The 109,375-nt window shown below is 55.3% G+C and overlaps 1 protein-coding gene across 6 annotated transcripts; it reads left to right on the forward strand.

Moving 5' to 3' along the window:
* Positions 1–3,149: 3,149 nt before the first annotated feature.
* TET3 (tet methylcytosine dioxygenase 3) lies at positions 3,150–96,385 on the forward strand. Of its 6 annotated transcripts, none has more exons than XM_084901264.1 (12): positions 3,150–3,335; positions 4,912–5,639; positions 19,876–19,932; positions 51,155–53,267; positions 70,050–70,140; positions 76,771–76,864; positions 78,012–78,220; positions 79,907–80,057; positions 81,185–81,274; positions 81,789–81,926; positions 87,239–87,575; positions 88,101–96,385. In XM_084901264.1, the coding sequence occupies exons 2-12, from the start codon at positions 5,334–5,336 to the stop codon at positions 89,921–89,923; spliced, it is 5,409 nt and encodes a 1,802-aa protein (XP_084757390.1). In that variant the 5' UTR covers positions 3,150–3,335; positions 4,912–5,333; the 3' UTR covers positions 89,924–96,385. The 6 variants fall into 6 exon arrangements, with proteins under 6 accessions (XP_084757390.1, XP_084757388.1, XP_084757389.1 ...); XM_084901262.1 differs by lacking the exon at positions 3,150–3,335 and adding an exon at positions 3,402–4,087; XM_084901263.1 differs by lacking the exon at positions 3,150–3,335 and adding an exon at positions 4,319–4,569.
* Positions 96,386–109,375: the final 12,990 nt, after the last annotated feature.

Consider the following 109,375-nt stretch of genomic DNA (forward strand, 5'->3'; position numbering starts at 1 on the left):
GGCCCAGCGCTGACTCCACTGCAGCTCCTCCGCGGGGCCGGAGCCTCCTTCTTCCCCCCGCTCCCCCTCCCCCTCCCCCTCCCCCTCCCCCTCTCCCTCCCCCCAGGGACACGCTCTCTGTCCGCACGTGGTGCCTGCCTCCTGGGCTTTCCCTGGCGGCCGGATTTCCCTTTCTAGCCCTTGGGGCACCTGCGCCGCCAGCTCCTGACCTCCCTGAAGCAGGGCCCCAAAAGGCCCAGCCCCTGGCCGCTGGGGGCGGGGCCGCCAAGCCGGATCAAAGGAGCCTTCCCCGTCTGCCTCCCCTAAGCGCCCGGGGCCTGATCCTGGCCGCCGCCGTCTGGGTGCTGAACTCGCTCTGGGCCCGCTCCCTCCAGGCCGGCGTTTCTCAAACTGGGAGCGAGCATCACATCACCCGAGGGGCCTGTTAGGACACGTCGCCGGGCCGCACCCCGAGTTTCTGCTGGAGTAGGTGTAGGGTGGGGCCGGGAGCGGGCTGGCCGTTCCTGCTAACAAGTTCCCAGGTGTTGGTGATGCTGAGGTTAAGTCCCCAGGTGCTGGTGATGCTGGTTAAGATCCCAGGTGCCGGTGATGCTGGTTAAGGTCCCAGGTGCTGGTGATGCTGGTTAAGATCCCAGGTGCCGGTGATGCTGTGGTCCTGGAGCCGCACTGAGAACCGAGCGGACCGCGCAGCCTGCAGCTGAACGCCGCTCGCCCCCCGGGTAGCCCACTGCTCTCTGCCCCCAGCGCTGAGCGAGTAGGGGATAAGGCCCCGCACAGGAGGCCTCGGGGCTGAGGACCTGGGGTTTATTTGGGGGCTCCTGAAGGGTGTGTGCGGGCAGGAAGTTAGAAGGACAAACAACACCCTTGGGAACCTGTGGATCCGCGGCGTGGCTGGGATATCTCATTGACCTCCTGTGGTGACCAAGGTGAACAGACAGAGTCCCAGCCCTCCAGGGGCTCACAGGGACTGGGAGGGGAATGCCAGCAGCATTCCCTCTGAGATAACTGTCCCCAGGGAGGGAGGGCTGTTCTGGGGGGGGGGGGGGGCGGGGGCAGGGCTCCCGGGGCTCCGGAACCAGAGGAGCCCGGGAAAGCTGCCTGGAAGAATGGGCATGTGCTCAGAGACCTGGAGGATGGGCGGGAAGGCGGCAGGTAGAAGGGGTAGCTGGCAGGGGGTGACGTGGGGAGAGGTTTCCCAGACAGGGAACGTGCAAGGAGACTGCCAATGTGCAAGCCGGGGGTGGGGGAGCAGTTGAGAAGACTTGACAGGCAGGCCTCAGACCTTGGCCTGGTTTTATTTGGTTGATTTCTGCTTTTCTTTCTGTTTTTCTATTCAGTTTCTCTCCTTCTTCTGTCTCTTTTGCCAGCCCCTTGTCAGATGCTGCTGCTCCCAGGGCTCTGTCCTGGCTGCCCTTTCCTCTCTTTCTCCGTGTCCATGCCTTATGAGCTCCTCCACCCCCCAGGCCTCCCGTCCCATCTCCTCACTGATGGGGGAGGAGGGGAGACCAGGTGTGTGTCCAGACCAGTCTGTGCACCCTCATCTCCACACGGATGTCCCCAGGCATCTGTCCTCCGAAGCCCGAGGATTTAGGGAAATGACCCTCTCACAGACAGCTGGTGAAGAGTCAGCTGACAACAGTAAATGGCTGGGACCACTCATCAAGAAAGGATACAGGAGGGAAGACTCCGGGCTCAAATTCGGAGTCTACAATGTACAGGCTGAGTGACCTTGGGCAAGTTACTCCATCTGTTTCCCTTACCTACAAAACGGATTTCGTGATAGTCTGTACTTTACAGAGTTGTCCTATAGATTAAACCGTCATTGCGGTCATTGCCTGAGCCTTGGGAAGGTTGTGAGTACCTGCTCCAAGGTCACTCTGCCAGCAAGCGGCAGGGCAGGGTCCGGAGCCCAGAGGTCTCCGGCTCCCAAGCCGCCTTCTCGGCCTCCTCATCACACTGTTTCTCTGGAGATCGTGTAACAAACAGGGAAATGCTTGTGGTATAACGTTAAGTGAGAGAGGACAGCAAATTGCACAATCAGCGTGGGCACACCATTTTATTAAAAAAGGAAACTAATCTACACATAGACAAGGCTAGAGGGAAAGCAGCAAACGGCTCCAGGTTGTATCGGAACAATGTTTGTCTTCTTATTCTCTGTATCTTCTGCAAGATAATCTTATTAAAAAGAAAATGGCTGAAAACATCAAAGTATAACGTTTTAAACAATTACAAGTTCAGAGCCTGTTTTCATGTCTGAAAATTACACTCCCGGTTTCTCTTCTTGGTGCTAGACTCACTTCCCTGAACTCTCGAAGGCCTGGGTGGGAAGAAGTCCTGCAGCCGCGTCCACCAGCCACCCCTCAGCAGACAGCCGTTCCCTGGAGCAGCGGGCTGTCAACATCAAGCCTGTGAGCAAGTAAGTTCCAGACAGAACCCGGGCTTCTCCACCGCCCTCGGGACAGCGCTTCTGGGGATCAGTTACTTTTTTCTTTCTTTCTTTCTAAATAGCCTGCCCAGAGCTCTTTTTCCAGTTCTGGCTGACTTGTTAGCTACAGCCTGGCAGGGACGCCTGCCGGGTACCTGGCTCCGTGAGCACCGCCCAAACTGGTCTGGCCAGTCCGCCCGCCCAGGTTCTTTCTGCCAGGACTTGCCCTGGAGCGCGCGCGCGCGCGCGCGTCCCCGTGTGTATCGTGTATATGTGAGATGGTGGTAGTGTGTGTGAGTGTGTGTGTGCGTGTGTGTGTGTGTGTGTGTTAGAGACCCACCCTTCTCCCCAGCAACCCAGGTAGGTGGGAGGCAGCTGCAGGCACCAGCCTGGCAGTCAGGCCAGATGGGTGGAGTTGAATGAATCTAACCTGGAATTTCAACCTGAACAACAGGTGAGGGGGGAAAAGCAACAGAGAGAAGGGGCAGTTTGGCAACTTGGAAATGTTCTCGTGCCTTGCCCCTTGCCCGCCACCCCCCACCCCCGCCTGAAAAATACCCCAGGGTGACTTTTCAAAGTGTCTGCGCTGATTGGGTTGCAGGATCCGGCTGCGTGGTGCCCCCTCCGAGGCTGCCCGAGCACCTCCCGAGCGCTGCCCTCCTTGGTTACCCTCCGCGGCGCGCCCGGCCCCCCTCCTCGGAGAGGCAGGGCGGGGGGATCGGATTAGTCTTTGTTTTCGACGCGAAAAGAGCCGAGCGCCGCCAGGGGGAGGCTCGCCAGGGCAGGGTCCCGGGATCCGCCCGGGCAGGGCGCTCGGCCGGGACCCCCGCGAAGGCGCGCCCCCCCGCCCCCCAGCCGGCCCGCGCGGCCTCTGTCCCCGAGTGCCCTCTCTCTGCGGCAGGCGGCCTCGGTACGCAAACGCGCCATGTCCCCCATTGTCCGGCCTCGAGAGGAGCGAGCGGCCGCCGGGCGGGGGGAGGTCAGTGGGGTCGGGAGCGCAGGGCTCCCCGGGGCGCTGGGCCCGCAGGGAGTGGCAGGAAGTGGGGCCCTCGGGCCGGGCTCGGAGAGGGCCTAGGCGGGGAGGTCCGTGCGCCCCACCCCGTGCGGCCCGGGGCTGCAGAGGCGCCGGAGGGGAGGGCGGGAGCGGCCGTCCCCAGGGTGGCGGCCGGGCCAGGGAGGGCGGACCGCGGGGGGGTGGGTGGGGAGGTCCTGCAGGTGCAAAGGCTCGGCGCCCGGGCCAGACCCTGCCCCCACCCGCTCGCGGGTCGCCCGCTCGGCCCCCTCCCCCTCCCGGGAACTCCCGGTTTTCGTGCAGCCCCGGGCCCGGCAGGGGGGGCCGCGGCGGGGCTCGGCGGGGCCGCACGTGCGCGCCCTCCCGGGCGGGGGAGTCCCCGGCGAGCACGTGCCGCGGCGCGCGGGGGGCGGGGAGTCCCGCGGCCGCCTTCATTGCCGCCGCTGCTGCCGCCGCGGCCGCCGCTGCCTCTTCCTTCCTCCCGCGCCGTCCCCTCCTCGGCTCGGGCGGGGGCTCCGCGCTCCGAGCTCGGCTGGGCCAGGCGCCCCGGGCGGCAGCGGCGGCGGCGGCGGCGGCGGCGGAGGTGGCGGCGGCGCGCGGGCCGGGAAACTTTGCCCCTTTGTGCGCTCCGCCCCGGAGGCGGCGGGCAGGTCGGTGCAGTCGGTGCCTTTCCGGCTCCGGGGTGGGGGAGGGGCGGCCACGGGGGAGGGGACGGCTCGGGGCTGGCCGGAGGGGCCGCTACTTTGTTGCGGGGGGCGCTGCGGGGTCACCGTGTAGCGGGGCCGGGCGGGGGCGGCGGGGCGGGGCGGGGGCCGCGGAGCCGCCGGAGGAGCCGGGCGGCGGAGGCCCCAGAACAAAGGAGCCCGGGCGGCGGCGCGCGCGCAGCCCGGGCCGAGCCGGAGCGCGCCCCCCTCCCTTCGCCCCCCCCCCTCCGGCGGGGCGGGCCGCCCCCCTCCCGGGACCGGGCGGCGGCGGGAGGGGCGGCCGGCGCGGGAGAGCCTGCACGCGACCCCCTCCCAGGCCGCTTCCGTGCAGGGGGCGCCCGGACGGCCCCGCGGAGCGCGGCTCTCTGCAAACTTTATTCTGCAAGCTCTGCCCCCGTTGGGGAGGCCCCAGCGACCTCCAGCGAGGGGTGTGTGTGTGTGTGTGTGTGTGTGTGTGGGAATTGGGGGAAACTCTCCGGCCCGTGGGGGTGGGGCAGAGAACAACTTTCTTATAAACCACCTTGATCAGCACCTCCCATGCGTCGCCCAGGTTCCCTGAACAACACCCCATCCGACCCCCGCCGCCTCCTCCCTCAGATAAGACGTGGGTGCCAGTGCTCCCTGCCAGGGGGCTCTGGGCAGAACTTCATGGAGCCAGCCCTTCATCTCTTCCCCCATGTTCTCTCTCCCCAGCTGCAGGAAAAGGCAACACGTGAAAGTTGTCTGAGCCCCAGGTGATGCTACTTTCTTCCCCTTTCTGTCTTTTCCAGGCAGCCTTGCCTCCACCATCCTGACTCGGGAAGAGGGACATCGGGAGAAACTCGCCCTGCTCTGCCCCCGCCACACACCTGTCCGCCTCATGCCTGCGTCCGGGGCGGGTGAGGGTGCGGAGCCCTCCGGGCCAAGATGATCCCTTCTCTGGGCGCTGCTGCTGCCGTCCTGCCCCAGACCCTGGGCCCCAGCGCGTGGGCGAGCGGCCCCCAGCCGAGCCCCGCCGGACTGTTGCGGAGGAGGTGAAGACGGTGGAGAAGAGGCACTCACCCAGAGACTGGAGCTGCAAGCCTCCGCCTTGTAGGACCGTGACTGTGCTAGGGAGGAAGGACGTGTGGGTGGCCTTCGCGGGCAGGCGGGCAGGCGGGAAGCTGGACAGTGGCTCTGCCCAGGCACCTATGCCCCCGCGTCTGGCAGCGGCATGAGCCAGTTTCAGGTACCCCTGGCCGTGCAGCCGGAGCTGCCGGGCCTTTATGACTTTCCTCAGGGCCAGGTCATGGTGGGGGGCTTCCAGGGGCCTGGGCTCCCCATGGCTGGGAGCGAACCTCCGCTCCGAGGAGGGGGCGGGGATGGGCGAAAGAAGCGGAAACGGTGCGGCACCTGTGAGCCTTGCCGAAGGCCCGCCAACTGCGGGGCGTGCACCAGTTGTACCAACCGCCGCACGCACCAGATCTGCAAGCTGCGCAAGTGTGAGGTGCTCAAGAAGAAAGTGGCGCTTCTCAAGGAGGTAAGCGGGCCTGCACGCGTCTGGCTACCCTGTCCCTTCCTCGGGGCGGCTGAATGGTTCCCGAGGGTCTGGCTCGAGAGAGCTCGGTCCTTCCGCGCGTTCGGAGCCTCGTGGTCCCGCGTGGCGTGCGCTCCTTGGCCGGGCTGATCATTTCTAAGTATCTGGGTCGCAGAGGACTCCAGAGTGAGCACGCTCATCTCTGATGTCTGCGTTTGTCCCTGGACAGTGATAGCCAGCTTAATCTCTAGGGGTTTCTCGTCCTGCTGGGAGCCTCGGATGCATTTCAAGGTCACACCAATGCCTGGGGGATGTGGAGGGTGGTGGTGGTGTCTGGTAAGGGATGGAAGCGGGTGGGTTTGGAAAGAAGAATTTGGAGTGGTTTTATGATTTTATGGTGCCCTGATGCAGTAGGATATTTCTTTCCATAAACCTTTTTTTTTTTTTGGAAGGGAGTACCTTTTTTTTTCCTCAGAAAGACGGCAGGGAATTTTATGGGAAAACCAGGATTTGGGTTCCCCTACAAAGTATATCTTAAAAGTCAACGGCTGTTATCTCCCTGTCTCAGGACCTGGCTCCGTGCCTTGGTGTATCCGAAGCACTCAGTTACTAATTGAATGAATGACACGTTTTTTGACACATTGTCACCCGCAGGAAGGAGCACTCCTTTATTTGGAGTAGCGGCGGTCTGGTCGCGGGAGGGAAGGAGGAGCTGGGATGAGATCAAAGGAGGGACATAGAGGGGCAGTGACCCTGCCCTGGCCATCTTTTCCTGCCACAAGGTTAGTGGCGGCCGCCCCAGCGGAGAGTTGGCAGGAGCAGCGCGGGAGGCGCGGTGCGGCGGCTGAGGTCGCTTCAGGCAGCGGGACTGGCGCTGGACAGAGGCGGAGGCCTGCGCTGTCCGCGGCGCTCCCGGCTCTGCCACGGAGCCCTCCGCCTGGGCCTGCCTTCTCCTCGGGGAAATGGAGGGGCTGTGCTTGATGGCCGGGGAAGCCCTTTCCAGCTGTGAGCCGCCGTGCGTGCGTTTGCGGGCGAGCACGTGAGGGCGAGGGCACCTGTGGCTTCGATGGGCCGGCGGCCGGCGCTGGGGTTTCCCTCACCGCCTGGTGCAGAGCGGTGCCCGGGGCTCGGGGGTGTGGGCCTGTGGCTGGAGGATGAGTCCACGAGTCGGGGGCAGGGACGTGCGTGTTGCGCGTGTTGCTGGGATGCTCTGCTCCCTCTCACCTCGCCTTGTCCACTCCCAGTGGAAGCAGCACATCCCGGTCTGGGCCTCACAGACGCCGTGCCCTGGTGAACGCAGACATCTGGATCACATCTGCAGCTCCCAGCCCAACTTGGGAGAAGCGTCCAGCCCCTTTCTGTGGCTGGTGTTGGGGGAGTCGGCATCTGCTGGACCGGGGCCATCTCTGAGAGGGGCTGAGCTTTACTCCTGGGCATGAGATCTGGTGTTTGGGGGAGAGGAGAACCTGCCCAGTCTACTCTGTAAAGCTGGGTGGGTATCCTTCCTCCCTCCCTCCCTTCCTTCCAGTGCTCACCTCCTCCGATGCTTGTAGTCTCACTCCATTCCTCCTGCAGTCAGACCTGAGGGGTGGGGCCTGAGCTTTATTTCTAGGCTGGATGTTTCTGGAACCAGTGGTCCTCGTGAACCAAGTTTAAGCTCTTTTTTTTTTTTTTTCCTGGCAACGATGAGGCATACCTGAGGGAGGGGGTTGGAGGGAGGCCAGAGTCCCGTCTTCCCGGTGTGAGCTGCCGGGTGGTCGGAGTTACGATACCGGGACTTGGGTTGGCTGAGGCTCAGGACAGCCCTGTGAGAGACGTCTGCATCCCTGCGGACCTGGCCACGGCCGCCGGGTCAGGGAAAGTGCGCTGCCGGCCTGCGGAGTCCCCTCCGGGGCAGAAGGTCCGCCTGCCGCCCGGACAGCGTCTCCCAGTTTCTGGAGCAACAATGGAAAGGAGACAATGCAGGGAGCTTTTTCTAAAGCTAATTTTCTTTGGCCTAAAGAGGAGTACTTTGTCTTAATAATAGGTCCTTTCACTCCTTAATGTTTCAAATGTGCTTTTTTAAAAATATATATATATTATTTATTTATTTTTATGAAATCAAGGTATTGATAGAAAGTTGATTTTTTTTTAAAAGAAGTCTTTACTAAGCAAAGTACAAAATGACAACTATTAACCTGTCTCCATAATTTAAAAAAAAAATTCACTTTTTAATCCTCAACTTAGGATATGTTTTTGTTTGTTTTGAGAGAGAGAGAGAGGAAGGAACATCGATTTGTTCTACATATTTATGCATTGACTGGTTGATTCTTGTATGTGCCTGGACCAGGGACCAAATAAACAACCTTGGCCGACGCCCTAACCAGCTGAGCTCCTTGGTCAGGGCCTGTCTCCATGTGGATGTATTTTATTGGTCTGTGAAGGCCAAAATCGTGACAGCCACTGCCAGGCTGCGTTCATTTAATGGAAGCACCTCCAGCAGAGCTGATCTTCCCAGAGGCTCCGCCTGAGTGGAAGCAGCCCAGCACTTTCCAGGCCCCCAGCCTTAACCCTTCCATCTGAGCAGCCGGGTAGCAGAGGAACAGGTCCCAGGCCTGGGGTGGTGGGAAAGGAGAGGACAGGATCCTGGCCTCAGAGTTCTCCTTGGTTTGGGCTCAGGAATATAACGTGAGCATTGGACCCACCCTCTTCGGGTGGAGCAGGACACAGCATCCCGGGAGTCTCGGGAACCAGACCATCTCCGAGCACCCCAGCTGCCTGGTATTTCCTCTTCTGGGCACCCTTCCTCCTGCCGTCCTGTCTCCACCTCCCCCGGCTTCCTTTGCGCTGTCTGTCGACAGCTGCTTTGGATCATCCTGTAAGTGGGGAACCGTTATCTTGGTTTCCCCGGCTTCCTTCCCTGCTCCGCACTCTTTCTCCAGCGGGAGGGTGGGTGGCCGTGCTGGGGAGGCCTGTCAGCAGAGAAGCTCAGCACGTGAAGCAGCCCCCAGAGTGGGCCCTCCCACCGAGGCCGGCGGCTACCGCTCTGGCTCCTAGCGTGCGGTAACACACCTGAAGGGGTTCCTTCCCGTTTCGCCGTCTTCCTTTCTGGTTTCCGGAAGGATTTAGATCCTGGGCTCCTGAGACAGCGGGTTAGGAAAGTCAGATTTGGTGGGTGTGGAGACACAGGGACCTCAGAGGAACAGGTCACCCGAAGCCCTCTCCCGAGCACCGGCTTTCTCATTTTGTCAGGCTGGGTGACCCTTCTTTGCAGGGTTTGTTGTGAGAATTGAGGTACAGTATGCATAAAGCCTGGCACATAGTAGGTAGGTCATCAGTGGATAGCGACAGAGCAGTCCTAGGACATCTAGGAAAGAATTAATCTTTGTGCCTCAACAGCTGTGCATTGGTGAGCCTCTGTTTTGTAATTGTAAAGGTGCAATTCACCTGGGATGTTATCTCCAGACATTCCCGCACATGCTCACAGAAGAATTGTGGCGGGCAGAGGGAAGGAGCAGTTTGCCAGCCTCTGCTGGGGCGGGGGCTGGACAGCAGGAGCAAGGAGCCACTCCGGTCCTGGCTGAAAAGTTGCTCATGGGGGCGGGAAGTGAACGCTTTGGGGAAAAACAAACAACTTGTATTAAAAAATGTATGCATAAGGGTGGAAGCATGACTGAGAATTTTAGTGAAAATGGAAAGGGGATATATATATATATATATATATATATATATATATATATATATATATATATATATGGTGTGAGAGACACTGTCTTCACCCTCAGCCATGTGTTAGAAACTGCTCCTCAGCACAATTTTGAGACAAGATCTTTTGGAATTAGGCATCTCCCAGCAATATTGGACCCCCTGATGGATGCTTGCCTCGTTGGTTGGTAGGTCTGTCTTCCTGAAGATAGAGGCTGTGAGGCGGGATCCAGCCCCCCAGCAAAGGGAGAGCTGATGGGTGAAGAAGAAGTGTTGAGACATTAGAGGAAGGGACCCCCTCTTAGCAGCTGTGCGGCAGGGGGTGGGGGGGGCGTGTGAGGTGGCGTGGGGAGGCGGGGGGGGGGGGGAGAAGGCTGGACAAGGAGACTTGCTTGCCGTGGACTTGAGACAATTGTTTTTTTCAACAAGTTTTGAACCCCCAGGCCACAGACTCTAAAAGGGAAGTTAGCTGGAGGGGTAGGATGGCTTTTTTAAGAAGGAAATGCTGACGGAACAGTCCTGCATGGTGCCCTGAGGAGAGGAAGATGGTGGGGGAGGGGAAGAACTGCTGCCTGGTGAGTGCAGGGGGCAGCAGACCCCCGCGCTCCTCCTGTGCGTGACACCGAAGGCAGATCCGAGTGGCCCGACCCCTCAGGAGGAGGGGCAGGAACTCCAGTGGCCAGAATGTGCTGAGGCCGGTGGAAAATACTCAAGACAATAAAAAGCCTTTTGTATATTCCCAGCAAGAAGGAGAAGGCAGGAATAGGCTCACGACTTCAGGGAGCACAACCAGAGACGCACAGAGAGCGCGCAGCCGTGGGGCCGGCTCAGGAGGCGAGGAGTACACGGGAGGACCACCGTGCTGTGGTTAGGAAGGCAGAGCAGCCCCGCCCTGCCCGCGTCTGAGTCCCTGGCTCCCTGGCTCCGGCTGGACACCTCAGCTTCGCGTGTGGAAGGACGTCTCTCTGAGTTACGATGGTGGGAAGGGAGCCAGAGGACCAGGGACAGGTGAGAAGTCCACATTTGCGAAGAGATTTTGGAAAAATGTCGTCTGGCATCCGTTTCTGACAGATCAGGAGCAGGTTGTTACGGCGGCGGTGGGCGAGGCGTTAGAAAGGCCGGTGGTGAGCTTTGAGGGCTCCTGTGGTTCCTGACAAAGCTGCCCAGTCGAACTAACACATACCTGGATTTCTGCACATAAATGCCGGTGTGTCCTGCCAGCCTCTCGGGCAGATCAGAGGGCCGGCTGTCTCCTTCAGGTCATCCCGAAGAGCTGGCGCGGGGATAGCTGCCCGGGTTCAATCTTCCTATCAGCCGTGTGGGTCAGGGGTTCCCACATGGGGGTCACCTGGGCCCCACCCCCAGCGATCTGGTTGAATTGGTCTGAGGTGAACCCAGGTGATCTGGGGCCCCCAGGTGTATCTAATGTGTAGTCAGGGTGCAAGTCCTGGGGTGCAGGTGAGAGCTGAGGTGATGGGCACCTACCTGGGCTCTTCTGTAACTGGCTCCCCTGAGTCTTGGGCACCTGAATGCTTCACACGCATGCATTCCCACTTTGCTAATCGGGGGACCAGCAGCATCACCATCACCCGGGAGCTTGTTAGAGTGCAGACTCTCCGGCCCCACCTTAGACCTGGTGAGTCAGGATCTCCACTGGAATGAGGTGCCCAGGGCATTTGATGTCCCCGAGAGGTTGAGGAGCTGGTGGCTGGGAGAAGGGAGGGGGGCACGGAGGACAGAAATAAGTCTTGATAAACTCCAGTTGCCATCAAGGTTAAAGAGGATGGCCTCACTTATTTCTGTAACCTGTAGGCCAAGGAGATCAGAACCTCTTGAGATTTCTTCCAAGTTTATTCTTGTTCTTCTGGAGCCCAGTCCTGCTAACCTAGTGCAGTGGTCGGCAAACTGTGGCTCGCGAGCCACCTTCAGTTCTTTGGCCCCTTGAGTGTGGCTCTTCCACAAGATACCATGGCCTGTGCGAGTCTGTTTTGAAGAAGTGGCGTTAGAAGTAGTTCAAGTTTAAAAAATTTGGCTCTCCAAAGAAATTTCAATCGTTGTCCTGTTGATATTTGGCTCTGTGGACTAATGAGTTTGCTGACCGCTGACCTAGTGAGTTATGAAAACCCGTTGGGAATCTGTGTGTGTCCTGAGAGGCGTCAGGAAAGGGCTCTCCGATGTTTGCTGCTCAGCAGTCTGACTCGATGCTGGAGCCCACGAGCGAGGTGTGGCTGAAGGTGACGTGAGGAGAAAGGCGGGGCTCACAGAATCCTGGGAGCATGGAAGGGGCTGGAGGCGTCCACATCTCCCGTGTGCCCTCTTCGTAAGATGCGGATTGGAGTAAGTGTGTTGGATCTGTGGGTAGGTGGGGGTGGGGTGCGGGCATCCAGCCGAACAGTAGATCGGGGGGTTGAGGAGATTGGGGCAGTCTGGAACGCTGGACCCAAAGAAACTTCGCGGGATGTCACTGGGGTGAATCCGAAGCCCTGTACCTGTTTTTAAAAAGAGAAGAAATGCGTGCACAGGTCAGGAACCCTGCCTCCCTAGCAGGTAGGAGGGGCTGAGACTGTAAAAGGGACACTGTGGCCTGTATGGAGGGGATCTGTCAGCGTGGTCCTATGAGAGACAACGGAAGGAAACGGGCCTGCTCGCCTTGGGAATGGGTAGAGAAGTACAGACCCAGTCCCCCCTCGTGTGGAGGAGGGAGTGAGTCCTGTGGAGGAGAGGGGTGTGCAGAACATGTCTTAGTGGGTGGGAGCTACCAGCAGGTGCATTGAACCCTCGTTAGAAAGGAGAAGTGTCTCATGGTTGTAGCTGATCCAAGATGGAGGAGCAAACCCTCCGCGGCGGTGCGCATCCTGGTGGGCAGAGGCCGCGCTGCGTGGCGGGATGTTCCGAGGACTCCCGAGGGCGGGCCTCCGCACGTGGGGGCTCTGCTAAGACTCAGTAAAGGACAATGTCCAGGCTCTCTCCGTGCTCCTCCGATAGCCACATGGCAGAGGAAGCATCTCCTTTAGCTTATGAGGATTTTGTCAAGTTCTGGACAATCTTAGACGCAGGTCTATCTCGGGCCTCCGTCGGAGTAGAATCTGGGAACTTTCTGAAAACTTCAGCCAAATGTTGTGAATGTGCAGGGGCTTCTTTTCTCAGGGGAGTGGGCCCACGGTTTTCAGTACATATATATAATTGGTTTTTTACAGAGAGGAAGGGAGAGGGATAGAGAGTTAGAAACATGAATGAGAGAGAAACATCGATCAGTTGCCTCCTGCACACTCTCTACTGGGGGTGTGCCTGCAAGCAAGGTGCATACTCTTGACTGAAATTGAACCTGGGACTTGAGTCCACAGGCCGACGCTCTATCCACTGAGCCAAACCGGGTAGGGCTTCAGTAGATTCTTAGGAGTATTCGTGACCTCCCCACATTTAACAAGCATGCTCTACCTGAGCTGTCTAGTTATGGTAGCCGTTAGCCACATGGTGGCTATTTAAATTCAAATTAATCAAAATTAAGTTCAGCATTAGCTGCTTCTCAAGTGCTCTATCTCGGCTTGCTCTCCTGGTTGGCGGCTTATGCGTTGACCACGCAGATAATATTCCAGCGTTGTGGGGAATTCTGTGGGACAAGGATATGGGAGACTCACTCTTGTCTTATTTTTTCTCTCTGCCTTACTTTGTATTGGTTGCTCTGCCCTTTGAGGGTGAGCTCTGAGTGTCCCGGTTCCCTCTTCAATGCTGGGGATGGCCCTGGAGCCCGACCCACAGGTTGAGAATCGCTAGCAGGGTCGCCGAAGACCATCCGAAAACACAGATATTTACATTACGATTCATAACAGTAGCAAAATGACAGTTATGAAGTAGCAACGAAAGTAATTTTATGGCTGGGGGGTCACCACAACATGAGGAACTGTATTAAAGGGTCGTGGCATTAGGAAGATTGAGAACCACTGGACTAGAAGGCGGTGAGGTGACTGGGTGAGTAGGGAGGACCACATTGGGGGTCTCAGGAGTTGTCACTAACTCCCCGCTTGCCTTCCCATCGATTTTTAAAAATGATTTTTAAAACATCCATGCCCTAGCTGGTTTGGCTCAATGGATAGAGCGTCTGCCTGTGGACTGAAGGTCCCAGGTTCGATTCTGGTCAGGGCACATGCCTGGGTTGCGGGCTCGATCTCCAGTGGGAGGTGTGCAGGGGGGCAACCAATCAATGATTCTCTCTCATCGTGGATGTTTCTGTCTCTCCCTCTCCCTTCCTCTCTGAAATCAATAAAAAATGTTTTTTAAAAATAAATATCCTCCCCCGAGGGTATGTTTCCATTGATTTTGAGAAAGAGAGAGAGACAGAGACAGAGACAGACAGACATCAATGTGAGAGAAACATCGATTGGTTGCTTCTCATATGTGCCCCAACTGGGCATCAAATCTACAGCCCTTCCAGGGTATAGGACAGGACAACACCAACTGAGCCCCCTGACGGGGCCGCCGCGACCCCCCCCTCCCCCCATCACTTCTTTCCAGTCCGGGTGGATTGAGAGCAGGACGCCAGGAAGGGACCTCTTCTCCCGGAGCCCTGCTGCGGCCCTGCTGGCTGTTCTAGGGCGAGCCTCCAGGGTGGCTGTGGCCGCTGAGTGTCGGTGCAGGGCCGAGGCCGTGGTCCCCTGGAGTGGACACACACCTCTCCGTGGCCTTGTCTCCCGTCATTTGCATAAGAAATCTGATCGCCTAAGTTCCGGTCACTAAGCGAGAGGAAAAAAGAAAGTCGCAGCCCAGCGTGGGGTGCCTGGCCGGCCTTCAGCCGCAGGTCCTGGGGTTGCTCCCTCCCTTGGGGCCGCCCGAGCTCTGTTCCTGCCCCGTCAGGCCCCACGCCCCGCACCCGGGCGGAGAGTGCGTGGACAGGCCAGTGCCCCTCCCGCCACGGGCCGAGCAGCAGTTCCAGGTCCTCCACGTGGGAGGGAGGTCACACGGGCAGAGTCATCGGGGGCATCTGCCAGACTGCACGTGCCCCGTGGCATCCCACCCCTCCTGGTCTCGGCAGGAAGCTGGGGAGATGCCGGGAGGGAAACAAGACAGAAGGTGCTGGACTAGAGTCTGCCCCACGTCTGAGCCGCTCCTTGTCTCATGTCTTCTCTCTGCCTCACTTTTTATTTTGGTTGCTCTGCCCTTTGAGGGTGAGCTCTGAGTGTCCCAGTTCCCTCTTCAACGCCGGGGATGGCCCTGGAGCCCGAGGAGAGAGGGGGACGGCACGCTCTCAGGAGGAGGGCCGGGTCCTGTCTGAGCTGTCTTCTCGCTGCAGGACAGGCAGCCATCGGGTGGAGGAGAGCTCTGGCCCCTGGGGCAGCGGGGTGTGTGTGTGTGTGTGTGTGTGTGTGTGTGCAGCTCATCTCTCTGGCGCAGCTTCAGTTTCCCGAGGCAGGCAGGACATCATCCGCTTTTCCGTGCAGACCTGTGAGCTGCTTTCCCGGTCTCCGTCGCCCGGGACTGGCTGTGTGCGAAGCTGCGGCTGAGCCTGCGCTACGGGGCAGGGGGGGGCAGCGTGCACTCTGTCCCTAATGAGCTCAGTCTGTGGAGGGATGGGAGGGGAAGCAAACAATTACCGAGCAGTTGGGTAGGGAGGGCGGCAGGCAGGGATGCCCCAGGGCAGAGCCCAGACTTGAGTCATCTCTGGGCCCAGAGAGCCCAGGGGTGAAGGAAGGGACCTGTTCGGAGGGTTTCAGGAGCGCCGTATGTGAAGGATTGGGGTGGGGAGACGCCCAGGAGGAGGGAGGACGGGAGCCCGGGGTGTGGAGATGCTGCCCCAATGCTCGAAGGCTCGTCCCTGGCGGCAGGGGTGTGGGAGGACACAGCTCTCCTGGGAGGTTTTCCCGAGCCCGCTCCCAGGTTCCTGAGCCACTCCGCGTTCCCGACCCACCTCTTCACCTCTGGGGCTACTGACCTGGGCTCTGGGACGGTTGGTCCCAGGCTGCTGACTGTGGAGTGGGGAGACCCTGATGAGGTGCCCGGACCACAGTCCTCCTCACAGGCACCTGGGGGCCTGCGGAGTCCGGGTGCGGACAGAGCCCGGCAGCCCGGTGCCTGCTGTTTGTTGGTAGCGACACGTGCAGGCGGAGTTGCCGTCTGGCTCTGACTCTTTTCCCGTGGATGTTGCTGGATTCAGTCTGGTTCTGCTGTATTTCCGAGGAGGAGCACCTTTTCTTCTATCGCTACTGCTCTCCTCCTCCTCTTCCTCTTCTTCCTCCTCCTCCCCCCCTCCTCCTCCCTTCTCCTCCTCCTCCCTTCTCCTTCTCTTCCTCCCTTCTCCTCCTCCTCCTCCTTCTTTTCCTCTCCCTCCTACTACTCCTCCTCCTCCCTTCTTCTCTTCCTCCCTCCTCTTCCTCCTCCTCCTCCTCCTCCTTCTTTCTGAGATTGCCGTTGACACAGACTTCCGCTGCCAAAGCTAATTGTGAGGCCTGATCAGTGAATGAAGGCGAAGGCAGTTCCCATGACAACCACGAAGAGTTTCAAATATAGGGGATGATGCATGTGACGGGCTGCAGTTACCGGGGTGGAAGTGGATGCGTGGACACCGGGGACTTAAACATAGGCTCCGAAGGCGGAGGTGTGAGGAAGAAGGGAGGGAGGAAGGTCACGGACTTCCCCCACAGTCTTCCACGCGCCCCGGTGTGTGGAACATGGGATAAAACCCCGCGGCGGCTCTGCAGAGGCGCGGCTCCAGCCCTTCTGGTTGGAGAGGCGGGACACGCGGAGAGACAGGCAGCCGCGCCGAGTGTCAGACGAGAAACGCTACAAGTGCTGTCGGCTGGCAGAGCACCGTAGTAACCCGAGAGGGCTTCCTGGAGGAAGTGGGCTTGTGCGGAGCGTTGAAATGAAGCTTTGTGGGGTGTGACCTCCTTCAGGACACAGCCATGGCCTGGGAGGAGAAGGATGCCTACCCACTGCCCCTGGAAGAGGTAGGTTGATAGGAAAATCCTAGGGCTACAGAGAGCAGCACAGACGGTACAGCTACAAATCCAGAGCCCTGCTTAGTCCTCTTCCAGCTGTGAGAATGGGGGCAAGGTACTTAGCCTCTCTGTATCTCGATTTCCCCATCTCTAGAATGGGCATGAATAATTCCTGCCTCATTGGGTGGTTTTGAGGGTTAAATGAGAAATGGTTCCGTTTGCTCCGAGTGTGGGGTCTGGCGCGGGTTTGGTGGGTTTGGTGCTTGGTCTGTGTCTGAATGTGTTCCCATCCACCGGTCTCTGTGTCTGTGTGGCTGTGACCCGTGGCGATCCGTGTTCCTGGGGCTCTCACTGTGGGGGGATTTTGTGTGTTCTGAGCAAGCGAATTTATTCACCTCTCCCCGGGGAGGTCTGTGGCCCCATTCCTCCCCCCGGGAGTGCAGTGGGGACTAGAGGTCATGATGGAAGGTGTATGGGGACACCATACAGAAGGGTCCCAGGCGCCTCTGGGCCAGTCCCGGTGAAGCTGCAGAGGAAGGAAGGGAGCAGAGGGAGATGGGACAGGTTGGCCATGGGCACTGGCTCTCCTGGAGTCCTGGAAAAGGCCAGAGGCCAGGGTGGGGCAGAGATGGGAGCAGGTGGCCTCCTCGGGGGGCATGGGCTCCTCTTGGGGTGTCGGCAGGAGGTGGGACGGAGTTAGCAATGAGGGGTGGGCGGCCCCTGCAGGCTGGTGAGGAAGACCTGGGCTGGGCTGAGCAGGCTGAGACTCGGCTCTCATTTAGTGGTGGCAGGTCCTGCCCTCCGGGGAGAGGAGGAGTCCCTCTGGTACTTGGGGATCGCAGAGAGAAAGCCAACCAGGAGAGAGGCCTCCATGTCGCCCAGCCCCCTGCCTGCCTTCCCTCCCTCCTCGCTAGAAGCTCCGCTCAGCACATTCCAGCTCCGGGCAGAGCCTAGTGAAGTGGGGAAGACGGCCCCCGCCCACGTGGGGGAGACGGCCGTGTAAATAAATAACTGAACTTGGCTGTGATTGGTGCGCGGGGAGAGGCCCCGGGAGAAGGGGCGATGCTCACGGAGGCTGGAGGAGCTGGGAACGTGGCCGAGGGACGGAGGGACGACTTTCAGATGGAGCCGTGCTCCCCGCCCCACGTGGGGGAAGGGGGTGGGGAACCCGGCACGCAGCAGCATCTCGAAGTCTCCGATTCTGTTCTCGGACCAGAGCTTACAGGGAGGGGGCTGAATTCAAGCGACCCCATCCCTCTGCGCGTTTTCCTGGGGTTGGCTGAGAGAGAGAGGGGGTTGGAGGACGGGAGGAGAAAGGCCTGCATTGGGATGCTGGCCTCCCGCTCCCCCGCCGTGTGCTCTGTGGGCCCATCGACAACGTCCGTGTCTGAGTCCGTTCCCCGGAAGGGGCCAGGTTGTGTGTGGAGTAATTCGAATGAGATGCTCCCACTGGCACGGTTGGCACGGAGCCTGGGACCTAGCAGGGGCCTGATAAACGGGCGGCCGCGGCAGCCGCGCCGTTAATTGTTCCTCCGAGTGGCACGCGGGCTGTGTGCGGGGTGGGTAGGTGGGCCGGGGGCTGGGGGCCGGGATGCAGGCCGGGCTTCTCTTGGCCTGGGCAGGGGAAGAACTGCGGGGTGCAGACGCCCGTGTTCCCATCGGGAGCCGTGACTCGGGACACTGGTCCTGGCCCTGCCTTGTCGCTTGGCCTGGAGAGGAGCCCGGCGGAGCTGCCCTCTGTCCCGGGGCTGATGCAGGGGTGGGCCCCGGGCCTCCCGGAACCTCCTCACCAGATAGATGGGAGCTTTGCTGTCCCTCCTGAGGCAGCTTGTCCCAGCCGAGGACCCCATGGCCATGGGGCACCAGGTTGGGGCAGCACCGGGGCACCTGTGAGAGACCTGGTAGAGGAGCACATCCCGTAAAACAGCGGTCACACACCCTAGAGAGCCCGAGCCGCTTTTCCGGGACCTCCGCCGCTTCCTCTGTGAGACAGAAGCAGCGCAGGACGCATTCTCCCAGAAACTAGCGAGAGGAGCGAGCAGCGCCCGCAGCCCACAGCATGCGCCCGGGGCGCACTGCGTTTCCGCTCGGGATCCTCGGGATCCGCGGGGACCGGAGTCTGTGACGGCCCCTCCTGGGAGGTGGGGGCGCTGGGTGTTCAGCCACAGGGAGGGGGGAGGGGGTAGAGCAGGACGTGCCCAGGGATGTCAGGAACTAAATCCAGGAGTGGAATGGGGGGCCATCCTCTCCCCACTCTGTTCTCCCGCCCTTCGCGTCCTGGGCATTGCAGCTTTCAGAGGCTCAGAGCTGGGAACTGGAGGTCATTGCTTCGGGGTCCTCGGCCTTTCCCAGGGATGGGAAGCCCTGATGGGGGGCAGAGGAGAAAGGGGGGGGTGCTTCTAGGAGAGGAGACAGTATCCCCAGTGGTGGTGGTGATGGGGAGGCCATCTGGACGGGGGGTATATAATCAGGCAGAGGGATGAGCCATCCTAGGGTGAGGGTGAGGGTGTGGGTGTTTGCATGGGGGTGCGCCAGGCTGGCACGGGGAGGGAGGCTTTGGGCCACAGCCAGTGTGGGCTTCCCGAAGTCTGTGTTCGGAGGTGGGCGCCGGAGGGAGGAGCAGGGCTGCCTAAGGCTAAGAGCCTGGTATTTAAAGCCAGGCGGGCGGCCCGGGGTCCCAGCTCCGCTGCTGCTTTCTCGCTGCGTCGCCCTTGGTAAGTTCCGTCCCTGGGCTTGCCTTGTTTTCTTATCTGCAGGCAGAGTGGGGGTGAAGGTTCACACGGTCGGGCTTCCTTTTTTCTTTGCAGACCGGAGGGGCTCTTGCTCCTCCAGCTCTTCCCGCGCCGGCCCTGGGGGAGGCTGGTGTTGGGGGTGGTGTGTGGACCCCAGAGGTGGGAGAGGAAGCCCCTGCACACCAGCTGCGGCTGGACCCCGGAGAGGCCGAGGATGCCGCTGGTATTACCATCGGGGACCCCTGCCAGGAGGAGGCGAGGTGCCCCGGGATCCCGGCCTGCCCGGGAGAGGCGGCGGGGCCTGGGCCGCTGGGCGGATGGACGCGGCTCCCTCCGCGGCGCCCCCGCCCCGGCTGGGCAGGTCCCGCCCCCGCGTGGCCGGCCGCGGGGATTGGCTGGCGCGCGCGCCGCCCTGCACCCTGCCCCGCGGGGAGGGGAGGGGAGGGGAGGGGAGGGGAGGGGAGCGGGCGGCAGCTGGCCGCCGCCTCTGCAGAGCCTCCCTCCGCGCGCCCGGCTCCCTCTCCCTCCGGCGGATAATGGGAGGCCCGCCGGCCCCGCGCACCGGGGGAGGCCGGCCGAGGTAGCGCAGGCCGGGCGGGGAGGCATAGGAGGAGGGCCAGGGGCCTCCGGGGCCTGGGGGGGAGGGGGGGAGAGGGAGCCGGGAAAACAAAAACACCCGGGAAGGCCCTCGCTCGCGCCCCTCCGCCGCGCGCCTGGGCGGCAGCTGGAGCAGGAAGATGGTCCCCGCGGTCCTTTCTTCTCCCCGAGCGGCCGCCCCCGCCCTCCGCCCTCCGCCGCCCCTGCAGCGGCGCGGGGGGTGCAGCCCGAGGACCGGAGCCGCTCCCGCTGTCAGCGCGGCTCACCCGCCTGTCTCTCTGGCTTCTCTTGCAGGTGGAGATAAAGGCTGGTGAAGGAGCCGGGCCCTGGGGACAAGGGGCCGCTGTCAAGGTACTTTGTGTGCGTGTGCTTGTGTGTGTGTGTGTGCGTGCGTGCGTGCGTGCGTGTGTGTGTGTGTGTGAGAGAGAGAGAGAGCGAGAGAGAAGGGGTGGGGGGAGAGGGAGAGGGAGGAGAGGCAGGATAAAAATAAAGGGTCTCCTCGGGTGATCCCTTAATCTCCCACTGTGTGTGCAGCAGCCGCCGAGGGGGAGGGGTGGCGGGGGGTGTGGGCGGCCAATGAATTCTCAGGCCTGTGTGTGGGTTTTGTTTGGATTCTTTCTGCTTTCTCAGCTGGATGCTTTGGGTGCAGTTGGGACTGGGCTTGTGGAGCTGTGTTGTGTGTGTGTTTTGTTTTGTTTTGTTTTGTGTGTGTGTGGTTTTTTTTGTGTGTGTTTTTTCTTTAAAGACATGCAACCCCTGGCGGTGTCTCTGGGAGCCTGTCCCTGGCACACTGTTGGTTTGCATCCAATCTGCAGAAGTCCCTGGGCGGGGTGGCGCGGGGTAAGAGGGAGGGTAAATGGTGCTCCTGAGCCTGAAGCTGATAGGGTGTCATTAGTCATGCTGCTGTCACCATGGAGATGGCTGGAGAGGAGAGGAGGTGGGGGGGGGGGTGAGGATATTTTGGGTAGGGTGGGGGCTGATGCAACCTCATGCCTGGGAAGCCGGCGGGAGGCTGGCTCGGTGTCTGTCTGGGGAGCCGAGACGGGAATGTTACCAGGTGAGTCGGCAGCAGGGAAGGGGCGCCGAGCTGGCTGTCTGAAGGTCAGGCTGAGGTATTTGGGACAGGGCAGGGTCTGGGACTGGGAGGCACAGGCGGACAGGGACCGGGATCCGTCCGTCGGGGCCGGGGGCCCGCGGAGAGTTTGGGATTATTACTCAGCATGTCCTCTGGTGGCCCACGGCGGAGGAGACAAAGCGGGTGGCCACTCCGTGGGGCTGTCTCTCAAGTTCGGAGCCGAGAGGCTGGGGGGCAGGTGGGCGGGGGCAGGACCAGATGGGACTTTCCTAAGGAGGGAGGGCGCCCACACTAGCCGGTCTCCACCCCGCCTTCCCCGCGGGCCCCCGGAGCCTGTGGGGAGCCGGGGAGGGGGGGGGGGCGGGCGGGATCTGGTTGCTTGGGCAGCAGGTGGATGATCTACTTTGTCCCCAGGTGCTCCGCCCTGGAAGCACGCCGCCCGCTTCCTGGGAAAGCTGTGGGAAGCTGCGCGGAGGTGCCGCCTCCCTGCCTGGGTGGGGACGCGGGCAGGGAGGGGCTCTGCCTCCCGCGTGGGGTGGGGGCTCCTGGGCGAGGCGGTGGGGTGGGTCAGAAGCCGCGGTGGTTCCTGGGCTTCTTCCCAAGGAACTTGAGGCAAGGAAGTCCTGGGGGGAGGAGGGGGAAGAGTTTTTGGTTCTGGAGCAGCTTCTGGGGGACGGAGACGGGCCAGGTGGCACTGGCTCCGCTGGGGACTGGGCCTGCCTCGGGGAGGCTGGGAGGCGTGGGTGATCCTGGGACCAGACCGTGGGAGGCCCCTGAGGCGAGCGGAGGGTGGCTGATTCTGGCGGTGATGCCGTGGGTGGGGAGGAGAAAGCGTGAGCTCATCCCCAGGTCCCACCTCCACTTCCTCCCCTGGCCCGGCGCTGCGGATGGGGACGGTGCTTTGAGGTCTGTGGCCTGGCGTGCACCTGTCCGGCCCCCGCCCTGGGGAGAGCAGGGCCAGGGGGTGAGGACAGATGGGCTCCGGGAGGCGGCCACTCCCTCCCCCTCGGTGGCACTCAGCCCTCTCAGCCGGAGCTTCCCTCTCTGCTGGGAGGACGGACTGCTGGCAGGTTTGTTTACTCCTGGAGGCGCCCCCTCCCTCCTCCCTCCCTCCCGCCTGGCCTCCCAGTGGCTTCTCTTTCCCAGTGTGCTCTCCATTTCTCCCTGCTGCATTCTGCGGGCCTGGCACCGCGGCCTTAATGTCTTAATGTTGTGGGCATGGAGCAGGGCTGCTTGGAAAACCAGAGAAAGCCCTGCGCATGCATCTGTCTTTCCCGCTTCCCAGGGTGGAGCCCGCGCTGGCTGTGTTTTCAAAGCTCCGAGGTGGGGTCTGTGCTTGTGTCTGTGGAGTTCTGTGTCATTGGAGAACCGCCGGTTTTCTCTCGCGGCCCGCCTTGGGCACTGCCGGCGAGCACGGGGATCTGAGCCCCCTTCCTGACTGTCCTTGGGTGACCGGTTTGGTGCCCTGGAGGAGGAGGCAGCGTGGCCACATCCTCCTTGTCCATCTGCTGTGTGAGCTCATGCTGAGGTCAGACCAAGACTCCGTGAGACGCCCCCCCCCCCCCCTTGTCCTGTGCCCCAGCCTGTCCCGTGGGATGGGTGCAGGCCGGGGGAGTCCCAGGGGTGACGGGCGTTTGGGAGCCAGTGGGAATACGCTCACCTGGGTGTGCGGTGTCCTGCCAGGGTTTCAAGAAGATGCATGATGTTGTAGGGTGTGCAGAGTTGAGCTTGATCAACGCAAGTTGTCCCTGACTGGGCTGTCGGGGGTGTGACGTGTCTACCCATGATACGGGAAGGAACACGCCAGAGCACACGCTGCGGCTGCCGCCGCCTCCTTGGCAGCCCGGGCGGGAGCGAGTGCCCAGCGCCGAGAGCACCGTGCCGCCCGGCTCCGGGCTCCCACGCTGCTCCCGCGCGCTGCCCCCTGGGAATCCTCAGTTGGCCGGAGACGTCTGGAAACTATTTTGGGACGGTGCCCGGGATCTCTGCCTTGGGTCCCTGCCTCTGACCGCTGCAGAAATGCCCCTTGGTCGAGGAGCCACCATCCTCGACTTTTACACACACTGTACGTGACTCCTCCTTAGTCTCTGGCCCGCTTGGCCTGCTCCTCCCTTGATCTCGGAGGTGAACCTGGGGAGATACCAGGGTGGCAGGTGAGCATGTCAGGCTGGAGCGGGGAAACCAGCCAACCAGGAGGATTTACGAGTTTGAGGACAGAGAGGGAGAGGGAGGGCTTCCTAATGATAACAAGAACTGGGGTTGGAGTCCCAGGGCGCAGCTCCTCCTCCCTGGTGACTGAACTGGTAACTCCTGAATGTCCTGGGGGGGAGAGGACTGGACAGGATGGACGGGGGGGTGGGCCCCGGGGAGCCTTCTGCACACCCCGAGTGCCCACGGGCTCCTGCAGCCCTCCCTCCCGCTGGCTCGCCGCGGAGGGCCCGGCCCGGGCTCCGGCCAGCTGCAGAGGGACGATTCTGCTGGACATGGTCTTTGTAAAGGTCTTGCCAGGTCCCCTCCCGTTCCCGCCCCCTCCCCGCACGTGGTCCCGCTGGCCGGGGTGTGGGCGGGGGTGTGGGCAGGGCTCGGGTCTGGCTCAGCTTTGGCTCTCCCAGCCCTCTCCGGTCCTCTCCCCCCCTGACCTCGCAGGCCTTGCTTCCTCTCTCACTTGAGCATCTGGCAGGCAGCCGAGGACTCCCCCTTTGTTCCCAGCACGTCTGCGGCGTCGGAGGCGGCCGCGGCTTCCTCGCGGGCCCGTGTAGGCTGCCGCTAGGTAGCTGGGGAGCAGGGGTGGCTCAGACAGCTAGCATCTAGGACTGTGGCCCCATTCACTTTCTCTCCCTTTCTCCCTGCCTTTGTCTCCCCACACTTACCGGACATGTCCTGTGTCCCAGGGACAGTGCTGGGTCCTGGAAAATAAGAGAAATCGTTGTTATCGGGTCTTCACAGCATCCCTAGAAGCAAGAGACGCTGGCTAAATCCCCTAAGCTCGTCAGTCCGTGTGGGCACACCAGCATGGGCAGTGTCTGCGTGTCATCCAGGGAAGGCTATGGGATCAGCGTTTGGGGATCGGCAGCCCGCCCCCTCGCCCCCAGCCGTGCCTGGTGCTGTGCCTGGTGTTGTGCCTGGTGCTGTGCCTTTGCTTGTATCCCTGGCTCAGGGGACCCCAAGGGGCTTTGAGGGAAGAGTCCACATGCCAGCCACATTTTCAATAAACTGGCATCTCTGGGATCTGGCAATTACAGATGAGACTCGTGGGGTGAGAAGCGGGGCAGCTGGGAAGGGAGCATAGTTTTGAAGGGAAAGTGTTGGCTTCACACGTGCTGGGTTCGAGGCTCAGATAAGGCTGGAGAGGAACACGGTGGGCACGTCCCCTGGAGCCCACGGCGGCCTTCTGCGCGGTGGGCGGCCCTGGGCCCCGCAGCCGGGCCGCGCGGGAGCGGGAACTCGGCGGCGGCAAGGAGGGCGAGAAAGGGCAGCCGTCCTGTCTCTTTTCTCTCTGTTCCCAAACCTGCGACTTGGGATCTGTCCTTGGCTGCGAGGGAGCCCCTTACTGTCCCTGGTCTTCCGTTTCCTCAGTAGAAGGAAGGGGTTGCCTTCCAGAGTTAGTTCTTCTCAGACTGCACGTGGCAGGTGGTGGTGTTGTGTTTCTTAATTCCCAGAAGGTTGCAGGGTGACACACGGCCCCGCCTCGTACACGTAGTTCACGGCTTGCACCGCGGCGGCCCGAGCGCTCAGCACGCCCGGACGGCCTGGGAGCGGGAGGAGGCGCCGGGCGCCAGGCAGCTCAAGGGGCTGTTCCCCGTCTGTGTGCGGGGGATGGGGGAGCACAGCGCACGGCCACACCCGCACAGCGTTTCCTTAGAGGGGCTCCGGTCTGACCGCGCCACCCCTTCCCGGACACCACTCTCCCTCCCTCCGGTCCTGTCCGTGCTGGGGACAGAGCAGCGCTGGGAAGAGCAGAGGTCTTGCCGTCCCCACGGCTCTGTCCCACGTCCCTCAGAGGAGTTTCTTGCGACTCAGTTTCTTAGGGAAGGAGGCCCCGTCGGCCCTTAGACCTCTGCATGTCTCCCGTCGTGATGGAGAAGCGTCAGGACCCGCGCAGCCCCCTGACGGGCAGGACTGGGTGTGTGTGTGTGTGTGTGTGTGTGTGTGAACTGCATGACGTAGAGGAAGGGGACAGTTAGGGGGAGGCCTGTGTGTGTGTGTGTGTGTTGTGTGTGTGTGTGAACTGCATGACGTAGAGGAAGGGGACGGTTAGGGGGAGGCCTGTGTGTGTGTGTGTGTGTGTGTGTGTGTGTGAACTGCATGACGTAGAGGAAGGGGACGGTTAGGGGGAGGCCTGTGTGTGTGTGTGTGTGTGTGTGTGTGTGAACTGCATGACGTAGAGGAAGGGGACGGTTAGGGGGAGGCGGGTTCTCAGGCAGGTGCTGGCGTGCCGTGGGCCTGCTAGATGCCGAGGCTTCCCCTTCAGTGGCTCCCGGTGAGCTAGAGGCAGAGGCGGATCACAAACCGTCCGGTGTCTGTCAGGACGGGCATCGCGGTGCTTTTGATGGTGTGAGTTTGAGCATCTTCTTCCTATGTTACCTCCCGTAGGAAGGATCCTTGGGGGGAGGTAACAAAATAAGATCCTTCCGCTGGCGGATCTTATTTAAGATGCTAACGATTAGACAAAACAACAACACAACAACCTTAATTTCCTTCCACCCGGCTACCGCACCTTAGAGGAGAGCAGGGGGCGGGTGGGCAAGGGCAGGTAGCAGACTTGCCGCAGAAGGAGTCCTGAAGAGGCAGACGTCCCACGTACGAGAGGGTCCAGAGTCAGGCCTGGCTCCCTCCGTGGCCTGGAACTCTGCCCTTGGTGCTTAAGTAATTGGATTTCTCAGCCCCGCCTCCCGGCATTTCTTCGTTGTAATCCTAACCCCATGGGCTTTGCGGAGGGAAACAAAGACATTGAAAGGGTTTGCGACTTGTCCCTGACAGCGAGCTCCTAGACTCCCGGTCCTGTTGACTGTGTTTTCCCCCGCTTTGCTTTCTCTGAAGCACCGATACCCACCCCCACCCCCCAGGACCCCCTCCTCTCAGGCTGCGCCTCGGTCCCCGCCCTGCTAAGCCGATAGAGTTTATAGAAGCAGCCAGTTCCTGCCAGTCCACCTAACTGAGCCTTAGGAAGGCCCTCTCTGGTCCTGCAGAGGAGGAAGAACTAGAGAGAGGCAGACGCCCAGGTGGATTCGGGCTGAGGGCCAGGCTGGGTCCCAGACAGACCTTCTCTACCCCACCCTCTCCTTTGGGGGGACCCCTGAGCCAAGTCACGTCTCTGCTGGCTTGAATAAATTTGGGGTGGGCTGCAGAGGGTTCCCCCTGACTGCACCAGGCTCTGTTGGACCCAGAGAGGGAACACTGTGCCTTCCCAGTTCGGTTCATTGTGGCCCTCCATACCGCTCGGGGGGACACGGGAATGGATTTCCAGGGGAGTGTGGGGTCCCGGCACTATGACCCCTCTCTCTCCTCTCTCTGGGCTCTCAGCCCATCCCCCCTCTCTCTCCTCTCGCTTTGAGCTTGGCTACGTTCTGGGCTGAGCAGGACGTCCTCTGAGGGCCTGCTTTGTGGGATGCGGGCCAAGGGCTCCTCGGGTCAGAGTCGCCCGGAAGTGTGTGACATGCCGCGGGGCTGCGGGGCCGGGAGAGCCGCCGTGGCGCCAGGCCCGGGCTCCCGTCACACAGCCGGGCAGAGGGGTGCAGGGTGAGGGCGGTGTGGAGACCAGGGGTTCGTGTTGGGAGCCGCGGGCAGGTGGGCCGTGGGGCACCCACCCCCTCCCGGGCCCTGCCCCCTGGTCCCGGGCCAGGTCCTACCTGAGGATGGAGCTCTGCCGACCTCTGCCCTGTGGGCTGTCTTCCCACTATTATTCCTCCTCGGTTTCCTGTTTTCTGGCTGTGGGTTCCCAGTGGTGTCATTTGGGCCCTGGGTAGTAGTTAGGGCTTAGCTCTGGGGTTGTGTGGTTGGAGCGGTGTGTGTCTTGGGGTTGTCCTGGCAAGTGGTCCAGAGCAGCCCCGACACCGCTGGGACCAGAGCCCGCCCCCTCGCTCTCAGAGGCGGCTTCCTCTCCCGAGGGCGTGTCCCCCACAGGGTCTCTGTCTGGGAAGAGAAATGGGGAGGAGGACCGGGTGGTTGCTTCAGTCCTGAACACAAGCTCCCACCCCACCGCCTCCACCAGCCGGCAGGGACCCCGCCAGCTTCCCTGGAGCGTTCCCGGCGGCCAGGCCCTCTGGTTCCACTGGTTGAGCGGTTCTCGGTCCCGCTGCATCTGAAAATCACCAGGGAGTTTTTAAAAAAAGAGCGTGCTCCTGCCTGGGCCCACACCCCAGAGAGGGGGATGTGATTGGTCCAGGGCGGAGGTGGGCCGCACCTTCTCCGGGGCTCCCCGGGGGCGGGAATGGCCTTCGGGGTGAGAAGTCGCTGCCCTCGTGCCTGGGTTCGCCGTAGACTCTTTTCTCATCCACTGATCATCTTAGTGGTCATCCATCCCAAGTCTGGAAACATGGAGACAGCGAGGTGTGTCAGGCACAGTGCTGGGTTGAACGTTCTGTTCCACGGGATTGACCCGCGAGCTCAGATTTATTCAGTCCAGAATGTGAGGGCAGGTCTGTCGCAGATGACAGAAGCCCCGTGTTCTCCTCTCGGTTTTTAATGATGAGAAAACGGGGCACCCCCTGTGTACAGCTCGGTGAGTTTCCAGAGTAAGCACGCCCGTGTCGCCAGCACCGGGGTGAGGAAACGAGGGCCCTCACGCCGTGCCCGGAGCCCAGCCTTCCCGCGGGCTTCGGGCTAAGCCCGGTCCGGCCACGCCCCGCACAGCCGTGTGTGCTGGTCCGGGGCCCGGGCCTTCAGCCTGGCCCCCGCCAGGAATATCCTCCCACACGCGCGGGCGTCTCTCACAGCTGAGCCGGTGTCGCCGATGTGTCCGGTGCGGGACGGGGATCCTGCCAGCCCTGCCTGGTGTCCCCTCTCCCCGTCACCGTTAATCCTCTTCCACCTTGGCCTTTGGCTTACAGCCCTCTTGGCAAAATCCAGACATCTGTTTTTTTTTTGTTTTGTTTTTTTCTTTTTGGCTTTTTGTTCTCTCTTTTGAGTCTGCAGATAGGACACGTTCTGTGGAAACAGAAATGGGCAGAGGGGAAGGAGTTTGCCCGGCGTTCACAACCCAGTTAACTGCCGGTACCCAGAGCATCTCTCAGGACGTGGTTCTCTGCATGCGTGCCCTTGTCCTGTGCTGGGTATAAAAATGGCGTCATGCTGCCAAAACCAGTTTGGCTCCGTGGATAGAGCGTCGGTCTGCGGACTGAAAGGTCCCAGGTTCGATTCCGGTCAAGGGCATGTACGTTGGTTGCGGGCACATCTCCAGTGGGGGGTGTGCAGGAGGCAGCTGATGGATGATTCCCTCTCATGGATGTTTCTAACTCGCCCTCTCTCTTCCTCTCTGTAAAAAATTAATAAAATATTTTTAAAAAAATGGTGTCGTGCCGCGTGGGGGCCTGCTCTCCCCACACAGTGACCAGCTGCGATGCTCTCGGGGGGGCGCTCACTATGTGTGGGGTGCAGGGCGGCAGCGTTGCCATTGTCCGCTTCCTTAGGCCTCACGACGGCATGGTTTGAAGATGGAATAATATTTTTCTTTGCCTCTTATTAAGATGAGTTGTGCTAATGCACTTCTTAATATTGAACTATCTTTGCATTCTTTGAATATACCATCATTGATAATGGGGTATTTTTAAAAATATATTTTATTGATTTTTTACAGAGAGGAAGGGAGAGGAATAGAGAGCTAGAAATGTCGATGAGAGAGAATCATTGATCAACTGCCTCCTGCACACCCCCCACCGGGGATGTGCCCGCAACCAAAGTACATGCCCTTGACCGGAATCAAACCCAGGACCTTCCAGTCCGCAGGCCGACGCTCTATCCCACTGAGCCAAACCAGTTTCGGCTATTTTTTTAAAAAATTTATTTCAGAGATGAAGGGAGAGGGAGAGATAGAAATATCATTGATGAGAGAAAAATCATTGATTGGCTGCCTCCTGCATGCCCCCTCCTGGGGATTCAGCTGCCACCTGGGCATATGCCCTCAACTGGAATGGAGCCCAGGACCCTTTAGTCTGCAGGCCTACACTCTAACCACTGAGCCAAACCAGCTTGGGCCAGGGTACTTTTTTTAAACATGCCGTTTAATGTGAACTATTAATTGGGAGTTTTGCATCTATATTTGTTCATGAGATTGGCCTATAATTTCCCTTTTGTGTTTTCATTGTCAGATGTTGGTATTATTGTAGAATAATAGTAACTTCATATAACGGATGGTGAAGCTTTGGTTCTTTGTACTTTGGGGCAATTTAAATAATACCGTTTAAGTAATAATTTTATTCCATTGGGATTGAAAAAAAGTCTGCTGGTGAACCTGTCTGAGCCTGGTTCTTTTCTGAGGGACGGGTCATTGAGCTTTCTGAGCTGTTTGTCCTATGGCTGCTGGTATAAAATATTTCCTTTGTGTTTCCCTTGAAAACAAGCTGTTTTCAAACTTATTAGACTAATATGTCTATAGTTATTCCTTTTCAATTCTCTTAGTATCTGATTTTTTTCACTTTCCCACTTTCTAATGTTATGTATTAATTTTCCCCCTCTTTCTTTCATTAGCTTTGCCCGAGTTCCGTGTAATTTAAAAGTGCCCAGGTGTGTCAGTTGTGCCTTCTGTTTTCCAAAGCGTTACTTTCTGCTTTGTGTTCATTGTATTTTCCTTGGGTTCACCTTGGGGTGTGCTTTTTCTAGGTTCTCAGGTGGATCCTTAGAACACTTTTCCCTAAATTTTTCTTCTTTGATCACAAACACATTTAAAAATAGCGATTTTTTTGTCTATGTTCTCCTGTGGCCTCAGTGCCCCGGGTTTGACATGTGATGTGCGCTAGAGCGCTTGGAAGGTGCTGGTCAACTTAGAAACCAATCGCAATATTCTTCCTTCTTTATCTTCCAAAATGGAAAAGAAAATTTTGGACTTTAAATAAAATACTTGCCCATTTAAAGAAATCAAACAATATAAAAGTTTATAAATTGGAAACTGAAACCCCCCCCCTTTCTTCTCCATCTCAGTGTAATCTCTGTGAACAACTTGTACATATCGTTACAGACTTTAAAGTATGTGAACTTACTATCTTTCCCACACAAATGTGTTCGTACCATACTTTTCAGGTTTGGTATTCTTTTTCCTGCTCATTACTATGTGGAGGACATCTTTCCATGTCAGTGCATCTGTCTTGGCCTTTTAAACGGCTATGGAGTCTTTCGTTTTATAAGTTTATTGTAATTTGTTTCCTGTTGATGGACATTTACAGTTTCTGTATTTTGCAATTTTAAATGATGTGTGGTAGTTTATAAAATTTTTTGGTTATTTGTTTAAATATTTGTGTGGGACAAAATCATACAAATGAAATTTCAGTTGACATTATCAAATTACCCCCCAAAAGGTAATCTGATAATATCAATTAAATTTACTGTCCCACCTACCCTCAATGAGGTATTACCAGCTTTTAATTTTTGCCAATTTGGTAGTGAAAAGGTTAGCTCCTATTATTTTAACTTATTTTATTAGTGAATTTGAGAATGTTTTAACTGTTAACCACTTTTGCATTTATTCTGTGTATCACATATTACATATATTACCCACTTTTAATTAGACTGAATTTTAATGGTTCATAAAGTTCTCATATATTATCAGTATTAACTCCTCTTCTATGTTGGAAAAATTGTGGCCTCTCATTTTTCTTTTCTTGTGTCTGTCATTTTGAAATTTGATTTTTATGCAATTGGAATTCATCAGTATTTTGGCACCCAAGTTTTCCACTTTGTAGTTTTATTTTAGATATGTAGAACTCCAAGCTGGGAGTTATTTTGTATATAGTATAAGAGAGGGATTAAATTTTCCCCAAATACAAGGCCTATTATGTCCAGACTATTAATCGTTTCCAAAAAGGTTTATAATTCTATGTTAAGCATTTTATAATTATGCATATATTCATGTTTTTTTTTAGGGCTTTTCCTCTTTTCTGTTGAATTATTTGTCTGATTCTATGTCAGTATTTCATTGTTTTAATTACTACAGTTTTTATATAATAGTTTGATTTTTTAAAAACCCTAAAAAACTCATTATTTCCATAGCTTTTTTTTTTTTTTTTTTTTTTTTTTTTGCTTTTCTTTTTCACTTCCTTTCCCAAATAAGCTTTTAGACAGCTTGTCAAGTTCTATGAAAAATGTTTGGATTTTTCAAGTGGAATCACATGGAATTTATAGATTATTTGGGCAGAATGGGCAGCTCTGTAATGAGTTTCCCATCTGGGAAATGGGAAGTATATCTTTCTGTTCATTCCAGTCTTTGTGTGTGTCCGTCAAAGTTCTTTTCACACGTGTCTTACATGTCTCCTTACACTCCTTGCTGGGACAGTTGCAGGTTTTGTTGTGGCTGCAGTCACTGGTGTCTTTCCTGTGGCATTTTCTAACTGGGGCTGCAGGGCAGTAGAAATCCTCTGGGTTTTGTCCGATGCTCGGTGACGCCAGCTCTGGGCTCAGGCAGCCCCTTCTCCCTCAGTGCACACGTGTCCTGTCGGTACCTCCGTAGCAACACTCGAGGAGCCGGTGTGCGTTCCGAGTTGGTGAGATGCTCATCTTACTCACGTTCATTCCCCGGTGTCTGGCACAAAGCCTAGGATGCAGTAAACCCTTTTAATAAATGCTGTGGCATCAGATTGATGAGAGAGAGGGGGGGGGAGGGGTAAGTATTCACCTCCACAATGTGACATCCTAGGCCAGTGATCGGCAAACTCATTAGTCAACAGAGCCAAACATCAACAGTACAACGATTGAAATTCCTTTGGAGAGCCAAATTTTTTAAACTTGAACTTCTTCTAATGCCACTTCTTCAAAATAGACTCGCCCAGGCCGTGGTATTTTGTGGAAGAGCCACACTCAAGGGGCCAAAGAGCGGCATGTGGCTCGTGAGTTTGCCGACCACGGCCCTAGGCCCCAGCAAGGAGCAGAGTCTCAAGCAGCCCTGGGGCTGTGAGCCGGCCGGGCGCAGAGGTGGGGCACCTGCCTGCTCCCACAGTGAAAAGAAGGCCCTGGCACTGCCCACAGCAGACACCAGGGAGGAGCCCTCTGATCCGATACCTCTAATTACCCTGGGACTGGCGGCCCACTGGTCATTAACCCTCATTAGTGCTAACTAGTAGGGAGAGCTGCCTTCCCGGTTCCCAGACGCCGCAGCAGGGCACGGGCACCTGCGGCTGCGCTTCGGGGACGAGGCGTCGCCAGGTCTGAGTGGAGCTCGGAAGACCCCCGGCTGCCGGCGTGGGCTCCAGGTCTGTGGGCTCCAGGTCTGTGGGCTCCAGGTCTGTGGGCTCCAGGTCTGTGGGCTCCAGGTCTGTGGGCTGGTTGTCTTCCTCCTCCAGGGGGGCGGCTTCCTCCTTCTCCCCTCTCTTCTCCAGAGTCCGTGGCCTCCCCACCCCCCGGGGACTGTCTAGTGGCCTTTGTTCCTCTCCGTGTGCTAATCCTCCTCGTCGTGTTTGCGTTTTGTGCTGGTGCCTGTAACTGGGGAATGAAAGACCCTATTTCTCGAAGGAGCTGCCCTCCTGCCCTCCTGCCGGTCCCGGTCTCTGCTGCCACAGAGCTGGGCGGGAGATGGAGATCTCTCCCTGCCCGGGAAGGCTGGGTCCACCGGGGCCCATGCACAAGGAGCCCGCTCATCTCTGAGGCGTGGGGGCTCCAGGCCTGCAGGTGTGAGGGGCCCTGTGCTCTTACGCAGCGGCCAGGAGTCCTGCCTGGAAAGAAGGTGGGGAGAGGAGGTGCACTTGGCTTGTGCGCGTTAAGGGAAATGCCAGCCAGGTGGGCTGGGGCGCTTCCCAGACACTCTGTATTCATCCTCGGTCCTCCATCCTGGTTCAGAGTGTCCCTGGGCTGTGCTTGGGGCCACGAACGGAGCCATTGAGCCGCGGTCCGTGCTCCTCTCTCCTTCGGTGCTCGGGGCTGCAGAGGAGTGGAAACACTTCCCCTGGCTCCTCTGCTGGTTCACTCACACCTGCCAGGGAGATAGCGGAGCCAAGGATATATATACACCCAAGGGGTCGGGCCCCCACCCCATCCGTGTCTCACTCCCTCTCCCAGTGCCCACGGGGCCTGGGGAAGCAGCCCCGGGCCGGGGAGCGTCCCTGCGGGCCCCGCCTGCGGAGTGCCAAGCCCCGGGCCCCTCCTGGCAGCCCGGCGGCACCTCCGCCAGCTCCGGAGGAGCCGCCCCTCAGGGCGCCCAGCAGACACTGACAGATGGGCCTCTGCGACCCCGTGGAGGGGTTCCGAGTGACTTTCCCGGCGCGGAGCGCGCTCTGGCCGTGGCGCCGCGGTGCTGGCTGCTCGGGGCGGGTGCCAGCTCACCTGGTGGAGAAAGCCTGTCCCACGCGGCCTCCCCGTGCACCTGCCGCCCTCTTCCAAAGCCCAGGCCAGCCTGTGAGTGCACACAGCGGGGGTGGGGAGGTGGGCGGACTGCTGCCCCCTGCCAGCTCGGAAGACCTCCGTTCACCCAGTTGGTGAGCCAGCTGGCTTTCTCCTTTCCTGCGTCCGCCCTCAGCCTCACAGGGTCATTGGGGGGCTCTCCGAGGGCAGTCCCCGCACAGGCACAGGCACAGGCACAGGGTTGGTCTCGGGGGTGGGACCTGAGTGTCTGCATCTGTAGCCAGCAGCCTGCAGGGGGTTCCTCTGTCCGCCGGCGTGTGGGAGCTGGTGTTCTGTAGAGTGATAATGTAACAGAGGCTCCCAGTGCTTGACGGGGACGGAGAAGACACGCCCTTCCGTACTGCGTGGTTGTGAAAAGGCCAGGCGTGGTGTAGACACCTGTGCGAAGCCAAGACGGACTAAATATAAAGGCTGCTAAGTTTCAGATAAGATCAAACTCTAGGAAATAGTTAAATTTCGTTGTTGTGTATTACAAAGAATGCAAATTTAGCCCTAAAGGGTTTGGCTCAGTGGATAGAGCATCGGCCTGTGGACTGAAAGGTCCCAGGTCTGATTCTGGTCAAGGGCATGCACCTCGGTTGCGGGCCCAAGTAGGGAGTGTGCAGGAGGCAGCTGGTTGATCTTTCTCTCTCAATGATGTTTCTAACTCTCTATACTTCTCCCTTCCTCTCTGTAAAAAATCAATAAAATATATATATATTTTTAAAAAGAATGCAAATTCACTGTGGAAAAATCAGGAAGTTCACATGAGCAATTAGAGAACATAAGACGTCTATAATCTTATCACAGAGAACTCCTGTTGATATTTCGGTCTTTCTAAAATAATTATATAATTTTACATTTTAAAAGTCTATTGATTTTTCTCTCCTGGTTATCAAAAGAGCACACTTATATTAAAGCCTTTTAATTGGTATAAAACTGGCATGAAGTGTTTTGATTGGCAAATCCTTTACAGTTCTGTTAATTTGCGATCTTCATTTCTTTGTGAATATATTTTGATTTTGCTTTGCCTGCTTTTCTTCTGTGAGATTTTTTTTTTTAATATGAATTCATAAGAGCTTCATATATTGGTCCTATTGACTGTTTACCAGACCTTGACAGATACTACCGATGTCCTTCACTTTTTTAACGTTTGGTTTTATTTTGCCAGATTTTTTTTTTTTTTTATATGTTCATATGATCAAATCGAGTTCTAATCCTTGAGCAAGTTGATTTTTTTGTTTTGTAGGAAACAGGTTCTGCTTTTGTAAATGTCAGGGGACAGTGACAGACTAGACCAGTGCATCTCATGCTTTAACATCCACCCATATCACCCAGGAATCTCTATAATACAGCTTCCCGCGGGCTGGTCTGGGTGGGTCTGAGCGTCTGTATTCCTAACAGGCTCTCCGGTGGTGCTGATGCTGCTGGCCAGGGGACCACCCTTGAAGCAGGGAGGGGCCAGAAGTCTCCACCACGGATGGTCAGAGAGGAACGGAGGGGCCTCGGGAACAGACTTTTCGGGGTCATGCCTGGGGCTGTCTGGCCGTGGACCTGCGTCCGGTGTGGCCACGTCTGGCTGGGTGACTCAGAGACAGAGCCGTGGTCCTTCGGGACCCCTGGTTCCTGGTCTATAAACCGGGGAGACCGTGCTTACCTCGGAGGGGCTGGGAGAATTAAATGAAAGGATAAAACAGACCCACGTTGTTGTGAAAATTATGTAATTCCAGGTACTGAGACTGGTGCCCTGCTCAGGGGGTCATTCTCTGCAGATGTCTGTTTCTTTGGCGATTGATATTTTCAATATTTCTGCTTCTTGAATAATTTATTCTAGAAAATTGTCCTTTCATCATATTTTTAAAGTTTTTAGTGGTGAACTTCAGGTCTCATAGACTGGCCATGGTCATCTCCCTTTTTGCATTTCTGATGCTGCTTGTTGGTGTTTTTCTTTTTAAGATGACCGTCCCTGCCAGAAGTTTATTTGTCCTTTAGAGAGCCACCTCTTAGGTCCATTTACAAACACGACTGCGTTTTATTTTCTAATCACGCATTTCTCTTTATCTCTACTGATTCCTTTTTCCTTTCTTAGTTTTTATTTCCTAGCTTCTTGGGTTGAAACCTTCCATATTTTTTTTCTTATTATTTAACAAACGTTTTTGAGAAGCATGGTTTTTTTCCTCTGCTAATAGTTATTGTTTTCATTAATATTAATCTCCAGATCTGTGTCCCCCCCCCCCAATCCCACTCCACCCCACCTCCAGCCCCCGGAAACAGCTCTATTTTTATACTCCTATCAGCTTACATATCAATGATATTTAAAGTATGTGCTTACCATAACAAGAACAACTAGCATAATCAGATTGGAAATAAATGCAATTGTGATTTTGACTTTTTTTTTCCCCCTCTGTGACCCTGGAGTGACTTTAGGAGGCTTGTTTAGGATTTCCAGATGTTGCGTTTCTCTTGGTTGGAGGGCTGTCCAGGTCATTCCAGGCTGTGCTCTGTGTGGGCTTGCTTGTGTGTGCGCGGCCGGAGCCTCGGCTAGCCATGGGCTGCACGGGCAGAGCTGCCTGTGCCCGGTGGAGGGAGGGGTGTGGGGAGAAGGGGGGTGGGACAATGGGTGGTGGTGGTAGGGGGTGTTGGTCCCTGTTCCGAGGCTCTCAGCGTCTCCTGAGGACAGCCAGCCTGGACGCTGGCCAGACGGCCCCTCTCTTCCTTGCCTGTTGCTCTTCTGTTCTGGTGCAGAGCCTGGTGTGGGGTCTGGGACGCACTGCCCCGCGCTGGCGGAAGGGCTGGGGCCTGGGGGGGAGGGGACGTCAGTGAGACCCTGCACTGCAGAGCCCTCCCGCTGCTGCTGCCCGGAGGGAGCCGTCCTCCTCTGCTTCCTGTTCCTCCTCTGAGGGGGGCAGATAAGGTCCCGTTTCACAGAAACTGGGCTGGCCTTAGAGATCACCGGCAACGTGACTTTTAAGAATCCTCACCTGAGGACATCCACCGGCAAGGGAACCCTGACGGCTGCCTTTCTGCGTGTGCTGACGGGGAGAGTGTGCAGCCTTTGGGTGCACAGGGCGAGGCTCCAAGCAGCTGAGCCACACTGGCCGGGCCGAGTAACTCTTAAAAAAAAATAAAATGGGGGTGGGGCCAGAGTTTCAGAGTTGTTTCAGAAAAGTTGCAAGGAAAGTACAAAGAAGTCTCTTCACTCAGATTCCCCCAAAGTAACATTTTACTGCATTCACTACATTTACTATATTCTTTTCTGCCTCTCCATAATTTTTACTTGAGCAGTTTGAAAGTATGTAGCGGACGGTGATGCCCTTTACTTGCGCACACTTGAGGGTGGACTTTGTAAAACCGCACAGATAACCGCAGCGCCTGGGCCCGCGGCAGGGGACGGGCACCTGGTCTGCAGGCCGAACACGATGGCGCTGCTGACAGACTTTGCCCCTTGTCCACAGCCTCCTTCACAGGGGAAAACCCGAGGATCACACACACTCAGCGGTCAGGCTCTTTGTCTCCTTAGCTCTGGAGCAGAGCTTCCGTTTCTCCTGAGAGTTTAACGTTTTTCATAAGCAGGTGAGGTGTTGGAGGCCCAGGTGGGTAAAAGGATTTGTCCAGGGCTTTACAGTGAGGCATCTGGGAAGAGCTGGGGCTGGGAACCTGGCCTCTGCTGGTTACACCCCTTCCCTGCCTCCCCCCCCCCCCCACCCTAACCCTCCCCCCCAGTGCCCAGGTGAACACTTCGCTCCCAGGGCTTTATCCTCGCCAACTCCTCGGGCTGAGAGGTGGGGCCGGCCCAGTTCCCCAGGGAACTGCCCTCTCCCGCCCTCCCCTCCTGCCCCTCCTGCCCCTCCTGCCCCTCCCTCTGCAGTGCCAGGCCCAGCACCCCCCCCTCCGCCCCTTCCCTTGCTGGGTAGGTGTTGGCTGGGGATCAAGGCCACGGCCGGGAGAGAGGGAGCCTTTAAAACTGGTCTGGCCGCTGCCTCTCCCTGGAGAACCGGCCTGAGGAGCAAGGATGGCTGCCGTGGGTGGGGCACACTGCGGCTTTCTGGGGAGTGGCCCCCCCCCCCCCCCCGGGCAGTTTTGGGGGTTCGTGGCCGGGACTGGTTCATTCCAGCCAGGAGTGGGAGCCTGTGGCATGTCCTTAGGCCGGGCCAGAGCAGGCAGGTCCCCTGCGCCCCTGCCCCAGGGCTCCCGGGCGGGGTCTGGAGAGGTCAGAGGTCGTTCACATGATAAGGGGGTCACTGAGGAGATCAGTGACAGTAAGGGGGTCTTGCAGAGGCAGCACCCTCTTGTATCGGGGGCATTGAAAGCATGATTTCTTTGTTTCAGCAAAATGGTTTGCATCTATCTTTTTAAGGGTACGTTTGCATCTATCTTTTTAAGGGTATGCTCATTGCTTTAATTGCTTAATACATTTTCTTTGTTTTTAATTTACGGACTCTCTTGTGAACTCCCCTCCCCAACTTTTTTTTTTTTTTAAATAATAAGGACTCTTGGAACTAACCTATACTTCCTGTCTGACTGTGTCTACGACTCTATTCAGCTGACCAGTGGGTTTTATGTCACTGATTCTTAGATTTAGCATGCCCCCCCCCCTCTTGCATTTTCAGAGCTCATCTTTCTTCTTCCTCACCCAGAGCTGATGGCCACCCCCCCTCCCCCCCTTCTCCTCTCGGGAGCTACCACGCCCGCCCGCTGTCCTTCAGAGCTCAGCCGTGGAGGGGGCGGTGTCTCCCACCGGGGCCATACCCTCCCCTGGGCGAGGACTCTGGCTTTCCCTGGTCGCCCCGTGGGGAGTGAGAAGCACCGGTGGTGGACCCTGTTCCTGTCACTCCTGTCCTCCCCCACCTCTGGGTGAGCCTGCCAGCTCGGCCCGCCCCTCCTCTAGCAAGTGTTTAGTTTCTGCTTTTGTCTTAAAGCTTCTCACCAAGATGGAGATGGAGACGAAGGGTTTCCTGTAGATTTTTTGTGTGTTTTTTTGAGGTGTCATTCATGTAACACCCAGTTTGCCCATTTAACATGCGCAGTTCAGTGGCTTTTAGTTTATTCACAGGGTTGTGCAACTTATCACCACTTCTATTTCAGAACATGCCCATCGCTCCAGACAGAACCTCCACCCAATAGCACTCACCCCTCGTCCCTCAGCCCCCTCACCCATCTCTCTGTCTCTAGAGATTTGCCTTACCTGGCCATTTCATATCAATGGAATCATTGCAATCTGTAGCCTTTTGTGTCTTTCACTTACCATAATGCGTTCAGGGTTCACCCATACTGTAGCCTGTATCAGTGCTTCCTCCTTTTGTGGCTAGGCAATACTCCAAACCAGAGGCAGACTGGAGACTTCTAAGTTGTCTCCCAGATTAAACGAAACCCAGGGGCTAATGTGAGTCAAGTCCTACATGTTGTTATTGAGGTGGTTACCTACAGCCTTTGGGGCCGGTCCATCCGTGGAGCCAGCTGGAACCCTGACTCTGTGCCAGGTTTTCTGTCCCGGTTCTCAGGAGTCACACTCCGCCTCCAGGGCTTGATGTGTGCTGTGTACAGATGAGGAAAAGCATTTAGACTATTAGACATTTAAACTATTAGACATAGTTGAAACTATGTTAAAAAAAAATAGTTATTATACAGAAAAGGAAAAAATCAGCATTAAAAAACCCTGAGTGCCGAAACCGGTTTGGTTCAGTGGATAGAGCGTCGGTCTGCGGACTGAAGGGTCCCAGGTTCGATTCCGGTCCAGGGCATGTACCTTGGTTGTGGGCACATCCCCAGTGGGGGTTGTGCAAGAGGCAGCTGGTCAGTGTTTCTCTCTCATCGATGTTTCTAGCTCTCTATCCCTCTCCCTTCCTCTCTGCAAAAAATCGATTAAATATATTTAAAACAAAACAAAACCCTGAGTAAGACAACTTGGTGAGATCTAATTTCCGTAATAAGTAAAATAAATTATACCAAACCCGATCCCTGAATACACTCGGGGACCCCGGCTTTGTGAATTAAGTCCACGTTGCACAGCGAAGAGAGGGCACCAGAGGTAAACTGTGGTCACCTCGGGGAAGTCAGAGTTGCTTGTTTTTCACTCCATCTTCTGCTTTGCTTCACTTCCTGTTCTCCCAACTCTCCCAGCATATTCTATTGAACTATTTTTTTTTTAACCTTATCATTCTGTTCTTATGACCTTTCTTTATCATCGGGGGCCACCCAGCAGGGTTTTCCCTGGCTGTAATGGGTTTCCTATATTCGCTCAGAGATCACCACCCACGCAAAGCCACAGAGGACAGAACATCAGCGTAGGCTCCCGCGCGCAGTTAAAGGCGGTGTCTACCTTAAAGGAGCCCGAGGTGGAATGGGCCCCCAGGCAGATCTCAACCTCCGAACCGTCTCTGTCCGCGAGGCAGGGGCTGCTCACTCCCTGCTTAGTCCCTAGTTGCCGGAGGAATAAATGAGCCCAATCATAACAATAGGTATCACATAGGGAAGGTGTGCTTGCTGTAGTGTGCCGAGAGCATCAGTAGGTGGAATTTTGTAATTCTGTGGGGCTTCTACAGCTATTTCTACTTTTTTTTTTTTTTTTTTTAAGTACCTTCTCTCTTTTGTCGTTTGCGTGCATGGTTTTTCATAGTGGTCATATGGAAAACCTGTGTATTGTGGTATTCTGCTATTTTTACTTCCCATTTTATCCAGCATTTTCCCTTTGTGTCTATAATTTATGGGTTTTAATGACTGTTTCATGTTCTACTGAGTTGTGTCATTTATGAAACTGTGGCCCTCATTCTGAGTTTCCAGCCTTCACTAAGGTGTCCTTAGTGCATTATCTACCTGTGTATTTGCTTGCCTATTTTTTTGTTTGTTTTTACTGCTCGAACCCAAAGGGAAGATGAAAGTGGTGAAGTTGCAGGCACCAGGGCCTGGGAGTTTGAGGCTCAGTGGATCTAATATGTGTCCGGCGGTGCTGTGCTGGGGTAGGAGCAGAGAGGGGGCGGCCAGTCCACACACCGCCTCCTGCGATGGTCCCCGGGAGAAATCAGTGAGGAGAAAATGGAGAGAAGGCAGGTCTGAACTGCGCCCAAGGGGAGCAGCTGGCAGAGCTAGGTCCTGTGGAAACATAACGATGAAGCTGTCAGAGGTGGCGGAAGGGCATGCTCAGGATGCACGCCCGGGAGAAGGACTCTTCACAGGACTTTTAAAGAAGGGATGTCTAGAGGAGTGTTGCTGGGAAAGGGTCAGATGCTAAGTCAGGTGTTCAGTGTGTTGGGCTTGGTGGCACGCGGTGGACAAGTGTCTGGTAGCTGGAGAGCTGGAGTAAGCAAGCGGTCCAGGAGTAAGGAAGCTTCGGGGCTATTGGTGCAGGCTGAGTGGTGGAGCCCGGTGGAAGTGGGGTTTCCAGGAGAGCTTTGAGGGCGAGGGGGGCGGGGGAGAGCTCCGCTGAGGGCACGTGTGGGAGGACCAGGGTCCTGTGGAGGGAGGTGGGGGAGGCAGGAGGGGGGAGGGAGGGGGCTCCCAGGGCCTTGCTCATCCCGCCTGACCCTCGGGGAGAAGAGAATGGATGAGGAGGGGCCGGGTGTCCATCCCTTTGTGCCCCAGCACCGCAGACAAACCTTTGAGGCGAACACGTACAAGAACCCACATGACGGGCATCTCTCGGTTTTCTGGGCTCACAGAGCGGCAGGGGCTGTGGATACCATGATGAGGCTTTACGCTGAGGTGCATTGTGTGGTTTTTCCAGGACATTTTTTTAGGATGAATAGAGTGTACCCACACTCCCTGATGCCCTGCCTTGTGGACAGCACCGGGCTTCCCTGAATGGCCAACCCCCCTTTCCTATCCCCAGCCCACGGAGTGAAATGGGGTGTATGGCGGAGGGGTGAAGGCCGCTCTGCCAAAAACTAATTTTTTTCCTCCAGATTTCTGGGTGGTGGCTTAAAGACTCATTTCTTTGAAGGAGAGACTTTTCAGTCTTCAAACTCCCTGGGCAGGGGTCCAGGTGAGAGGCTGAAGTCCCTAGTTACAGAGTCTCCTGCGCGTATGGGAGCTTTTCCTCCAAAAGGTGAGGAGGGTCACCCTGGCAGCTCGGAGGCCGGGGCCCCCACCCGTCCCCCAGGTTGGATTCAGCTTTGGCCGCTTGCCCATGGCCCTGGGAGTGTGTTATGTTAGTTCATCGCTGTCTCACTTGTTCACCCCATAACGGATGTGTGCTGGAAGCCTCCAAAGGTCACATTTAAGCATAAAAGTGCTTATTACTGAATGCGGAGTTCACCGCCCAGCGCTCACACCGGCGGCTGGCTCGCCCTCGCGCCCCCCCCCGACACCCCTGGCCGGCCCGCGGGTTGCGCGGGGCCCGGGGCACCTCGGGGGCCGGGGCGCGAGGCCGGCCCGTCAAGGTCAGCGGGCTGGGCGTTGGCAGCGTTTCCTCTCCGTGTCCTCAGCGGCCCGGGGCTGTGGGCAGGAGGTGAGCGGGGAGAGCTGGCCCGGAGCCGGCGGGGAGGGGCGGCGGGAGCCCCGCCCGCGCCGGGAGGGAGCCGCCGGGGCTCCTCTGGCCGCGGGACGTGCACGGCGGGGCCTGGGCCATGGCCCCGGCTCCGCGGGAGGGGGCGGGGAGCGGTGCGCACGTGTGTGAGTGCACGTGTGTGCGTGCGTGCATATGTGTGCGTGCGTGCATGGGCGTGCATGTGTGTGTGCGTGCGTGCATGTGTGTGGGTGCGCGCGCACGGGGGCTGGGGGTGGGGCTGGGGGTGGGGGTGGGGAGCGGGGGCTCTGCAGCCGAGGAGCCTCCTCCCGTCCTGACCTGCCTCAGAGCGCTGGGGCTGTGCAGGCAGCTGCGCTCCTTGCGCCCCGGCCTCAGATGTGGTCCGTGCGATTTCCTCCCGCCGGCCCCGCCGCGCCCGGACTGCTGGAGACCGGGCTCCCTCCTCCCTCCTCCTTCCTCCCTCCTCCCTCCAGCCGCACCGGGCTCCCCCGCCCCCACCCTTCCTGCCGCGGCCGCCCTGGGGAGGGGAGGGGAGGCCGAGCTGGTGGGGGCGGGGTTCGCTGGTCCCAGTGGGAGCGCTTCGGAGCTCAGCAAGTTCCAGAGCACTTTTCATGGGGGTGGGGGTGTTCCCGGGCTCAGCCCCCGCCCCAGACGCTCATCTTGCAGAGTGTTTCTTCTTTCCGCACATGTGTGCTGTGTGCTGTGTGTGTGTGTGTGTGTGTGGTCACACACACAGCTCTCTAGCAGCAGAGAGCAAGCAGGAAAGGTCCCCCAGGCCTTGCTCTCCCCGAAGCCCCCCTCCAGGGCCTGTGGGAGGCAGGCGGGGTCGGGGCAGAGTTTGGGGTGGGGTGGAGGCTGCCCCGCCCGGAATAGAGGGAAATGCCGGCGGCCCCTTCTGTGGGCTGTGGACGGCAATGAGGGCCGCTCACTGCCCCGTCTCCCCGCTGCGCTGTGTGTGAGCTGGTTCATGGCGTGGAAGTCCTAGGTGGGCATTTTGAATCCTGTTTCTTTTTTTCCACTTCAAATGGTGTAAACACTTCCCCTGTTATTAAAAACAAAACAAACAAACAAACAAAACCCCTCAGCATCAGTGCAGGGATAGTCTCGAGTTTCCTTTTGTTATTGAAGACATTTCCCTGTTTTTAATAACGTCCTCATTCTATATCATCTATATCATCGGAAGCAGTTCTGCATTTGCTGATGAAATGGCATACATTGTAATTTTTCTGATGTGTAATTTGAAACATATACCCGGCATGCCTCGTTTTATGGTGCTCTGCTTTCCTGAGCTTCACGGATGTTGCTTTTTATTTTGTTTTTGTTTTTTTGTGAACCCTCACCCGGGGATATTATCCCCATTGGTTTTTAGAAAGAGTGGAAGGGAGGGAAGAAGGAAGAAACATCTGTGTGAGAAAGATACATCAGTTGGGTTCCTTCCCGCATGCCCCCTGGCCAGGGCCCTGGATGGAACCTGCAACCCAGGTACATGCCCGAGGCAAGGAATAGAACCCCTCACCCTCCAGTGCACAGGCCTGCACTCTAACCATTGAACACACTGGCCAACCCCCCCCCCCCCTTTTTTTTTTTTTTTACAAATTGAAGATAAGATCCTCCACCAAAAAGATTATGGCACACTTTATTGCGGTGGTTTGGAACCAAACCTGCAGTATCCCTGAGGTACGCCTGCATGTCCAACAGATGAAAAGTAATAATAAACCCATGTGAGTTCCCTACCCAAGTTAAGAGCTAGAATGTTGCCAGCCTAACTGAAACAGGGTATTTCCCCCTTCTCACCTCCAGAGACAGCACTGCCTTGACTTTTGTGTTTATCATTCCCTTACTTTTAAGAAATGAGGGAAATCTCAAGCAGGCTTGAGAAGTTTTAATTTCATGCTTTATATTGATAGGATACACTTAATTTTTGTTTGCTCGAGCTTTTTAGAATGGGCAGATTATAATCTTTTGGAACTTGCTTTTTTTTTAAAAAAAATAATTTTTATTGATTTCATAGAGGGAGTGAGAGAGAGAGAAACATCAGTGGCGAGAGAGAATCATCGATTGGTTGCCTCCTGCACCTGCCCCCAATTGGGAATTGAGCCTGATACCCTGCCAATCCCCCTGACTGGGAATCGAACTACGATCTCCTTATTCATAGGTTGACACTCAACCTCTTAGCCACACTGGCCTGGGCGAAGCTTGTTTTTTTTGCAACTTGAGTGTAGTTTCTGAGGTTCATTCATATTCCTGTGTCTTATTCATCCGCACTGCTGTGAAATACGTCACTGTCCTTTCTGCGGTCGGTGGACACTTGAATGTTTCCGCAGTTCGGTTGTCATCGGTCCTGCTCCGTGAGCGTGTGCACACGTCTCCCGGTGCCCGTGCCGTTTCCTCAGGAGTGGAATTGTGGGGCCGAGGGCACATGAATGTTCCACAGGAGCAGGTAACCCCACAGGCCTTTCCGGAAGGGTGGCTCTGTTATGCCCGTGGCCAGTGGGGTGTTAGAACATGTTTCTGCTAAAACACCGCCGGCGCTGGGTGCTGAACTGAAATGCCCTTTTATGGTGCTCGCTGGGTGGCTGGCAAGTGTTGTTAGTGTTCTTCACCTGGAGATCTGTTTAATCTTCATGTTTGTTTGAGCTGTGTGTGTGTGTGTGTGTGTGATAGGTCCTGTGAGGTTAGGTGCTATTATTAATCCCCAGTTTACAGATGAGGAAATAAAGCGCAGAATGGTTAACGGTTAACCCCAAATTTACGGATGAAGCAATGAGGCAGGCACAGAGAGGGTAAGTCACTTGCCCAAAGTCGCAGAGCTAGTAAGCACTGGGGGCAAGACGTGAACTAAACATTCTGACTCTTTTAAGTTCTATACGCTGGAATGAAAATAGTACCTCACAGTGGCTTTATTTTGTATTTCTCTGGTGACTATTCTTTTCAGATACTTATTTCCCATTCTCTTTTCATGAACTATAATGAAATATTTTAAAACGATTCCCCTATGGTAGGGTTCTTAGGTTACCTGTAATTCTTTACTATGAATGCTTCCAGGAAAATCTTGGACACATGTGACTTTTTTATTTCTCCTGTTTCTTACATAATTTTTGTTTACATTTCCTGAAGTGAGGCTAAGAGTAGCACTTAGTGGTTAAAAATGGCTGTCTGTGCTCTTCTGGATTGCTGTGTGATCTTGGGAAAGTTACTGAACCTCTCTGTGTTGTGTCCTCATCAGTAGAGATAAGTCTGTTGTCGGAGTTTGTGATGAGTGGAGGAGACAAGTGAGTGTGCTGTGATTAGCATGATATTCAGTGGAGACTTTTCCTAGCCCCTCCTCCCCCCTCTTTTCCTGTCTTCCCTGAAACCATATTAATTACTATGGGGTCAGAGGGCATGAACAGTCACAGTCCTGAGCTTCTGCCTGCTATGACAACCTCAGGGAATCTGGCCTCGGTCCAGCTTTTTCCTGAGCGTCACCCCCCTGTTGGGTGTGCATTTTGTAGTAGGAAAATGTCTTACGGACATGTACATAGTAACCACAGGAACCAGTCCCTCCCCTCCCCTCACACAAGAATACTCTGCCCGCACGTGACAGTCTCGAGAAGTTAGACACGACCCCCCGCGGTTGGCTGGCTGCAGAGAGGGCTTGGATGTGGGGAGTGCAGATACAGAACTGGCTGGACAGTGTGCACACGCATGCACACACACACTCTCGCTTGCACAACACAGGCCAGCGTGCACATCCTCTTAGAGGTTCCCCTAAAAGTCTCTTTCCCCACTCAGTGTTTTCCTCAGTAAACCCCAGGCCCTCTGAGGACCGAATCATGGATCCAATCTAGACAGACGGTGCCGTGAATACAAGCCGTGTGCTGTGAGAGGGGGGGGCTGTCCATTGGGGGCGGGGAAGAAGGAACGGGATTTGTGTGGAGGTGGGCACTTCCCCTCTAGGCCTGGGGGAGCCCAGTTCCTTGGCCAGGGGCTGGCGGGGTGGAAGAGCTGAGCCCGTGGTGCTGGCGGCTGGGAAAGCCCTGGGTGGGGTTATTGGGCAGCTGGGCGGGGAGCAGCCCCCCCCCCCCCCCAATCTCGGTCCCCTGAGAATTCACTCCGGGAGATTCCGCTGGAGGGGATGTGCCCAGACCGGCTGCTTCCTGGCCGCTGGGAGGTTCGTCCTGGATGGACTGACCTTCTAGGACCTGACCCCCTACAGCACTGCCTAACTGCCAGGGCCAGTTAGGGGGCTCTGCCCCCGCACTTCCCCTTTCCTGGCGGCCCTAGGAAGGCACGGTGCGGACTTTGATCTCAAGATAGTGGTCTTTATCTTCGCATATGCCTTCCCTTTCTCTCACAGAGGAGTGCTGATCTGGTTTTGCTGTGCTGCCCCTCGGCATTGGAAAACGGGGGGTGTTTCTGTACCTCTCTCCTCGAGTTAAGAGGTGTCTAGGGAGTGGCATTCCACACTTCTCCAGCCCCGACGGGCCTCCCGGGGCCTTGGCGTCCCTCTGGTGGGAGGGCAGGCCACAGGGAGTGCCTGCGGGCGTCTGGGGCCAGCCGCGGGGATGTAGGAGCGGCAAAAAGGAGTTGGCTGTGGAGTCCTGACCAGGCAGGGTACAGGGCCAGATTCCAACAGAGGTTCCTGGACCCCCGGGAAACCTGGGGCTGGGCTTGGCGATGCTGTGGGCACCTGTCCACCCGTCTCGAATAGGCTGAGGGTCGGGGCTCCGGGGTCTGAAGAGAGAATGTACTCTGCTCGTCTTCCAGTTACAAACCCCTTCTGTTTTCCAGCTGGCCATGCACTCTAAGGAAGGGATCCCTGACAGGAGGGGTGCTGGCTGCAGGCTCGGGCTCAGACCCTGTGGTGGACAACACTGGCCAAGGGGGCTTTGTCAGCAGGGGGTTGATTCTGTTTCTTGCCTCATCTGGGGCAAGACCAAGCCTGGGCCGGGCCAGAGCCCTCCGGGGGTCCCGTGGGCAGGAAGAGACGGGGCAGGCTGGTGGGCAGGGCTCAGGGCGGGCAGGGCCGGGCTCTGTAAGACGGGCCAGAGCCGACACCTTGGTTTGGTCGACCTCTGCGGGTGGCGGGCGGGCTGTTCCAAGGTCAGTTGTCAGGTTCCCGAGTCCCTTGTGGCAAAGACATTCCGGATGCATTGGCCGTTTCAGACTTCGATGCCTGCACAGTGACAGAGGGCCGCTAACTCCGCCCAGAGCTCTGTGGCCGTCCTCTCCCAGGGCCGTGGTGCGGAGGCCGGGCCAGCCAGGGTCGGGAGGAAGAAGCGCACACGGAGCCCTCGTGAGCTTCTGAGTGTGAGGGAAACCTGGTCCCTCGGGCGCTCCCGGTGTAGCTGGCCACGTGCTCCAAGGAAGGGATCCCGACGGGAGGGTGCTGGCTGCAGGCTGGGCTCAGACCCGTGGTGGGCAGCACTGGCCAAGGGGGCTTTGTCCGCAGGCGGTGATTCTGTTCCTGGCCTCACCCTCTACATTTACTCAACTGTCTGCAGACTGCACTTCACCCTGGCTGTGGCCGTAATCCAGGCCCTGTTATCACTGGCCTGGAGAGCTGTGTTCCTCACCCAAATGGCCTCAGGCCACCACCCTTCAACTCCGCGTCCTTGCTCCGCGGGGACACGGGCGTGCCCCTCCTGAAATGTAAATCGCTCTATTGTGTTCACGCTGTGAGCCACACACCTGCCCTCCCCACACGGGTGCTCCCCAGATGCCCAGCAGCCTGCCCTTCAGCCTGAGGCTTCTGTGCCTTTGCAACTCCCTCTCAGACCCCCACCTGGAATCCCTCCTCCCTCCCCTCCCCCAGAGCGCCTGCCCATCTTCTCAGCCTCATTGTGAGGGCTACTTCGAGGTGAACCCTCTCCTGACACACACGCTCGCCTGCCCAGGGAGAAGTGACACTCCCCCCCCCCCCCGACCATCACCCTTGTAGAGACCGTTTTCACTGCACTGATATGCTTCAGGGGTGAGTGTTTGTTGATAGGGCTGCTTTTTGCCTTTCACCTTATGCACTTCTTCAAGTTCCTAAAACAATCAGCCTCGTCTGTTGTTCAGTAAGAAGCCTCCCCAAACTCTCTGGTGGCAAAAAGCAGCAGTCATTGTGCTGCGCTCTCAGGGTCTGTTGATCCGGAATCAGAAAGGAGGCAGCGGGGGCAGCTGGTCTGTGTTGCTCGACATTTGAGGCATCAGCTGGGAAGGCGCCAGAGCTGGTGGCAGCGCGCAGGCTGGACGGGAGTCCTCCAAGGGCTTCTTCGCTCACGCGTTGGACAGGCGATGCCAGCTGCTGGCGGGGACCCCGCCGGGGTCGCCAGCCGGGCACCTACACGCGGCCTTTCCCTGCGGCCTGGGTTTCCTCGCCCCCCGGGGGCGGGGCTCCGGGAGTAAGAGCTCCAGGAGACGAGGCTGCAGCCGCCTGGCCTTGTGTGGTCCAGCGTTACAAGCCATGTGGTGTCACGCCCGCCATTGTCACAAGCCCGCCCGGGCGCCCCCGGAGGGAGAGATGCTTGTGGGGCAGAGGGGTTGCAGTGGCCCTCTTTGGAAAATAAGACCGGTCACACACGCTAAGCACCGGGTGTGTGCAAACGGCAGTTCTAAAGTGTGAGGGCCGAGGAGGGAGGAGTTGTGAAATTGGTGGCTGGGGGTGTGGAGGGAGGGCGAGATATGACTGACAATAGACTGCAGGAGAAAAGACTCTGTGTGTGTGTGTGTGTGTGTGTGTGTGTACACACACTTATTTGTGGTGGGGGAAGGGGCGTGGGAATGTAGAGCTGCTTAAAGGAGCCACTGTCTGGTTGGAAGTTGTAAAAATGTGCATACAAAAAATAAAAAATTAAAATGTGCATACACACCAAGACCCAAACTAGGAGCGCAGGAGCAGAAAGGGAGGGGAGGGATAGAGGCAGCCGTGTGCAGAGCTGTTTGGGTCTGGTGCCCGGTGTGCTGGGAGAGCCCGGATGATGCTTGGGCCGGGGCCTGGGTGAGTGCGGGGACACCGCAGCAATAGGAGGGCCGGAGCGGGAGCTGTGGGAGGCGGGGCGGGGGCATTCGGTTCCATTGTGGACGAGCTGCCTCCCGTTCCAGGGGTTGGAGTTCATGGAGGTCAGCTGAGAGGGTCAGACAAAGGGCGGATGGCGAGGCGCATCCCCGGAGCGGTGGCTGCTGCGCCCAGGGGGCGTGGCAGTGAGGCGGGAACCGTGGAGGGGTCCCAGCGGGAGGGGTCCCAGCGGGAGGGGTCCCGGCCTTGGGTGGGCCGGTCTGAGCTGGGAATCTGGAAGGGCCGACGCCGGCCCCACCCTCTTCCTCCAGCTCTCTCCGCCCCCCCTGTCCACAGTCACCATCACCACGCAACTGTTTGTTTTGGTAGAACTTTAAAGCTTTAAAAAAGGTGAGGAAGAGTACCGGGGACCCCCACAGACCCACCTTTTTTACATTTTGCTTCACTGGCTCTGTCGTTTTCTCTGTGCATGTCTTATTTTTACATGTGGATATACGGTCATGCATGGTGTGGCGTATCGGTTAACGATGGGCCCCATGTGCGAATGTGGTGCGCCATATAGCCTACGTGTGTAGTGGGCTACACCCGTGGTCGGCAAAACTGAGGCTCTCGAGCCCCTTGAGTATGGCTCTTCCACAAAATACCATGGCGTTAGGAGAAGTTTAGGTTTAAAAAATTTGGCTCTCAAAAGAAATGTCAGTCGTTGTACTGTTGACATTTGGCTCTGTTGACTAATGAGTTAGCTGACCGCTGGGCTACACCCTCCAGGATTGTGCAAGCGCACGCTGTAACGTTTGCACAATGACAGCATCACCTACTGACACATTTCTCAGAGCATAGCCCCGTCATTAAATGGCAGGTGACTGTGTTCTTTCGTGCACCATTGGGGAGTAAGCTGGAGATACTATGAAACCTGACTCACAGATCCTTCAGTGTGAGTGTCCTGTGGACAGAGACCGTGGTGTGATGGTCCCAGTCAAAAAGGCGGAGGTGGACACAGTATGTGTTCTTCGTATCCAAATCCAGATTTCAGCAGTTGTCCCAAGGACGTACCTCATGGCTATTTCCCCCCTCCTCCCGTCCAAGGTCTCGCCCGTGAGCATGCACATTGCTGCCCTGCCTCCTTAGTCTCCGGAAGCTGGGAGAGGGTTTGTCTTGGCAGTTTCTGAAGAGAACAGTGCAGGTGCTCTCTGGCGAGCCCTCCGTTGGAGTTAACCTGATGTTTCCTCGGGGTTAGGTTTGGGCGATGGGTTTTAGCTGGAGTTCTGCGTGGCTGGTGTTCTGTCCTTCTCCGCAGAGCGTGTCAAAAGGCACGTGCTGCGTGCCCGATGATTGGTGATGATAACTTGGCAGAGGTGGCGTCTCTCGGATTTCCTGCTCAGGACTCTCACCTGGGGCTGTCCGCACTCATGGCCTGGAAGTTGAAGTCGAACACTTGCCCTTTTCCCACCGGTTGGCACCTTCCCCTGATGGCCAGTTTCCTCCCGGGTCGCCAGCAAGTGCGAGGAGTGGACCTGTGGGCTCCGCTGGCCAGGAAACTGGAATTTAGCATTTCCTGAAGTTACTGTTGTAGTGAAGTAACTTTGGAGGACAGGGTTCTGAGACCATGTATATGTCCTGTGCCTCATCAAGCTTTCACCTGCTAGTTGCAGCATCCACTGGAGGCTTGCTAAATCCATCATTCCATATATATATATATTTTTAATTTTTTTTTTAATTGGCATTCTACTATAAAGAAGAGCTTTCCTCTCTGGAGGGATGCATCTTGCAAACTCAGTTCTGCATCTGTGTATTAGCTTTTCCCTTGCTGGGCTGGGCCCCCTGGACCTGCCTACCCCCCCCACCCCCGGCTGTGTGCTTTGGGGGACATCAGCTTCCTGGGCTTGGGGTGGGGCCTGGGTCTTCCTCCAGGCAGTAATGGGCTCGTCATCCACAGGACTGGCTCAGCACGGGGCAACACACAAGCCGGGTCGGGTCATCGGTGTTTCCCTCCGGCCTGGGCCTGGGCCTGGGCTTCAGGAAGCACCGTGATGGGTGAAGGAAAGAGCTGTGGGTTCCTTCCCCCTGAGAAGCTATGGCTGGCCCCCTGTCCTGGCTTAGCGTGTTCATCTAGTCAAATATGTCACGCATGTTTTGCACACACAGCACATTGTTACCTGGTGTGCTCGGGTAGCTTTCTTTCTCTTCTGACAAAAAAAAAATAATAATAATAAAACCAACATGGTCCTGGTGTCCCGTTGAGCACTGGGAGATGCAGGCCGTTCTGTGTGTCCTTAATAAACACTTCGTTTCAGGGGAGCCTTGTCAGTGTGATGGGTCTGAGGCTCCCAAACGCCTGAGCAGCATTCCGAATTCCGTGCCAGGAGACGCCGGGCGAGGCGCCGGGGTTCGGGGTGTATCGGGGACAGAGAGTTTACCAGAAAAGCGGGGTTCAGGTGTGCATCTGAGTGGTGGGAAGCAGAGTAAGCTGTTCCGATACGATGGCTCATCTTTTTCCTTTTCTCCCTCCCCCCCCCCCTCTCTCTCTCTCCAGACAGGCTCCGAGCTCAGCCCCGTGGATGGACCTGCTCCAGGTCCGATGGACTCAGGGCCAGCGTACCATGGGGACTCCGGGCAGCTAAGCGCCTCAGGGGCGCCGGTCAATGGTGCTAGAGAACCCAGCCTGCTGGCGGCTGGGGGTGCTTGGCGAGCAGACCAGAAGCCCGCCTGGGGCGCGGCCCCGGGCCCCGCGCACACCGCGCGCCTGGAAGATGCGCACGACCTGGTGGCCTTCTCGGCGGTGGCCGAAGCCGTGTCCTCCTACGGGGCCCTCAGCACCCGGCTCTACGAAACCTTCAACCGTGAGATGAACCGCGAGGCCGGGAACGGCGGCCGGGGACCCCGGGCCGGGCCCGAGGGTGGCCCCGCCGGCGGCGAGGACCTCGACACGCTGCAGACGGCGCTGGCCCTCGCGCGGCACGGCATGAAGCCGCCCAACTGCAACTGCGACGGCCCCGAGTGCCCCGACTACCTCGAGTGGCTGGAGGGCAAGATCAAGTCCGTGGTCGTGGAGGGCGGCGGGGAGGACCGGCCCCGGCTCCCGGGGACGCTGCCCCCCGGCGAGGCCAGCCTCCCGGCCCCCGGCCCCCGGCCCCTCCTCGGTGCTGAGGTCCCCCAGATGCCTCCCCCCGAGGGCCTGCCTCTGTCCCAGAACGCCCTGAGCATCGCCAAGGAGAAGAACATCAGCCTGCAGACGGCCATCGCCATCGAGGCCCTCACCCAGCTCTCCTCCGCCCTGCCCCAGCCTTCCCACTCCGCCGCCCAGGCCTCCTGCCCGCTCCCGGAGGCCCTGTCCCCTCCCGCCGCCGCCCCTTTCCGGTCGCCCCCGGCCTACCTCCGGGCCCCCTCCTGGCCCGCGGTCCCCCCGGAAGAGCCCCCGCCCTTCGCTCCCGAGAGCCCCGCCTTCCCTCCCGCAGCTCCCAGGACAGAGTTCCCCGAAGCCTGGGGCACCAACACCCCACCAGCAACCCCCCGGAGCCCCTGGCCCATGCCGCGCCCGAGCCCCGACCCCATGGCCGAGCTGGAGCAGCTGCTGGGCAGTGCCAGCGATTACATCCAGTCAGTATTCAAGCGGCCCGAGGCCCTGCCCACCAAGCCCAAAGTCAAGGTGGAGGCTCCCCACTCCTCCTCCTCCTCCTCCTCGCCGGCCCCGGCCCCCGCGCCGCCCCCGGAGCCCAGCGCCCACCAGAAGGCCCAGGCCGCCCTGCAGCAGCACCTGCACCACAAGCGCAGCCTCTTCCTGGACCAGGCCCAGGGCGCGGCCTGCCCCGCCGCCCCGGAGCCCCCCGCCCCCGGCTGGTGGGCGCCGTCCGGCTCGCCGGTCCCCCGGCCCCCGGACAGGATGCCCAAGGAGAAGAAGAAGAAGCCCCCGGCGCCCGCGGGCGGCCCCCCGGGGACCGAGAAGACCGCCCCGGGGGGTAAGCCCAGCGTCCGGAAGCCCGTTCAGATCAAGCGGTCCCGGCCCCGGGAGGCGCAGCCGCTCTTCCCGCCCCTGCGGCAGATCGTCCTGGAGGGACTGCGGGCCCCCGCGGCCCCCGAGGATGCCCAGGCGCCCGCCCCCGCCCCCCAGGGCTCCGCTGTGCCCCTGCCCCCAGAACCTTCTCTTGCGCTATTTGCACCTAGTCCCTCCGGGGACAGCCTGCTGCCCCCTACTCAGGAAATGAGGTCCCCCAGCCCCATGGCAACCCTGCAGCCAGGCTCTGCCGGCCCCCTGCCCCCCGCCGACGACAAGCTGGAAGAGCTCATCCGGCAGTTCGAAGCCGAATTTGGGGATAGCTTCGGGCTTCCCGGCCCCCCGAACGTGCCCATTCAGGACCCCGAGAACCAGCCCGCCTGCCTCCCGGCCCCCGAGAGCCCCTTGGCCACTCGCTCCCCCAAGCAAATCAAGATCGAGTCTTCGGGCGCGGTGACCGTGCTGTCCACCACCTGCTTCCACTCGGAGGAGGGCGGCCAGGAGGCCACGCCCACCAAGGCCGAGGACCCGCTCACCCCCACCCTCAGCGGCTTCCTGGAGTCGCCGCTGAAGTACCTGGACACGCCAACCAAGAGTCTGCTGGACACGCCCGCCAAGAGAGCCCAGGCCGAGTTCCCCACCTGCGACTGTGTCGGTAATTGCTCCCGGGCGTCGGGAGGGCAGGGGGTTGTGGCCCAGGCGGGCGTGGCGGGCTCCGGGGGCTCTGTCCTTCACGGGCAAACACTTCCTGTGGGCCAGCCACCCCGCTGGGGTCCGGGGACACGTAAGTGAGCTCACAGGCCAGGGGAAGAGACGTCGGAGGAGGCTAATGCTGATGCTTTGTGGTTCGGGGCGTGTCCATGTCCGTAGAGGGAGGCACCGATGGTTTGTCACGCAGACTGAGGTCAAGGCACCACGGCGGCACCATGGGAGGTGGTGCTTGTTCTGGAGCCTGAGCTTGGTGCCTGGGAGGGGGTGTTGGGGCTGATGCGGACAGTTCTCGCTCTGGGAGAAGCAAACAGGGAAGGGTGTGTGTGGGACAAACGGAAGGCGGCTGGAGAGGCAGGCAGGGGCCAGATCTTGCAGGGCCCAGTGAGCCACGGTTGGGTGTTGGACTTGATTGCAGAGGTCCTGGTGAGCTTCTGAGGGTTTTAAAACAGGTAATGACCGTCTGCTTCTGCAAGACTATGCTGGCCTGGGCCTGAGAGGAAGGATTGGTGCGGGCACCTGTCAGGAAGGTGTCTGGAGCTGGGCCAGAAATCATAGAGTCTGGACTGAAAGAGTCAATGGGTTGGAGGGCCTCTGAGGAGGAGGGAGTGTGGGGATGAGGGCAACCCCAGGCCTCCCCCTGGGTGGTGCTCACTGAGAACACAGGCTGGAGGCGGGGCGATGGGCTCCGTTTGGAGGAGCTGAGTTGGAAGGGGCTGAGGTGCGGGAAGCTGGGCTGGGGGTTGGGGTGTGGTGAGCGTCCAGGTGGTGGCTGAGGCTGTGGTGTGTGTGAGAGCCCTGAGGGCTTGGTATGTGTCTTGCCTTCCAGCCTAAAAGCAATCCTGGGCCTGTGAGGGCCGCTCCCGTGGACGTTGGGGGTGGGCGGGGCGGGGGGCGCTGGGGGCACTGACACACTGGCTCAGGTCCACGTTAGTTTCCAGGTCTCTGGTGTTTGTGGTGTGTTCCCTAGATGACAGCGTATGTCTCGGATGACGACCAGAAACCACGTTGGTCAACACGAGGACCATGTTGGGTTCTTGTCCATGAGGAGGCGCTGGGCCGTCCTGCCGTCCAGCCCCCGCCCCGGGACACCCGGGGTGCGGGGCAGAGAGATCAGTGACAAGGCCTCCCCTGGGGAGCAAAGGGAGAGCGGGCCCCGGGCTTCTCTGGGAGTGGACAGATGTGCAGGCCCTGCCGGACGCCCGCAGACAGGCCCCGGACTGTTCCCACCGAGGGCTGAGCCTGGATCTGACGGATGAGGATGTGACTTTGGGGGCCCCTCGTTCCCCGGCGTTTGGGAGCGGCTGGTTCTGACCACAGGACGTGGTCCCTCTGCCCTCGCCGTGTGTGTGTGCGGAGGGACCTGTCCCCGCCGCCGGGCCCAGGGGTTCCCCCCTCCAGGCTGGAAGCATCCTCACCCAGCACGCAGACACGGTTGGTCCTTCGTAGATATTTTCATTGTTGGATTCAGTTATTTGGCTATTGTGTTTGACCAGACTAGCTTTTTAAAAAATACAAATTCTAATGTCGTCCCTTCTACATGTATGAAATGAAAGTGACGAGAATAGCCCCTTTCGCCGAAACTGGTTTGGCTCAGCGGATAGAGTGTCAGTCTGCAGACTGAAAGGTCCCAGGTTCGATTCCGGTCAAGGACATGGACCTTGGTTATGGGCACATTCCCAGTTGGGAGAGTGCAGGCAGCAGCTGGTCAGTGTTTCTCTCATCGACTTTTCTACCTCTCTCTCTCTCTCCCTTCCTCTCTGTGGAAAATCAATAAAATATATTTAAAAGAGAGAGAGAGGGGGACAGAGAGAGAGAGAGAGAGAGAGAGAGAGAGAGAGAGAGGAAGGAGCCCCTCTCCAGGGCTGCCGTGAGGAGTAAATTAGCACGCGAAGCGCTGGGACCGTGTCTGGCGCGGGGCACGCGCTCTGACAGCGTTCGCTGCCGTCGAGCCTGCGGAGTGCGATAGGCAAGAGAGAGAAGTAAAGGCACACGTAGCCTAAAGCAGGGGTCCTCAAACTTTTTAAAGTGGGGGCCAGATCACGGTCCCTCAGAGAGCTGGAGGGCTGGACTATATGAACTAATTCCTACTGTAACACCTTGGCTGCGCTCACTGCCCAAAAACCTGGCGGGCAGGATCAGACTCCCCTGGGGGCTGCATGTGGCCCGCGGGCCGTAGTTTGAAGACCCCTGGCCTAAAGGAATCATGCACGATGCAGCCGTCCGCATTGACGATCTAGCTCTGTGCGAGCCGCTGACAGGAATACAAACCCAGGGAAATAGCTCGCCGCCGAAGGACCCGTGGTTTGTCCGAAGGAACGGGAAACAGGCCGCCGCCTGCTCAGCAGGTGTCCGCCAGGGGCCGGGCCATCCTGTGGCGGCGGCTGGACCGTGAGCGCCTGGAAGCACCGGGCGGGGTATCGTTATGGAGGGTGATGTTTTATTGAACAAAGTCTCCTTCAGCGTTGGGTCTTGCAAAATGCAGTGAACACAGATGCGGAGAGGCAAGAAGGGGGCCCCAGGTTGAGGAATGCAGGAGCACAGTCTGAGGGCAGCAGGGAGCCAGCTATGGGATGTGAGACCAGGGGCCCCGCGGCGGACCTGACCCCTCAGCGTCCCCCTGCACCCCTGGGACCAGACGCCCCCACCCCACCCCCACTGCCGCCGCCACCGCCGCCGCCGCCACCACCACCCCGCGGCAGCTTTGAAGCGAGTGAGCAGAGTGCAGGCTGTCAGCACCAGAGAAACCGGCGCTGGCCACATGGACAGCTGCTGCCCTGGCAGAGGAGGAGGACGGGGCGCTGGGCAGAGAGAGGGGGCGGAGATTCGAACCGCCCGTCATCTGCAGGCGTGTCTGATGCTGCACAGAATGAGGACCAAGTCGACCAGCTGTGCTGTCAAATGTTAAATTATGGGAGAGTGTTCAGTGAACACAGCAGGCACAAATAGTATGTACATGATCACCTCACCTAAGTTAAAAAAAAAAAAAAAAAAAGAATAGAGAATAGCAACAATAATGAAACCTTGCTGTGTACCAGGAACAGTGCCAAGTGCCTAACAGTCGCCAGCTCACTCACAGCTCCTAACACGTACTAGTGTATGAGGTGGGGACGGTTCGTACTGTAGTCCCATCTCCATGGCGATGAGTCATTTACCCAGGCCGGGACGCTAGCGAATGGCGGGAGTGAGATTGGAACCCGGGCAGCTGGCCTCTGACCCCGAGTCATGCAGTGACTGAGATGGTTTAGCTGAGACATGAGTCCCCGCTCACAAGGCGGCGGGAGGAAGGAAGAGTCCGGAGGAGAAGGGACCCACGTGGAGACGGTTTCTGAGGTGCTGAGGCTCGTGTCAGGGAAAGCCACCCTGCTTTCCAGCAACGCCAGGACCCCCGTGTCTGGACAGGGCCTTCCCTCAGCCGGTTCTGGCAGAACTGTCTGTGAACAAGGGGTTAGGAATAAAGCCGCTCACGCCGGGAGTCATGTCAGGTGGGAGCCATCTTCTGTTTCAGAAGCTCGCCCCTCAGCAGGGACAGGTGGGAGGGTGCAGACTGCACATGGATAAGTTCCGGTGTGTTAGATCAGGAGGAAGTCCCACCGACGTGGCAGTGAAATGTGGAGGCGCCATGAAGTGCTCACAATGAGTGATCGATACGTACTATAGAAACAACTTTATAAAGGCATAGGGAGCCCTAGCCGGTTTGGCTCAGTGGATAGAGTATCCGCCTGTGGACTGAAGGGTTCCGGGTTCAATTCCGGTCAAGGGCACATGCCCGGGTTGCGGGCTTGATCCCCAATAGGGGGCCGTCAGGAGGCAGCCAGTCAATGATTCTCTCTCATCATTGATGTTTCTATCCTTCCCACTACCTTCCTCTCTGAAATCAATAAAAATATATCTTTTTAAAAAAACCATAAAAAGCATAAAGAGGTTTTATAGCATAGCAAAAGAAGTGTAGTGTTCAAGGTTTATGGTGATTTTTTACCAAATAAGCAGTTTTGGCCAATAAGGTAACCAAACGCCCAAACACGGAGAGCATAGTTTTCGCCTGGTATGGAGACCAGGGGTTTTGAATGTATGGATGGGATTCATATAGACTTGTTCTCTGAATCTGGCAATACTAGAATTAAAGGCACTCTTTGAAGCTTTAAAGAAATAAAAACAAAAGGTGGTGTGATACGTTCAGGTTTGGGGAAACATAGCCCGTGTGGAAGACCTCCAGTGAATTACTGCCTCTGGGCACATGGAGACCCTGCCGTCCACCCTTACCCATCCCGCAGACACTGTCTGAGCCAGTGAGCCGCAGAGAGCGTACCCACACGCGCAGCACGGGACTGCTGGCGAGGCCCTTGGTAGTTTGTTGTCAGAAATGGGGGAATTCACAAGGAGCACCAGTTCAGGACAGGGGACGAGTCCAGAGGACATTGTAGTGGGAACAGCATCCTTTGAGATCATCTGCTTATCATCTTACAGATAAGGAAACAGGTCTGTGTAAACTTCTAAGTCGTGTCCTGCTCTCTCTGAGGCACAGCCCACAGGCAGCTGTAAACAGATGAGGAGACAGACAGGAGGGGTTGCCTGCCTAGAAATGCTGTATTTTTATCCGGTTGGTCATCCTGCCCCCCAAAAAGTGGCCAGAGACCAATATAAGAAAAGCACCTCGTTTGCCTGGGCTGTGGAGGAGGTTTGGCCGAGGGAGGGGTCTGGCCCTGCAGAGGTGGCGGACGGCAGAAGCCACCGGGTCACTTGTCTATGGACCACAGTTCTGAATGGCGGACACAGAGACTCATCTGTTTACAACCACGCAGAATCCACTTCCTGTAGTTCTTGTGAGAATGTGACCTTACCCCCTTGCGCTCAGTTTGAGATTTAAAAAAAAAAAGGAACTTGATCGTTTAAAAAAATATTTAAGGACTATAGGCTATTATCAGGCATCTTCAAACTACGGCCCGCGGGCCACATGCAGCCCCCAGGGGAGTCTGATCCGGCCCGCCAGGTTTTTTGGACAGTGAGAGCAGCCAAGGTGTTACAGTAGGGATTAGTAGTTCATATAGTCCGGCCCTCCAGCTCTCTGAGGGACCGTGATCTGGCCCCCACTTTAAAAAGTTTGAGGACCCCTGGGCTATTTGGACACGAGTATTAAGGTGGGGAATCTGAGGCTGGGTAGGAGGGAATCGGAAAGAACTTGCTGGAGGAGGTGATGTCTAGTCTGAGTTTTAAAGGGAAAGTAGAAGTGTAAGAGATGAAGAGGGAGAAGGTAGCGTGTGCCAGGCACAGGGACGTGAAGATGTGGAGAAGAGAGAACATGGGGAAATGCAGGTCGTTCTGGTGTGACCGGTGTGTTGGATGAAAGACTGGGAGTGGCGGGGGAAGCAGGGATGGCACCAGAGGCAGAGAAACCAGTTTGCAAGCTCAGGCGAAGTTCAGGCAAGAAATAATATGTGCCTGCACTAAGAAGGGCATCGGGGAGGAGAGGGAGGAGGGGGGGGTGGTGGTGAGAGGAGGAATAAGAGAAAGAACAAAGTGGTTTGGTGGCCAGTGGGTTTGGGAGGGAGGAGGAAGCAGTCACAGGTGACTTCGGAGGCTCTAGGTGGGCTGGCTGGTGGGATGGTGGTGGCCATCACCGATCACAGAGATGTGAAATGCGGGGAAGGGAGCGAGTTGGACACGCAGCCGGTGAGATGCCCGGAGGCGTGCCCCTGGTTGGGGCTGTGAGTCGGTGGCTCTTCAGCACACGGACGGTAGTTGGAGTTTCCATGAGGGACATTGCCCCAGGATGAACGTGTCGGTGGGGAAGAGACCTGGGAGTGCAGGATGCTGACACTTCGGGGAGAGAAGGAAACGGGCTGGTGTGGAAGAGAGGTGGGAAGGAAGTGAGGAGAGGAGAGTTAAAGGACCCGCAGATCCATGGGAGGCTGAGCGGGCTCAGCACCAGTATCGGAGAAGCGTCAAGATTCAGTGCTGGATTCTTCTTGGTCTTACGTTGTTTATTATGTGGTCACTAGTCTTTGAAATTAACTCCCAGGTTCCTTAAAAATAGGGAGTGCCCTGGCCCGATGGCTCAGTTGGTTAGAGCGTCATGCCGTACACCAACAGGTTGTGGGTTCGATTTCCAGCCAGGGCACATACCTAGGTTGTGGGTTCCATCCCTGGTTGTGGTGCGTAGGGGAAGGCAACCCATTGATGTTCCTCTTTTCCTCCCTCCCTCCCTTCCTCCCTCCCTCCCTCCCTCTCCCCCTCCCTCCTCCCTCCCTCCCTCCTTCCCCCTTCCTCTCTTTTCAGAGAACTGTGAAAACATATCCATGAGTGAGAATTAAAATTTAAAAAATAGGAACTGAATATTGTATTTCTAAAGCATCTAGACTGGTGCTGAGCATATGGATACGTTCTCCACATACTATTTTTTGGTTCACCGGTCAGCCTTATTCTACCTCCCTATTAAAACTACAGAGACATCAGATCAGTTTAGGCATGACCCCCTTACCTTTCATCCTTGCCATCAGAGCATGTGCCCATTGTTACAGAGGTATTTCCGTCTGCTACCTGCAGACCTCGTGTGCTACCCAGGAACTCCCAGGCAGCTGACCTGAGATTTTAGAGGTCTGAATTTCTAAAAGGAAGTTCAGCGGGCACCCCTGATCCAGGGTAGGGCCCAGCCATCTGCCTTCCCTCCGTGTAGATGCGTGGTAGCCGGGAGGTGTCAGGCCGGCAGTCACCCGCTGCCCTGGAAGCAGATAGAACCTTCGTGGTTACCTAAGCTTACTCTGTTTGGCTTGAAGGCCACTAACATTCCATCGGGAACCCGAGGCATTCTGGAGGACGGTTTGGACAAAGAAACCCTTTGTGTGACCTTGACACCTGAGTCCTGTCCGTCAGCTATCGGCGGCCTCTCTGTATCGGTGCCGTAAGGAGAAGCAGTGCCTCCGTCAGTGTCTGTGCCTGGCACGAGGGACCCCCTGGAACATGCGGGTGCCCACGTCTCTGCGCAGAGAGAGGGGAGGGCGGGGAGTTTGTTTAGACGGGACGGGCCCCCTCTCTGCTGGGCAGGACGGCGGAGTATCCCTCCCGGTCCGTGCCTCTTGCTGACGGAGAAAAGGACGCGCCTCCTCCTCTCCCGGCCGAGCACAGACCGTGGAGCGTCCTTTCCGTTTCAACGAGCATAAAGGGAAGTGCCCGCGGCAGAGTGCACGTGGCCGGTTGGTCAAAGACGGGGTTTTTCTTTCCCGAGCTCCACCCCAGAGCTTTCTGCTCTGTGTTTTAGAAGAGGCTTCACTCCTGCCCTTGCTGCTCAGCAGGAGACGTGAGACGGATTTTCTGTGGAGAGGGGTGGATCTGCTCTCTTGCTCTGTCACTTTGCCTCTGAGGAGAAGGAAGAAATAGCATGCCGGGGACCGAAAGGAAAAAGGGTGACCTCACAGCATGCGAGCAGAACGTCCCTGCCCTGAAACTGGCTGGGGGGAAAACAAAACAAAAAAACAAAACAAAACAAGAGTAGAGGAGAAATTTCATCAACTGACAGTTAGAAATGGCCCCGATGGTAAAACACGAACTTCAAGGGCTGTTTGCCCATAGAGGGTCCATCGGAATGAAAACAAAGGCTGATGTGGGCTGTACAGCTCGCAGGATTGAGAAGCACAATAGTGGGGGCTCCAAGGGGCCCCCAGCTCGGAGAGACAGGCCGGAGACCACCCATCGAGACTCCATGCTCTTGGGAAAGTCGGAATTGCAGAAAAGCCCCCCTTTTCTCTTTGTCAGCTTCTGGGGGGGATGCGGTGTAGGTGAGGACGGTTGGCTGGAGAGGTGGGAAGCCATGCCCTAGGAGCTAGCTCTGTGACCAAGGGCCAGCATATGCTCTCCAAGCAGACGCCACTGTGCAGAGAGAAATACTCGCCGCCGAGACACCCACCGAAAGCCCTGCAGACCACGGGGCTTTGTTGTAACTTGATGTCTTATCAGAAGGACCAGCTCCCTCCCAGGAAATAAACCACAATCCTCGCAGCAGGACAGGGTACAACCCACCCCTCCACTCACACGTTTAGAGGTGTTGGCCCCAACACACAGGACATAGAGATGAAATCTCCCAGCTTCGACTGCTCACAGCCAGTCCAATCCCCCCTCCCCACGCGGGCTGCTGCACTTCTGAACTAATCATTGAAAACCTCTACAACCTCCAGTTCTCTGGCTTCACTTCTGAGGAGAATTTGATCGGTGTCCAGGCAGAGAGAAGTAGGGGGATTCTATTCATTCTATTTTTTGGCAAATGAGTCTAAACCAGTGGCTTTCAATTAGGGGCTGTTTTACTCACCACCCCTCCCTCCTGTATCCCCCCTGATAGTGTCCGAGAACATTTTTCGTTGGCCCAGCCAGCGTGGTACCACTGGCATCTAGTGGGTAGAGGCCAGGGATGCGGCTAAACCTTCAGCGACGCACAGCACAGCCCCTGCAGGAAGGAATCATCCAGTCCAAAACGTCCTTAGTGCCACCAGGAGAATTCCTGGAGACAAATTTCCTCCACGGAAAGACTAAGTAACAAGCAAACACACAGGATCCAACATGCAGCCCGGTCACGTTCTGAGGGCGAAGTAGAGGGATTTAATATTACATTCGTGAGAAAATTAGAAAATTCAAGAAGAGTTTCAACAACTTATTTTTTCCTGCAAGGAAGTGGAATGACCCGTTCACAGTGAAGCCAGGCGTGAGAGATGGAGGGTGAGAATGGCGTTACAGACTCGCAAGAGGAGCTGATTGGATTCCAGGGGGAGCGTGCCCCCGCACAGCGCCCTCGCAGCTGGATTAGAGGCTGCGAAAAGCAGCCAGAGAAACAGCAAACCGGCGGCGAGGAGCAGAGACAGGCTGGAAAGGCCACTCCGAACCGGGGAAAGAAGACAGAAACGGGCGTCACTAGGGTGGAGATAGGGGAGGGAGGCCACGCACAGACCCAGGCTGTGGGGGTGTGGGGATCCCTCACTGGCCCCCCAGCCAACAGCATGGAACGAACTGAAAAATGGCAAGATCAGAAAGATAGAATCAAAAACGTTTCTAAAAAAACGTTGGTCAGTGCGCTCCCTCGGGGGATGCTGCTCAGCCAGAAGCTGGGCTCATGGCTGGCGCGTGCAGCGGCGGGGGCGGGGGCTGCTCCTGCGTGCACAGCAGTGCTGAGGGGCAGTGAGGGGCGGGCGGGAAGGAGCGAGGGGTCCCGGGCGGTGAGAGGGCGCAGGCTGGGTTGAGGGACTCCGCCCCCGCAGTGCACGAATTTCGTACACCAGGCCTCTAGTGTGTATATGTATATATCATGATGGACGTTGTTCAGCGTTAGCAGGGACTGCCCATTTTCCGAAGAGGTTATAGCCGCGGAAGCCCCTCCCAGCCCTGCTCCCTGTACTTTCCAGCAGGTGCTGGGAACAGTCTCTCTGCCGTCGGGGTGGGGAGCACAACCCCATCTCATGTGGCTTTATTTTACTCTCCCTGAGGATTGGTGAGGTCCAGCAGCTTTTCATTGTCCTCTTTTGTAGAGTCTCTGTTCCAGCCATCTCTCTCTTCTGTGTTTCTAGCTTTTTCTTATTGCGTAGCAAGTCTCCTTTATTTTTTTCTAGATGTGAGTTCTTTGTCGGATGTGTGAATTACATTGATCAGAACACTGAGATGAAAAGTTTGACCTCAGAGAACTACACCCAATAAAATCGGTATGCACATGTAAAGCCCCCATAACAACATTTCCAAATATGCAGGAACTCAAATTTTCTGGAGATGAAAAGTAACCGATTGGGGAAGGTGTGGTATGAAGGGGCTGGCAGGGCAGACTAACTGTATTCAAACGTAAAGTCTACGTTTAAACGAGGATATATCGAATTGGGATAAATCTGTGAATGTATACTAGTTCCATCACCAGGCGTGCTTGAATGTAAGTCCGTTTCCCTCCCCGTAGAGCATCTTCTCTCTGACACCGACATGATGAGAAGACACTGCTTCTGTAGGAGCCCTCGGCTGCCTGTGAGCCGCTCAGAGGGAGAGAGGGGCTGGTTTGTTTGCTGGTTGGGGCTTTGTCTGCCCGTTGCGTTTTCACGGCCTTCCCCAGAGAAACCTGACCGCTCTGCTTCCAGGTTGGCTTGGTTTTGGATTTTCATACCTTTTTTTTCCTAGCCACCGGGATGGAGTTGCCAAGATTTGGTTTGCACCTTCTTGAAAATCTCCTTTCTCTGCCCTTAACTGTAAGTTTCTAGTTTTTCTGATTTGGGATGCAAGGTAGTCTCAGTCACCAGAAAAGCGACATGACCGTGTTCTAGTTCCAGTGTCAGACCCTGCGTTCAGTCCGTTACTTCGGCTTTTCTCCAGACAGTGGAACCCGGAATGGAGCCCAGCAGATCTGGCTGTTCTTGGGTTCTGTTTTCTGCCTGCCGTGTCCCATCCTGGTGCCTGGACAGAGCTCTCCAACACCAACATTCTCACACTCCCTTTCCCTGTCTCTCCTCCGTCTCCTTCTCACCCCCCGCCCCCCCACCCCACAGGCATCCCCCATAAGTCTCTCTGTCTCGTGGTGCAAAATAGTAAATATTTGTAGTAAGTCATTTTTAATCCTTTAGTTGAAAATATTCATTCATTCATTCGTGAAATACTTAAGCGCTGATATGTTGAACTGTTCGAGGTACCTTACTTCGCGTCACGTCTAATCCTCAACAGTTCCATAGCGTAAAGGTTATTTAGCTGCTTTGAGGCTTATAGGGGTTGTAGTCACTTGACTGCAATCACACACTTTGTTTGGCAGAGTCTGGACAACAGCTACCTATTGAGTTCGTATAAGGCACCAAATGCTGCCCGTGGACCTGGGAGAGGCGTGAGGATTCGAGAGGCCACGAAGGGAAGTGGGCACTGTTGCCCAGGTCTCGGTCTGCAAAATCCACGCTCGTTCCGCGGTTCCGTGTTAACAGTGAACATGCGCCATGATGCTTGCTTTGGTGTTTCTGTTCTGTGCCAGAGGCTCTGGGAATCGGGGCAAACAAGCCCGAGAGGCCCACGAGGGTGTCACAGAAAAGGAGGCATGTATACGAGGCCCTAAGGGGTGAGTTTTCCAAGGAGAGAAATGAAGGACGGCACTGTGGTCCGTGACACACGGGCATGTTGCCTAGTTGTGTGGAAGGAGCTCTGTGGCCGTTGAGGATGCAAGGCGGGGAGGTGTGCAGCGATGGCTCCACAGGGGCCCTTGGGTCTGTGGTCTGGAAGGTGGAATTCTGTCTTCTGTTGAGCATGGAGTCTTCAGTAGGAAGTGAGATGACCGGATCTCTGTTTGGGCGAATGTAAGGGGTGGTGTTGGGTAGGTTGAGGTAGGAGGAGTGAGACCAGTTAGGAGACCCCTGACAATAATTGAGGCAAGAGCCTGGCCTGGGACATTAGGGGGGAGACGGAGAGCCTCCGTCAGCGGAAGCCCTAACTATTAGGCAACTCCCATCAATTCACTGGGTAGCACATACCATTGCCAAGCTTGCTCTTATACTTATTGCTAGTGTGGGTGATGGCATATACACCTTTATGCTTGCATTTGTGTACATAATATACTGATATATGTGTGATTGTACGGGTACTCTAACTAGCCCATTATACATACTACCAGAGGCCCAGTGCACAAATTCGTGCACAGGTGGGGTCCAGCCAGCCTGGCCTGTCAGGAGGAGACTGTGGGAGGTTGGCGGGTCAGCCCCTCCCCCAATTGATGTGGAGGGGGGATGATTGGGGTGGAGCTGGTTGGGGGGAGGGGCTGTGGGAAGTGGGCCCGTGGGCTCTGCCCAGAATGGGGTGGGGGCAATGGGGGCTACTGGCCTGGGGGAGGGGCCATGAGTGTTTAGTAGCGACCCTACCCTTGATCAGGGTGGAGGGGTAATCAGGGGAGGGGCCAGCCAGGGCGAGGCACCTCTGGAGGTTAATTGCCGGTCCCACCCCGGATCAGGCCAGTTCCCTGGCTGCAGTGGGGGTCATAGCGACCGGCTCTTTCGGTGTCTATATAGATAGATAGATAGATAGATAGATAGATAGATAGATATAGATATAGATATAGATACTGAAACTTGTTTTCCCACTTAAACTATATAGAGGTCATTTTTTTTTAATCTGGAACTGCCCAATTCCCTTTTGATAGCTGCTCAGTATTTTCTTCTATGGATGCACCATAATGTATTTATAACACATAATGTAATTATGATGGACATTTAGATTTCCGATATTGTGCCATTACAAATGATGCAGTGAGTATTCTTGTATGTGCATATTGTGCACGTGTGAAAATATAGCCAAGTTCCTAGAAATGGATTCTTAGAAGAATCTGACGTTCTCTGAAATTGCTGAGTTAAATGGATTGGGCAGTTGTACTTTAGTATATTGCTAAGTTACTTTCCACCCTGCCCGTTTTCCTAAACCCTCACCAACACACGGAGTTACCACTTTCATTTCCCTTTCAGAGAACAATTTTTATCCTTTTTTTTTTTTTTTTTTTTTCATTTTCCATTTGTGTTATTGGCCTTATTTCACTCTAGGAGCTCTTGATTTATTAAGGAAATTTGCCTTTTATGTGGTATAAGGTTAAGATATTTCTTCCCAGTATGATATTTGTCTATTGGCTTGACTTTTGGTAGTAATTACTATAAAATTTCCTTTAGTTAAATCTATCAGGGTTTTTTTACATGCACACTGCTTCTAAACTTCATGTTATACGTAGAGACGAGCTTATCAGTTCCATGATTATTTTAAAAACTCTTCCATTGTTTCCCCCCAGAATTTGTATAGTTTAATTTTTTTAATTAAAAGTTTTCCACCATTTGTAATGTATTTTGGGATAAGGTATCTAACGCCCACCCCCCTCCATTGTCCCAACATGATGCATTTAAAAATTCGTACCCTCACCCTAATCGGTATGGCTCTGTGGATAGAGTGTTGGCCTGTGGACTGAAGGGTCCCAGGTTCGATTCCAGTCAAGGGCATGTACCTTGGTTGTGGGCATATCTCCAGTAGGGGGTGTGCAGGAGGCAGCTGATTGATGCTTATCTCTCATCGATGTTTCTAACTCTCTATCCCTCTCCCTTCCTCTCTGTAAAAAAAAATCAATAAAATATATTTTTAAAACAAATAAAAACTCTTACCCTGTTGACCTGAAATGCTGTAAGTTATCTTCTTACGTGTGGGTCTTATCTACCCAGCTGGAGGAGAGACTTTTTCAGGGCCCGTTCGGTTTTTATCCTGTCTTGTTTCCCCCGTAATGTTCTGTATAGAATAGGTGTGCCAGTATTTGTTTTACATTTTAAAAAACTGACCGTATAGGAAAGAACACAACACAGTGGTGCACGGTGTAATTAACATTTATAAAATGAACGTCTGTAACCACAGTGGTCCATTTCCAGCTTCCCAGGCGCCCCCTGGAGGCTCTTCCCGCCACATCCCTGTTCCACCCGTAGAGGGAACCTCTCTGTTGACTTGGGACAGAGACTTCCTTGTTTTTCTTTGTCTTGAGGTTCAACTACATGAAAGTGCCTTTTTCCCCCCTTAGGTAAAAAAAAAAAAAATCATTGAATATCTGCAGTTTTGTGTGTCAGCCTGGAAACTTGGCCACCTCTGGGTCTCTCAACAGCCTAGCGCAGTTGAGCCTGGTTTTGCGTGTTATTCAGCGTCATCTTCCTGTGTTTGCCCGTGCTGTGTGTGCTGCTTCCACTCGCTGTAGGGAGTCAGTTCCCATTGCTGGGGGCGGGCCCTCGGGTGGCTCTGCTGCTTTTCACTTATCCGCTCCCCTGCTGCTGGGCTAGGGGCCACGTCCAGGTGACTGCTGCAGTGAATGTCGCTGTGGAAACCCTCGTACACGTGTGGGTGCATGTGGCCAAGATCTCCCCTGGGACCTGGTCAGCAGGTTAGGGCCCCCTGTGTCGTCTTGTTGTTTTTTTTTAACTTCTTACGTTAACATAATTTTACTTTTTTTAAAATATATATCTTATTGATTTCAGAGAGGAAGGGAGAGGGAGAGATAGAAACATCAATGATGAAAGAGAATCATTGATCGGCTGCCTCCTGCATGCCCCCCAACTGGGGATTGAGCCTGTAACCCGGGCATGTGTCCTTGGTTGGAATCTAACCTGGGACCCTTCAGTCTGCAGGCCGATGCTCTATCCACTGAGTCAAACTGACTAGAGCCAATTTTATATTTCTAGAAGAGTTACAGAGTTGGTACTGAGAGTTCCTGTATCTCCTTTATCCAGCTTCTCCTCATATAAATGTCTAACATAATTGTGGTATATTTTTAAAACTCAGTTTTTCCACTTCATATGTCTCTTCTGTTCTAGGACCCCAGTGCAGGATAGATTGCCGTTAGTCGCAGGTCTCCTTAGACATGAAACAAACTTTCCAACTGTAGAGCAGTATTTGTAGGAAGTTCTTTTTGTTTTTAGGCTTAAAATATCCAGTCAAAATACTACTTTTCTGAGTTACTGTTACATCATCTCTTGGGTCTTGTTTCTTTCACTTAGATAAGTTTATTTTAAAATTCATCCATGTTGTTGTGCGAATCAATAGTTTCTTCATTTAAAAAAAATGTTAGTGAACTTTACATGAAATTAATCATTTTCAGGTAAACAATTCAGTGGTATTTCGTGCATTCACAATATTATACATCCACTACCTGTCTAGTTCCAAAACATTTTCATCACCTCAAAATAAAAACCCATTGCCGAAACTGGTTTGGCTCAGTGGATAGAGCATCGGTCTGCAGACTGAAAGGTCCCAGGTTCGATTCCAGTCAAGGGCAGGTACATTGGTTGCGGGCACATCCCCGGTAGGAGGTGTGCAGGAGGCAGATGATCGATGATGTTTCTCTCTCATTGACGTTGCTAGCTCTCTGTCCCTCTTCCTTTCTCTTTGTGGAAAAAATCAATAAAATATATTTTTTTAAATTAAAAAATAAAAACCCATTAAATGAAGCACTTAACTTTCGATTTCTCCCTCCTCCCAGCCTCTGGCAACCACCAGAGTGCTTCCTGTTTCTGTGGGTTTACCTGTTCATATGAATGGAATAAAAAAATATGTGATCTTTCGTCTCTGGCTAGCATAATGTTTTTGGCTGCCTCCTGTATGCTCCCTATTGGCATCGAACCTGCAACCTGGGCATGTGCCCTTGACTAGAATCGAACCCGGGACTCTTCAGTCTGCAGGCCGACACTGTATCCACTGAGCCAAACTGGTTAGGGCTCCAAAGCCTGTACATCACCCTAAACAGAAACCCCACTTGCATTAAGTTATAACTCTTCTTTCCCCCCTCCTCTCAGCCCCTGGTAACCTCTTAATTTTTATCTCAGTGAATTTGCCTATTCTAGATATTTCATATGCCAGTAAGTGTACCATGCAATATTTTCCCTCTTGTTTCACTTGGGTCCTTGGTTCAAGTCCCTGTGGGTAGATACCTGGACTGGAATGGTTGGCAGACCCCTGTCTAGAATATGTACGATGATAAACTATAATAAATCCCAACATGGTCCTATACTTTTGGCTTGTTTCACTTGGCATAATGTTTTCAAGGTTTATCTATGTTGTAGCAAGCGCCAGACTTTATTCCTTTTTATGGGGGATCCAGAGGCCCCGTGCACGAAATTTCCTGCAAGAGTGGCCTTCCCTCCCCCGGCTGCTGGCATCGGCTTCCCTCTGGCACCCGGGACCCCGGCTTCCCTCGCAGGGGGAGGCCTCACTCACCCGCCATAGCTCACCAGTCTGTGGCCCGGGCCTCCCTCTGGGGCGGTCATGGGGCGATGGCCGGGCCCCTGTCCAATATCGTCGGACCCACCTTGGCTGGCCTGGCCCCAGTGTGAGTCAAAGTGTGGTCCCGGATAAAGTCCGGATGGTCGTTCCGCGGTTCGGTCCTTAGGTCGATTTGCATGTAACACTTTTAGTACCGTATTTTTCCGGCGTATAAGACGACCCCTTAATTTTACAGTTAAAACATAGGTTTAGGCCTATATTCGCTGTATAAGACTACCCCCCACTTCTGAGGCAACACCAGTTCTCTTTTTAATAGACCGCCTCTCTGGCCAACCTGAGCAGGCTTTTTACTAGAACACAGTGTAGCTTCAGGTACAGAACATGTATAATTTGCATGCATAAAAAGCCTTCTTGGATTGGCTGAGTTAGAGAGGCGGTCTATTAAAAAAAGAACTGGTGTTGCCTCGGAAGTGGGGGGTAGTCTTATACAGCGAATATAGGCCTAAACCTATGTTTTAACTGTAAAATTAGGGGGTTGTCTTATACGCCGGAAAATACGGTACGTAGGATAATATTGTATGGCTAGACTACATTTGTTCACCTGTTGGTGTACACTTGTGTTATTTTCACGTCTGGCTCTTGTGAATAATGCTGCTGTGAATGTGGGCATACAGGCCGTGTTGGGTCCTTGGTTCAAGTCCCTGTGGGTAGATACTTGGCCTGGAATGGTTGGCAGACCCCTGGTCTAGAATATGTACGATGATAAACTAAATCCCAACATGGTCCTATACTTTTAAATGTTTGCCAATTTGACCTGTATGTAATAGTATGTTGTTGTGATTTCCATTTGTATTTCCTGGTTTCTCATGGGGTTGAACACATTGTCACATGTTTATAAGCCATTTTAACGCCCTGTTTTATAATGTGCCCATTAATTTTCCCATTCGTGGTTTGTCTTAACAAGTGAATGTTGATGAATTGGTGTCTCCAATAAACCTTTCCTCTGCTGTTTCTGCAGAACAAATAGTGGAGAAAGATGAAGGTCCGTATTACACTCACCTGGGATCTGGCCCCACCGTGGCCTCTATCCGGGAGCTCATGGAGGAGCGGTAAGTGATGCGCAGGTGTCCAAGGAGAAAGGGGCGAGTTGTGAATAGAGTGTGGGTTTTTAAGCACCTCTCATTTCCACGCCTTGGATAACAAGGAATACTGATCTTCAGACTGTGGAAGGTTGAATATGAGGTTCTTACCCCTACTTTCTTAAAATACACTTTTATTGATTTTAGAGAGGAAGGGAGAGGAAGAGAGAGATTGAAACATCAGTGATGATAGAGAGTCATGGATTGGCTGCCTCCTGCACATCCCTCTACTGAGATCAAGACCGCATCCCAGGCATGTGTCCTTGACCCAATCGAACCCGAGCCCCTTCAGTCTGCAGGCGGACGCTCTATCCACTGAGCCAAACCAGCTAGGGCTCTCGCCTCTATTACTTCTGGGTTTCTTTCTATCTATAGGTCTGCCCTTTATCAGTCCTCCTCTCCCCTTTTCCTCTCTCTCTTTCTTGAAATATAGTTTATTGAAGAAATGTGGTGGAATGGCTCTATGTCCTGTAGAGTTTCCCACAGTCTGGATTTTGCTGCTAGCTTTCCGTGGTATCGTTTAGCATGGTCTCCTGCCCTCCGTGCTGTACATTGGTAGTTAGAGCTAAAGGCTTGGTCAGAATCTGATTGTATTTTCTTTCTTTTTAAAAAAAACTACTTTATAGATGGCATTTTATAGCTCAGCTAGGAGGTGTGTACTGTCCCATCTTTGGCCAGTGGTTGCCTCCTGAGTCCTTTCTACATGATCCTGGGTGTCTTGAATAGCTTTCTTGATTTCTCATATGACATGTGTTCTGGGCTCACACTGTGTGTTTATCTAAGAAACCCTGCTTCCTCTTATTGTGGGGTAAGAGGACTTAAAACACAGGCTCTGGGTGCTGGGCAGGCTCATGTCATTGCCCCTGGGGTCCTCACTGTTAGGTCTACTGGACCTTCTCAGTAAAAAGAGCAAAGATGTGTGCGTGTAGGTTTTTCACTTTTGTCATCTTTTAGTGATTCAGTGCATCATGAATGTATATTGACACTTCCAATTCAAACTCAAGCCTGTAGGGTTTTTACTTAGTAACTGTGTTTTGTTTTTGTTTTGTTTTTAAGCAATTTGTATGGATAGAGGCTTTAAAATCTGGGTAGGTGTCCACAGCAGGTGTTAAATGCGCCAAGTCCCAGTATATGGAGAGGTGAAATAGCTCAGGGATTGACAGCAGGTGGACATGGGAGCTAGACTGGCCCTGCCGCTTACTGCCAAGTCACTTAGATTCTCTCTGGCCCTTTTTCCTTATCTGCAAGGAGGAGATGCTGACAGGAGTGCACACGCTATGGAGTGTTGTGAGGGTAAACAGGATCGATTGCAGGTAAAACACGTAGTGTTTATTAGCAAGCACTGCATAGAGTGTCTCCCTCCTACACACGTACTGACTGCAGTTTTTAATAACAAGCTTTAGTATTTCTGGAGTAAAGGCAAAGATTATGTAGACATAAACATGTTTATTCATAGATATGTGGGGGGCAAGGGCGGAGGCTGAGTGGTTTGCTCGTTTGGGACCAAATTTTGTCTAACCAGGGAAGTCAGACGAATCCTGTCTTTAATATAGAAGGAAACATGATTTTGAACTAACTCAGAGCATCCCTGAATGAGGAAAAGGTAAGATGGATGGAGGACAGTGATCTTTTCTCATCACTCTTCCTTATCCTCTACCGTCTGGAAACATATAATTCTAAGTAGCCCATGAGAGCCCACGCTGGTTTGGTTCAGTGGATAGAGCATCAGCCTGTGGTCTGAAGGGGCCCGGGTTCAATTCCAGTCAGGGCACATGCCCGGGTTGCAGGCTGAATCCCCAGTAGGGGGCATGCAGGAGGTAGCTGATCAGTGATTCTCTCTCATCATTGATGTTTCTATCTCTCCCTCTCCCTTCCTCTTTGAAATCAATACAAGAAATATATATGTATTTTTAAAGAGCCAAAGTAGCCCATCAGAAAAGCAGGTGACTAGAGACCCAATCTCTAACTTCAAGCCTAATAGAAAGGGCACCTCTGGGTCCATGAGATTTAAAACAGGGTGTGTGGTGTACACGCATGCCTGCATGTGTCCACACACATGTGTGTTGCAGTGTGAAGGTTGGGAGGGGCATCTTCTTGGCCCTGTTGACTTTTGTAAGGAATCCTCATACCAACGTTTGCAGGTTGAGGGCTGTCGGGGAGTCAAATGTACAAGTTTGGCTCTGGCTGTGTGGCTCAGTTGGTGGGTCATCGTCCCATGCACCAAGAGGTTACTGGTTCAATTCCTGGTCAGAGCACATGCCCACGAGCAGCCTCCATCTCTGGTAGAGTGCCATGCAGGAGGCAGTGATCAATGTTTTGCTCACACATTGATGTTTCTCTCTCTCTCTTTCTCCCTCTCCCTTCTTCTCACTCAGAATTTTTTTTTTTAAATCTTTAACATAGCAACAAAATATACATGTTTGATCTGGGGCAGTTTTGGGATGTGTGTTTCTTGGTTGCAAATATGTGAGATTTATAGATAGCTGTCTAAATAACTTTTAGTTATAAAAGACTGTGTTTTTGAAACAAGGATTAAGAGATAGTGATAAAGTTGAGATTTTTCCCTTTTCTCCCTCTTCCTCTCCCTCCCCTTTCCCCACCCCATCACTACTTTAAAAATAGCCACACATAGATTCTTCAGAAGTTGATTGAAGGGAGGGATTCCTCTCAAGACCAGGAATACCTATGGTTTTCCTCAGTAACTGGTTTATTTTTATCTTGGGGACCTTGTAAATCATGCAACAGATTGCATGCGCGTCTTTATGTTGGCTGCTTGCAAGCTGGAGCCCAATTTGTGTGCCCTGGTGCACCCCCAGTCGGAGGACTCTTTGGCCATGGGGGCCTGCCTGTTCAGGTTCACTCCTGAGTCCTTCTGACAGCACCCTAAGGAGACCTCATTGGCTTCCCTTCCTGAGTTTCTCGTGGGATAAAAAGTTCCAGGCTCATCTCAGAAATACACACGAGACCCCACAGTTTGCATCCTGTGAGCCAACATCGTGTCTGTCTGTCCCACCGTTACTCTGATTCCATCACCTCGTGTAAACATCTCTCTCAAGTTCCTTTTGGGGCAAAAAGGGGAGTGAGCGGTTGATGAGAATAGCCCGGCTGGGGGTCCAGTTTGTGAATGGTTCAGGCTGTCTCTCTCCCTAGCCCTCCCCCTCTCTGCAGGGCCACACCACTGCCTGCAGGGCCACGCTCCTGCCAGGAGTTAGCCAAAGGCTGGACGGGCAGCAAACTGGAATCAGAGACCTGGGTGCTTTGAGCTTACCTGGTAAAAATTTGGAGAAAAGAGGGGGAGTCGAAAGGGAATCCTAAAATATTATCCCAGTTTATTATGCATTCCATAATAATGCAATGTACCTTGGTTGTGGGCACATCCCCTGTGGGGGGGGTGCAGGAGGCAGCTGGTCGATGTTTCTCTCTCATCGATATTTCTAGCTCTCTATCCCTCTCCCTTCCTCTATATGGAAAATTAATAAAATATATATATTTTTAAAAAATAATAAATAAATAATAGCCGAAACTGGTTTGGCTCAGTGGATAGAGAGTTGGCATGCGGACTGACAGGTCCAGGTTCGATTCCGGTCAAGGGCATGAACATTGGTTGCGGGCACATCCCCATTGGGGGGTGTGCAGCTGGTCCATCTTCCTCTCTCATTGATGTTTCTAACTCTCCCTCTCCCTTCCTCTCTGTGGAAAATTAATAATATATATATATATATATATATATATATATATATATATATATGTTTTTTTTGTTTTTTGTTTTTTTTTTTAAATAATAAAAAATAAAGTTTAGAGTGAATAACACTCTCTAGCTATTCGCCTTCCCGGAAGAAATGGAAAAGAAATGTTTACCTTTCAATGTTTCCTAAGCATTTACAAAGCTATGCATATGGATATAAAGAAATTTTGAACCCAATGAGGTCAGTCACACTATCCCCACAGTTTGCAACTGCTCCTCCTTAGTTTCTTCCTTGCTGTCCATGTAATTCCGTTGAGTCCTTTTAGATGGCTACTCGGCTTCCCATTGTGTGGAAATGTATTGCTGAGCCAGGCCTACACTGGACACTTAAGCTGTTTCTGATTGTTCGTTGTTGATGCAGCAGTGAATATCTCGTGCCTCAATCTCGGTGCATTTGCACACTTATTTCTGAGGTGGAGATATCTAGATGTGCTGAGTAAGTAAGATAGAGCATACGTGTATCTGCATTTGTATGCTAACAGTCTGTATAACTGCCATAGCCATGATAACATTCCCTTCGATGAAATAGTACATTAAAACAATACGCTGTGACCAAATTGCATTCACTAGAGCCTGGTGGGCAAACTGCGGCTCGAGAGCCACATGCGGCTCTTTGGCCCCTTGAGTGTGGCTCTTTCACAAAATACCATGGCCTGGGTGAGTCTCTCTTTTTAAAAAAAAAATATATATATTTTTTTTTATTATTGATTTTTTTACAGAGAGGAAGGGAGAGGGATAGAGAGTTAGAAACATCGATGAGAGAGAATCATCTATCAGCTGCCTCTTGCACACCCCCAACTGGGGATGTGCTCGCAACCAAGGTACATGCCCTTGACCGGAATCGAACCTGAGACCTTTCAGTCCACAGACGAACGCTCTATCCACTGAGCCAAACCGGTTTCGGCTGGGCGAGTCTGTTTTGAAGAAGTGGCATTAGAAGTTTAAGTTTAAAAAATTTGGCTCTCAGAAGAAATGTCAGTCGTCGTCCTGTTGGTGTTTGGCTCTGCGGACTGATGAGTTTGCCGACCTCTGCCCCAGAGCAATCCAAGGACAGTTTGATTTAGGAAGTCTGTTCAAAAAGCACCCGTGCTAACTGACCGAAGGAGGGGGGCCATTCCGTCATCTCTCCCCTCAGGTGCTAAAAACGTATTTGATGAAGCAATCAATTCTTTTTTTTTTTTTTTTTTGAAACATTTTTAAAAACGTGATTACGTTTATTGAGGGTGATCTGGGTTCATAAAGGTAATTCTTTTTTTTTTTTTTTAAATATATTTTATTGATATTTTACAGAGAGGAAGAGAGAGGGATAGAGAGTTAGAAACATCGATGAGAGAGAATCGATCAGCTGTCTCTTGCACACCCCCTACTGGGGATGTGCCCGCAACCAAGGTACAGCGAACCTGGGACCTTTCTGCCTGTAGGCCGATGCTCTAGCCACTGAGCCAAACCAGTTTCAGCTAGGTAATCAATTCTTGATTTAAAATCCTTAGAAAAGAAGACCCTTTCAAAGGGGCGGGGGGAGTCTTTGTGTCTGTCCCAGAGGCAGCGGGCTGCGTGCTCAGCGATGAATGGTTTACGTCTCTGGTGAAGTCGGGAAATAAGCAGAGATGCCTGCTGGCACTCAGTACAGAGGCAAGAGACTGACATAGAGGCATAGAGAGTGGAAAGCAGGAGGTGGCAAGCGACCACTGCTTACAGGCGATATGACCCTGTACCTGAAACGAAAAAGCTATTAACAATCAGACGATTCTAGCCGAAACCGGTTTGGCTCAGTGGACAGAGCGTCGGCCTGCGGACTGAAGGGTCCTGGGCTCGATTCTGGTCAAGGGCATGTACCCTGGTTGCGGGCACATCCCCAGTAGGAGCTGTGTAAGAGGCAGGTGATCGATGATTCTAACTCTCTATCCCTCTCTCTTCCTCTCTGTAAAAAAATCAATAAAATATATATATTTTTTAAATCAGACATCCGGGAAGATGGCTGCTCACATCGTTAAGAACAGTCCGTGTGTATTGGACTCTCCCTGGTGCCAGGGACTGGGCAGCACGTCCAGCAGTGCACCCCGTGTGCCTCCCGTGACCGTGTCCCGAGCCGAGCAGGAGGAAGTCACTTTGCCTCCCCTTTGCAGATGGGGAAGCCGAGGCTTAGAGAAGTCCCGTCCTTTGGCCACGGCTCCCAGGGCCGCTGGCCCGTCAGGAACGTAGCTGGGCTGCCCCTCAGGCCCAGTCTGTCAGGCCTGCAAGGCTGCGCTTTAAGCAGCATTTCCCCCCGGGGAGGTGTGTGGCCTGGAGCAGGCCAGCTCAGCTCCGGGGCCTGCGCTGCATGCCCTCGGAAGGTGCTTTGGTTAAGTAGACGGTATCCGAACCACGCGTGTGTGCCCGTGTGCAGGGCGGCCAGGCGTGTGGACTGTCCGGAGGCGTCTCGGAGCCAGGGTGTCCTTGTTGCTTCTCCTGCCTCCGTGGTCCACATCATCTGAACTGTCAGCGGGGTGTGGGGGGAGTTGAAGGAACCTGGGAAGGGTCTCCCGTTTATTTTCTTTGGCTTGTTCCTGGGCTCACAGGGCTGGACACCGAGGCCTGCGCGTGGCCTCGGGCTCGGCCCCCTTCCCGGAGGCTCGGAGGCCATCGTCAGGGCGTCCTGCTGGCCTTCGCCCGGACAGAGCCGGCCGTGACGGCCCGCGGCCCTGGGAGCCGGGGGTGGCCACTCTGTCCCCAGGGGCTCTGAGCAGAGTCAGCGTTGACGCTTGCTCTCCCTTCTCCGTGGTCCCTGCAGCAACAGGCACCCGCGGAGCGCGCTCCTCGCTGGGGTCGCTCTCCCTCGGCGCCTCTGAGCTGTGGTGCTTTGCCGCCCTCTGCAGGTACGGAGAGAAGGGGAAAGCCATCCGGATCGAGAAGGTCATCTACACGGGGAAGGAGGGCAAGAGCTCCCGCGGCTGCCCCATCGCCAAGTGGGTGAGTGTGGTGGCTGGGCTGGGGGTGTGGGGGAGGCCGGCCCGGCTGCGGGCCAGGACCTTGGGGCTGGCACCTGGCGCTCGGTGAGCGTCCTGACTCCCAGCCTCTGCTCTGTCCTCTTGTTGTTCACATGCCGGCCCTGCACCCTGGGCTGGCCTCCGAGAACCGCTCTAGCCATTGTACGGCTCATCCCGTCCCCGTGTTCCGGGCTGTAGAGAGAAGGAAAGGGGGAGCCGAGATGGCGTCTTCCCCAAGTCCGGGCCCCGCTGTGGCCGACTCTGACTCCTCTGCCCCCGCTGTGTGCCCGGAGCTCCTGGTGTCCTGTCCCATGCCTGGAGAGGGCTGGCGAGGCGGGGGTGGGGGTGGGGCAGGGGCAAGGGTAGGGGGCAGGGGTGGGGGCAGGGGTGGGGGACAGGGGCGGGGGCGTTTCTGCCTTTGGCTGTCTCAAGTGAAGCTGCTCGGACCGCGAGGCTATACGTACCTGCCCGCGGCCCTGCTCTCACTTCCTGGGCGTCTTCCTGGGGGTGGGATTGACTGGTTCTGTGGGAATTTTCTGTTTAGCTTTTTGAGGAACTGCCAAAACTTTTCCACGGCACCACGGTCCTTGTTTTTTAAACCAGAAACATACAGACACGCAGCATTTTCTCCGCAAGTGTTTTAGGACGACAAAATTCTCGGTATACACCGAGTGGCCAGATTATTATGCTCTCCGAATGCATAGTAACCTGGCCACTCTGTGTGTGAGTGTGTGTGTATTTTAGAGGCCCGGGACATGAATTCGTGCATGGGCGGGGTTTGGCCAGCCTGGCCAGGGAGAGGGGACATGTGCGGTTGGCCAGCCTGCCTACTGGTGGAACTCCTGGTCGAGGGGACAATTTGCATATTAGCCTTTTATTATATAGGATATACACTGAGTGGCCAGATTATCATGCGTTCAGAGATCATAATAATCCGGCCACTCGGTGTATTTTGCCTTACGATGCTATCTCTGTATTCCTACGCCTCTATAAGTAATGAATAACTTAGCTTTTGTAATAATCATTGTTACCATAACGACCTCAGCCTCTGTGGGGGCGGCACCCCGGTCTGCGGCAGAGGGAGGGGCGTGGCCCACGTGGGTAACGCCCGCCCGCCCGCCCGCCCGCAGGTGATCCGCAGGCACACGCTGGAGGAGAAGCTGCTGTGCCTGGTGCGGCACCGGGCCGGCCACCACTGCCAGAACGCCGTGATCGTCATCCTCATCCTGGCCTGGGAGGGCATCCCCCGCAGCCTGGGCGACACCCTGTACCAGGAGCTCACCGACACCCTCCGGAAGTACGGGAACCCCACCAGCCGGAGATGCGGCCTCAACGACGAGTACGTGGCGGCTGGCGGCCGGGCGGGACGCGGGGGAGCCTCGGCCGCGCAGGGCCTGTCTGTCCCGCAGGGCCTGTCTGTCCCGCGGGTTAGGCCTGGGGGCGGGGGGTCCCGGCCTGGGCTCCGGTCAGGGCCGGGGAGGGCCTGTCTGTCCCGCAGGGTTAGGCCTGGGGGGCGGGGGGGGGGGAAGTGTCCCGGCCTGGGCTCCGGTCAGGGCCGCGCAGGGCCTGTCTGTCCCGCAGGGCCTGTCTGTCCTGCAGGGTTAGGCCTGGGGGCAGGGGGGTCCCGGCCTGGGCTCCGGTCAGGGCCGGGGAGGGCTTGTGGGCGTGGCTCAGCTTTGCTGTCGTGCCCAGATCGACTCTGAGGATCACAAGTATGAAGAGTGTATAATAAGGTGACCAGATTTCCAAAAATCGGGACTTTTTAAAACACCGCAGGATGCGGGACAAATTGTTAAAGATTGGGACTGTCCCGCCAAAAGCGGGACGTTTGGTCACCTCAGTGTATAAGTGCCCCACTAATATACATCCATCGAGTTCACAGAGCCTATCCTCATAGGGATTCCCCCCCCATTTTTTCATATTAAGGTATTTTTACTTACAATAAAATTCAGTCTGTGAGGTCCACAGCTTGAAGAGCTTTGGCAAATGTTTGCGGTCATGCAGCCACGACCGTCGTAAATAAAGATACGGACAGTTCCGTCGTCCACACAGCCTCCCAGGGCCCCTTTGTCCCAGGCCCTTCCCCGACCCCAGCAGCCACCAGTCTGGTTTCCTGTCCCTGTAGGTTCAGAGATCATCATCATCTGGCCACTCCGCGTATTTTTCCTTACGATGTTATCTGTATTCCTACGTCTGTATAAACCTGTAACGTTTTAAGCACGTTACATCGATGCGTCTGCACCGCGGGCAGCCTTCTGCGTCCGTCCTCCTTCCCTCCGCGCGGTGTGTCCACACATCCCCGGGGGCGGAGCTCCTTCCTTTTCACTGCAGCGCAGTGCTCCCCGCCCGGCCGCACCCCCGTGTGCGTCCGTTCCCCCGCGGGGGAGCACGCGGTGCTTCTGGGTTTCGTGAAGGGTTGAGGTGTGATGTCAGTGTGTGTGGAAGGCCTGTCAGCAGCTGGGCCTGCGGGCGGTTCAAACCCCGCGGTTCCCGCCACGGCCCTGTGGGTGCCGTCTGTGTGGGAGCTGTGAGGACGCCGGAGTTGAGACACAGTGTGACCCCGTTGGGTGTCTGACTAGCCTCCTCCCACCTCCTCCGTCCGCCCAGGTGCTTCTCCCACCAGCAGGCCCTCGGGAGGGGGGCAGAGCCGGCTCTCCCCCCGGGACACCTGGGGAAGGAGTGGCGGGTGGAGGCCCGGGTCCCAGGCGTGGGAGGCCACGGGTGCCAGGCTCAGCGGGGCCTCCCGGGGGAGGGGCGAGAGTCTAGAATAGGGGTGTCGAACTCAATCAGAGAAGGGGCCAAAATCTAAAATCCAGCCTAAATCGCGGGCTGAATGGTTTACTGAACAGTCATAAACTGACAATGTCATAAACTGACAGCGAGTGCAGTGATGACAGCGCGGTGCGGGCCACATTGCAAGGCCTGGCGGGCTGGATTTGGCCCGCGGGCCTTGTGTTTGACACATGTGGTCTAGAACAACAGTGAACCCGTCGGGTCCCTGCCTGACGCGCGCTGTGTGTTGCAGCCGGACCTGTGCTTGCCAAGGCAAAGACCCCAACACCTGCGGTGCCTCCTTCTCCTTCGGCTGCTCCTGGAGCATGTACTTCAACGGCTGCAAATACGCCCGGAGCAAGACGCCACGCAAGTTCCGCCTCGCCGGGGACAACCCCAAAGAGGTGAGGGCCCCCCCTCACCCCGCCCCGGAGGGTTAACACACCGCCTCGTAGACGCTTTACTTTCTCACCAGCCTCGTCGTGCTGAAGATAGGTCCCTGGGGAATGCGCAGAGAGGGGCAGCGAGGGAGAAATTGGGCTTCTCACTGCAAGTGCTTCAGGCTCTTCCGGTTTAAAACCGGCTCTTTAAAGATCCCGAATTCTCACCAGCATTTGACCCTTTTAGAGAGTAATTACTGCCCCTCATTCCCCCAGACCTCTCTCTGGGGCTGGAGGTGCCGCAGGGAGAGGCCTCTAGTGCTGGCGGCGGCGTCTGGGTGGCAGCCAGGGGGTCCCGCTCTTGCATTTCTAAGCCTGTGAACGCGGCCCTCCCTCCTGGTCCCGTTTTCTTCTGTGAAAACCCTCTGCACCTCCTCTGGAAACGCCGCGGGTCTGCGAGGCGCTCCCGCCGCCCTCCTCGCCGCCCTCTGACCCCGGCCCTGCCCGCCGCCCGTGGCCGGGGCCGCGGCTCTGCCGAGGGCAGCACTGTCCCCCGGGGCCGTCCTCCGCCGACGGAAATGCTCTCTGCCGCCCCTGCAGGAGCCACACGGGGCTGCGGGCGTCTGGGATGTGGCTCCTGCACCAGAGGGGCTGAACTTACTTAATTTTAATTAAAATTAACTTCTGTATCAGTAGCCACGCGCGGCTGTGGTGCGGGTGTGGAGGGTGGAGCTTTGAACTCTGTCTGGGTGCCCGGCTGGGGCTCTGTGCCTGCCTGGCTGGCGGTGGCGTTCCCAGCACAGACCTTGACCCCCGCCCTCCCCCCAGCCATCCCTGACCTGTGTGTGATGGGGGAGGAGGATCCACACTCACGGCTCGTGCTGCCACGTGCTGCCACGCCGCCCCTGCCCGAGGGCGCGGGCGCTCGGAAGCCAGTGCGTGGCCGTGTGGCCCGAGCAGCGCTGGGCTGGAACGGCAGCTCGGCAGTCGGGATGCCCGGCGGCAGCTTTTCCCGCTGAGCTTCAGTGTCTGTGACGTGGCAGACACGGCCCCAGACCCCTCACAGCGGAGGCCCCTGGCTCCCGTGCTCCCCGGGGCCGGGGCGGGGCGGGGCGGGCGGGCTGCCCCACGTGCGGTGCCTTCTCCCGCAGGAGGAGGTGCTGCGGAAGAGCTTCCAGGACCTGGCCACCGAAGTCGCCCCCCTGTACAAGCGGCTGGCGCCCCAGGCCTACCAGAACCAGGTACCGGTGCTGGGCCCTCCCCCCCTCAGGTCACCCCGTCTCCGCCCAGCGCCCGGGGGTGGGCGGCTGGGGTGAGCTCCTCCGAGCTCCTTACAGGGACGGCCCAGCCTGAGGGGGAGCGGGGATGCGGTTCTTCGCTAAGACCCCTCCCCACACCACACGGACTGCATCCCAGTCCGTCTCTCCTCCATCCTGGTCTTCGTCCCCCTCCACCGCCTCCGGCCTGGGCCTGCTGGGGAGGCTTGAGTCTCTCTCACCCATACCCACGCACCTCTAACTTGGGGCGTGGAGCGCTCACAAGCAGGGACCAAAGCTGTGGGTTCTGTGGGGTCCGGGAAGTGCCCCCGGCCAGGTGAGGGACCCTTGAGGCAGCCCAGGAGAATAGTCCTTCCGGGGCCTCAGCCCAGAGGCGAGGGGACTGGGAGCCCCCCCCACACACACCTGGCCAGCCAGACGCAGGTGCACGATCGGCCCCTCCCCGTCACCTGACCGCTCTCCCTGGTCGTCCACACAGGTGACCAACGAGGAGATAGCAATCGACTGCCGCCTGGGGCTGAAGGAAGGGCGGCCCTTCTCGGGGGTCACGGCCTGCATGGACTTCTGTGCCCACGCCCACAAGGACCAGCATAACCTGTACAACGGCTGCACAGTGGTAAGGAGGCCCCGCCCACCGGTCCATCCTGGGAGGCGGGCGGCTGGCCTCTGCAGACAGCTGGGCTCAAGCAGGGAGGGAGCGAGAGATTCTCAGACTCTGGGACTGCCCGCCGGACGGCCTGCTCCCGCCCAGCTCTCTCAGAAAACCCTCACGGACAGGGCTTGCCTTGTTTTCCATGATCGGGTGACGGCTAGGGAATGCAGCCCCTTGGGCACCTGGAGCACGCACATACACACACTCACACTCACACACACACACACTCATACACCAACCACACACACACACTGATACACCAACCACACACACACACACACACACACACACTCATACACCAACCAAACACACACACTCTCTCTCACACTCATACACCAACCACACAGACACACACACACACACACACACACCAGCCACTCCAACCACACACACACACTCTCACACTCACACACCAACCACACCAACCACACACGCGCTCGCGCGCGCACTCACACACCACACACACACACACACACACACACACACACAAGCTAACATGTGGTTCCAGGTGTCTGTGAACACTTGGACTGAAATCCAAGCACCCTCTCGATTCATTCTGTGTGCACATGTTGACTGAGCCGGGTACGGCTCTGAAGCCAGGAATGAAACGCACAGGCCCTCCCAAGAAGGGGGCGTGTTGTCTGGGAGCGGTGAAGGCTGAGGAAAGATGCAGGCGGCTGGGGGTGACGTGACAGGTGATGTTTTAGAGGCAGAGAGGCCTCCCTGAGGAGGGGCACCCGAGCTGAGACGTGAAGGAAGCGAGGGTCGGGAGCTGAACGTCTGGGGGTGGCGTGCCCTGGACGGAAGGACCACAGAGGCAGTCTTGGGGAATGAGAGTGGGGTGCTGGCAGGCACCAGGGCCGTGGGTTGTGCTCTCAGTGTGATGGGAAGTCCCTGGAGGACTCCTCAACGGCTGGTGGTAAGATCTCAATCATAAAGTCAGACCATCTTCTTGCTTCTGCAGATGGAGAATAAAGTACGTGGAGTGGGGTGAGGGCGGACGGGGTGGGGGAGAGAACCAGAGGAAGGCCCTTGGGAGGCTGGGACAGTTATCTGGGCTGGAGGTGACAGGGCTTGGGCAGGCGTGAGGGTCGGAGTGGGAGGTAACTGGACAGATTTTGGATGGTTTTGAAGATGCAGCCGGGAGGACTTGCTTTGGGAAACAGAGAAGACTAGAGGCCCACGCTAAGGTTTTTAGTTGAGCAGCTGGGTGAGTGTTGGTATTATTTACTGAGCTGCAGAATAACTGGGAAGACCAGTTTTGGGGTGAAAAATCAAGAATTCTCTTTTGAGATGCCTGTTGGATGGATGTCTGGGAGGAGACGTGGCATAGGCAGGGGAGAGGAAGACGGGAGCAATGAACTTGAGATGGGTCAGCATGCCGTTCGTGGTTAGAGCCACGAGGCCAGAGGCAGCCAGCAGGAGAGTGAGTGCAGAGAGGGGTTCGGGCTGGAGTGGGAAGCAGGGCTGGAGGTCGGTCCAACCCAGAACGTGTGAGGCCAGTTCTCTTCTCTGCGTCTTAACTGGGATCTGGGCAGACGGGGCTCCGGGGCTGAGGAGAGGCGGGGGCCCCAGCACATCCATCTAAAGGGGGGCTCCCAGTGTCAAGGAGGCTGTGTCCCCACGGAGATGGAGGCCCCCACTAGGATGCCATTTCTCCACCTGGTCTTCCTTCTCCGTGGCCACGGTGCGAAGCAAGGTGGGGCAGGCTCCTGTCTAGACGCCCTGGTGAGGGGTTCTAGCTGAAATAGAGAGAAAGGGAGGGTCCTTCAGGGTTAGGAGCGGGTGGGGAAGAGGACGGGCAAGGAGCACAGAGCTTCTAGAGTTTGGAGTGAAAAGAAGTAAACTTTTCCCAATGTGAATAGAATATTCTACTAATTAACAATTATACATTGCAAAAAAATAAAAATAAACAAGAAAGGCCCTGGCTGGTTTGCTTAGTAGTTCGAGTGTTGGCCCATGGACTGAAGGGTTGCTGGTTCAATTCCCAGTCAAGGGCATGTGGCTCAGTTTTAGGGTTGATCCCTGCTTCTCCCCCCCCCCCCCTTATCAATACTGTATTAATGCATTAGAACCAGCTCCTAAATCATATTGGAGAATATTTCATGCATAAGAAAATATTCATACTATACTTCTTTAAAATATATTTTTATTGATTTCAGAGAGGAAGGGAGAGGGAGAAGAGAGAAAAACATGAATGATGAGAGAATCATTGATTGGCTGCCTCCTGCACACCCCCTGCTGGGGATGCAGCCCTCAACCAGAGCACGTGCCCTGCCCAGGAACCGTGACCTCCTGGTTCAGAGATCGATGCTCGACCACTGAGAACCCCCGTTGGGCTGCCCCGTTCTTTTTAAATGACGTCACTAGAGCTTTGCGTGCAAAACATGATCCTGTTACCAGAGGTGAGTGTGCGCATGCATGTGTGACTGGACTTTACAGTGATCACTTCGTGGCAGTGGGGTTATAGAGAAAGTTTTCATTTCCTTTTTGCTGGCATGAGTTTCTACCAAAAGCATATGTACTTTTTAACAAAAAGGAGAAGTATTTTACGAGCAAAAGGAGGCCATGTATTCAGAGCAAGGAGGAGGAGGAGGCTGAAAGATCTAGCACAGTGGCAATAATGTCCCAGCTCTGACCCCCGCAGCCCTGACCTGGCCCCATGCCGGCCCTGTGACCCCAGGCCAATCACTTCATCCCCTCTCGGCGTCGTTAAGAGGATCACATGAGAGAGTATGAGTGGACATGCTTCGAAAGCTCTAGACGCAGTGTTTCCCAAACTTTTGACATATGTGTACCCTTCTATAATTTTCGTAAGGCTGAGTACCCCTCGTGCTCATGAGAACGTAGAATTAGGCGCAGCTGAGCACGGTGCAGTGCATCTCCCCACCAAACTCTTCCCGTACCCCTGGGGGTACGCGTACCACACTTCGGGAAACACTGCTAGAGCAGCGGTCGCCAACCTTTCAGATGTCACAGACCATGGACCGCTGGTTGGCAACCACTTCTCTAGAGCATGCCGTCACCCTGTGAGCCCAGACAGATGTGAGGCGTCACCCTGTGAGCCCGGACATATGTGATGCTATCACCCTGTGAGCCCAGACAGATGTTATGGCGTTAGTCTGTGAGCCCAGACAGACGTGACGGTGTCGGCCTGTGAGCCCAGACAGACAGGATGGCGTTAGTCTGTGAGCCCAGACAGACGTGATGGCATTAGTCTGTGAGCCCAGACAGACGTGATGGCGTCGGCCTGTGAGCCCAGACAGATGTGATGGCGTCAGTCTGTGAGCCCAGACAGACGTGACGGTGTCGGCCTGTGAGCCCAGACAGATGTGATGGCGTTAGTCTGTGAGCCCAGACAGATGTGACGGCGTTAGTCTGTGAGCCCAGACAGATGTGAGGCATCACCCTGTGAGCCCAGACAGATGTGACGGCGTCAGTCTGTGAGCCCAGACAGACGTGATGGCGTTAGTCTGTGAGCCCAGACAGATGTGACGGCGTCAGTCTGTGAGCCCAGACAGACGTGATGGCGTTAGTCTGTGAGCCCAGACAGATGTGATGGCGTCGGCCTGTGAGCCCAGACAGATGTGATGGCGTTAGTCTGTGAGCCCAGACAGATGTGACGGCGTCGGCCTGTGAGCCCAGACAGATGTGACGGCGTTAGTCTGTGAGCCCAGACAGATGTGACGGCGTTAGTCTGTGAGCCCAGACAGATGTGACGGCGTCGGCCTGTGAGCCCAGACAGACGTGACGGCGTCGGCCTGTGAGCCCAGACAGATGTGAGGCGTCACCCTGTGAGCCCAGACAGACGTGATGGCGTTAGTCTGTGAGCCCAGACAGACGTGACGGCGTCGGCCTGTGAGCCCAGACAGATGTGAGGCATCACCCTGTGAGCCCAGACAGACGTGATGGCGTTAGTCTGTGAGCCCAGACAGATGTGAGGCATCACCCTGTGAGCCCAGACAGATGTGATGGCGTTAGTCTGTGAGCCCAGACAGATGTGACGGCGTTAGTCTGTGAGCCCAGACAGACGTGACGGCGTTAGTCTGTGAGCCCAGACAGATGTGACGGCGTTAGTCTGTGAGCCCAGACAGATGTGAGGCATCACCCTGTGAGCCCAGACAGACGTGATGGCGTTAGTCTGTGAGCCCAGACAGATGTGACGGCGTTAGTCTGTGAGCCCAGACAGATGTGACGGCGTTAGTCTGTGAGCCCAGACAGATGTGACGGCGTCGGCCTGTGAGCCCAGACAGACGTGACGGCGTCGGCCTGTGAGCCCAGACAGATGTGAGGCGTCACCCTGTGAGCCCAGACAGACGTGATAGCGTTAGTCTGTGAGCCCAGACAGATGTGAGGCATCACCCTGTGAGCCCAGACAGACGTGATGGCGTTAGTCTGTGAGCCCAGACAGATGTGACGGCGTTAGTCTGTGAGCCCAGACAGATGTGACGGCGTCGGCCTGTGAGCCCAGACAGACGTGACGGCGTCGGCCTGTGAGCCCAGACAGATGTGATGGCGTTAGTCTGTGAGCCCAGACAGATGTGACGGCGTCGGCCTGTGAGCCCAGACAGACGTGATGGCGTTAGTCTGTGAGCCCAGACAGATGTGACGGCGTTAGTCTGTGAGCCCAGACAGATGTGACGGCGTCAGTCTGTGAGCCCAGACAGATGTGACGGCGTTAGTCTGTGAGCCCAGACATACGTGATGGCATTAGTCTGTGAGCCCAGACAGATGTGACGGCGTCACCCTGAAAGCCCAGACAGACGTGATGGCGTTAGTCTGTGACCCCAGACAGACGTGACGGCGTCGGCCTGTGAGCCCAGACAGATGTGATGGCGTCGGCCTGTGAGCCCAGACAGATGTGACGGCGTCACCCTGTGAGCCCAGACAGATGTGACTGCGTCGGCCTGTGAGCCCAGACAGATGTGATGGCGTTAGTCTGTGAGCCCAGACAGACGTGATGGCGTTAGTCTGTGAGCCCAGACAGACGTGATGGCGTTAGTCTGTGAGCCCAGACAGATGTGACGGCGTCAGTCTGTGAGCCAGACAGATGTGACGGCGTCAGCCTGAGAGCCCAGACAGATGTGACGGCGTTAGTCTGTGAGCCCAGACAGACGTGACGGTGTCACCCTGTGAGCCCAGACAGATGTGAGGCGTTAGTGTTAGGGCCGAGCGGCTGCCTGGCGCTGGGGCTGGGTGGGGAGGGGGGCGTGCTCGGCCCCTTTGCCCGTGTCGGGCTCCTCCGACTCCGTGCCGCTCCCCCTCTGCCCGGGCAGGTCTGCACCCTGACCAAGGAAGACAATCGCTGTGTGGGCAGGATCCCCGAGGACGAGCAGCTGCACGTGCTGCCGCTGTACAAGATGGCCACCACGGACGAGTTCGGCAGCGAGGAGAACCAGAGCGCCAAGGTGGGCAGCGGGGCCATCCAGGTGCTCACCGCCTTCCCCCGCGAGGTCCGCCGCCTGCCCGAGCCCGCCAAGTCCTGCCGCCAGCGGCAGCTGGAGGCCCGCAAGGCGGCGGCCGAGAAGAAGAAGATCCAGAAGGAGAAGCTGAGCACCCCGGAGAAGATCAAGCAGGAGGCCCTGGAGCTGGCCGGCATCTCCCCGGACCCAGGTGTGTGGGCGCGGGCACCCACCGGGCGGCGTTGGCGCCGCGGGGGGTGGACCCGGACGGCTCCCTCACGGCCCCCTTCCTGCCCCGAGATAGAACGGCAGAGAGGAAAGTCCTGGGGGCCCTCTCTGCCCCCTGGACCACCCCATTATCTTTATTATTATTATTATTATTATTATTGATTTTTTTACAGAGAGGAAGAGAGAGAGAAACATCGATGAGAGAGAATCATCGACCAGCTGCCTCTTGCACACCCCCTATTGGGGGTGGGCCCACAACCAAGGTACATGCCCTTGACCGGAATCGAACCTGGGACCTTTCAGTCCACAGGCCGACGCTCTATCCATTGAGCCAAACCGGGTTTCGGCAGTCACCTTAGTCTTGCCTGATCCGAAGAAGGAAGCCGTGGGGGGGAGAAGGGAAGGGGGAAGGGGAAAGGGAGAGGGGGGTCCCACCCCCAGCCCGCCCAGGGCTCCACAGCGGCGCCCCCAGCAGCTCCTTCTCCGTCTTGCCTCCCGTTCTCCCCAGGCCTGTCTCTGAAGGGCGGCTTGTCCCAGCAGAGCCTGAAGCCCTCGCTCAAGGTGGAGCCGCAGAACCACTTCAGCTCCTTCAAGTACGGCGGCAACACGGTGGTGGAGAGCTACTCGGTGCTGGGCAACTGCCGGCCGTCCGACCCCTACAGCATGAGCAGCGTGTACTCCTACCACTCCTACTACGCGCAGCCCGGCCTGGCGCCCGTCAACGGCTTCCACTCCAAGTACGCGCTCCCCTCCTTCGGCTACTACGGCTTCCCGTCCGGCGGCCCCGTCTTCCCCGCCCAGTTCCTGGGCCCCGGCGCCTGGGGCCCCGGCAGCGGCAGCAGCGGGGGCGGCAGCTGCAGCTTCGAGAAGAAGCCCGACCTCCACGCGCTGCACAGCAGCCTGAGCCCGGCCTACGGCGGTGCTGAGTTTGCCGAGCTGCCCGGCCAGGCTGTGCCCGCGGACGCCCACCTCCCCGCGCCTCACCACCAGCAGCCTGCTTACCCGGGCCCCAAGGAGTACCTGCTGCCCAAGGCCGCCCCCCAGCTCCACCCGGCGTCCCGGGACCCCTCCCCCTTCGCACAGAGCGCCACCTGCTACGGCAGGCCCATCAAGCAAGAGCCGGCCGACCCGCTGGCCCCGGCCGAGCCCGTGCCCAGGGACCCCGGCAGGATGGGCAAGACGCCGGTGCCCGAGGCGGCTCAGAACGGCGGGCCCGGGCACCGGTGGGCACAGTACTCAGGAGGCCCCAGCAAGTCCCCCAAGCAGACCAACGGCGTGGGCGGCGGCTGGGGCGTGTTCGCGCCCGGGGAGGGCCCCGCCGAGAAGCTGGGCTCCTTCGGGGCTGGCTGCCTGGCTCCCTCTCCCTTCCCGGAGGGCCAGTGGGGGCTGTTCCCCGGGGAGGGCCAGCCGCTGGCCCCCCAGCCCGGAGGACGGGGGCTGCGAGGCAAACCGTGGAGCCCCTGCAAGTTCGGGAACAGCCCCTCGGCCCTGGCCGGGCCCAGCCTGACGGAGAAGCCGTGGGGCATCGGGGCCGGGGACTTCAACCCCGCCCTGAAAGGCAGCGGCGGCGGCGGCGGCCCCGGGTTCCAGGACAAGCTGTGGAGCCCCCTGAAAGGGGAGGAGGGCCGGGTGCCCACGCCGGGGGCCGCCGGCCCGCTGGACAAGGCCTGGCCGCCCTTCGGCGTGCCCCTGGGCGCCCCCGGCGAGAAGCTGTTCGGGGCCCTCAAGCCCGAGGAGAAGCTGTGGGACCCCTTCGGCCTGGAGGAGGAGGCCGCCGAGGAGCCGCCCCCCAGCGGCGGCGGCGGCAAGGGGCCGGCCAAGGAGGAGCGGGCCCCCGCGGAGGAGGACGAGGAGGAGCTGTGGTCCGACAGCGAGCACAACTTCCTGGACGAGAACATCGGCGGCGTGGCCGTGGCGCCCGCCCACGGCTCCATCCTCATCGAGTGCGCCCGGCGGGAGCTGCACGCCACCACGCCGCTCAAGAAGCCCAACCGCTGCCACCCCACCCGCATCTCGCTGGTGTTCTACCAGCACAAGAACCTCAACCAGCCCAACCACGGCCTGGCGCTCTGGGAGGCCAAGATGAAGCAGCTGGCGGAGCGGGCGCGGGCGCGGCAGGAGGAGGCCGCGCGGCTGGGCCTGGGCCAGCAGGAGGCCAAGCTCTACGGCAAGAAGCGCAAGTGGGGGGGCGCGGTGGTGGCCGAGCCGCCGCCCAGGGAGAAGGGGGCGGTGCCCACCCGGCAGGCGCTGGCCGTGCCCACGGACTCGGCGGTCACCGTGTCCTCCTACGCCTACACCAAGGTCACGGGCCCCTACAGCCGCTGGATCTAGGGGCCCGGGCGCCAGCGTACCTCAGCGTCGGGCCCGGCCCGCGCTGCCTCTGTGGTGCTTTCGCCCTCACAGCTTGGGGGGGGCGCGGGTTGGGGGTGCAGAAGTCTTTTTTATCTATATATACATATATATATAGATAGGCATATATATGTATTTATGGTCCAAACCTCAGAACTGACCCGCCCCTCCCTCCTCTATTCCTCGCCCCCCGCCCTCCCCACCTCCCCAGCACTTTGAAGAAGAAGCTACGGCTGTCGGGTGATTTTTTTCGTGATCTTAATATTTATATCTCCACATCGGCTTTCCCCCCCCCCCCGCCTTATTGGGGGGGGGTGGGGGCTTTTTATTTTCTCTTGTTTTTAAAAACTCTATCCTTGTATATCACAATAATGATGGAAAGAAAGTTTATAGTGTCCTTTCACAAAGGAGTAGTTTTAAATTCCATTTAAAAATGTGTATTTATTGGATTTTTTTTTTTTTAAAAAAAGCGACAAGAGTAATGGTAAAAGGATGGTCAGGATCAGCCAGCCGTGCTCCCTCCTGCCCCGTCTCCGGGGCCCAGCCAGCCGGGCCCCGTGGGAGCCCTCGGACAGACAGACACGCCCTCCCCGCAGGGAGAAGCTGTAGGAGAACGTCTGGGGTCCCTCTTCCAGGCACCCGCTCGGAGCTGGGGAGCGGGACGGTGCGCGCAGGCCGGGCCCCTGAGCGGCTGGCGGAGATCCCCCCAGAAGCCAGGTTGGAAGTAGACAGCTTCAAGCTCACTAGTCGCCACACTGAACCCTCTCTGCCCGTCACACGCCAGGTCCCAGGACGCCCTGCTTCCCCAGGCGGCACCTCGCGATGGCGCTCTTGGGAGAGGCTCTTTGGAGTCAACAAGCCAGTGAATACCACCGCCCGAAGGGATTTGTCCTATCGGCTGTGTCTAAACAAATGCCCCAGGGTCCATGCTGACACCGGGAAAAGGGCTACTGTCTCTTTAAAAGCAAGAAGTTGAACCCAAGCTGTGAAAAGCCAGCCTTGCCCTGAGTGGGGCGCTGTGCTGAGCCTGGTGCTGTAGTGAGTGTGCGGGGACCCCTGTGGCTGCGGGGGCAGGTGGCCGCCTGCGGGGACAGTTACCGCGTCTCTCCCCATTCCTGGATGTTCACGTCGGACAATGGTGCATGCCTCTCCCCCGAGCCCCTCCCCCCATGCTATCCCCCGGGGAGCGGGCCCACACTTGGCCGTTTTCAAACGCCAGAGTCAAACGTTTTCAACCGGTAGCTATGGTTTTTCCTCCCTCATTGGTGCCATTTCTCTCCTCGGTCGTCTTCTCCTTTCCCTCCTCCCCTCTCCAACCCTCTCGAACACACTCGCTCAAAAAAAAAAATCCTGGTGCATTCGTTCGTTCGGTTCTTCAACATGTGCATGTGGTGCTTACTTTCCCCGGCGTGGCTGAGAGAGGGCCGTGGGGCCCGGCAGCCGGTCCCCTCCTTGAGCGTTGGTGTTGCTGGTGCTGCGAGTGGCGGCTGTGTCCGTCCGTCCATCCGTATGGCCATGTGGTGAGCGGGAGGCTCGGTGAGGACACACGGGGGAAGGTGGCCGCGCGGTGAGTGACAGCCGAGCCCGGAGAGAGATGGCAGGTGCTGGTTTAGTGGTCTTAGTCCGAGGTGGGTCTTCCTACGATGAGGGAACAATCAGAGGACGGTGCTGGCGGCCAGGCTCCTGAGCTCCCGGTGCCTTGGGTGGGCTGCGAGCCGCCGGCGGGCCGGGCGGGCGGGGTGGGCGGCCGCTGTCCCGGGGCACCGGCTGGGAGGAGGGTTGCCATCACGCGTGGTGGGCATTGGCGTGGTCTGGTTTTAACTGTAAATAGAGATTTTTTTAAGCACTTTTTGCCTAGATTTAAAAAACAGCAACTTGAAGAGAAGAAGTATGTTTTAACCTGTCCTTGTGGGAGAAAACTGTACATAGTAGCTGCATATTTAAACGTGCTTGTCTATCCTTCGCTTTTACCATATTCTGTAAAGTCGCGTTTATTTTACAGGACAGAAATGAAATATTATTGCTTTTGAAATAAATACCCAAGAGCTTATCAGGATTTAGAATTATTCAGAACTCAGATTTATAGGAAGAAGAAAAAAAACATTTAAAAAAAAAAAAAAAAAAACAACTCTGACCTTCAGCCGGACAAGCTGAAGGCGGCAGAGTCTTGAACGCGCATGCTGATTTTCTAGTCTTGAGGACACGTGGGGCCCGTTAACCGCTCTTTTGCGTAATCGCATCCGTACTTTTATGCAGGTCTCGCTTGATTCCGTGCGTAGGTAGATACGGGGGTGCCTTGAAAACTTCATTTTAACTTAATCTTGAGCAAGAAATTAACAATATTTTGCAAAACGTTTGGAGAGTGTGACCGTCGGGGTGGCCCGGGGAGGCCCCGGGCGGCCGTCGGTTTGGAAGGCCCCGAGTGTAACCCAGGTGATTCTGATCCTTGGCACGCATGACTCCTGCTGGTGCGTGTGACCTAGACGCTCCCCCTCGCCGCCCTCCGGTAGCAAAGCCATTCGCTGAGAAGAGAATCCGATACAAGCTCAGAGCGTGCGATGTCTGTGCCCCACACCCCGCCCCCGCCCCCCAGCTCCCACAGCCTTCGGTGCATAAATTTCCAGGTGAGCAAACAGGCTGCGCGGGGGGAGGCGGGAGGCAGCCCCCAGGGGACGCCCCCAGCCCCTGGGAAAGGCGCTTGGGAAACCCGGTGGTGCTGTGGCCGTGCTCACGCCCGTGTGATGTGTGCACACTACACGTATGACCTACCTCAAGGCTCCGTCGCTAAACGAGCATGCTCTCGGCGTACGTTAGAAAAGGAACTATGCACAGCTCTCTATTCCCGACCTCCCCCCCTCCTGCTGCTGAAGGTTTCTGAAAGAGAAAAAAAAAAATCAGATTTTTATTTTTTACGGGCCCTACCCTTTTTTTAAGTCCTAAAGGTGATCACCAGACATTTGTATCATGAAAAGAAAACAATAAATAAAGCCATTGCAACGAAAGAGCCTAACAGCATGACCCAAGTTCTAAGAGTAACTATGACAGCAACAGGCAGTGATGGAGCCTTCTAGTCTCCCCGCCCCCCCCCTCCGTGCGCCCTCCGCAGACATCTGCATGCAGCGCTGACCATTGGTTCCTCTCGCTCTGTTTTGTCGTCGTCGTGTCCCCCCCCCCCCCCTCCTTTTTGTGTGCAAGGGACGTGCTTGCAAAGTTCTGTGCTAAGAGATTTTTAACATGAAAATTGCTTCGCGGCAGGTTCTCTCAGAACAACTGGTGCTAGCTCAAGGAACCGTTCTTCAGCCATCGGAAATCTTGACGGGAGGTGTTGCATGGGTTTTGAGGTGTTCTGTGTGTGTGGTTGGGTTTGGGGGTGTTTTTTTGTGGGTGAGGGAGGACAGGGCCTCGGTTTCTGCTTTGCCTTCTCCCCGAGAGGACAGTGGTGTGCGTGGAAAGAGGTCACCCCCTGCCCCTCCTTGGTCCTTCCACCAGCCTCCTTGGGCTGCCGCCGTGTGCAGAGCGAGGGGTCTTGATGTGCTGGGGAGCGGGGAGAGGCCGCAGAGCTTCGTGGTGCTGGACTGGGCAGCAGCAGGTGTGTGAGGACGGCTGATGACGAGTGGTCGGTAACCTGATTTCGTGGCGGCAGATGACCCACCGCCAGATCCCCGACCCGGGCAGACAAAGCCGGCGGGGGAGTGAGAGCGACACCCCTGATGTGCCTCCACCAGTCTCTTCCCTTTCGTTACTGAAGTCGTGTCTCGTGGACTAGGAAGCATTCCTTTTTAATGAATTGAAATCGTCTCAATAAAATGGTGCTATGGTGTTTCAATGTGACTGTCCCCGGCCCCGACCTGCTGAGGTGCTATCGAGGTTCCGAAACCACAACCAACCAAAAACGAGGTGGGCTCCCGTCTCCGTGGCTTCCCCTCCCCTCCCCGTTCGGTGCTGTCTCCTTCGTGCTGCCGCCTGCTCCGAGCGCTCTGTTCCGTGCCGCCGGCCTCCCCGGGGGCCGAACGGGGAGGCAGGGCCCAAGGGCGGCCGCCCCCTGACGCGGGTGTGGGGGGCGGGGGGGCGGCCTGGCGTGGCTGGTGCTCCAGTCCCAATCCTGTCTTCTCAGGCCTCAGGAGAAAGGAAGGGCTTCGTTTCTTTTTTCTTCTTTCTTCTTTCGTTTCAGGAGGGGGACACCTGCCTCTCTCCTGCCTCCTCTAGCATGGCAGGCCTTCTCACAGCCACGAAGGTGCGTCTCCTGCAGCCTGGGGCGCCGAGGAGCCCCCGCCCCGGGGCCCCCCGTGCCCTGGTGCTCTGCAGGCCGAGGCGGACCCGGGTCTCCCTCCCCTGGCAGCTGCCGGGCTGCGGGTAGGGCTCCTTCCGCGGCTCCTCCCCGCCCTCGCCCAGTGTTGCTTCTGCCTCTCACCCGCCGGCCACCCCTCGTGTTCAAGCTAAAGGAAGGGGCGTTCTTGGCTCCCTCGATGCCACTCGAGGCTGCTTTTTAGTTGGTGCTATTCCGGATTTCCTCTTGGGTCCACAGAAGTTGATGTTTTAAGAACTCAACAGGAAGCTCCATTTTCGTGTCATCCACTGTCACAGCACGTTCTTTTAAAAATACCTCAGACACAGGACAGCGTGGCAGCATTGGGACGTGGGTTCCGTGAGGGTCCATCCGTCGGGGTCCTCGCGTGCGTCACTCTGCAGCCGTTCCCATGGCAGAGCGCCTGGAGGAAGGGGCGTATGGTTGACTTTCATTTCCTTTTCTCCTTCAGTTCTGCTTCTCAGTACAATGTGAATTCCCTAGGCCCATCTCACTGAGCTTGTTTCCGTCATCGTTGCTGTCACTTGCAGTGACTCCCTCACAGCCTAGTGCGATCAGCCGGCTGTCTCGACCGGAGTACGCAGCCAGTTCCAACCTAACCCCGGACCAAAACGAACACTTTCTGAGGTGCGTGCCCCCAGCATAGCTTATCCAGCCCCACACCCACGCCCGAAAAGATCTTTTCTACGTGCGAGGCCCTGTCTCGGCGCCCCCAGCCCTTCCCTTCCGCACCGCTGCGGGCAGGAGCGGAGCCGTGGGCTTCTCCCTGCGTAGAGACCGCAGCGCAGACATAATGCAAAGTCTGACGTCGCTTTAGCCTGAGAACCGGTGAGCGATCTGACCACCTTCCCCGTCTGCTTCTCTTCCGATGTCAGGGATGCTTCGTGTCGCGGTGCGACTTGCTGGCTCTCTCCTCCTCTTGACTATCCATCATTCAGGGATAACGCATCACTCTTCACATGGGGAATTAAAAAATACCCTCTGGCTCATCGGAACATCCACATTTTCTTGGTCCCAATGCTTGCTTTCTTTCCCGAGGGGAAAGGGGAGGAGAAAAACAGAAGTGCCGTTGTTTCTTTCTCATCTACTCCAACTTAAAAGAGAAACGAGGTCAGGTCATATCGTGGGCATATACATGCATTCTATTTCATCCAGAGCCCCTCTAGCTTTCTTTGATGTGTTTTTATTTCTTTTCTCTCTTTGAATTCCTGTTTGGTTACTTGGCTTCCAATGGAGGTGAACTTAACAACCATACTTGAATATTCCGTCTTGACTTTGTAACTGTGGCTACTTGAAATGAAGTTTTATCTGGGGTTGATGGATGAATGGTAGATTTTTGCAATGTCTCAAGGCAATAGGATGTGTATTATTAAACTGTAGATATTCTTAGTACAGTAAATTTATGCTGATAATTTTATTTTGTATAATTTTTACCTTTTTGTTAATATTTTTTCTTCCCACTTTATTGGTTTGCCTCCTGAGCTACCCCCCTCCTCCTTACCCTCTCTTCTCCCCCAGTGTTTCAGTAAATTTAATTTAGGGTGCCTAGAAATTGCAAGTATGTATCCTTTTTTTGATTTGTATTTTATTATAATTTACACAAACGTCTGGGTTTGTGAACTGTATTACTCCTGGTATCTTTAAAATATTGTGGGTGTTTTAATAAATTTTATATTTATTTTTTGCACTCAAATTCCGTGTGGGTTCTTCATTTCCCCCCTGGAAGCAGGCCCAGATCGGGGTGTTTTGAGGCTCACCCTCAGGCCGTGGATTAGTTGGGGGGCGGGAACAGGATGGGTGTTCGACTGAAGGGGGATCGGATGAGACCTTGGTTCAGCAACTTCCACACCTGAGTTCTGGCTAAGAAAGAATCCAGAACCAAGACTCAAACGATAAGAAAAAGTTTATTTAGAAAGTCACAGCGGCCGAAACCGGTTTGGCTCAGTGGATAGAGCGTCAGCCTGCGGACTGAAGGGTCCCTGGTTCAATTCCAGTCAAGGGCATGTACATTGGTTGCGGGCACATCCCCAGTAGGAGGTGTGCAGGAGGCAGCTGATTGATGATTCTCTCTCATCGATGTTTCTAACTTTCTATCCCTCTCTCTTCTTCTCTGTAAAAAAATCAATAAAATATATATATTTTTCAAAACTGCTGGAGCATAAAATTATTTAAAAAAAAAAAAAAAAAAAAGAAAGAAAGAAAGTCACAGCAATAGAAGAAGCGGGCGATAGAAGAAGTAGCCGAAGGAGGCAAACGAAGGCCCCTGGGAGCTTAGGGGAGAGAGGGGGGAAGGGAGGAGCTCCAGTGGGCGGAGCACGGAGCCTGCCAGGGAGGGGACTTTGGGGGAGGTCCCCGGGGAAAGATCTCAATAGAAAACTCACAGCTTCCCAGGGTGTCCTTTCAGGGCAGGGTCACCACTGATGGGTCAGCACCAGTCGGGGGGCCATGAGTCCCTGCAGCGGGTCCTGAGGTCAGCCATGGCCGAGCTTGTCTGGTGTGGCCGCTTTTCTGGGCCTGGAGCTGACACTCAGCCGAGGCCTCGATGTGTCTGAAGCAGGCCAGAGCCTCATTGTCCTGGGGGCTTAATGCGTAAACGCTGTTCTCTGGCCCCTTTTTGTTTCCCCTCTAAGGGGGTGTAACCTGCATGACAGGGAACATGCCAGGGGAGGAGAGGTCAGGGGAGCATCTGCACCGGCGACACAAAAGGTCAGGGGTCTACACTGGGTGACCGGGTGATGTGCCAGGGGCGGGGGACGGGGGGAGCGGGGAGGAAGGGTCACTCGGGGGGCAAGGTTCTTGTTTTCCCCGTTGCTAGGCGCCCAGGGCTGTCCGCCTGGTGACTTCCTATACCTGGCCCATCGTCCTTGCTCTGGCCCCGCCTCCCCGCCTCCCACAGATGGTGGATGTGCAAATGAAGCCCTCACTGGCACCGTGATGGAGCCCGTCCATGTCAAAACGGAATGTCTAAGAGCTATCCACTGGTAAAGCCGGCCACAACTGGGAAACGGGTGCCTCTCTCCCTCTCCCTCTCCCTCTCCCTCTCCCTCTCCCCCTCTCCCTCTCCCTCTCCCTCTCCCTCTCTCCCTCTCCCTCTCCTTCTCTCCCTCTCCCTCTCCCTCTCCCTCTCCCTCTCCCTCTCCCTCTTTCCCCCTCTCCCCCTCTCCCCCTCTCCCCTTCTCCCCCTCTCCCCCTCTCCCCCTCTCCCCCTTCCCCCCTCCCTCTCCCTCTCCCCCTCCCTCTCCCTCTCCCTCTCCCTCTCCCTCTCCCTCTCCCTCTCCCTCTCCCTCTCCCTCTCCCCCTCCCTCTCCCTCCCTCTCCCTCCCCCTCCCTCTCCCTCTCCCTCCCCCTCTCCCCCTCTCCCTCTCTCCCTCTCTCCCGCTCTCCCGCTCTCCCGCTCTCCCGCTTTCCCTCTCTCTCCTGTGTTTCTCCTTTTGTTTTCCCTTTTCTTGGTTCCTTTAATCATTCCATTTGGAGAGCAACCCTCCCACCCCCACTCAAGTTGTTCACTTCTGATGTGACGTTTGCTAAGGATCCCCTCTCCGGCTCCAGTCTGAGGGCCTGGCCCCCGTGCCTGGGAGGGAGGGCCAGCGATGGGCCCAGGTCCTGCTGTCCTCGGGGCCAGGAGCTTTCCCGTAGGCCTCGTGTCTGGGGCTGCCTCTGTGCGTTCAGAGGGGCTGCTGTGGTGGCTGATGCTGAAAAGGAAAGCAAAAGAGAGAAGGACACTTGGGAGGGGAGGCTGTGTCCACTGCCCCCGTGCTCCCCCCCCCCCACCCCACCCCCGCTGGAAACATCTGTTTGGGGCAGATTCGTCCTCTCCCGGACCAGCTCCCAGCCACCCAGAAAGACCTCAGCATCCTTTCTAGCTGATGGTGCCTCCCTGAGGGCCTCGGAGTGAAAACCTGGCGGGGCGCCAGCTGGCAGGCTGGGAGGCTGTCGCCCCATTTTGTTCCCCTTCCTATGGGACCCCTGGACGTGCCTGGGCACCCTGCTGGCTGGGCTCCTCACACACGTTTGCGTGTTTTACGCAAGTGGGATCACACCTTCCACATGACATCTTTGCGTTGAGAGAGCCCTAGCCTGCCCCCTGCCCCCTGACCTCTGCCCCCTGCCCCCTGACCTCTGCCCCTGACCTCTGCCCCAGCCCCTTGTGGTGGCCCATTCCCAGGCCTGAGGTGCTGAGGACCAGGACATCCTGCTTCTGCAGGGGCTGGCTCGCTCCGGTGTAAATACGCTTCCATCTCCTTACACAAATCCCATGTGAGATCACGGGAAAATTAGAAGACTGAAGTTTTACATTTTTTTCTGAAATCCCACCACAAGAGAACCACACATTGGTTGCAAACATTGTCTTAATATATAAATATAACCATATGTGTACATACACTTTTAAAGGGACTAATGCTTTGTTGTCATCTTTTTTCACTTGATACATCTTTAAATAGCAGTGATAAAGACCTCCATCATTTCGGAGTTGCCTATGGATACGGGAGCGTTAAGCCATCCACAGTCTGACTGGACTCTGAATCCCAACCTGTTGCTATTACAAGTGGAACCAGCCTAGCTCCGCCTCCATCTAAGTCCCACCCAGTGAACTCCCTGCTCCTGGAAGCAAGCCAGTACCCTCTGCCACACGACCACATCTTAATCCCCTGAGCCTGCGTGTGGCATAGCTCCAGAGCCTGTCCTCCCCCTCCCGCCTCCCCTATCCGGAACCCCTGGAGCATTCTTCTCTCAGGATTTCTACAAATGAGCACTGTCTCTGAAGACAAGCATAGAGACACCAAGGTTTAACTATTTTTTAAAATATATATTTTTATTGATTTCAGAGAGGAAGGGAGAGAGAGAAAGAGATAGAAACATCAATTATGAGAGAGAATCATTGAGTGGCTGCCTCCCACACACACGCGCCCCCCCCCCCTTTGGGGATCAAGCCCACAACCCAGGCATGTGCCCGTGACCGGAATTGAACCCAGACCCTTCAATCTGCAGGCCGACGCTCTATTCACGGAGCCAAACTGGCTAGGCCAGTGGTCGGCAAACCGCAGCTCGCGAGCCGCATGCGGCTCTTTGGCCCCTTGAGTGTTCTAACGACACTTCTTCAAAATAGACTCGCCCGGGCTGAAAACCGACTTCTGCTCACGGGCCACGAAGTTTCAATCTCACTGTACGTGCTCGCCCGCACGTGGTATTTTGTGGGAGAGCCACACTCAAGGGGCCAAAGAGCCGCATGTGGCTCTCGAGCTGCGGTTTGCTGACCACTAGGCGAGGCCAAGGTTTAATTTTTGAAGCCACTGAGCGGCTCAGTGGAAAGGACATAGCTCCCTCGCTTCCCCAGTGTGATGTGAGAGGAGCACTTCATTTCCCAAGGCCGTCTTCTTTGTCCATAGAGCGGACTGATGATGCCACAGAAGATTGACATGATGATCAAAAACAACTGTAATAACCGTTCAGGCATTCGGGATGTGGCAGATAATGAAGCTGTCGTAATCACTCCTATAAACATATACAAAACTTCAGGCACTGGTGTGTCCAAGGCTGGTCACAAACCAGTGCCCTGTTAGGTGAGCTCCTGCCAGGCCAGGCCCACCCAATGTCAGTCTTTATGCAACTCATCTCATGTGTAAGTCTACACACAGCATTTGCAGTGTAACCACCTTAAATGCACTCTTTCACTCATCCTCTCTCCTGTTCTGGATCTTAACCTGTTAACCGGGGAATTCCCTTTTTAATTATGCAACATATAACGTACTCTTTCACTAGGACATGTCAGTACGTCACGCCCAGAGTATGTAATTTCATATTATTTTTTTTATTTATACTTAAAATAAATGAAAAGACTATGAAATATATTTTTTTTGTTTATTTGTATATAAAGCAGAAAGGAAAATACAAAATTACAAATAGAAAAGAATAGCAACAAAAAAATGGAAACATCAAATTAAAAAATTATAAATTTTACAATTATAAAGATTACAAAATATATATTTTTTTATTTTGATACACAATAAAAAATATTAAAAAGTTAACAATTACAGAACAATAAACAAAAGCACACAAATAAAATAGAAATATTGAGTTTAAAAAATTAAAATATAGTTGTAAAAATTCAAAACTCAACTTCTGTGTGATATGTTTTAAAACAATTGTTGATACATAGTGCTACCTTACAATCCAGACACCAGTATGTATATTCTTTCCTAACACCTTTTTTGTAGCAAACTCGGCATTTCCTGGATTTAGTTTTTCCTATATCGCTTTTCATTTGTTCTGGAAAATGCCTTTCAACTAAGCGTGATGGTAGATGAAGAGCTGCTTGTTGATGTCTTTGGGTGGGTTTTCACTATGTTGTTATCTACCAATTTCTCTACACACTCTATCAAAAAGTGTAATCGATCCAAATGACCTTTACCTTTTTTGTATATAATACAAGCATTGAAGCAGCACATATCAATTAATCGTAGAAAAAAATTTTTATAAAATTTTTTTACCCTATTACGGGCAGCCGTGTGGGCCACCATACCTCCTCTCCCAGATCTACGCCGCCCATATTCTTGTTATAATCCAGGACAACATTCGGTTTTTCTTGCCTTCTTCCTCTCTTTTCAATCAGTGTCTTTTTTTTTTTAAATTAAATTATTATCTGTGTACATATTTTAACATTCTCCCCCCTCAATCATTGTCTTTTTGTCATTATGAATAGAACTGAGCATCAATACGTCTTTTTTATCCTTCCATTTTAAAACCATAAGTTTGTCTTTGAATCTTACTATATGTTCATTTTTCTGTAATTTTTTTGTTTTTATTTCACTGGGGATTCCAACTCTGTTTATCCCCATTGTTCCAACAATGTCTGTATTGTTTTGACACAAGAGTTGAGCCGAATGAATTGATGTATAGAAATTATCTAAGTAAATCCTATACCCTTTATTCAGTAAGTCATGTGTTAACTCCAAAACAATTCTTGTTGAACACGTCCACCACTCTCACTAGCGAAATTATACTGATTCCCTCCATGTCTTAAATTCATGTCGAGACATGTATGGATGACTAATACCTTTGTTGTTCAGAAATATACGTCCCGCCCGTTTCAGGGCGCAACATATATTTCAAGGACGTATTCATACGTCCCACCAGTACCCGATATTGTTTACGTTTGACATATTTATAGGTCCCGCTCGGTTAACAGGTTAATTTTCTCAGCGTTGGTTTCCCTACGCAGCTCCCCACACGTGCTCAGCACCCGTATTCTCCTGCTGATGCTCTTACAGCCTCTTAACCTCGGAGAGCTGTCCGACACCTCCGGCTCCCGGGTTCCCTGGAAATAATAGGCATTCGCCATTCTGTAAGAGGAAATGCATCCTCTCAGAGCCCCAAGACGTGATTCTGCTGGAAATACATTCAACACATATAACCCAGGGCACATTCTGTCAGAGATGCAAGACGCCACCCCCTGAGAGCACCACCAACGGTCAAAGCGCAGGCCCTCCCATCCCCACCCCACGCCTGCCTCCAAAGCCTTGGCAGAAGCCTGCTCTGCTTGCCCGGAAGCCCAGTCAGGCCCAGGAGGAAACATGGGGATGCCTCCCGTCCCCATGTTTCCTCCTGGTTCGCACCCTTGGCTTCTCCGCCGGAACGGGCTGCGTCTGCTATTTGTTTCCAGGTGCCCCTCCTGCTCCTGCTCTGTCCTCATGCCCATGTCCTCACTCTTGCCTCTTGCTACCACGTTTCTGCAAGTGTGGACAACCTCCTGGCTTCACTTCCCCGTGCCCGTGTCTCTCCTGAAAGAGCTGTCTCCAGGCCGAGGGTCCCGCCCTCAATGACCCCTCGGAAGCCTTGACTCTGTGGCCCCCGCAGCCCTCCGCACCTGGGCTGTCCCCCCAGCAGCACCCATCGTCCCAGGGCCCTGACGCCCTCTGCCCTCGCGTGGTCCTTTGTGCATTCCTGTCCTTGAAGCATCGGCTCACTCCGTGCCATGGCTGCACAGGCTTTCCCTCAGAGGGTCTTCTCAGTCTCTAGGCCTCACCTATGACCCCAACGCTGATGATTTCCAAAACCGAGTCCAGCCCTGAGTTCAGGCTGCTAGACAGCTCTGGGTAACTGTCTGGCAGGGCCAAAGCCTGAACACACCTAAAACTGACGTCTCAACTCCACCAGATTTCCCTTCGGCTGCTGACAGCCTCCTCGTTCTCCTGGTCCTATCCTGACAGCTGCCAAGCCTGGATTCTACCCCTCAGTGTCTTCAACCTTCCTTCCTCCCCCACGCTGCATTCCACAGGCGGTGCCCTCTACAAGTCTGGGGGCACCATTCACCCAGCCTGCCACGTGGGCTTCGGCCACTGGACGGACTCCCCCGCCCATGAGCGGGGACAGGCTGACAGAAGACTACGGTCCTCCAAACGGTCCTCCAAAGCGGGTGGCCCCAGGCAGAGGCCGCTCAATGGGTCTAAAATGAGACCTTTCACACGGTTCAATTCCTGGTCAGGGCACATGCCTGGGTTGTGGGCTCCATCCCCAGTATGAGGTGTTCAGGAGGCAACTGATCAATGATTGATGTTTCTATCTTTCCCTCTCCCTTCTCTGAAATCAATAAGAATGTATTTTTTGAATGAGACCTTTCAAAAAAATTAAGTGACTTGCCCAAGACCAGTCAGCTAATGGCAGAACCCACATTCACACCTGGGTGTGTCTGACACCAAAGCCTATACCCTGTCCAAACATTCCTGGTTTCCTCTGCATTTTAGGAGCCATGTGGTACACATTGTCCTCACTAACAGGATCTACCCACGGGCACCGGGCATGACGGCGGCCGGAGGGCTGCAGACACAAGAGGCAGGGCTGCAGCCAGCCGGGGGGGGGGGGGGGGGGGGGAACGACAGGAAGCCTTGTGCTCTTTGGAGCTCTCTCAGCAGGCACGGATATCTGAAGGCTCTATTTCCCCATTTGTTCTCCCTGCCCACCTCACCAAAACCAATCTCTCCTTAACCAGGTAACCTTCCTGCAGACCAGATAGGCTACTATTTCCCTGTAACACTCCTCAGTGTGCCCCCTCAGGGGTAAGCTCTCGGGATAAGGTGCAGCTTCCTAACTCGGTCATAGGGCTCTGTAGGCCCCGGGCCCAGCTCAGACCTCCAGCACCACTGCCGCCTCTGGTGTCTTTCTCTGATTATCTCAATGCCCCACCGCCTAGTGGCTTCTCAAATATGAAGTGGCTTTCCAGCTAATGGTAGTACAAGTAATGCCTCCACAAACTCACACTTTTTAAAGTCCACTAAAATATTTACATAAACTATAAAGCAACTCCAAATAAATCCTACCTAATGAAGAGATAATATGCAAATTGACCTTCATGCCCTCACAAGATGGTTGCCTATGACCAGGCTGGCTGGGGGATTAGTGAGGGACGACTAAATGACTGAACAGCAGGCTGCATGGGGTGACCAGGCCTTTGGGGTGTGTGGGGGTAGTGGACAGGGGTGAGGGGCAACCAAGCTTGCGGGGGGTGGGGCAGTTAGGGGTGACTAGGTCAGCAGGGGGGGACAGTAAAAGGTGGCCAGGCCAGTGGGGGTGTGGGGCAGTTAGGAGCAACCAGGTTGGCAGGGGGGATGCAGTTGGCTGGTAGACGGGGCTGTAAGGGGTGACCAGGCAGGTGAGGGATTAGGAGCCAGCAGTCCAGGATTGCGCAGGGCAGTCAGACATCCCCCAAGAGGTCCCGGATTGGAGAGGTGCAGGCTGGGCTGAGGAGACCCCCCCCCACACACACACACACACACTGCATGAATTTCGTGCACCGGGTCTCTAGTTAGCAATAAGAACAAAGAGAGCAACAAGTTGTACTCAAGGAAGTATGAATAAACAGGAAGCCAAGTTATTTAACACTGTAGAGAATCTTTTCCTGAATGACGAACATTAGAATTCAAAGACTAGCAATGAGTCCTTTTTATGAAATAGAAGGAGACACAGTGATTGAAATCTATTTTTTATATATACCGTATTTCCGGCGTATAAGACAACCCCCTAATTTTACAGTTAAAACATAGGTTTAGGCCTATATTCGCTGTATAAGACTACCCCCCACTTCAAAGAAAAGACTTACTTTGCCGTCAAGATCTGCAGGTAATTTTTGTGCAATTTTGGTTTTTTGCCCCCAATTTTCGGTTGACTTTTTTTCGTTTCAAAAGTCGTCTTATATGCCAGAAAATACGGTATATAATATATTTTTATTGATTTCAGAGAGGAAGGGAGAGGGAGAAAAATAGAAACATCAATAATGAGAAAGAATCATTGATCAGCTGCCTCCTACATGCCCCCTGCTGGAGATTGAGCCTGCAACCTGGGCATGTGCCCTTGACCAGAATCAAATCCAGGACCCTTCCGTCTTCAGGCCAAAGCTCCATCCACTGAGCCAAACCAGCTAGGGCAGTGGTCAGCAAACTCATTAGTCGACAGAGCCAAATATCAACCATACAACGATTTAAATTTAAATTTTGAGAGCCAAATTTCTTAAACTTAAACTTCTTCTAACGCCACTTCTTCAAAATAGACTCGCCCAGACCGTGGTATTTTGTGGAAGAGCCACACTCAAGGGGCCAAAGAGCTGCATGTGGCTCATGAGCTGCAATTTGCTGACCACGGAGCTAGGGCTTGGGCCTTTTTATTGATATGTTTGGGGCATGCTGACACCAGATGCAGCTTGTTTGAGTGATTTTTTTTTTTAGCAAAGTCTAAACCAGGGCAGGCCACTCATACGGAAAAGCTGCTGAAACAGCTCTGGTGAGGCTGCAAATTGGATGGGTGGGGTCTCAGGGAATCACCAGGGTGGAGCAAACAGACATGGCTGCCAGTCAGCCCTGCTACAGGAGAGGTCCCAGCGCAGGAACTGTGACCTCTGGGAGCACCGACTCTGGGAGAAGGATGACCCCTGACGCCAGAGAACCCAGGTCCTCCCCGTACGTGTCTGGTTCCCCAGAGCCACTCGGTGCTAGAGCTCGGAGGAATCGAGTGTAAGTTCATGAGAGGGGCCTTTAAAAGGAGTAGCTGGGTCTCCAGCAGCCTCCTCATCTCTTAGCCACAATCCCCACTGGTTTTTACAGCCCATAGTTACAGAGACTTCTCTTCCCCGCTCTGGAACCCTGGGCTAGGGGGCTGGTGTGGTCTGGTGTGATCCAACGCTGTCCACTGGGTGCTCTGGGGCCTTCTGAGCTGGGCCCTCTTGTTCCTCACAGGGGACCTCCATAGAGAGATCTCCCTCCTGCGTAAAAAGCAGCCCATTCTGTGCCTCCACCCCTCCTACCGGTCTGAATGCGCTTTCTTCTTTATTTCTCTGGTGGTAGGACTTCCACTCAGCCAGCTTTCAGGCAGTTCTGAATGATGTGTGTTCTGTGTTTTAGTTGTGATTTTGATGTAGTTGCGGGAGGCGGTGAGTAGAGGCATTTTTACCTTTGCCCCTATCTTCTCTATATGAACTTTAGAATGAATTTGTCTAGTGCTAGAAAAACAATACTCAGCCAAAACCGGTTTGGCTCAGTGGATAGAGCGTCGGCCTGCGGACTGAAAGGTCCCAGGTTCGATTCCGGTCAAGGGCATGTACCTTGGTTGCAGGCACGTCCCCATTGGAGGGTGTGTAGGAGGCAGCTGGTTGATGTTTCTCTCTCATCGATGTTTCTAGCTTTCTATCCCTCTCTCTTCCTCTCTGTAAAAACTCAATAAAATATATTTTTTAAAAAGAAAAGAAAAAAGAAAAACAATACTCAGTGATAGTTTGCTTTTTTAATATATTTTATTGATTTTTTACAGAGAGGAAGGGAGAGGGATAAAGAGTTAGAAACATCGATGAGAGAGAAATATCGATCTGCTGCCTCCTGCATACCCACCACTGGGGATGTGCCTGCAACCAAGGTACGTGCCTTGACTGGAGTCGAACCCAGTACCTTACAGCCCACAGGCCGACGCTCTATCCACTGAGCCAAACTGGTTTCGGCCTCAGTGATAGTTTTATTTGACTTACATTACATGTAGTTTTATTTGACTTACATTACATGAAATTTTTACGTTGGTGAGTTCCTCCTTACAAGAATAAGATTATCTTTTCCATCTGTCCACGTCTGCTTCTGTATCTTTGAGGATGCTTTAAAGCTTTCCTCATGTAGGTTTCATGTTAAGTTGATTTCTAAGTATATTATCTTTTTATGTTATGCTGTAAAGGGGGCTTTCACTTTCATTTTATCTTCTAACTGATTATTGTTTCTGTATGTGGAGGCTATTGATTTTTGCATGGTAACTTTGTATATTGCTACTTTACTGAATTCTTTATTATTTGAGTTAGCTTTAAAATAATTATTTTGGGATTTTCAGATATGCTATGTCATCTGTATATAGAGATAATTACCTCTTCTTTTCCAATTCTTAATACTCTAATTGTCTATTTGCATTGGCTAATAATTCCAATACAATGCTAAATAGTAAAATAGTTGCAGAAATTATGCATATCCTTGTCTTGTTCATGATCCCCACTAAGTTAGATGCTGAATCTAGAACTTACATATCTAAAGAGACACACACACACACACACACACACACACACACACACACACTGAGTGGCCAAATTATTATGTGTGTGTGTGTGTATTCCTGCTTTAAAATGCACAATTACTATTTTACTATTTTATTGAATGTTTTGATCAAAAATAAATGTTAAATTTTGTCAAAAGGCTTTTTCAGCATACCTGGAGAATATATAGTAAATTATACTAATGGATTTCTAAATACAAACTATTTCTGCTTTCTCCCCCCCCCCCACATTCCACTTGGTCATGAAGATTTATTTCTTTAATGGGCCATTAGGTCACAAATGCAATATTTTATTTAACTCTTAAATGAGATTGATTTATAGTTTTCATTTTAGTGCTAGCTACATCAGATTTATATATTGATTTTTTACAGCTTTATAAGTAAAGCAAGTAAAATTTGGCAGTTTCCCCTCATTTTTTAGTCTCTGGAACAATTTATGTAGTATTAAGTTTATCTGGTATGAAAGGTTTGATAGAATTACCCTATATATGGTGTATTTATATAGCAAGTTTATTATTTTATGGAGATTGGTCTGTTAATACTTCCTATTTCTACAGAGGTAAATTTTGGTAAACTATAATTTTCTCTGAAATTATTTTAGTCTGCGTTTTGCAATTTATTTGCATGAAGTGATATAAAATAATATATTTTTAATTTCTTCTGTTCCAATGGTTATTCCCCTATGCTAGTTCTGTGTGTGTGTGTGTGTGTTTGTTGATCTTGTTAATTTCTTCCAAGGAACCATCATTTGGATTTGTTATTTCTACTAACTTTTGTTTCTTACCTCATTAATGTATACCTTTATGTTTATTATTTCTTTCCTTGTACTTTGTCTTTGGTTAATTTTGTTCTTTTTCTAGCTTTACTGAGTAAGGTAAATATTTAAACAAAAGGTAGTTATAGCTTGCCAACTATTTCTGAGTAAAAACAAAGCTTTTTGTTGTTATTTGTTTCGTTTCTTAGTTCTCGGGGTGGCTCTCTGCCGGGCCCCAGGCCGGGGCGCCAGCTCCCCGTCCTCTCCGGTCTGGGCCTGAGCATGACTGTCCCCTCCTGGACTCGAGCACGTGTCCTGGTCATTTACGAACTAAAGCACAGTCGTTCCGCCGAGGAGCGACGGGGAGGAGGGACGGAGCTGGTGGCGAAGGGATGGCCCGGGCGGGGGCGCCCCTTCCCGCCTCTGCAGTGGGGCTGGGGCACTGTGGTCCGGGATCCGTTTGACTTAGGAAAACCCACACAGTGAGAAATTTGGTGTTCCTGAGAAATGCATCACCCTTGTCATTCCTGGGAAGCACAGAGATGCAACTCTGCCCCGCAAAGCAACTCGGGAGTCCTTGGGAGAAAGGCCAACCTAAAAAGAACCGGGGAAGCACACGGAGTGCGTCCTGTGACCCGCCCTGGGCGGCCTGAGCTCTTCCTGCAGAGCCTGACCTGGTGCTGCTGGGGCTGCGGCCCAGACTGAGCAGGAGTGGAAACCACCCTCCCACGGGCGCGGAAGCACGACACCCACAGACACTGGCGGGAAGCGCCCTGAATCAAGGAACAGGAGACTCGAGAGGGATTGCAGAAAGACCGACAAGCACAGCAGTGTTTTCAGAAGACGACGCTGACATGAATGTTGTAATTTTATTTTTTTAAATATATTTTATTGATTTTTTGCAGAGCGGAAGGGAGAGGGATAGAGTTAGAAACAGTGATGGGAGAGAAAATCAATCAGCTGCCTCTTACACAGCTCCTACCAGGGATGTGCCTGCAAGCAAGGTACATGCCCTTGACTGGAATCCAGCCTGGGACCTTTTAGTCCGCAGGCTGATGCTCTATCCACTGAGCCGGACCAGTTAGGGCTGACATGAATGTGTTTAGAACTCAAAGAAAAAAACTCGTGGACAGCAACGTGATGATCGCCAGAGGGAGGAGAGGTGAAAAGAGGAGGGGGAGAGTAAGGGGGGGGGGGGTAGATGGTGATGGACAGAGACTTGATTTAGGGTGGTGAACACACAGTACAGTGTACAGATGGATGTGTTATAGAATTGTGCACCTGAAACCTGTATGCTTTTGTTAGCCAGTGTCACCCAATAAATTCAGTAAAGGGCGGGGGGGGGGGAGAGTAGATGTTGGGAAGGTGCACCAACAAGCTCAAGAGCATCTCCATTGGTAGAGGACAGCAAAGTGGATTGCTCCTCAGTTCTTCAAGAAACTCGGCAATGAGCTGCATAAGTGTTACCATCTTCCTATTTCCAACATCTTTCAAGAAAACGCAAGGTGTGGAGAGAGTGAGAACTGGAGAATCAGCAGAGATTTGCAGGGGTTAATCAGTGGGAAATGCTTGTGTGGAACAGTAAAAGCAGCTGAATCAATCACCAGAAAACTGTCGCAGCTGATAATGGAACCTTTGGGGTCAGAACCTTTGGGGACTGGCAAACACCTGAGGATGACACTCAGCCAGTGAAGTCTACTAGTCTGATCATCGTCTTTCAGATTCCAGAGAAGGCAAACCAGAGGTCAGATCTTTGCAAATCCAAAGGAAAATTATCTTTCATAAAAATAAATGTCTCCCAAACAGA

This window comes from Pipistrellus hanaki, assembly GCF_964339955.1.
Source record: "Pipistrellus hanaki genome assembly, chromosome: 12".
Lineage (NCBI taxonomy): Eukaryota > Metazoa > Chordata > Mammalia > Chiroptera > Vespertilionidae > Pipistrellus > Pipistrellus hanaki.

Bases quoted from the DNA above. Each gene is read 5' to 3' on its own strand.
- TET3 (XM_084901264.1), top strand. From the start codon at position 5,334: ATGAGCCAGTTTCAGGTACCCCTGGCCGTGCAGCCGGAGCTGCCGGGC. The intron at 76,865-78,011 runs GTGAGTGTGGTG...GCCCGCCCGCAG, and splicing joins GCTGCCCCATCGCCAAGTGG to GTGATCCGCAGGCACACGCT. The intron at 81,927-87,238 runs GTAAGGAGGCCC...CTGCCCGGGCAG, and splicing joins TGTACAACGGCTGCACAGTG to GTCTGCACCCTGACCAAGGA.